The sequence below is a fragment of the Mytilus trossulus genome, unplaced genomic scaffold (assembly GCF_036588685.1).
Source record: "Mytilus trossulus isolate FHL-02 unplaced genomic scaffold, PNRI_Mtr1.1.1.hap1 h1tg000050l__unscaffolded, whole genome shotgun sequence".
Taxonomy (NCBI): Eukaryota; Metazoa; Mollusca; class Bivalvia; order Mytilida; family Mytilidae; genus Mytilus; species Mytilus trossulus.
In genome coordinates, this window is record NW_026963292.1 from 2,275,776 (window position 1) to 2,408,261 (window position 132,486).

At 32.1% G+C, this 132,486-nt stretch overlaps 2 protein-coding genes across 12 annotated transcripts; one reads left to right on the top strand and one right to left on the bottom strand.

The window, feature by feature from the left end:
• Positions 1–13,308: 13,308 nt before the first annotated feature.
• Positions 13,309–14,541, bottom strand: LOC134699344 (piRNA biogenesis protein EXD1-like). Its single transcript, XM_063560953.1, has one exon. The coding sequence runs from the start codon at positions 14,530–14,532 to the stop codon at positions 13,309–13,311; it is 1,224 nt and encodes a 407-aa protein (XP_063417023.1). The 5' UTR covers positions 14,533–14,541.
• Positions 14,542–30,522: 15,981 nt separating this feature from the next.
• On the top strand, positions 30,523–83,469 carry LOC134699294 (uncharacterized). Of its 11 annotated transcripts, XM_063560894.1 has the most exons (17): positions 30,523–30,725; positions 32,790–34,094; positions 52,590–52,625; positions 53,700–53,872; positions 55,079–55,114; positions 56,710–56,754; positions 57,320–57,361; positions 60,227–60,315; positions 61,171–61,230; positions 65,796–65,839; positions 68,404–68,690; positions 78,232–78,370; positions 78,981–79,067; positions 79,421–79,517; positions 81,299–81,417; positions 82,006–82,169; positions 82,647–83,468. In XM_063560894.1, exons 2-17 carry the CDS (start codon positions 33,294–33,296, stop codon positions 82,780–82,782), a joined length of 2,355 nt encoding a protein of 784 aa, XP_063416964.1. In that variant the 5' UTR covers positions 30,523–30,725; positions 32,790–33,293; the 3' UTR covers positions 82,783–83,468. The 11 variants fall into 11 exon arrangements, with proteins under 11 accessions (XP_063416964.1, XP_063416963.1, XP_063416968.1 ...); XM_063560893.1 differs by lacking the exon at positions 57,320–57,361 and having other exon boundaries at positions 61,171–61,284; positions 82,647–83,467; XM_063560898.1 differs by lacking the exon at positions 61,171–61,230 and having other exon boundaries at positions 82,647–83,466.
• Positions 83,470–132,486: the final 49,017 nt, after the last annotated feature.

Below are 132,486 nucleotides of genomic sequence, written 5' to 3' on the forward strand. Positions count from 1 at the left end.
TTCGATAAATTTTTCTGATTTCTTAGGAGGACAATAATGCTTAGGAGCGAGACAAAATATATTTGGATTTTGTTTCATTGTTGTCCACGCTTCTTTCGAATCAGTCTCCCAATAACGGTGTTCAGATGAAACAATAACAAAATCATTTGTTTTTCTTACATATTCATCAATTAGTTTAGCGCATGCGTGTACTTTAAGCATACAAGGAACATAGTGAGAAAAGATACAAATCAGATATGTTGTGCTTTTCTGAAATATTTGAAAGAATTGAGATCTCATTCTATCTAGAAATTGTATATCATCTAAACAAACTGCTGACTCTGCGTTCAGATGACATATATTTCTACGAATACGACCATCCGGGTCCAATAATCGTTCTTCGCCATGCATACTAGGATCTGGAAGGTTTAATAAGACAACTATCCTTTCATAACACAGACTGTAATTTTCGAAGCTATCACATTCGTCATTATCCGTTAAAGTGTTTTCTAATTTATTTCTAGGTTCAACAATGAATCGGAAATCTTCATTTTCAATTTCTCCAAGAGATATGATAGAGGCTACCATATACTGCTTCTTTTTACATCCAGTTTTGTGAAACAACAAAGGCAAAGCTTTCTTACCAAATTCCCTGAGTAGTTTGAATAATTTTGCCACTGAATCAGTTTTCAATTGATTATTCATTACGTTTGAATCATGTATACTCAAATATCCTTGTTTTTCAGCTATTTTCCCGTTGATTGATAGTTATTGATTTATGTCAGTTCTTATGATTTTCACTTTTCAAAATTTTACATTTTAAATTTTAGTACATAGCATTTAAAATGTTGCTTTGATGAAATATTTGATATATAAATTGACATTATTAACCATATCGAGTTATCCTACTATCTGTAACCAATCAGGACAACCTTTATCGCATTCAGAAACTATTATCCATACTGCATATTGTGAATAAACGGTTTTTATCAGGTTTTCACTCAGAAGCTTTGTCGGTTTGATACATCCATCCAATTTGAGTAAAATAGATACCGAATGATTTATCTTGTGTATATCTCATAATCCATGACGATGACAGTTTTTTTACAAAAGGAAGTAGTTTAAAACATAGTAAACAAATAAAATGTATGTACTATTTAAAGTAACGTTACACTATTCTTTTTAAATATTTGTGTACAATAGTTTATATTGAGGTAAAACATCGACATTCATGTGTACAAAATTGTAAACAGAATACGAAATGTTTTCGATCTCCTTTTTTCGGCTCTTTGTCTATTTTGCAGCACGTCTATTCCCATTATTGTCATATTGTAATTGTATACATTTAATGTATCAATTATTGATGAATTTCAACACAATTATTCACTTGATATTTTATGTAGATCATTTTTTTCAATATTGGCTATGTTTTGTACCAAGTACGTATTATGCCAGTTGATATCCATTTGTTTAATGTGTTTGCGCTTTTGATTTTGATATTTGGGTAGGGACGTCTCGTTTTGAATTTTCCTTGGAGTTTGGTATTTTTATGATTTTACTTTTTGTTAGTTCTTATAGTTTTGATCGGTTAATCACTCCCAGTTTTCCTTTTATAGTTGATATTTACCCTTGATTGTGGTTTATGACCGGGATTTGTTTCAATTGAATCGATTTACTACTATTAAACAGGGGTATACTACTGTTGTCTTTATTGATCAAATATCCCATAACATATAAACAGTATTAATACATACACGAGTTAATGTGAATTTGAAGTTAATAAGACCGCATGTTATAGTAACCCGAAGAAACACAAACGAATGGAACTCGACATATTAACTCACGATTTTTAGCAAATGACAAGTGTGAGATTATAACAGATATGTAAGTACAAAATTTCCCTCATAGCAAATATTTCATTCGATAGAATAAAACCAAAAAAAACAAACAAGCAAACAGCTTACATCTTATCCCGAACGTCAAAAAAATCAGTGCTAAACATACATAACGACAAATGGCCGTAAGTTAGCAACAGTTTTCTCTTTTGTCTAGATCAAATGGGAAAAAATGTACACAACAGAACATACCATCACAATAAGATTAGGTAAGGCGTTTCCTTCCATTATACAGGTGTCTATGCCAAGCGCATATTCAAGAACAAAACCAGGACATTGAGGTATAATATAATTGTGATTTGGCTTCGGAAGGAATATTTTCTAATATTCTCTGTGTATTTTAGAAAAATCTTTAAATACCTCTAAGTACTGTAATAGAATTGTAAATGAAATATGACAGACATCTGATAGATATACACTTCAAAAAAAGAGTTTTCAAGTATCAAAACATCACTATCACAAATGCGATCATTTAGAACAGGAAATTTCGTTCTGTCTGTCATCAAGAAAGAAGACTAGCATAAGGTATGCTCATGTATACCAGAAACATTTTAATATCGTATTTTCGAAAAAATAATAAAAAAAACAATTAAGAACGACATATTCTTGTATATATGCATGATATGGTTGGGGCCTGTTTAATGTTTCTGACATGAATAGATAATTCTAGTTACACACTGCACTGAGTGTGATATGAAAGTGAGTTACGATAATCTGTGTTAATTTTGTTGGCTTATTCACCACCATACATAGTATTGCATCGAAGACTTTCAAAGATAATATTCCATGGCAACCAACATATGTGATATCATCAATAATTAACATACAAAAACTTTCATTTTTCACCTGACAACCTTTTCTTTGAAAACTTGTATTACATTTTGAAGCGTACAAAACATGTGAAACGTCTTAAAATGTCGATTCTTCAAGCTTAATGGATAACTATTTACACCACTGTGTCGATGCCACTGCTGGTGGACGTTTCGTCCCCGAGGGTATCACCAGCCCAGTAGTCAACACTTCGTCGTTGACATGAATATCCGCAATGCTCTTCAACTTTGTATTTATTTAGCTTTAAAAATATTTTTTTAATCGCGCGTCTGGCGTACTAAATTATAATTCTGGTACCTTTGATAACTATTTTAAACACCGATCAAAGACTGTGTGACGTCATACTGGCAAGTGCAAATACTAGATCATGCATTTTCAGTATTTCTAATTTAAAACAATGAGAGTATCCACATTAAGAGAAACAGGTATAACAACTTGTGAAAATTGGGTTTCGTTTGATATCAACCATCGTTATTTGATATAAATAGTACTAGTTAACTCGCCAATCACTCGTTTTATATTTTATTGAAATGAAATAACTCCAGTTGATCATTATCCCTCGTTATGAAACCTATAATTCTGCAATGAAATGTCTTTCCGTTAACAGATTTGGTCATTTAAAAATAAATTAACCCTCACACACTATAGGTGTAATGCCACCATTGATTTTTCCCCTATTAGTCTTTGTTAAATTTGCACTTTTCAAAAACATGTGCAGAACTTATCCTTGTTTCAAAAAAAGAAATACTCGGCATGTGTAAAGATTTATCCTGTCCATTACTATAGAAAAATTCACATGACATTTCATTGCATATAACTAAATACCCATCAATGAATTGACCAATCAAATTTCTCCCCTTATGTTATCTGTTTACAAGGTTTCGTCATCATGTAACCTTAAGATTACAAAACATTCTATAGAAATCCCAAATAAGAAAATTATATAATGGTTTTGAAATACCCAAGACATATACTTATGAGACAGAAATGTTTTACTGCAATAAAATGTAGGATTATTTACCTACAACTGTCTAATTCAAGGGAATATTATTTTTCGACCTATTTTTGTATACAACCGGATGTGACGTACCATGATTCGGTGGTATTACACCTTAAACATCTTATCAAATAGTCACATTATATCGTGATAATCGGACTGTAAATGACGAAAAATTGGGTGTGTCAAATAGAATAATTGTTATGGTGATCGGTGCCTACTGTCTACAAATACACTCTGCAATATAGTGAATAATGTCTGATCTATATGTCTATTTCAGACACGAATACTAAAGAACTTTTTTTATATCTTTTAAAGTTTACGACCCCGAGGGTAACTGGATTATAGAAATATGATCACTTGATTGATTTTAAACATATTTTATTCATTAAGATATGAAAAGGATTGAGCAACAGGCACAGCCTATAAAAGCTCTCTCCATATTACATGTTCAAGGTATAATTCAATTATAACAACTGTATTTAAAATAATGCAATATAGTGGAATATGCATGCTACTTATGAGCACACACGAGAAAATAAATGTTTACAGTGTTACTTACTAAATGCAAAGTATATTTAAGTATATATAGGCAATTACTCATCATATATTCAAGAACCTTGAAACATGCAAATATCCTTTATAAGTCATTAGAAATATATATATATATATGGCTTGAAAGAGACACTAAGCTTGCTTAGTGGATAAAATGAATTAATGTTTAAGTGGAGAAGAAAAAAAAAAGAAAAAAGAAAACTAAATGAAGCAAAACATAAGTAAGTTTTAAACAAAACGATGAGTGTCACTGATATATTTATGAACAGATTTAAAAATAGCAATATTCATATCATATGAAAATAATCTGTTTCCAAAAAGTAATAATTCAATATTTATATCAACATTGTCAGCAATGGAGTTAATGGAACCAAGAAGGATCTGTCTTACATCATTGTACTTAGGGCAAATGAAAAAGAAATGTTTGTTATCCTCAACAGGGTGATTACAGTTTACAGTTTAAGAACTGGTTATACAGATGAGATTTTAGGTTGCTAGCATTATTTCTGAGTTGACAATGACTTATATTAAGTTTCCTCATCCCATAGTTGAAAGGTTTAAATATATCATCAGTTCTATAAAACTTTTCCAGTCCACTTCTAAATATACCCAAACTTGGGGATTTTTGTAAACTCAAAGGAAGACTATTCCAAAGTCTTATAGTTGAAGGAATGAAACTATTAAAATAAGAGCTAGTTCTAGCAAGAGGCGGATGAAAAGTGTTATTTTCATTCCTCAAAGTATAAGGGGTTTGTCTGGGAAGATATGGCTGGACTAACTCATATAAGTATGCAGGTGTCATCCCATTTAATATTTTATAGAATAGTATAAGCTTATGTTTATTACGTCTATTCTCCAGAGTTTCTAAACCTAATTCAATATAAAGTTTTTGTCTGGAGGAATTACGTCGTAAGCCTGTAATAATTCTAGCGGCTTCTATCTGAATACTTTCAAGAAGCTCAGACTCGTGCTGGGAGCAATTGCCCCATACAACATCACCATACTCTAATATAGGTCTAATAAAAGCATAATAAATACGTATAAGTGAACTCCTATCTAATAAATATTTAACTTGACGAAGCACAGATAGACGAGAGCATGCTTTTTTATAAATAATATCAATATGCCAGTTCCATGAAGCTGGTGACTGAAATGTTATCCCAAGATGACAGTGAATATTTATTTTCTCAACCTCTTCCCCGTTTATTCCAAAAAATACAGGTGGGTGTTCCCTTTCCCTTCTAGTAAATACAATATTTTTAGTTTTCTTAGAGTTAAATTGAACAGCCCATGATTTTGCCCAATTTGAGATAACATCCAAGTCATCAGTCAAAGAAGCAGCTGCTACAGCAGGATCATCATCTACTATAACAAATAAAGAGGTGTCATCTGCAAAAAGTCTTATATCATTAGAAATGTCATTTACTATATCATTTATATAAATGAGAAACAGAAAGGGTCCTAAAACTGATCCCTGGGAGACACCTGCATGTATACTTCTAAGGGTTGACGAAAAACCTTCTGAAACGACCTTTTGTTGACGATCTGATAGATAACTCTCTATCCAAGATAAGAGCTGATCGTTTATGCCAGATTGTTTAAGTTTAAATAAAAGTCCTTTATGCCAAACTTTATCAAAAGCTCTAGATACATCACAAAATACAAACCGTACATCCCTCCCACTATCCATATTACTAATAATTTTATGATATATTTCAATTAACTGATTAACAGTAGAGTCACCTGGCTGGAAACCAGATTGAAACTTTGACAAAAGGTTATTACTTCTCATGTAATTATACAAATGTTTAAATAGAACTTTTTCCATAATCTTACAAACAATACTAGTAACAGATATTGGACGATAGTTTAGAGCTGAATGTGGACTACCTTTTCCTTTAAAAATAGGATTAACATGTGCAATTTTCCATAACAGTGGAACCTGTTTAACTGATAGAGACATATTAAATAACTTAGTTAATGGTTTAGAAATAAAGCTAGCAATTTCTTTTAAAATTCTAGGACTGATACCGTCAGGTCCAGCAGGTTTGTTAACATTCAAGATTTTTAATTGATCTAAAATTTCTTTCTCAGTGATGACAAATTTATTTAAATGACATGGAGGAGGCTCTTTATTATCAGGAATTTCTGGTTCTGTATCAATATTAGCTATATTAGCAAAATGATTGTTCAGGATCTCTGATTTGTCCAATGGATGAATAAAAATTTGGCCATCATGTTCCAAAAAAGGGGGAGAATCTCTATTTTTAGTAAAATTTGATACAGACTTGGCAATGCGCCACCATTTACCAGGAGGAATATTTTTGTCAATAAGTTGAGATGTCAGTTTGCACTTATAATCTTCTTTTGCCTTTCTAACTAAGCTGATAATTTCATTACGAATTTCTCTAAATTTTTTCCAGTGATCTGGATTATTTGAAGTTTTCGCTTTGTGGTGAATTCTATTACGATGTCTTATCTTGTTTCTTATTAAGTTGTTCATAAAAGGTTTATCATTTGGTCTTACTGTAATAGTTTTAGTAGGTATATATCTATTTACAGTACTTTCGAATGTTCTGACAAAGTTCATATAAACATCATTTATATTATTTGAATTAAAAACAACATCATCCCAGTCAGTATCGTTCAACTGGTTTTTAAGACCTTCATAATCTGCACGCTTAAAATCACGAATTTGTCTTTTAAACGAGTGTTGTTTAAAAGTTTTAAATGAAATTTCGACTGAAACAGGAGAATGAGAACTGCATATCGGTGTAAGAACAGTTACTGATTTAATTAAGTTCTTGCGATTAGTCACACATAAATCAATACAAGTTCCAGTTTGGGTTGTAAAGTTGGTAGGCTCCCAAACAACATTTTCTAAGTTTAAACGGTTAAGTAACTTTTTAAAAGAGTTACTTGTGTTTGACATCATATCGCAATTGAAATCACCACAAAGGAAAATTGGCAAATTACAATCAAGTGCTTTATCAACTGACTCATTAAATAATTCCCATATATTAGAATTTGAGTTTGGAGGCCGGTATAAAACACCAACTAAAAATTTTTCATTACTATAATTCCTCACTTCAACCCAAAGCAACTCAAGATTGCTTACAGATATGTCATTCTGTATAATAAAATGTAGACTATTTTTCACATAAATGGTCACACCTTCCACCATGTCTATTTCTATCTAACCTAATAGGCTTATGAAACCCATTTAATTTAATTTGGTCATCAGTAATTGACTTGTCAAGATGAGATTCTGATATACAAATAATGTCATACTCATGTAGTTCATTGTTAATGAGATCTAACTTAGGAAGTAAACTACACACATTATTGTGTACTATTTTCAAATTCTTTTTGTCACTCTGATCTGGACCTGGATTTTGCTCAATTCCAGCAACCAGTAGCAAAAACTGTATAATTCTACTGAGGATAAAAACATTTTTAATGATTATAGGGAGGATTATGTAGTGATTAATATTATAGTTTACAAAGTTACAGATTAATGTTAAAAACATTGATCAGTCAAAACTATCATTCAAAACTTATGATGAATATATAGTGAAACATAAGCACATGATGTACACTTTGGACAGACCTTCGAAACCAAAAGCCGGCATATGCATTGATTAACAGGACACTCAAAACTAGACAAGATAAAGTACAAAACAAAACATACATGTACATAACATATATACAAAAAGAAAACATTGATAAATAACAAATGTTAACGATATCAATTATCACTTATATTGTGATACTGTAATACTATTGAAAAAAAAATATAGCAAGGTCTGTGTTCATGCAATAATCTTTGTTTTAGAGTTACAAAGATGTTGGCAGTAATTGTAAAGTGTGAGACTGTGAAACATTGTGAAATGTAGAAAACAAAACAAATCAAAATAAATAAGTAAAAGTAGGATACTATTTAGCTTGCATTTCAGACAAAAACTGAATAGTGCGCAGTGATACTTACTAGATTAATCAATAGAATATGCTAGACAAAGAATAGTAAACTCGACTTTTATTTATCAGTGAAGAAGTGAAACACATATTAAATTATCTATGTTTTGGATTCTGGTTTTACTATTGTTATGAGAATAAATGTGTGGGACAAGCTTTACTATTGTAACCATTTGCCAGTTGTTTTTTGTGTAAATCTCATGTGTAAAACTAGTTACCAATGGATATAATAATAAAATATTTATGTTTACAAATCTGCAAGCAAACCGGAAATATGAGTTTTTATAAAATTAATCCAAATACGTAGGAAACGTGTATTTTCCGGAAAATAAGTATGAAATACAAATAGTTGATTGGTATGAGAGAAAAAGAGACAGAATGTCAACCCTAGGTTCACATTTGTGTTATAAATAAAAAAATTATGATAAATGAACAGGAATTATATAAAAATACATATTTGGAACAAATATTGAAAGCATGTTATAGTTCAAAGTGATTTACACACATTTTATTTTTTCAGTTTTTTGGCTATGTCGTCAAATATTTCGAACCGATGTCTAGTTCCTTCCTCGTCAGATCCATATACATGACCATTAAAATACCAAGAGCTTATAATATTGTCATGTTGGTACAGTCTATTTAGGAGACCCTGGTTGAGTTTTGTAATATCATCACCAATTCTAACTTTGAGTGCTTCGTTTATACTCTTTTTCTTACGCAGGAGTGAAATTTTGGTATCCATTCAAAGAAATTTTATTAGAATTGGTCTTGGACTCCCTTCTTTCCCTGGTATTCTATGCATTGCAACAATTTCTGACGGGTTGATATCTAATTTGACTTTGTTTTATAGTTCATTAAGAAGAGAATGTGGTAGGTCTTCATTTCGAATTTCTGGCAATTGGTATATTTTCACATTTTTCTTACGTGAGTATTGTTCGTTCCAGTTACCAAGCCGAACACTTTCAGTTGCTTTCCTGTTGTTTTCATCAACGACATCCCTCATTTTTCTAAGATCAGAATGCAGACTAGCATTTTTTCAAGCAGATTCCCATTTTCAAACTCAATAGTGCTTAATTTGTCATGTAGATGAGATATTTTGGAATCGTAATTGGTTTTTAATTTAACAACTTCTGACTTGACTTCCGTCATTATCTCTTTTTTTAATTTGTTTTTTCAGGTTTTCGGATAACTGTTTAAATATTTCTGTGACAATCTCTGTCAGGTCAGATTTTTTCGGGACATTTAACAGGGACTGCTTGATTTCATCAAGTTCGTTTTCTATACAAATACTATGGTCCGAGGAACTGGAGAGGCAAGAGTGGAGACGCTTGGCTAGATTTGTGATATAATGTTTATCTCCTGATTTCTCTAAAAAAAGCTGATTCCTCAACATTATTTGTGTTTTTAGCTGACAGTTTATCGACTTTCACAGTAGAAATGAAACTGGTTATTTGTTGTTGTTGTTGAGACATATTACATTTGGCGATTTAAACTATTGAAAGTTCACTTATGTGTACATCTAAATGTAAACATTGGCTAATTACTACTCACTCGGTTGTTAATTTCATAATTCGTAATTTAAACTGCAATCTTATAATTAAAGTTCAGTTTTTTTTAATACATTAATTCCAATCAACTAGTAGTAACATCGATGTAACAGAAAAGACGTAAAGAATATCTCTTAATGCATAAAAACACAAAACTCTGTGCAACAAATTCACATCAAACCTTCATGGACGCCATCTTTCTTGGTCTTCTCCCGACCGGCAGCAAAAGCTTGCCGAAGTGGGGCGTCCGTTTGGCTGTGCGGGATGTATCAAGTTCGCAGTCACGTCCGGTCAGAATGGGGACGTTAAATCCGAAGCCTCTTGTAAAGAGAGTGTCACGCTCTTTGCATGTTAAGAACCCTTGCAACAACTCTTTGAGGGGTCCGTAGGTGGCCTGTTGCAAGGCAAAATGTATGTCCTTATCCAATATACCCTCATTCTCCAGTGACAGTCCAAATTTCCTCGACCATCATCCTAGATGGCCTCTATTATAACAACCTACCTTTTGCATTTATTGTTAACTTGTTCTCGTCCTGAATATGCATGAAATACAATCAATGTATGTTTACGTCCAAAATGTATTTCTCAACAATCTAATAAAATTCCATATGGATTTTGTTTATTTTGTTTATCAGGTTTATATCATTTCAGGTTATACGTATAAGCATTTTTTTCTTCTGTACTTCTCATGTGATTTTATGCTAAATAAGCACACCGAAAACTCGCCGTTAGAACTATAAAGATACAATGTCACGTCCTGTCGAATTTGTTAAAATCAGCCCTTTTAGTAGATCTAGAGTAAACGACACAAAAGGTCCCGCGAGTACAAGTCTGCCATTATCGTTCAATCAAGCTTTACTACTATTATGTTCAGGCCCTTTTTGGTGATGAAGTTCTTCGTGTTTTTGATATATCCTTGGTATTCATATACGTGTTCTTGGTGTTTGAGACAGATCAAAAGAATGCCTTCTACATCACAACATTCAAAAATCTTGAATAAAGGTTGATCTTAGAAAATGTATGTGACGGTCAAATTAGTATTTTGTCAATCTCCACAAACCTTCGCCTCATTGCATTTCGAATGTTCTAGTTTTGAGCGTTTCTGCTAAAGTTTATTCCAGAAGAAAAAAAATATAATTTCGAATTGGCAAATAGAAAACAACGTTTTCAAAGTGTGCAGTCTTTAATGGTAAAAAGGAGAGAAAAAATATTTTGCAGTTGTTTCAAATTCTATAGTGTATTTGTCCAATGATTAAAAGATGACCAGACCTGATAAAAGCACTGCGCATTCTCTTCATTTGAAAGATGTTATATTTGAAAACTATCACTACGATTTAACGAGCAATGCATTCTTGTATTTATTTCAGAAAATAACAAAAAAACTAGAGATTGACGATGCCGACAGTGTTCTGTCATATGCATGAGTATAGTTCCATCTACTTTACAGTTGACCGACAGTGAGGTTGAAATACAACTAGAAATTGTTGCACAGTCTGTAAGACACAAATGATGCACCCCCAGACCATTAGAAAATATAAATTTATCATAATGTATGATAATGTATCGATTATTATATTCACCTGTAGGTCTGAATGAATAGTCAAAATGTTTCTACTTTAAAGAATATAGTCAGCAACAATAGTTCACCAAGTTTTGAAAAAAAACCAAATGTCTTGGTTATTGCAAATGGGAAATTAAACTTTTACAGTAGTAGTACAAAAAATGTGTTCAATAATATATAAAATGAGAAGGAAATGAAGTCAAACAACAAGTGGATATCTAACATATCCCTTTTTTATGTGCACAAGTGTCGAATTTGTTCATTCTTCCATTCATTAATGTTTTTATTGACCTTAACTACACAAAATACAAACAGAATAGAGAATGTGTTTGTATTTTGAGAATATCTAAAATAAAATAATGTGCACCTCTTACGGGGCGCCGAATGGGACTCTTGTGGTTTTGTACAAAATTCAATTCTGTCATAACAAAATCATTTTTGTCTTACAAAACTATGTGCTACAGACTTGTTTTGTGAGAAATTCAATTTTGTGATGACAAAATTCATTTGTGTAGACAAAATTCATTTTTGTCATGACAAAATTCATTTTTGTAGACAAAATTCATTTTTGTCATGACAAAAGTCAATTTTGTCTTAAAGGTATGCAAATATAAACATATTTGCATACAAAATTGACTTTTGTTACCTGATATGGAAATTAAATCACAAAAGTCAATTGTGTAAGGTAAGATTCAATTTTGTGATACAAAATTGACTTTTGTGAAACAAAATTTACTTTTGTGAGACAAAATTGACTTTTGTGAGACAAAATTGACTTTTGTGAGACAAAATTGACTTTTGTGAGACAAAATTGACTTTTGTGAGACAAAATTCAATTTTGTCATTTTTGTTGAGACAAAATTCAATTTTGTCATTTTTGTTGAGACAAAAGTCAATTTTGTTAATTTTGTTGAGACAAAAGTCAATTTTGTAAATTTTGCTGAGACGAAAGTCAATTTTGTTAATTTTGTTGAGACAAAAGTCAATTTTGTCAATTTTGTTGAGACAAAAGTCAATTTTGTCAATTTTGTGACGACAAAATTCATTTTTGTGATGACAAAATTCATTTTTGTGATGACAAAATTCAATTTTGTAACAACAAAATTGACTTTTATGAGACAAAATTGACTTTCGTGAGACAAAATTGACTTTCGTGAGACAAAAATCAATTTTGTTGAGACAAAATTCAATTTTGTTAATTTTGTTGAGACAAAATTCAATTTTGTTAATTTTGTTGAGACAAAATTCAATTTTGTCAATTTTGTTGAGACAAAATTCAATTTTGTCAATTTTGTCTCACAAAAGTCAATTTTGTCAATTTTGTCTCACAAAAGTCAATTTTGTCTCACAAAAGTCAATTTTGTGTAACAAAGGTCAATTTTGTGTAACAAAAGTCATTTTTGTGTAACAAAAGTAATTTTTGTGTAACAAAAGTAATTTTTGTGTAACAAAAGTCAATTTTGTGTAACAAAAGTCGATTTTGTATGCAAATTAGTTCACAGAAACCAAACTAAACTAATTTGAATACAAAATTGACTTTTGTCGCTCAATTTTCAAATTAGGTAACAAAAGTCAAGTCTGTGTAACAAAAATGAATTTTGTCATGACAAAAGTGACTTTTGTCCGCTGATAGATAATTTTGTATGACAAAATTTCAAATTTGTAGTATGATACAAATTTTGTTAAACTGAACTCATTTTTGTTGAACAAAAGTCACTTTTGTCCGTACAAAATTGAATTTTGAGTACAAAACCACAAGAGTCCAATTCGGTGCCCCGTACCTCTAGTATGTGTACAGACATCCTACAAAATATTAAAGCTGCAGGTCAAAATTGTAAGGGGAGATACCCGGACAGACATGCGGACGGACAGAGGTAAATAAATATGGCATTCGACATTTGTCGGGAGGCCATAAAAATGATAGGTAAAATAAACTGTACATATACTTGGTTTTATTAATTCATAATATTACAGTATTATATCACGCACGCGTATCGGCAAATGGGCATCTCCATCACGATATGTTCTTGCTCGAGATCTTTTGTTGTTACAGTATAGGCTAGATGCAGCTTTCAAAGTCTTTAGTGTCATTCTGTTTTTAAACTTATCATATAACTTGAAAAGTGCTAGAACATCCACAGCTGCATATTTCAGCATACTTTCACTCAGGGGTCTATCTTTCCATATTTTTGTTGTAGTGAGCATAGTTTCCCGTCCCTGTTTTTTCAATCTAAGGAGAGTATCGTCTGAAAGAAATTTTTGAAGGCATTTCTCTAGACTGCCCAGTATTGTGTATCCATTTCTATAAATCCTGTTACTCAATTCTAACAGCTGAACATCTAATACCCCGTCAATGTTTACTTTATGTAGATGAAATAAAGCATCTGCGTCTTCACGACAGTCGAACATTAATTTTTCAATAGTACTATTTTCGAGTATAAAGCGAAGCCCGTCATCGAATACGCTGTCTCCTATCTTTAAAACATCAATTAGATAGACCATATCTCTAGTACCTATATTAACCATCGTTACGCATCCAAATCTTGATAAGTCAACTCCTTCACAGTCCAATGCTATGGTTTTGCCGTCTTTAATCTTGTCGTTTAGCTCATTGATTGCAGAACTGAACTTTCCCTTCGTGTCAATATATTTGTAAGAACTTGTTTCGTTTATTCCAACTTGTATTGTCCCAGTTTGGGTTGTTTCTACTGCCGCTTCTCTCCTGTATAAAACATCATCCGAGTTGGAATCGCTAATGTTATTTGCCTTGGTGGTTGAACCGTCAGACTGCTGCTGTTGATCTTCTTCGTTATCTGGGTCTGAATTACGTAAGTGTATCGACCCGCTAAGTGTTTGTTCTCCATTTGATTCTCTCTCATATAAAACATCGGCTTCGTTATTATCGGTAGTCTTATTTGCATTGCAGGTTGAACCGTCGGACTGCTGTTTTTGGTCTTCGCTGTCTGGTTCTGAATTACGTAATTGTATTGACCCGCTTTGGATTATTGCCCCTGGTGATTCTCTTTTACTTACATCATCTGTGTGAGAACCGTTAGTTTCATTTACCTTGTGAACATCGGAAGAAGTATCGTTATTAGCGGAATTATGTTTGATCTTCTTATCGCTCGTTGTACCGTCGGATTGCTGCTGCTGGTCTTCATAATCTGGTTCTAATTTACGCTTGGTTGCCATTGATATCTATGTTCTGAAAACAATAAGTAACTTTTTGAATAAATACAGTCAACTTTAAGTACGAAATAACACTTATTACTACGAATTTATAATTCTTCTTTTGCAGGAATTTAAAATTTTAAACACATACAGATGGGGAAAAGAAAGGGTACCCTCTTTAGCGTAGAATCAGACTTGTAAAAACATCGTCTTATAAAAAAGGAAGATGTGGTATGATTGCCAATGAGACAACTGTCCACAAGAGACCGAAATGACACAAACATAAAAAGCTATATAACTATAGGTCACCATACGGTCTTCAACAATGATCAAAGCCCATAACTGCATAGTCAGATATAACAGGCGTCGAAATGACAATGTACAATGATGTAAAACAATTCAAACGAGAAAAAAATAACGACCTTATTTATGTCCAAACAATGAACGAAAAACAAATATGTAACACATAAACAAACGACAGGCAAATACATACATAATGTGGCGGGTTAATTAAACATGCTAGTGGGATCTTATTTCATCTGTTAAATGACATGAAACGAATGGTGATTCATTAATGCATTCTATAATAAATAGTTCATGCATATTCAGGACTCACCACTGTCGCATTGGATTACCAAATAACGATACTACAGTCAACCAGAGAGTAACATATTCTACTATGTTTTATATATAAAAAAAAACTTGCAGCATCGAATTAAATCAGTTTAAAACTATAGCTCATTCACATTTTTTACGAACAATAGGCTCATGAGTTTTCGATTGTAAAAACCTGAGATTCAGAGGATATGGATGGATTATTTTCGTTTGAACAGAGTAAAATCATCAGAATAATAATACTGAAATGATTCAGACTGTGGCAGATAAGATCGTATTACAAAAGCAAAGCTTATTCTTTTGATTCGAAATATAAATAACGTCAAAGTGGTGCAATCGAACTCATCAGTTCAAACAATGGCATAAAACATTGTCAGAAATAAACAAATTCAAAATGACATACACAAAAAAAAAAGATTTGTATGGTATAGTTAATTGAACTAAATGCCTCGAATAACATAAATAGAAATATGTGTTCTACCTATCATTTTGTTCCTTGTAAAGGACATTTTGTTAAAATGGCAAAAGAATTATATGGAGGTCGTACATTGTACATTATATTTCCTACTAAATGTTATGACTTTTCTCCATTTTTGAAGGCCGTACGGTGATTTATAATAGTTTATTGCTTACATGTATGTCTCTTAAATATTTGAACTCTCACTGATGGATAGTTGTCTCATTGCCAATCATGCCACTTCTCTCTTTTTTTTTCTTAGCTACTATTTCATTTTTGTACAGTAGAGAAAAATAGACGTGTTGCAAATTGAATTCTTAAGTTAACACTCTTCAGTGCAAATGTATAGTTTTGAATAATGCAATGCTTTGTTGGTTTGTTTTTTTAAAAGACTTTTACATTGTATCGTTATCGAAAATAAGTATTTTTTATTATTCATTTGGAGGATTGTTTCGAATTAAATATATGCTTTATCAATTTATTCCTACCTTTCAGTTAGTAGATTTCCTGATAGACTTAAGCTTTCCTTGAATCAAACGAACAATGAATCATATTTTACTGTTTTCAGAAAATTGAAGATATGCTAAATGCAAGTAAGCACAAACGTTTGATCTTTTAAATCAAATTAATTTCAATTGAAAAATGTTATATGATATCGTAAGTTTTGTATACATGAGTAATTTAAGAAATAATATGCACGTTTGTGGATATATAGCATTAAAATCAATAGATTGCAATTCGATACCAATCATAAATGCTTACTGTACAATTTTGTAAAGGGAGGGTTGAAATTTGTAAGCGTGTCGACTAGTATAAAGGATTTGAACTTAAACTACCAAACAGACATAAAAGCGATATATGATTAATTTTGAACTAAATTAATTGAGTGAAATGAAATATATACATATATAAAAAAGGGAAAATTCGCGATTTTTTTCTTATGGTTTAAATATGTTCACATATATGTTCACTCATTTAATGAGTTGATAACAATGTAAATGCGCGCAACACTTATTACGGAATAATCTTATTCAGATACGCTATAGATAATGCAAACTAACATGGATGCCAAAAACACAATTTATGTAACACATGTGTAAGCTCCAAACTAAAAACGTTTAAATCAAAACCCCAGAGTACGCTGTTAGCTGATAACAAACATGATAATTTGAATTTGTAACTAGTTTTTATATTGAAAAAAATCAGTCATGTGTTTGATTGATGTAAAACGATGCACTTGATAAAAATTTCCTATGATCTAGCTGGTCCATTACAAAGGACCATCACATACATGTATGCACTTTTTTTTCAACACGAAGAGAATCGAAGTGGTTGTTTCAAACAATAAACACACATGCGAGAGTCTATTTCAATTATATACTATACCAACGAATATAATAAAAATATACGAACTGAAGTATACCCAGTGTTATCTACCTTTGTATAGACATGTTTTAAAATTAAAATGCAAAATGAATTTAATTCAAAATTATTTATTATAAAAAATATATCTTGTTTGTTTGTAGACTGGTCTGTGTCTTTTTTTTTATATATATTATGTAATTCTTATAAATACCTCTGTGCAACAAAGAGTGCGGCCGTAAGTATTCTTCACTTGACTTGTTTTTTGCATAAATTGTATATAAAACTACAATTTTTAAAACAATATTTTGGGTTCATTTTTGGTTTGATTTTAAGAAATTTGGTACCAGAATTCGCTTTATATTTAACCAAACTAAATAATTAAAGTGTAGTGTATGTGTTCACATCAAGAGAAAACAAAAACACCTGAAGACAAAACTCTCACAAAATAAACAAATATACTTTTGACAATTTAAGCCCTTGTTGATAAAAATCCAACCATAAATGCTCTGAAAATATATTTTTGAAAAAAGTGTTTTTATATGAAATAAATATACCAGAATGTAAACAAGCGAGATGGAACGAATTACTGTTTTGCACCTTTCTGTCAACTAAGTAAGTCTAAATTCTGTTACAATTTAATGTATTTCTCTCTATATATTTTTATATACAACTCGTCTAAACATCAACCCAACAATGTTAGATCTGTAAATTTGCTTTCGCAAATTTTTGGTTCTTCCCTCGCCGGGATTCGAACCCATGCTACTGTGATATTGTGACACCAAATCGCCTGCACTGCAACCGTCCCGCTAGACCACACGACCAACTCGGCTTTACAATAATAGAGCTTTCGCTGGCCGTGTGTTACCTTTCGTCAGTTTTAATCTAGCGGCGCACTACAGTACATGATATGTAAGGCATGAAGATGTTATTGTTACAGATCAGCTAAATTATCTATAGTAAAGGATCCTTCAAATTAATGTAAGATACAGTCACAGAAAATAAATTTACATAATTCATTTTGACCTAGTCCTCGGAAATATGGGGGATCGAAAATAAAAATAATGCTGAAAAAAAATACATTTATAGTTCTGTAAGCGCAGTTTGGGAAGCAATCATCTACGCCAAATTTTATGGTGTATAGGGAACTTCCCCTTGAACTACAGGTCAAGTTAACAATGGTATGTTTTGGCACAAGCTAGCAACAAATGATAAAAAAAAAATATCGGGTAAACTGTACAAGTTACTTTGGTACATGCATAAGCATGAAGGTTATAATTTCTAATGGTTAAACTATGTAAATTATGTGTGAAATGACTGTGGCTTGTATGAACTATATAATATTCCGGAACAATTTGATTTTACTTACATTAGAATTAATGTAAGGCAGCGTCTCCAGGACCAGTTTATTCAACAAATGGTTATCTGATATACACAACTGAAGTTCATACCCCATATTATTTTTAAAATATAAAGTACTAGGCATGTTTAAATATTGTAATAGTAATGTGCTGTTTAAGCTGTCAATTGTTATTCAAAAGGTAGAAAAGATGCTTGTCGAATTTTAAACTGTAATAAACAAAGTATAAAAAAGAAGATATCATACTATGATTGCCAATGAGACAACTATCCACAAAAGACCAAAATGACACAGACATTAACAACTATAGGTCACCATACGGCCTTCAACAATGAGCAAACCCATACCGCATAGTCAGCTATAAAAGGCCCCGATAAGACAATGTAAAACAATTCAAACGAGAAAACTAACGGCCTCATTTATGTAAAAATAAAAGAACGAAAACCAAATATGAAACACATATAAACAAACGGCAACCACTGAATTAGAAGCTCCTTACTTGGGACAGGCACATACATAAATAATGTGGCGGAGTTAAACATGTTAGCAGGATTCCAACCCTCCCCTAACCTGGGACAGTGGTATAACAGTACAATATAAGAACGAACTATAAAAATCAGTTGAAAAAGACTTAAAAATTGTGCATAATAATTATGCTGCTGTTACATGTACACAGTCTTCTACGGCTGAGTTTTCTTTAGTAAACTAGTAACTATATAAAACTATAAACTTAACTAAATAAAATATACGAGTAAACTAAAGATGTATTTTAGATCTCGTCTTACTGATTATTTTTGCTACTACAAGGGTCTATCTATCTGTTAAAGTTTTCAAGATAATAGGCAAAAGCATTAATTTTGAACTGACGATTATATTCTATATTTACTTATTTATATAGCATGTCTTCCTAATCATCTCACTTATTTCAGTTTCCAATGGTAAAAAAAACCATGTTTATAAACAAATACACGTGAAGATACACGTGGATAAGGTATCAGATGTTGCATAACAGGAATAAAAACATAATAATATTAATTATGTTTGGGTTGGGAATTATGAGGATTTAGCACATTCTTTCTAGAGGTTATTTTATTTATACTTTTATTACATTATACACTGTATTGAGATTGTGAGATAATCCGCCTTGTTTAAATGTCAATAACATTTACAGGAAAAATAATTCTATATATAAAAAAGAAGATGTGGTATGATTGACAATGAGACAACTGTCCACAAGAGACCAAAATGACGCAGAAATTAACAACTTTATCTTTAATCCTAAATTATTCTTTATAATTAGTATTTCTTTTAGGCTGCATTTGATGCTGTCTTCTATCATATGCTAACAGCTGTATATTGGAGGAGTCATTTTATTCTTCGTATTGATTGTTTGGTTGCATATTTTAACTTCAGAATAAAACAAAATAGATACAGACCTAATTGGACCGACATGTACGGGTTGCTGCCATTAAACATGTCTACCATACAATTGCTTACCGACAGTGATTGTTTATATGTTTTAGCTGTAAAATTCGATCGTCGGATGTATCTTTGAAAGTGATATTTCATTTTGTCTTTTTTCGAGCATATCAAAGTCATATTTCAAATTGCGATAACAGATATGTTAACGATAAAGAGACTGATGTTTTGTAATGGAGCCAGCTTTAGAAATTAAATACAATATGTATGCCACCGCCGCTTTAATTAAGTTTTACCGTTGTCCGTCCCGTCTACGGTGACTCTACCCTCACAGACGTACTCAAAACGGGGTTTCGGTCTCTATCGTTAGTTTGCCTCGTCAAATGATATAAAACTCAAATACACAATTCGTATTATTACAAAACACTGATCAAGTTCGAAATTGGTAGATGTCATTTTTTCCGGTATATGAATTTATCGTTTGCGGATTTTGTTGTTGTTAATTTTGCCTAGCTTAATGTTGTGAAACTTATCAACAATGCTTATATAATTATTATCACAAAACACAGATCAAGATCGAAACTGGGTGACTTCACTTTTACCATTTATGAGTTATGTCCCTTTTAAAGTATACAATTGCTGAATGTTTCGTTTCCGTTTTCTAACTTAAGTGTGCATCAATCAAATGTTATAAAATTAATACACAATGCTTATTACCACAAAACACGGACCAAGTATGAAATTGAGTGACATTACTTTTACCGTTCTAGAGTTATGATCGCTCACAAATGAAAAAAAAAATGTTTAATTTTCGTTTCTTTTTTTCTAATTTAAGTTTGACTCGAACAACTGTTATCAAACTGAAACATACTACTTATTATTACGTGTTATACTATGTTATGACCCTTACTAACTGTGTACTCAAGCCAAAGGGACATCGTCTGTGTCCAATGGACATATTCTCCATTTATGTTCTGCTTATCATTAAAAATGTATAGATATACTCATATTTATGTAAAATAGATATAGGAAGATGTGGTGTTAGTGCCAATGAGACAACTCTCCATCCAATAACAATTTTAAAAAAAGTAAACCATTAAAGGTCAATGTACATGTACGGCATTCAACACGGAGCCTTGGCTCACACCGAACAACAAGCTATAAATGCCCCCAAAAATACTAGTGTTAAACCATTTAAACGGGAAAACCAACGGTATAATCCATATAAAAAAACGAGAAACAAGAAACACGTTTTAATCGGCGTTTTGCATTTGCGCCGATTTTTTCTTTCATTTGCGCCGATTTTTTCTTTGATTTGCGCCGATTTTTTTTTCATTTGCGCCGATTTTTTTTACAGGTAAATTACAGGTGAAATGATATAAGAAGATGTGGTATGAATGCCAATGAGACAACTCTCCATCCCAGTAATGTTATTTTCATTTATCATTAAAGACCTCTTCCGTTAGCCAGTTGTACATATGTTATGAATTGTCAATCATAACATGTATATAACTGTTGTCTCCTGTTTTAAATCAAGAAGTAAAAACCTAAGATAAAAGCACTTTGTGTATACTAAAATGACGAATTGAAAATCCATAAAAACGGAATACATTCAAATCATACATCTGTTTTTGCCGAGTATGCAACACATCTAATATATTCCTTTCTTATGATTTCGTCTCTTCTATATTTCGTGTAATTGTCGATAAAGAAGGCCATCTTTTCTTTGTCTGGCATACGTACTGGTGGGGGCATTTCTAGAGTTCGCATTTTCTCACAAGGGAGCTATTAAACCAAGAGTTCCACATGGTGAAGTTGAAATCATCCCGTCGTTAATTTTATGGACGCCATCACGAATTGGTTGACCGTTATTTATGGAACGCCACGACTGCCTTATGTTAATAATCAGCATTATACGCAGTGTTCACAGCATTATATGAAGTGCTCACAACATTATATGAAGTGATCACAGCATTATATGTAGTGCTCACAACATTATATGAAGTGATCACAGCATTATATGCAGTGCTCACAGCATTATATGCAGTGTTCGCAACATTATATGAAGTGCTCACAACATTATGTTAAGTGCTCACAACATTATATTAAGTGCTCACAACATTATATTAAGTGCTCACAACATTATATTAAGTGTTCACAACATTATACGTTTTTTGTTGTATGATGAGATTGATGTATGGTGAGATTTATGAATGATGAGATCATTCGGTAAACTTCGTTTTTTAGCGGAAATTACCGAATCCATAATTGGTAAATTACGGTAATGCCCAGCAAACAAATTTAAAAAGTTATTAAAATCATGTTATCATAAGGTAGCATACAATATTTAAATATTTAATATATTCTTTTATCACATATCATTTATTTATTTTTTACGTCATACTTAATTTTGTCATATCTATTTTTAAAAGATAATTATGTTTATTGGTTGGTTTTTTTTTGGTTTTTTTTTTAACTACTTATGTTAATATATTTTTTTTTATGATGTGTAATATCCGGATAATTTTAAACATTTTTAACATTTTATTATGTTTTTATTTTGTATTTGTTAAATAGATATATATTTGTATATATACATGTAGTGTCTCATAAGCCTTTCTAGGCTGGGTATTTGTCTTATTTTATTATTGTGCAATGTATATTATATAAACTGTATAAACAATCTGTAGACAAGTATGTGACACTTTAATAAAATAAATTATTATTATTATTATTATCTTTTTTTTAAAACTGATTGAAATAAGTAAGGAAAAGATGAAACTGAGAGGTGAATGATTGAAGTAGTTCTGTTCGTCGTAAGAAATACGAATGGCAAAATGTAAGTTAAATAATAAAAAGTTTATTTAATGAAATATCGTAGGAAAATTTGTATGATATATTCTCGAGTTCATTTCCTACTGAAGAAATTTAGCCAGTTTTAAAAAGCTTAATTGCCTTTTAAATAAAACAGTCAGCTTTCTATAACACATAGGTGCCATATTACGCTAGCTTACATATGTCATGATAAAGTCATTTTTGGCATCAATTTTCAGAATTTGGCATTTTTACATGAATAAGTATCAAACAGATATGGAAAATGCAGTTTAAAGCATTTCACTGTAGGTGTTAAACATAACTTTACATCAATTATTCCATTTTTTTACAAGCTTTTTAGCACGGCAAGTACTAAGATTGTCTTCTAAATATGATCAGCAGTCTTATATAGAAATTTAAACTTTCATTGAAAAATTTACCCTTTCGAGACCCTGTTTAACATTTTCATTTAAAGTTATCATCTCTTATGAAAATTGAGTTTGTGGGGATGAATAAAACGTTTACTACGTTTGTTCGTCAGTTTGCACGGTACATATATATATAAAAGTGGTATGCTTGCCAATGAAACAACTTTCCACAAGAGACAAAATGACATCACAGAAATTTTAAACAGCTAAACGGCCACAGTACGACCTTCAACAATGAGGAAAGCCCATACCGGATAGTCAGCTATAGAAGGCCCCAAAATGATAAACGAAAAATATTCCTAATTTATGTACAAACAAACGATCGAAAAACTAACATGTATATATCACATTAATAAACAAACGTCAACCACTGAAATAAAGGCTCCTCCTGACTTGGGACGGCCACATATATGCAAAATGTGGCGGGTTTTAACATGTTAGCGGGATGTTGGTATCCTCCCTCTAACCTGGGACAGTGGCGTAACAGAACAACATAAGAACGAACTATGAAAATCAGTTGTAAAAGGCTTGTTAGTTTTCTCGTTTGAATTGTTTTACATGGTCGTATCGGGGCCTTTTATAGCTGACTATGCGGTATGGGCTTTGCTCATTGTTGAAGGCCGTACGGTGACCTATAGTTGTTAATGTTTGTGTCATTTTGGTATTTTGTGGATAGTTGTCTCATTGGCAATCATACCACATCTTCTTTTTTATATCAACTCATTAGATGGGTACAAATATAAATACATATGATCTAACAAGAAAATAGAGTGAACGTGCATGTGGGCGGGTACTTGTATATCCAAACAATAAAAAGACACTATAAGTACTGATCTGAGAGTATATATAACTAATATAGTACCATGCTGTTGATTAAAAATAACATCAATCCAGACCCTTTTGTTTTCCACATAATTAATATTGCCAATAATTAAGAAGTTCCGGGTCGAATCGATACCAATAATATATTCACCTGTTAACTATTACATTATCTGCATGTACGTTCCGCATCTGACAGGAGTACCACGAAACGCTGTATTTAAGATTTTGCTATATACACGGGTCGTAATCACAGGGTTGAAACTACTTAATTCAATCATTGTCACATTGTTCCCGATTGTAGTACTTTAATCAGTATGACTTTCTAAGATGGCAATACGAATAATAAAAATCTGGACTTAAAATAAGGCGTATAGGTACAGCATGTACAGTTTTCAATTTGTTAGACGTAAAACAGCGAATCAAAGATTCAATTTTATTCATAACTCATAAAGGACAAAACTGTTGATTAAAAATACTCCTTTCCAGAGACTTTTGTTTTCCAAACAAAATCAATAATACCAATATTAAATTGACAAGTTCCAGGTCGACGGGTTCAAACAGAAAGATGTTAAAAGCAGAGAAAACTTCATCTTATAATCGTCATGACTTTATCAGATGACAATACCAATACTAAAATAAGGCTTACGCATAGTTATATTCTTTAATTCAGTCACAGACCCGCGATATCACGGATGTGTTCTAGTAAATATATATACATATTAAGTTGTGAATATGGTGAAACTAATCCTCAAAATAAGTTCAAAATGCCCTGCATGGTGTGGAATAAACGTGGGTTAAATTGATCATACTTCTTAATTTACTTATTTCAATCCGTTTTAAATATTGTATACTGCCTTAATGATCACATATATAATAATAACTGTTTAAATTTGTTTGCTGGGCATTAATTTACCGTAATTTACCAATTATGTTTTCGGTAATTTCCGCTAAAAAACGAAGTTTACCGAATGATCTCATCATTCATAAATCTCATCATACATCAATCTCATCATACAACAAAAAACGTATAATGTTGTGAACACTTAATATAATGTTGTGAGCACTTAATATAGTGTTGTGAGCACTTAATATAATGTTGTGAGCACTTAATATAATGTTGTGAACACTGCATATAATGCATCACTTTATATAATGTTGTGAGCACAACATATAATGCTGTGAACACTGCGTATAATGCTGATTATTAACACAAGGCAGTCGTGGCGTTCCATAGTTATTGAATGTATACTTGTACGTTGTCTACGAATGTATGAAATTTGTCATTAGAAGGAGCGGAGCGTCATACAATGTCAAACGTGAAGCAGTCATCGATTTCATTTAGGGAAAGGAATGGTTACCCGAAACATTGGGATAGCCATTTACCAATTGGAATGTCACTTGATTTGTCTTTATACTCTGTGCTCGGCCAATGTAAAAGTATGAACTTACCTGTAACTTACCTGTAAATCCAATTAGGAAAAAAAATATAAAATCGGCGCAAATGAAAAAATGAAATCGGCGCAAATGAAAGAATGAAAATTTTCAGAATCGGCGCAAATGTCATACGCCCGTTTAAATACATAAACAAACGACAACTACTGTACATCAGATTCCTGACTTAGGACAGGTGCAAACATTTGCAGCAGGATTAAACGTTTAAATGGTACCAAACCTGAGTTCTCCTTTTTTCCTGAAACAATAGCATAACATCACAACTTGGAAAAACACACGATAAATATCAATTGGCAGGCTTAACTCAATCAAAAAAACGTAGAAGTACGATTAACTTGTGTCTAGTTTATTTCGTTCAGAACTGTAGTAACACATAGAATAAGGTTAAACTATAACGCTGGGAATATAACACTTTTTTACCATTCACCCGACTTATCACATTGTATATATTGCAGCCTTTAAAAAACATCAATTACTTTTTATTGCAGATTATAAATCGTATAAATAGTTGCGTTAGAAATCAAAAGTCATTGAGCATGCATTGTATGTCGACATAACAATAACTATTATAGTACTTAAATTATTTCCACCTTCTACATTATAAACCAACCAACCAGTACAGTACAATTAACACTAATTACATAATTATATTCAAACATATTCGTATTTAAATGTACATAAAGGTATTTTTACTTAATTGTTTCGCTATAGATTTCGCCTTTGTGTTTAGTCTGGTTTGTTTATCTTTTCGATTGGATCCGCATGGGTATGCTTTTGTTTTCCGCCATATTTCAAAACAATGTAAAAGTTAAATGGCAACGGAAAAGGTTCGTCCTTAAATCGTGTTAAACATTTGGGTTATAACCCATCACACCTTCGTACAAAGAATCTAGGAGGTACTTTTATGAAATGTAAATAATAGTTTCTATTGAAACTTTAATCGAATTACTTCGCATTATTTCATCAAAGAAAATGTTAATTTAAAGCCATACAAAGGTAAGTAAATTTTCTTCTTATTTCCATAATTTTTTGTAAATTATAAATATATAAACTATTATATCTTTGTTTCATCGTACATGTAGTCTTGTTTGTCAGCCCAAAAAGTAGCACGAGAATAAAAAAGCGTCATACCTACTGTCTGAATTTGTTTTATTGTTACGCTGCCGTCCCTAACGAATAACGAGAACACGTGTTCTTTATGTTATGATCTTTCTAATTTTAGTGCCAAATTAGAGTGTTTGCCTCATTTTCCACTGAACATGGTAAATGATAATGGGGATGGGGCATCTTGTTTTTTTTTGTTTTTTTTTTATTTTATGCGGTATGAAATTTTCATATTTGATTGCTAGTTCCTTAACGTCCGGTGGCAAAACCAAACGCGAGTCCCTCAAAACGAGTGTTATAGACTATCAGAAAAAAAAAAATTCTTTTGATATACATGAAATTCTGTGTCATTTGGTCTCTTGAAGTTGAGAAAAGTTGTCTCATTGGCAGTCGAACCACATCTACTTTGTTATATGAAAACCAATGTCCAAGCTAAATTTATAACATTACAAAATCTCCTTTCCCTAGCTATATCGACAGTTTCATATCTCTGCTTCCAACATAGAAGCGAAAATTTAATGGAATGGACATATACATTTGTTAACATGGGGATGATTCCTGAAAAGCAAGAAACTACTATAATTCATTATTTGGTTACAGCTGATGTATGATTTTTTACCTTTTTATAAGTATAACTTTAAAACTTAAAAAATAATTCTTATTTTACATTAGGCCTCACACGAGGCAATATGGAATAACTAACAATATGAACAAAAATAATGCACTAGTCTAAAGTAACATATCTTCATTTGACAAAATTACAATGTTGCAAAATTTGGATAAACCAACAAGAATAAATTATCTATAAAACTATTCTTGTGAAGTCTGTACATTTGCATGGTCGATTGACGGTTTTCTCTTGATAATGGTAATATATAAGTAAAGTTGTACTTATATTAAGTGCTTGCTTTGGTTTTTTTTGTGAAACATTTATGAAAGTGTTACAGATCAAATATAAACTTATTCATTTTTTCTCTATAATCATTAATTTATTCGTTTAATTTATTCCATATGAAATTATAATTACAAGTATGCGTAGATAAAAGTAAAGTGTTGCTATTAATAAAAGTATTTTCGAATTTAACTAGGCGTTTAGTATAATATTTGCCTCATAAAACTGTGTTCATGGAGTTTTAATTCGTGTACCATGGCATTACAGTTTATATAATCATAAATTAAACGACAAGAATGATCGATTACAAATTATATATGTCTTTGTAGTGATTTAAATCATCAGATATTATACAATTATTGTTTTAATAAGGTAATTTTCTGAGTTTTATTGACTTTCGAATATATATTAACCGAGTCAAATGAGCGAAATAAATATCTAATTTGAAATGTTTATAAAGCAACGAATTTTTGTGATCAAATCAGAAATTGTTATAATCCATATACGGCACTTTGTAGTTTATCTTTCATGTAGAAATAATGTATATATTAAGTAAATTCCGTGTACCAATGTGATAAAAATGCATGTTTGTAAAAGAATAACATTTATTTTTCATTATTATCAAATGACACACCAAATTATTCAAAAGTAGTATAGCACATTTCGCTATAATTGATGTAAGAAATACCATCGAGCCTTCAATCTGAAATTTAACGTCTGTGTTTAGTTTTCCGTAATAGCTAGTAACACACTCAGCTTTGTTATTATGGCACCCTCAACGGAGTTGGATTACATATTGTTATTGTTCGTTTCTTTTTTTTCTTTTTATTATTAGTATTAGTCCACGATAATATACTTGAGTATCACGTGACACCACCTTCCTACTTACGCGCGAGTCTAATTTTAAATTTAAAAGGATTCCCAAACTATGGTTAGAACTGAAACGTATTCTACGGAAGAGGAAAAAAAGGGGGGGGGGGGGTTTAGACATGCTGATTCCGACATGTATAATAGATATGCCATTTGACTTTTGTACATTCATAATTGTTGATGCTACTGTGACAATGTGCAGTACGGGGTGCCATCCTCCGCTATTGCTTGCAATAGCAAATCTAGTTACTAATGAGATTCTTCACTTGTGAATTAAAATGTCCTACAGGTTGCCTTCAGTTATACGCAAAATTTATACAATACGAGATTTAAATGTTCTTTTTCCACATCAGCCCTCGTTTGATTCCCCGACCCATATTAGCCATCGTCGAGTTGTGTCTCATGCTACCACTAGTTGTTGGATGATATCAGGGCCGATATATATGGAATATATTTCATTATAATCTATATCATTAAGAAGCATGTCAATTAAAGAGGTTACCCTGACAGAAGTTTTATTTTATACAATGCTATATATGTACGGTCTTTCCCTGTTAAAACAAATATTATATTATAATAAGTACCCTTTATTCTGTTGGAAACAAATATTGCAATGGTTGTTTTTTTTCAAGAGATAATAACCTTTTTGAATATTTCTTACATTTGGAACTTAAACGTTAATTTAAAAAAAAAGATATTCCATTGCAACATGTACAAAAATGTACCTCTTGGAATTGTAGTACACTCTGGAAAGGGGGTAGATTAACACACACCATAGGTTTTATGTTGATGTGACATAAACCTGGTTTCGTCCAAAATATAATATAAAGATTGTCCGATGTACGTTTAGCGATCAAAGACCCCGCCCGGCAATACCTACCTCATAGTATATAATATATATAAAAAAAAAAAGTAGAAGTTGGATGAATGCCTATATGACAATTCTCCACAGGGCGCACTACGTTTGCGCGCATTTGAGGATTAAAATATTTTACGTTTGCGCGCAGCTTTCGATTACATTTTCGCGCATTTAATTTACAGGTAATCTCAGGTAAAAATATCAATAAAAATTATATTAAGTTATAAATAACTATTTTTTTTTGTATTTTCATATTAATCAATTATTAATTTTTAAAATAGTTTGTTTATTAGTCAAATTATATACTGTTCATATTGAATTTTAAAAGCAAGTAAAAACTCCGTTATAGCTTAAGGTCAAGTAACAATATATGAATGGGCTATGTCACAGATTTCCTTAAAATTTTGCATACACCTTTGTCTTATTGAATTGTGTCTGAATATCGAAAAAAAATCTGCGGTTTTATCTCTTTTTCCCCTGCCTTATGAGACTTATACTAAAGGAAGGGGTACTGATACTTGTAAATAATTGAACAAATAAATAAGCATTATAATCTGTATTTTCCCTAAAAAATTACTGATCTAATACTTTCAAAATATGTGCCTTATGATAACATTAAGAATTGAAATGGGGAATGTGTCAAAGAGTTTAACTAAATTTGTTTTCGTTGTTTTTTTCGCTATTTTTTCTTCATAAATTCGGCCGTTAGTTTTCCCGTTTGAATTGCTTTACATTTGTCATTTCGGGCCTTTTATAGCTGACTATATGCGGTATGTGCTTTGCTCGTTGTTGAAGGCTGTACTGTGACCTATAGGTGTAAAATTCCTGTACTGTGTATGGTCTCTTGTGGAGAGTTGTCTCATCGGCAATCATACCACATCTTCTTATTATATTGTAATAGAACGTATTATATATATATAATAATTAATGATATATGAAAATAAGAAGTTGTGGTATGATTGCCAATGGGAAAACTCTTTCTATAGAAGATAGGCTTTCATGGACAAATCTAATTAATTCAACTATTTGTTTTGCGAATAAGACACTTCTGTGTCTAAGATGAATTAAGGAACTGAGTCTTGTCTTGTCTTAGGAAATATTTACATGGCGATCGGTTGTATTTGTACTTTCTATACTAACACTAGTACATACAGATCTGTACATGTAAGTAATTAGATAAGGTGTTAAATAGAACCTTACCATCCATTTAAAACTAATACAAACATAGCAAGAACAATCCAAAACTATTATTTAAGTAGATACATAACTATTGCGTAACATTATATCATCTTTCTTGAATATCACGAAATCTAAAGTTTTAAAAAAAGTGCGTAAAAATTCTAAAAATCAAAAAAAATGTTTTTATAGCGCTCTCTCGGACTTGAAATAGTGACCAATGTGTCCACAGTAACATAATACAACATTTTTGTAACTAATGGTCAAGTACATGTATTAGACAGATTACTTAACAAAAAAACATTAAATTCTAATATCACGTGGTATTTTGTAAACAAATTTCACTTGGAATTATCAATATTACGTTAAAGGTAAGAAAAAACGATTTTATGATTAGTGTTTTAAATGGTTTAGTGATTAAAGACGGAGAGATCATTTCATGATAAATATTGACAAATGTGAAGTTATTGTTACTTTTAAAAATCAACACCTCACTGTAGGATACAAATTTGACTTTTTAGTGAAATAGCAATTAGTGGTATTTGTTAGTTTAGTGGAAAGGTGAAAATTCAGGCTGATTTTGGGTAAGACATTTTTCTTATGTTTATTGTTTGCTATTTTATGTTATTTTCCCAACAATTTAGCAAAATACTTATAAATATGAAATTAGATTTCTCTTTTATTTGTAAATGAACTTGTGGTTCACCTACAATTCAATAGTGATACACGAACAGTCTTTCAAGTATGCACTGTGTCTACGTTAGCCGAAAGGAATCTGTGACGTACCCATCCTAATTACAGAAGTGGGAAATACAGATACGTTTTGTTAAAAGAAGTTCCTCTTCGAAAAGGATGTTCATGTTAAAAATATTGTATATATTCAGGGGCCGATCCAGTCATTTGAAAAAGGGAGGGTTCATTACCCAGGACAAAGGGGGTTCCAATTACATGTCCCCATTCAAATGCATTGATTGTAAAAAAAAAAAAAACCTCTGGATCCGCGCCTGATATTTTGCCGTGCACATCAGAGCGATACCAGAATTTTTCTTCTCATTATTACAAAATGAAAACGTTAAAACGCTCATACTATTTTTTGTTTATTTTTGCAAATATAAGAGATCAAGCTATGTTATGAAGTGCATCTGCCGTAGGCTTTTGAAATATCATACAGCTATGAAATTAGTATTGACAAAAGATAAGACATTAAAATTCTTATTGGATTTTCAAAAGCATATATAAGTGCAGTAAAACCACCAGGATCAATAAGAAACATAAAAAGATGCTGTCATATATGATTATAAGAATCATATGTATATGCTTTGTTAGTCTTGTATTATTTTAATTTTAGTTTCTGGTGTACAATTTAGAAATTAGTATGGCGTTCATTATCATTGATCTAGTATGTATTTGTTTAGGTGAAGGACGCCTCCGGGTGCGGGAATTTCTCGCTTCATCGAAGACCTGTTGGTGACCTTCTGCTGTTGTTGTTTTTTTCTTTTGTCGGGTTGTTGTCTCTTTGACACATTCCCCATTTCCTTTCTCAATTTTATTATACATTTGTAAGTTTACTAGGCTATAATTCTTTACTCTATAAATAAAAATACAGACAATGAAAAAAAGATGTCATACAAATGTAAGAGTCTTTATTTTTACTGCTCATCTTTATATGATTACACATTTGTAAGTAGCTATGTCTCTTTACTTTAAAAAGAAGCAAAAAGCAGAGGAAATTCTTTCAAAAATTAGACTTCAGCAACATTTTTTTTATGTCTGATAGTTTGTGATGGCTTTGTTGAATGGTACTTTGCAATAAGTAAAAAAAAAGTAAAACATATTGGGATTTTCCTTTTTTTCTTGAGACATAAAAAAAGAAATGCTGACTATGTGGGCTTTTTGTCATTGATAAAGGCCGTGCGGTGACCTACAGTCTTTAATATCTTTGTCAATCTTATAAACCTCTTTCACGAATTGCAGTCATACACCAACCTGCCTTTTACTTTCTAAAACTACGTACACTTTAACTTGTTCTTGTAAATTGCATTATGGACTATGATCTCAAGTTCATATTGCTTTCGGCCTACTTACATTTTAGTGGATTTTACCGAGAATTCGTTTGCATCCTACGTTAGATTGAATGTTCAGTCATTCGTTCGAAACATCTAAGGGATTTCCAAGAAATTTGAACTAGAAAGTTACAAAATTATCAGATGAAAGAAACTTTTATTTAGATACAATCTTATTAAAATTTAAAGGTATAATAAGAATTTTAAAACATAACCCGATTTCCTACGGCGATCAAGGCTGTAAACGGATTTAAATGAAAAATAACAAATATTTCATTCAATTTAATCTGAAGTGTTATCAATACAATGTTTCAAAAATGTATCATTGATATGCGATATTATTATGAAGTGATTGTGAATGTTTTCAACTAAAGTATAGGCTAATCTTCGACAGTGCAAAAGGATCGAAATTTACCCAAAAGAATATTTGTATTTAAAGGAAACCAAAACTGTCAAACGGTGGTTTAAGTGGGTATATGTTTACTTGTAGGATTAAATATTTGTTGATACAAGAAAATATCTGAATCTATGCACTCAAAAATATCAAGGTAATGTCATGACATATTGTTTGTTTGTTCATTGCAGGACATTAAGCAAACAAAAAGATGTACTCGAATGCTACGCCGAGGATTTGCGTTACGTAACCGTGGATTGGTTGGTCCGGAATACTACTATAACAAGTGAAAGGAAATTAAACATTTAATAAATTTTTGTCATCACCCCGTTTCTAGATTGTCAGAAATATTTACTTTTAAATTGTAAATTGTTCAGCAATATGGGAATATTGAAGTAGTCGCAAACTAGTTGCATGGTAATTGGATATGTCGGTTCTTTAAAGAGAAATATGAACTGTCTGTCTCACTTGAACTATGCAAATATAGTCAGAAGCCCTATCTAGAGAACAAACACACACACAAAGAAACAGAATTTACAAAAATTGTCAGATATTGTTTGATGAATGACAGTTGTAAATCCGCTGGACAAATCGATAGTTATAGACTTGTTATCTTTGTTTCGTTAATTTAAGATTTTGTATAAGGGTAATTTATCTAAATACACATTGTTAATAATTTGAAACAAATCGCCGAGATGGAATCTATTTTGAAAACTAGTTGTTCGGAAAAGGTGAATTCGAGGGCAATCAGTCCGCTGAGGAGGTGCGAGAGTTCATTAGCAAGAATATTTCCAAACATGTCTGAAATGTTGTCTCGAGAGGACCGAAACCAAATTTCTCGCTTAAATAAAGTAAAACGTCAACGATTACGTCCAAATCAAACTGTTTCCATCGATTCATCACCGATGATGATGCTTCCGAAGGCAAGAATCAGGACAGATTACAATCAATTGAACAGACGAAAAATGAGTGTGATTTCGGCAGACGATACATCGGGTCTCCATCTTTCTACAATTTCCGGTTCAGCCATTGTTTCAAAATCATTTTCGAAGTCTTCATTGCGAAATCATCATCACAGTAGCCGAAGTGATGTTGATAGTGGTATTGGATCGATGAGAAGAAGTGTGACGTTCGATGAAATCAGCTTTGGACGATCATCGTTTAAATCGATAGACGATATCGACGCAATATCGGACTTTGACCATCAAGAAAGTAAGGAAAGGGACGATCATATATACGAACCATACCCCGAAGGCAGATACAATGAAATGCCACAGTATGTGGACACATATAGTGATAATCAGTTTACACCTACTAAGTTCTCAAAGAAGAAAAAACAAAAACGTGTGCTTCCTGTATCAAATCCGGACACTGAAGAAAATCACGAAGCAAATTGTCCAATATGCAGTGGATTTAATAATCAAACGGCGAGAATGCAGAAATATTTCGGTAGTGTTGACGAATTTTTCAAATGGTTTTGGTCAAGATGGGGAAAGGTGAGTAATACTTTTTTAACGGTATAAGAATATTATATATCACATTTTCATTATTTTATTTAGAAATCAAATCTATGGAGATTGAGGCGTTCAAACTTGATGTTCTATAATAAATATACCGGATATATTTGTCACTGAACGTAAACACCAATTAACCAATAAGTCAATTTTAAAGGTTAAAAAGTTTTTAAAAAATGCAACTAACAAAAAAATCCTTAATCGTATATGATCTTTCTATAATCTATTCATGAAGTATATATTCGAACAATGTTACAGTCCATAATAGGATGTTATACATTGTACTCTTAAACTAATACTTTATCAGTTTCCTTTTTACATGTGAAAAGCACAGACAGTGAGTCTTTTGTCTGGAAAGACTATCTGTATACCTTAGTACTATATATATAGACAATTTTGTTTAAAGACAATTTTGTTTAAAGACAATTTTTTTCAATTATATAATAAAAGACAATTTTGTTTAAAGACAATTTAGTTTAAAGACAATTTTGTTTAAAGACAATATTGTTAAAAGACAATTTTTTTTAAAGACAATTTGGTTTAAAGACAATTTTGTTTAAAGACAATTTTGTTTAAAGACAATTTTGTTTAAAGACAAGTGTCTTGTGTTTCAAATGTGAAATGTTTCTTGAACGCTATAGGAGTGTTCTAACGACCAGATCTCGGACGATTTGCCATGTTATCAAATACAAATAGGCTTAGAAAATCGGATGAAAATGCCGATGATCGAAACGAACAGTTTAAAGTATTAGGTTCGATAAGGGCCGATTTTGGACTGCTATTTTGATGTAGCAGAAGCATTCTACTTTCCGGTATGCTAAAAGATTATATTTTCACAATTTTGTAAAACTGCTATATTTTGGGTCCAAAGAGGGGTCTAACGGAATCTACTCCTTTGCTTTTAGAACTTGTTTATTTAAGAAAAAAGTCCTTAGCAGAAAGTTGAATGAAAACAAGGCAATGCTTAGTGATTGCAAAAATGTTTTCCTGTTCTGATAGTTATAGTTAAAGAATGATGTAATTCTATTTAAATTTCCGAGAAGCGAACATAATATGGTAACACTCATAATATTAGCACGATCTTAAGGATTTTAAATATCAAGATGTTACGATTGTTCATTGTAGACAAGACACTTCTCCTTGCTCTTCAAATTGTCAGGGTTATCTATTTTAGAAGCATGTTAAGTGCTTCAATTATGTTTGATATGACGATTATAGAAAATTAATACTTCAGTTAAACATTTCGAATTTCGAAATGAGCGCATGACTGCGATAAAACAGTTTACCTCCGTGTATTGACACGGCGTTAAAAACTATGAAAACCAAACTCGTAAATCCGGGAGGCGGATTTAGAGGTAGACGCCACGCCTTCTATATACATGTATGTAGCCACATATGTGGTTAATGTAAAGATTTAAATGCAGTTTGCATTTGTTCTACCATAAACTAATTTTGCATTTTAGACATTGTCCGTCAATAGTCGGGCGCACCGTTATAACTCTTGCAGTACAGTACAAGCCCCTCTTTTGTCTGTTACAACCAGTTCACAACCAGTTCTTCATCGTTCGCTACAAGTCGAAATGTGATCTAACCACGGCGTCATCTCGTTCCGATCGTGGTGTTCATTACGTCCTAGTCAAACGGTTATAAAAAACCAGCATGGTTTTACCAGTTAACATCATTTTTCACCGCACTAAGTTGTGAACAAGATATGTAGAAGGATCATATGACCGGACCCTCTCCATCAGGTGATGATAATGTTTTATTACGGACTAGGTATATGTGTACATGTAAATCCCATTCTGCCCCGACCCGACCACGCCATAACACGTTCCTAGTACATTCCTAGTAAATTCAAGGTGACTACGTAAATTCCGTTCGTAGTACTCCCGACTCGTTTTCATTCTGTCTAAGGTTGGACGGAATGGTTGTAAGTATGTTTTGAACAAGCTCAAAATACAAGAACACTACTCCTGATCTACAAATTTCGAAAACTGTTGTAAAAAAAACTCTGTGTACACAAAGTGTAACCCAATAACCATGTTCATCTATTTCCTTCAGAACGAGTTTGACATGACGGAGCATAAATAGGAGACGGGATAACATCTTAAAATTGGTCAAATTTTGAATTATAAATCAATTTTGTACATAAAAAATGCGCAACGGTTTAGGTGTGATTTTCAAGTGTACATGCAATTGATGGTAGTTACGTTGCATATTTGAAGAAAATACAGCACTATTGCGTGGGTTGTTTGCTCTCACTTTTCTCTTGGTAATTATGTATTTATGCCATATAATTTATATTTCATGTACTTTTTAAGCACTCATTTGTCAACTTAATGTTGAATAATATGTACCATATACATTTTGTTTGAAGTCTCATTATGCCGACCTTAAGATTTTAGGATTGATATATGATTGTCTTATTTGTAATTGAGCGTCAATGTTGAGTGATTTTTGTCACATTTGAAAACAAAAGTGAATGGCACTAAATCGTATGTCTAATATTTTATAATCTGCTCTAGATCTGGGCCATATGTATATATGTAAGTTTTGAATAAGTGTTATTTTTGGTGACTTGGTAACCACGTAGGCTTTTTGCAATACGTATGAAATAATTATGATTTTTTTTATTTGTTTTGTTTCAAATTATATAATAATGTAGATAGACTTTTGATAATATGCCTGGTTATAAAAGAAACAAGACCAAATTGATATATAACAATTACGAAAAAAAAAATAATTTGACGGATGAGATATTCAACATCCATGTCTATTTATTTGACGACCATTTGATATCTGTAAGGAGAGGGGGAGATTTTTTGCGAAAACATTTCTTTACAGTTTTGTACTAATTTAAATTAAATCTTACATTTCGTGTTGCAGAATACTCATGAACACCCCTTTTCTGCATGGTTATTTATTTTCATGTCTTTTCATGAGTTCATGGGATTCATTTTGAAAATAGCCGGCACCCCCAATAAAATCAAATGGCTTTCATAAGCAATGAAGATCTGGTATTTCAGTTCAACTTTAAATTGGCTATACAGCATACCATTGAAACCGCAAACCGTGTGAATCTCTGTGTGTCTTACATTGAAAATCAAACTTGAAGTTAACCTTGAATCACGTGCCTTGAATATCAGAATTTTCAGTCATACTCTATGTAAGCGAAACATACATGTATCGATATTGTATATAAATGATTCTTTGAGTTGAGCTTTCACAAACCAGAAATGCCACATTTAAGACTTTATAATGTGTTTTATTTGAGCAATTCCAACAACAATTTGGACTTAAATTGATTTGTGTCTGCCGAATACTGGAAATTCGTATGTAATAATTGGGTCAGTTTTGTCTTGATGTATGTTGTACATATTTGCAGTTTTATCGGTTATTTTGTAAAAGTTAAAACTTTGAATCTGAAATGCTGGCTTATATCAAAGAAAACTTGATAAATATGTATGCATAATGATTTCTTGCATTTAATGTATCAAAAACAAAGTATATCGAATTAATACTCAACAAGTAATTTCCTACATATTTATCGTTATAAGATTGTTGTGACGTCACCATATGCATTAGTCAAGTCGTGTTTCCGGTTTTTCGAATAAATGCATCATCTGATACTGAAATTTGCATAAAATTATATCGACTTGTTCACGTTGTTTAATCAAACATTGAAAAGCAGACTAAATATTCATGTTATATAATTCAATTCACTCTAAGCTATAACTGTATTACATTATACATGTACATTTGCTAATTTAAGATTTCAGCTTACTACATGTACAACTGTTATTTTCGACGTGTTTACATGTACCTTGGTGGTAAAATTGGTTTAAACCGCCTACATAAAGTCACCCTACATGGATTCGTTGTTGTTATTTATTGTTGTTTGTTTGTTTGTCTCATCTTCAGTTTCTAGGAGCAGTCATGCATTGACGATTTGTGTGATCTGTTATACTGTCCAGCTGTTTGTATCTCATTTCTGCTTAACTTTAACAAAGTGTTCTATATACTAAATAAATTGTTTTCATTATTTTCATAACTATACACGCTTTGATAGATTCCAACTTTGTAAACTTTATATTTAACTGACTATTTGATTTGATTTGAAAACTCGCAATTTCTTTCCATATACATTGTTTCAACAGTATTTTCTCGGTTTTACGCCCCTTTTAATCAATTTTAAAGTCGCCTCCTGTGGATTCTATATAAACTCCTTATATATTCCAGTATTGAAATTTTGTATTTGAGCAAGACGTGCGTTTCGTCTTCAAAAGACTCATCAGTGATGCTCGTAGAAAAAAAAGTAAAGAAGGCCTAATCATTTACGTATTGACTGGGACCAAAAAATCCTAAAAGTTATGCCAAATACAGCTAACGATATTTTTGTGTAATGTTTTATCCCATTAATAAAAACAAAAGAAACGATACACGACTTTTTTTCAAATTAAAGATGAAGTTTTCCGTTTATAGGACCAATATTGAAAGTACTGATATTTAATGACCATGGAAATATAAATCCGTTTAAAAAACAAAACGCTTTTGCTTTTGCTTTCATGACGTCATTTGACAAAATTTACATAAAACGGCAATTTTGATTTAAAAACAGAAGTTCCAAATAATGATGCCAACCTCTCATTTAAGGGTAAAGAAAATGTTTGCCATCAATTCTTTTTAAATCGTACAGTTTCTTAGTTTTTTTGTAAAGCAAAGTTCGGCCCCACAAGAAATCGTTAAAATGTAAACATCATCAATTGATAAATACCCGGCTTTGACAGTAAAACGTGAAATTAAAAAAAAAAATAATCTTAAAATTAATCCGAAAGGTTCCAAATTTACAGTGTTTTGTTTTCATATGTACAACAGTGATTTTTTTTTTTGCCTTTTTTGAGAAAACAATGTTTCATCCCATTAGTTACAACAGGAACATAACTTGATTAGCATATTGAATACATGTATTTTAAAACAATTTTTTAAATTCATTTTGGTAAATTAAATTGTGTGTCGATTTTGTGTCAAACTTTCCGCAAAAATAATTTGCACCCTATGATCGTTAACTCGGAATTTAGTTACTTTCCTAAAGGTTTTGATTTTCATTAGCATGTGTGCATACATTGCAAATGAAAGCTTTTGGCAATAGTGTTATCTCATTTTGTTTAGTTTCAATATTTTTTGATAAATTTTATTCTTAAGTCGTGTACCGTTTCTTTTTGTTTACTAGCATAACATTATATCAAGATATTGTTTCGCTTAATTTCAAATTTCTTCTGAAATATGATAATTTAACGAAAGTTCTGGCGTAAATCTGAACGTGACAAATTATTAAATATTATGAGGGTTCGGTTGTTCATACACGTAATGTGTCGATTACTTCACAAATTATGTATTGGTTATGTTCCCTGTTGTGTATGAAATGGATTTGATCTCGGTTGTGATTTATGAATTATGTCAGTTCTATAAAAAAATATTTACTCGATATTTTGTTTATATTAACACGTCCCATCTTCTGACCTCTTTTTTGCTTAGAATTACGACAGTATAGTTACATTTTATGTATAAAACATGTGTAATTGACCAAATAAGTGTTGAATCTACGGGAAATCATATGAAAATAAACAAAAATTTTATTGTTATTTAAAAAGCCATGATCAAAATATTTATATTCGGTCGCGAATTATGCAATTTTATACTTAATCCTAAACTCGGACCACAGGGGGAAATTTTAGGATTGGTTGTTCATTATGTTGAGAACTTGTGTGCGCATAACTCTGCACGTAAAAGACGAATGTTTGACTTAGAAGAGTTGTCCAAAATTTCGAAAACTGTAATCGATTATTTGAGATGGAAAGCAGGAAAAATTACTAGCAATACAAGCTCTGTTGGTGACTTTCTGCTATTGTATGTTCTATGGTCGGTTGGTGTCTCTTTGACACATTTCACATTTCCATTCACCATTTTATCTATTGAATATTCATAGCCCTTAAATAACGATTATTACTAATCGTCGAGCTTTTGCCTTTTTAATATTTTACAGGAAGCGATGCAACTTGTTAGGATCATCTTGGTTTTTTTTTTATAAAAGTTAAAAGAAATGGTAAATTACTTAAAAGTAGCAGCAACAGGAAGTCAAGGTCGTTAAATCCCCAACCCGTAGTAGTAGTATAGTTTAAGCCCAAAATGGAACATGTATCTTATAAAAAAATAATATGCATGTAAATTCAAGAACATTATCAGTTATATTTTAGTTATCATTGTCAACAACAAAACAATGATATCTTGATAATAAATAACATATTACACTTGTATAAAAAGCAAAGCTAACTTATAAATATAAAAAAAAGAAGATGTGGTATGATTGCTAATGAGACAAATGTCCACAAAAGACCAAAATGACACAGATATTGAACAGCTATAGGTCGCCGTACGGCCTTCAACAATGAACAAAGACCATACCGCATAGTCAGCTATAAAAGGTCCCGATAAGACAATGTAAAACAATTCAAACGAGAAAACTAACGGTCTTATTTATGTAAAAAAATTAACGAAAAAAAATATGTAACACATAAACAAACGACAACCACTGAATTACAGGTTTCTTTTGTCTCGCATGCAGCAAAGACGTTTATATTTTATACCATTTTCATTAATGTTATTCCAGAGCTAATTTAAGCTGTAAATAATTAGTGGACATTTGTAAAGCTGACTTATAAAGGGTTGTTTTTTCTCGCATGCAGTAAGGACGTTTGAATTTTATATCTTTTTCATTAATGTTATTCCAGAATAAACTTTAGCTGTAAATAATTAGTGGACATTTGAAACTCTCTCAATCTTGATTAATTGTTGCTCGGTATGAGGTCTTTTCCATTTCCCACTACTTATAATTTGATATCTCGAACAAAATCAGAAATTATTTCAAAGTTTAAAATTGACCAATTAAGATGTCAACTTTATTAAGTTTGTCATTTAAACGTGTTTCTAGAGGTTATTTGAGTAAGTCTATATGTACATAAGTTGATAAATTACAATTATTAAAAAGTGTGGAAAGTAAAGGTCAATATAAATCTTCGTAAATTCAAAAAATTGGACGCGATCTCATTAAGGTCGTCCATCTCATGTATTTAAATGATAGTTCACGGTAAATTGTTGTTTGTTATTCGTAATGACTTTCTGTTTGAAGAATATTTGAGCAAAGACATTCATCAACTTACATTAGAATAAATAAACTTTGTTACAACTGTTTTTACAAATACATTACTAATTGCAACTACATTAGGCGTTCCTATCCGGTAAACAATTATTATACAGAAATTAAAGGCCACTTCTTCACAAATACAAATGTACGTGTACCTAAATGATTTATCTTTAAAAAAGCTTTCCGAGTGTCGCTGCATGTTACTTGTACTCTGTTTGGTAGTTATCTCACTGACAGTTATACTGTATGTCCTTGCTTTGTCCTCTTGTTTGGCTTTATAGATATTTCGATATGAGCGTCACTGGTGAGTCTCATTTAGACGAAACGCGCAACTGGCGTACTAAATTATAATCCTGGTACCTTTGATAACTATTATAATAGTATATTGTAGATAACATTTTATTTAAGGGTTTTTCCTCAGTCGAGTCTGCGACTTTTGTTGCAGAAAGCTCCCATAGGGATAGTGATCCGGCGGCGTTATCTGACTCTTTAAAAGCGTTCTATCTTAGAAGATGGAAGACCTGGATGCTTCATACTTTGTATACAGATGCCTTATGTTACGAAACTTCCGTCTGTCACATGTCTTTTGTCCTAAACCTCATTTTCAATAGTTCAGTGACTACTTGAAAATAAGTTAAGATTTTTTTTATAATGTTAATTTCTCTCTGATAGTGAGAAACAGGATAGCTATGTTTGGTATGTGCGTAACTAGCAAGGTTCTCATTCCCGTCAGACAGTTTTCACTTGACCTTGACCTCATTTCATGGATAGTGAACAAAGTTAAGGTTTGGTGGTCAAGTCCATATCTCAGCCACTATGAGAATATAGGTCTAGTACATTTGGATTATTAAAGGATGTCCAACTGACAGGTGTCATCTGACCTTGATCTCATTTTCATGGTTCAGTGGTTATAGTTTTTTTTGTCTTGGTCTGTTTATCTTATACTGTTTGCAATAGGTCTATATTTGACGTAAGGAATAATTGAATTCGAGTGAAAATTAAAAGATTTTTTTAGTATGCTCCATATTTAACAAAACGGCAAAATACAATCAAATTCTTTAAACTTATGTCAAATACAAGAAAACCAGTTCTGAAGAAACTTTGTTCTTTTATATATAAAAAAAAAAACATAAATATTTGTGTTTGTACTCATGGCTTGTAACTTATGTAACCTATTTCACTTGTTTTGTTCAAATCTGTATTGTTGTATTTTGTAATTGCATTGACTTTATGAGAATAAAATATATGAGTTTGGTCTGGATGTAAAATAAAACCCTGTTCTACTTAGTATGAGGTTTTCAAATCGCTAGTACAATAAATGAACGTCGAAGTTCAATAAGTCCAGAAAATCAATATTTTATTGATATGAAATCTTAAATCTGCCCAAATGTGCATGCTAAAAATATGTGCAAGCACATGACTTTGTATAATTATATGGTTTTCATAGAAGTAACGTCCTTGTATATACATGTAAGATGTTTTCCTAAAAAAATAGTCGAACATTAAACCGTTTATGAAATTGATGTAATTGATATTATTGGATATTATTTGGTGTTGTGTCATCCCACAAATTAAAATGAAATTCTATCAAATATTTAAATCTCATCTAATGTATTATGATTATATCTAATAGTGTGCTTTGCAATGTAAAAACATGACGATATTTTAATTGTACGCAATATGTTAACATGGTTAATGTACTAAAAATCAAAGTATGCAGTGGGATTTTAAATGAAATGAAAATCTCCTAGATAATTAGGTTATCTGCTAACAGTGAAATAAGATATAAGAACTTTAATATAATATTTAAGTTAAGTTTTAAGTTGTTTGTCCTTGTAGAAAATAAATCGATAACAAATTAGAGTTATCCCCCGTTTATTACTTTTAACGTCGTTTAATTCCGCTTGATTTTACCAAATAGTTCTAACTTTTCTATCTTTATTCTCAAATGGAAAATTTATAATATGGATAGTCATGTTGAGTGAAAGCTTAAAACTATAATCCGGTTACTAATATGATGTAATAGTTTTCACAATCATGATTATTATTATACTGTTTATTGTGTATTGCTCCAACGGTTAAAGTTATATTCAGGCTCTTGAAAGGGTAGATTGTACCACCAATAAAACATATGTATCTTTCGTTGGGAAATGCAGGAAAACTGTTCTTTACAGTTGGCATTTTGCGCTCTAATATCGTCAGCTGTACAGTGATGATATAAAACGTAGAACTATGCGAACTGGTCATGGGTAGGCAGGCAAGCTCGTTAAAAGTCACCCTCATCTATAATCATGTACTTATTAAACGATTCCATTAGCAGTATAGCGATAAATAATGATGTTAATCAACCAACGATAATATTTGAAGGAAACTTACTGAATGTGTTTGCTTTACCATTAAATCCTAATGGAAATATTAATGGAAATACAACTTTATGAAAATTCTGCAACACATAATGCATGAAATGGTTGGGTAAAGAGAAATATATGTAAGAGTCATTGTCGCGGGAAAAGGGAATCCTCCTCCCTCCGAATTTCAAATTTAAACTATATTTATACATATTTTTGGTACAAACCTGGATTTTATTTTATGAACCAGGAATTTTAAAACTAATTGTAAGTTACACGTAGGTGCGTTTGTGCTTCTTGGTGCATACATAGATGTATGCACACAGAAAACGTATTTGATCTACGGTTTACTGAAGGAGTGGTCTACACCCATCTGAAATAAACATGGCGTATCCATATTATAGCTCTAGCAAATCAAAATAACATAGGTGGTTTGATATATAAATCCAGGATAGATTTCATTCTAACAACAAACTATGGTCATTGTTTATAAATAAAATTCTACAAGAAATGGCTCTGTATGCTAGGTTCCTTCAAGTTAAAAGTTTATTTTGGAAGTGAATTATTGATTTGTTTTTTTTTCCAAAATTAAACGGCTCCATTTCATTTTTTTTTGCATATTTATAAATATATTTTAAATTTTTCGAATATTTAGTGGGACGAAGTTCTCTAGGCGTGGTTTTAAATCGTTTAAGATTGATGACCAGTTGTGTAAATACTGCACCTTGCTAAAATATTTAAATTTTCAAGCATTAAAACAGAGTGGGAAGAAGAATGTTAGAGGAATCGGTTTGATTCATATAAGAGGGTCTATGTTTGGGTTTATACATGTTATCGCGAAAAAAGTCCTTATAAAGAACAGAGGATAATGAATTGAAAATATAAAGAATAGCAAAGAGAAAAGTAACACACAAATAGATGAATACAGAAATAAAGGATCCTTTTATTTAATCATACCCTCATTTGCTCTTAAAAAGTATTTACCAAATCAAAAATTTGAGGGGACTTGGTGCCTGAGTTGTCTAAGTAGTCCGGGTACGGGAATTTCTCGCTACATTGCAGACCTGTTGGTGACCTTCTGGTGTTTTTTTTCTATGGTCGGGTTGTTGTCTCTTTTACACATTCCCCATTTCCATTCTCAATGTTATTCATCAACCATCGTCAAGGCAGTCACTGAAGCTGTGAGTAAGAAACAGAAAAATTGGGCAAGATGTGTTCGACTTAAGTGTGCTGTTGCAGTAGGCAGGATGGTATAAGTAGTTCATTTTCAGTGATTATTAGCCAGTCAACATTGAGGTTAGTGAGTTCGAACCTCGTTAGATGCATGTAGTTAGACTTCAGTTTAGCAAGTCATTGATTGTGATTGGAAGTTCTCCGTCGAGATTCTTGGGTTCTCTCGTGTTATTTTAGCTTGCTTCGCCAATACGAAACTGGTCACCGTTATAAAATTAAGTGTGTCAAAAGTGGCATTAAACATCAAAAATCAATCAAAAAGTGAATGGCATCCGAAAGACGATATAAAGAAATCAGTAAAAATAACAGGAACAGTTAAATACGCATACGAATGGCCTGTTATACATGCCCTTATTTTAGTGTACCCAAACTTGTCATATTCATAACTTTACGTCCGTCAACATCAATGAATGATAATATTTATTGATTTATACTATCTTGCGTGTTGATTTGAAGTGCAATTTGAAGGGTTGGACTAAAGACGTAAACGGAAAGTAAATACGTTGTGGCTCAAAGTCAATATTTGCATTTTCAATTATATATCAAAATATTTTGTCTGCGAAGATAACGTTTTATATGTGATCACACTTGGTATCTTTGTAATCATGATAGTTTATTGCAAGTACATAAATGTAATAAATGCTGCTCTTTAAACTGTGCATAAACATGTTTCATTTCTTGTATTTTATAACAGTAAAGTATAGAGAGGTTTCGATTAAACATAACAACAATGATTTAACAAAAACGGATCGAAAGTTATTTTAAAAACTAACGGATTTCAATTTCAAGATTTCAGTTGAAAATTGATCTGTTTAACTAAAGCGCAGATTGATTTCTTTATAAATATGTATCAACCTTTAAATTACAATACAATACGTCCTTTGTGATATATCAAAAGGGATATCAGTAATTGAAGAGATACAATTTTGGATTCACGTCCGTTTACTGGTCCCGTCGATGAAATTGTATTGGTAAATATTCCACTGACGATGCAACTTGCTCTTTGAATAGACCAGTTTCATTCGTCTTTTATATATTATACAAAAGAAGATGTGGTATGATTGCCAATGCTCGAGATAACTCACCACAAGAGATCAAATGACACAGATATTAACAAGGTCATCGTACAACCTTCAATAATGAGCAAAGCCCATACCGCATGGTCAGAAATAAAAGGCCCAGATGTGATAATAAATTAATGTGGGGAAAATTGTGTTTGATTTTGTAGAGTGCAAGATCCCAATTACAGTATATAAAAGACTTATACCACTGTCCCAGGTTAGGAGGGGGTGGGATCCCGCTAACATGTTTAACCCCGCCACATTATTTATGTACGTGCCTGTCCAAAGTACGGAGCCTTTAAGTTCAGTGGTTGTCGTTTGTTTACGTGTTAAATATAAAAAAAGAAGATGTGGTATGATTGCCAATGAGCCAACAATGGACCTTTTATAGCTGACTCTGCGGTATGGGCTTTGCTCATTGTTGAAGGTCGTACGGTCACCTATAGTTGTTTTAATGTCTGTGTCATTTTGGTCTGTTGTGGACAGTTGTCTCATTGGAAATCATACCACATCTTGTTTATATTAATGTTTGGAGAATTAATATGTCATTTCAATATTACATCATGTCTTCATAGGATAAATCATATTCGCCCAAAAAGACATTTCATTTCACTATCAAACAATAATTCACAATAGAAATACGGTAGTGTTCTTTTTTTATTTTTTTTTAAATATAAATTAAATTACATGTTATATATATTTGATCTTTGAAATAACTTATAACATTTCTGTTTACAATACATTTTCTTTTAAATAAAAGAAAATATGTAATTAAAACCGTTAGAAAATTGTTTTTCACAAATCTTTTTAAAAGTCAATAGTGTTACCGAGATAAATTATGTTTTTAATTATTGTTACCTGTCGAAGGTGTGATTTTCAATAATTACATGTATTGATCCGTGCATATTTAGTAACTCTGATTGTTACAAACAAAACGTAATTTATTCATTGGAACAAAAGGTTGTTGATAAATAGAACACTAGAAATTTAATCAGTCGTGGTCCGGCCTTGTGAAAGGGGATGCCCAACGAACCTGGCCAAATTTTAATCTTGATTGAATCGATTTTAAGCTTATTGGAAATATTTAAAATGTCAGTATGAAAATATTTTCTTGTGAAAAGTTTAAGAAGATTAGAAATAATTGTATTACGACTGGCTTCGTCTAATGATCGGATTATCTAAATTCAATATCTACCATTATGCCACTCGTGCATGTCATGTCGAAGGAATAAGAGCCCCAGCGTTGTTTTAACGGTAAATAAAAGATTCATTTGTTATTGATGACGGGATACAACAACGGAACGGAACTGATTTAATGATACGGAGATTCATCTGATTGTGAAAAAGAAGTCGTTTAGCTTATTGACTAGAGCCAATTGTGTTCAGGAGTGCTTTAATTGATTATCAGATATGCTTGAAGAATTTCTATTTGAATGGTGATGTACGAATAGATGCATAAACGTTACATATTTCATATCGAATTTCAATTGATACATTTAAATTTTGACTTGTGCTAGGTAGCATTCATTTAAAATTTTGATCTGTTCATACAATATATATTAATATCTTAGGACTGTTTAATAGTTTGTACGTGACTCATGTTAGTGGATAGGCGTGTGTTGTTTTTCGTTTTATGTTATGGATTTCGTGGTTTTTAATGGATATACGTGTAAAGTTTACATAAAATAATGAAACGCTAACTGATTGTATGTTTAACGACACGACACTGCTTTTAATTTAAAACATGGTGTTCGAAGATTATCACGAAGGCCTTGCCTGGATTGCTGACGGTTATAAACATAAATTATTTGCAAGTGATGCTAGGAAAAGTACAGAAGTCTTGCCACAGGATGATTCGTTTGTTCTTCGATCGTCCGAGAAAACAGATACCTATGCTGAACTCAGGATAAAACCACCAAGTCCGCTACAGAAACACGTGAGTAGAGCTAGAAATCAAAGACCTGGTACAGCTCCTCCAAGTTATGGAGGAAGAAGGACAGAAAGACCATGGAGCAGTAAGAGTAACAAATCTCGTCTGTCTAATGAATCACCGAGGCCACCAAACCAACCTCGAATTCGTAGTGCAGGGTCTGTTGTAGAACGTCACAGAGTTGCAGCTCAGATGAGAAGTGGGTTTACACTTGTCAACAAATTATACGAAGACTGCCAGCGACGACAGAACATAAACCTACACCCAGCGAGTCCTGCTCCTGATTATCGTTATTTCGATAGACATTCTCGGTGCCATGATTACACGCACATGCACGATATTCTGTTGCACGACCGACCTCAGACTGCATGTGACTTGGAACCATGTTCCTTACATTCACGGCCTGTATCGGCGATGTCCAATTACTCTCGGACATCAACGCCAACGGAAGAACAAATAGATACAATGAAACAACCGAAAAGATATATCAATTATCATCGACCAAGGACGGCTCCGTCAATGGTAGGTTATTTCTTACAATTAGATATGAGCTGCAATTTGAAATGTCCAAATTACAAATTATAAGTATGATGGTCTCAATTTGAATTGGATGGCCTTTGTTCTGATTAAGTTTACATTGAATGATTGTTCTTTTTTCACTACGCCCATTCTTCATCTTCCTCTTTAAATAAAAATCACAGTCCGTGGTAACAGTGCCGAAATATGACAGTTATCAAAACTTTGTATTATTTTGACTGAATGAAAAAAAAAGCTTCAAATACCTTAATCTTTCAACAACTTTATGCACAAATCTACATTATTCGTTTTTGTACCCGAATATTAAGGAGGTTCTTTGGGATGTTTTAGACCCACATATAGACACTTGTTGGTGAAATAATGTAAAGGCTAATTGTTTACTTTAACTTTAATACTACATTGTATTCATTAATGAGGGAAATATATTTAACATGAATAATACATTCATATTATAAAAGGGATTTCAATAAACATGGTCCTAACAGACCTAATGCTTGCGCAAGTCAATTAAATATGACTTTTACTGATATGTAACAATACAAGTTTATCGCAAACAAAAAAACAAACAAATAATTTATTTTCGCATGTCTGATAAGACCTCGGAAGTGCATTAGATATTAACTATAGATACTATAGCAATGCACAAACTGTAATAAACTTGCTGTCGAACATACAATAAGTGCATTGAAGTTCAGGGCTATTGTATATATATGGTATACGTATAAAAACTAATTGACAACTACATATATTAATGTTACGTAATCTCAAGCTATTGTTCGTTTCATGTCAAACAGAAATAGATTTAGCGCACATTGCCAACTAAATGGACTGTTTGTGGTCTTAACAATGCCTACCCCACACGGAATATTTAAACTATTTTAATATAGATACTATTTGCGATACATACGTTATTGTCTCTATATGGTCTATATGAAGAACACATCGATATATTTAAAACTATAAACAAATTTTAACATCTTAATAGTGCATGTAGGAATTATAGCTTGCATGTTGATTAAAAGTAAAATTGTTTGGGATCTGCCCGATCAGGCGTAAACGAATATATTGGTGTTCAAGATCATGAATTTCTTGAATCGTTCAGCTTTTGTATAGTTCTTATCTTAAAGTCGTGCTTTTTAAAATAATTTTAAATAGTGTTACCACTTTCATTGCCTAATCAACCCAATTTGTCGGGCCAACGTATTGACTGGAAGGATATTTTTTATTCCGTGGGTGGGATGGATGAACACAGCTTATCTTAATGTTTGCTGGAAATTTGAAGGGTGTAATTGTCTATGCCCTCTTTTTCTAGTTTTGTCACTTTGATTTGAAATTTGTGTAGTCGACTAAGTATGTCCTAGCTTTACTTACAGATACATGTATTGTCATTTTGTTATTGTTTTTTAGTGGTACCTTTGTCTTTTTTTATGTTTTTTTTTCAATCATTTGTAATGAAATATGTCTTTTGGTCTCCTTTTTAGCTCACCTGGCCCGAAGGGCCAAGTGAGCTTTTCTCATCACTTGGCGTCCGGCGTCCGTCGTCGTCCGTCGTCGTCCGTCGTCGTCCGTCGTCCTGCGTCTGTCGTCGTTAACTTTTACAAAAATCTTCTCCTCTGAAACTGCTGGGCCAAATTAATCCAAACTTGGCCATAATCATCATTGGGGTATCTAGTTTAAAAATTGTGTCCCGTGACCCCGCCAAACAACCAAGATGGCCGCCACGGCTAAAAATAGAACATAGGGGTAAAATGCAGTTTTTGGCTTATAACTCAAAAACCAAAGCATTTAGAGCAAATCTGACATGGGGTAAAAATGTTCATCAGGTCAAGATCTAACTGCCCTGAAATTTTCAGATGAATCGGACAACCTGTTGTTGGGTTGCTGCCCCTGAATTGGTAATTTTAGGGAAATTTTGCTGTTTTTTGTTTCTATCTTGAATATTATTATAGATAGAGATAAACTGTAAACAGCAATAATGTTCAGCAAAGTAAAATCTACAAATAAGTCAACATAACCAAAATGGTCAGTTGACCACTTTAGGAGTTATTGTCCTTTATAGTCAATTTTTAACAATTTTTCATAAATCTTGGTAATCTTTTACAAAAATCTTCTCCTCTGAAACTACCAGGCCAAATTTAAACAAACTTGGCCGCAATCATCATTGGGGTATCTTGTTTAAAAATTGTGTGGCGTGACCCGGCCAACCAACAAAGATGGCCGCCATGGCTAAAAATAGAACATAGGGGTAAAATGCAGTTTTTTGCTTATAACTCAAAAACCAAAGCATTTAGAGCAAATCTAACAGGGAGTAAAATTGTTAATCAGGTCAAGATCTATTTGCCATGAAATTTTCAGATGGATTGGACAAACTGCTGTTAGGTTGCTGCCCCTGAATTAGTCATTTTAAGGAAATTTTGCCGCTTTTTGTTATTATCTTGAATATTATTATAGATAGAGATAAACTGTAAAGGGAAACAATGTACAGCAAAGTAACACCTAAAAATAAGTCAACGTGACCTAAATGGTCAATTGACCCCATAAGGAGTTATTGCCCTTTATAGTCAATTTTTAACAATTTTTATAAAATTTGTAAATTTTAACTAACATTTTCCACTGAAGCTCTTAGGCCAAGTTCAATATAGATAGAATGATTGTAAGCAGCAATAATGTTCAGTAAAGTAAGATATACAAACACATCACCATCACCAAAACACAATTTTGTCATGAATTCAAATGCGTCCTTTGTTTAATATTCACATAGACCAAGGTGAGCGACACAGGCTCTTTGGAGCCTCTAGTTTTCTATGACAATAAATTCGAAACAACTTGTTAGAGTTTATACGTTTACCATCAGGCCAGTTTAAAACTGAAATCCTAGTTTATGTTTTTTCATAGGATTGGTTGCAACACACGGCTGTTGTAAAAGTTGACAAAAACATTATGTCAAACAAAAAAAGCTACGACTCATTTTACTTTGCTAGATATTAAATTGCTGGGGACATTCACGAAATGTTCCGTCATAATAAGTTATTGTCTATTAATTATACAAAATTTGGCATCATTATACAATGTTTATTCCACTATTAAAACCTATTATTGTATGAAGTTCAAGATTTAATTACAGCGTATTGAAAAGTTATGGGTATTGTTATTTCAGCAGATTAAACATAATATGGGAAATATATAATTTTTATTACGAGTACTAGAAAGGTACATTTAAATAATATGAATGAAAATTCGTGACATTTACCTGTTTGTATTACTTACTTTATATTGAAATACTCATATTAGTGAAAATGTAGATACACAATCAATACGATTTAATATTTTATTAAAATATACACAAACATGTAATAAAATTGAAATCTCCATTTTGTAGTTAACTTCAAATATGTTTCTCAGACTTTAAAGAATATTCTGTGTAGACAAATTTCATTCGTATAATATACATGTATAAATTTTCTCAGAATGAAATTATAAACGTTAAATGGACATACATTTAAAATATTGCTTTTAAATATCCATCATTAGAATGGAGAAAAAGAGAGAGACACGATACAAATAGGGCAAATGATGATAAAAAGTCCAGCGAAAATATACAATTTCATTGCAAAACAAATCTATTTGCTTAGTTTTTAAAACAAAACTATTTGTTCCGGTTTTTAAGCAAAATTATTTGATAAGCATTCAAACCCAAACCTTTTGCTATGGTCTTAAAACAAACCAATGTTCATGGAATGAATATATAAGAAGTAAATTAAACGCCTATAGACTGTAAACTTGGTGGGGAGTTACATGTAGATATTGATTATTTCGCAGATACGTTTGTAGATTGTAGTACAGACGTTCGCCACAATCTATATAAAAAAAAGATGTGGTATTATTGCCTGCTTATTTTACTATACTTCCATCACTTGATTGTATGACTTGTTTGATAGCAGTATCGTTGAATAATACCCTCAGCACCCTCTTTGGTGGGTATACTAATTTTCGATATTTTGTTTTATCCTAAACTGATGTTATATGTGATATAGATGTACTATGTTTGGTCGTTGAAACGGGTTTATCTGCGAATGATGTTATCCCCTTCCAAATCTACCATGATCACAGACTAATGACTATATTAAACGTATGATAAAATTTTAACAATATGCATTTGTTTTACAGGGATCAGAAGGAAACAACTTTCAACGAAGAGGTTATGTAAGTAACATCATATATTATGAATATAAAATCTTAAACTGATTCATTTAATTTAGTTTATTTAATTGGATTATGATATAATATTTAATATGTTCGGTCATTTAGTGTAACTTTTTTTTTAATTATGTATGAATTGCCACAACCTACCTGTAATAAGACCTTCGAATGATGTAATACGCATATATACTGATATTAAGATTTCGATATTCTCCGGTAAAATATGTCTCGAGTTAGTTCCAAAATCAGCCTAATCAGCGTACCACACATACTGTTTTGGTCAAAGCGAAGATTATTTTCGTTCATTCCACACTAAAACTAAAATGTTTCCCGTAAAAACTATTGAGTATCGACTTCATAACTGTAGGTGATCATTTTTTGACGTCATTGTATTTGACATTAGCTGTAGGACGCTTGTCAAATATAATTTTTATATTTCTGTCTTTTTTTACATAAAAGTCTGCATTAGTTGGAATTTAATTTATAAGGGTACATTGTACTTCCTGAAACTAAAGTGGCAAGTCTAAGATTGTTCTCATATTCAAAGGTGAATAGGGAATAGAACTGTGGTCACTATACATGTAGGTCTTCGTTCAACCGTCAGTACAACCTTTTCCAAAGTGTGAGGAGAGCGACACGCTCTTTGTAAGTTAAGAAAAATTGCAACAACTCAATTGCAACAACTCTTTTGGGGTCCGTTGTTAACCTGTCCCTATACAATATGCCCTCATTACCCAGTGAAAGTCTAGATTTCCCCTATCTTTATTCCTGACAGCCTCTATTACAGAACCTACCTGTATTGTACAGTACTGTATTTATTGTAAATGTGTCCTGTCTTCCTGAACATGCATGAAATAGTCGCAACTGGACGTCAAGCAACCGACAATCAATCAGTATATTCAATGCCAGTTTTCTTGTTGAAGTTCGGTTGTTCTCTTCCTGCACTCCGACTTTCTCCACCTACAAATGTATACAAATGGATTTTCCATAAGTGGTGTTAGGACCCCCCAAAAAATTAATGAAATAAAATAAAATATATGTTTAAATAATGAAACATCTATTATATGTTATTAACAGGGCTTACAAGGATATAGACCTAGGTTCTGCAACATCGTTAAAAGTATGCAGTTACATTCAAGAGAGGGTCGGGATATGTCTCCGTGTACAGGGGACTCTGGGTTCGATGAATTTGATTATTTCACAAAAGACGGGAGGATGATAAACCGGTGGAGAAAAGAAAGTACAGCAAGGTAAATTTAGATCGAGAACGTTTTACTCCTAGAATACTTGAATATTGCTTATCGAATTAAATTGATTAAGGATATAGGGCATTAGCTAGTGGTTACTTGAAATAGGAAGGAAGTGTATTTTTATATTAATCTATATTTGTAGACTTATTTCTATAGTTATTTAATGCTTTTAATATCTATGGTTAAGCAGTCGAAAGATGCCTTTTGTCAAATATGTTGGTTTGAGATTCTCGTTCACCGAAGATTGTCCGATTCCAAATGGATTTTATGATCTTGTATCACAATGTATTGACCTGTTGATTTTGAAGAGTTTATTAAATGATGCTGATCTTTCTTCAAATGATGAAAAAATCTAAACTTTAAATGATGAAGTACCAAAGATTAAAAAACTTACAGTTAAAATTCTAACTTAAATATTAAAAAAATATTATTGAAACCAAACAAACATCAATCATGATCTTGACTTTAATGAGCATTTTATCTCTTAAAAAAGTGAAAGAAAATGTTCTGTTATACAAAGGTAATTTTCGTTTCTCTGTTCCGTTCGAACCCATTGATTTTTAAATACCAATCGTTATATTAAAGATATTTAATGTGCTAGCTGTTCCAGAACAATATTTTTATAGTTCCTTTCGTTTTAATTTGATAAATAGTTTCCGATAAATTTAATAATTATGGGCTTTTATAAAGAGAACATGTGATCATATCAACCTTTCTTTGAATAGGGTTCTATATTAATGGCCAAATTACTCTTAAATAATTTGAAATTTTATTTTGTTCTGTGGGAAATTGCTATATTTCTAATTAATCCAAAGTTTTCAAAACCCAATTATATAGAGTAAGATGTACATTTAAACATTAAAATTGAGAGTGAAGGCTTATTATTTGAAGCAAAGCAAACCTGAAATTGCTATACAGAATCTTTACTGGTGAAATAACCAGTTTTTGTTTTTTTTATGGCGATTCTGAACAAATTTGTTTTCAAGCAGTTTATTGTTAGAATTGTTCTTGGAGTTCTGTAAATGATATCTTATCTGGTGTTGATTTCATGAATATTGAATGTTGCATATTCACATTGACGATGGCATGAAACTTCGAAGAATATTTGTAAAATATGCCATCTACATCTAGTATGGGAAGTAACTCAAGTGACGGAAAAAAAGTTCGTTTTTCACATTCATTAGATATTCATATACCTGATTTCAGCTATGACGATGAAGGCAGTGACGTTTTTGAGCAAGCGTAAGTGTATCGCGTCCTAACCAATATTGCGTTTCGTTTTAACATTCCGTAAAATTAACATTCATTCACTACTTTTTATAATTACCCATAGTAATTTAATCACTGTTGAAAACATAACAAATTTACATACAATACCTACCAATATGTTGTTTACTAATATTGCATACTTTAGTACTAACAATATTTGTTTAGATTTTAACCATGTCTTAAAATAGTGCATAACTTTCCAAAAATGCGTGTGGAATCCATTGAAACTTAACTTGAAAGGGTCAACACTATATTCTACGTTGAAAATGGTCGTTAATCAGATACACATTTGTACAGGGAGACTGATTAACTTTACTGATTTTTAATATTTTTACCGAAACAGATTCACAGTGACTGCATGTGTTTAGAAATGCTATTGAAATTTCTATTTACTTCCATTTGATTAATTTCCGTGAAAAAGAACGCCAAACCAAGAATTATATTAGAAATAGACGCAGAACAATCCCAAACTACATGTAGATATGTTGTGTAAAATTGAGAATGAAACTTGGGAATGTGCCCCTATCTAAATTTTGATTCATTCTTAAATAGCAAAGCCGATCGTCATACAAGAAATGCCTTAGACTTGTGGCTATCTTTGGGAGAGGACGAGTATGGGAATCGAGTTAATTTCAGACCAAATTACATGTTTGGCTTGTTCAGGTGACCGAAGTGTGCTTGTGATGGAATTTGCAAAGTTTGCCGCACGGTGCAGTTTCTTGTATGCAAATGTATGCAAATGAGTTTTTGCATCCAAAGAAGCATACAGTGATGTGTACAGTTACCAATATCACATTTGCTTATTGAACATTGTATTCAGGTCTACACGAGCTACATTTCGGGAATGGGTTAAATCACATGGCTCTTATATTTTTTGCAGGATTCTCGTCTTTATCCGTAAAGGATTAACACATTTAAACTAAACGGTCATACATTTGTTTCATTATATACACTTTTTCATACTTTCATATGTTATGGTATACTCTGTGTGTTTTAGCTTACACGTTTTGTGTGGATGTTAAATTGATTGACATATATATATTATTTATTTTATTGTGTACATGTATCGTTACTTGTAACGATCCAGCGCCCTCGTGGGAAAAATCGTTGACTATTATTCAGACGTTTTATATATATATATATATATATAAACGAGTCTAAATTGAAAACTACGTTCAAACCAATATGATACATGCCCAAACAAAAAATATAAACGAGTCTAAATTGAAAACTACGTTCAAACCATATATATATATTGACTTCTTTCATTACTCATATAAAGAGTAAAATTCATTCTGAGATTTCAGCAATATTATCGGGCTGCATTGAATCAAGTATATACTATGAAACTATAATAGTTTTCAGTTTTTTAATTATATTAAAAAATGAAACTGATCATATGCAACTTAATTTCATGTCATTGGACAAAATAATGTGACGTCATTACCTTGCTGAATGATAAAATTGAAAAATTCTACATACAAAATGTTGATTTAGAGTTTGCTGAATTTACATAATATGCATGTACGAGGCTTTGTTATTTCATCTTCGACATTTTTGTTCAACAGCTCCATACCAGAACACCCTGAGGTTATTAAACAAGATGATTTATCGTAAGTCGAACACATGTTCATTTCGCACACTTCTTCGACACATGTGTACCTATGTTGTGTTCACCATTTTTGTTTTATATCTCCAATATATACATTATTTTTTTTTCTATGCTCTGTCTTATTTTTATATCAAATGTACCCACTGCACTACTGATATATTGTTTCTCTTATTATATGTACGTGGTATATCACTACAACTTCTTGATTTCACAATGGTATTATTACAACCACTTTTTTGCAGTTTTGCATATTATCTCCTTTGTGTTTTTTTCTTTGTTTTGCCATTATCACATAATCACTCAATTTTAATCATTCTTTCTCCCTTTTCTACCATATAGTCTTTTTTGAGGTTATTCTTTCTTCAATCCTATTTTTATTAGAATTTGTATCTGGTAATTCATGTTATATTCGATGCCAAACACTGAGTTATGAGAAGTAAATTTTATTATAAACTGTCAGCATTCATATATTACTATGGATGTAGCTAACGAATTTTTCCAATAGTACTGATTTTGCATTATTTGCAATAGCACTCCAAATCATTGTGTATTTCGATATCGTTTAGTACAATACCAGAAGACTCTGAATTCATACGAGACGTATTTTCGTAAGTCATGCACGCTCGACAATACCCACACCATGTATATATTTAGTTATCATCTTTGTAAATACAAATATTCAACCATTTCGAAATGTATGCATGCATGCTTTTATTTCATAACCGATATTTACTGCAGAATATTGAAGCTTCAAGTCTGTAAACAATTATGTACATATATAGTTTTAGCCTATTGAAAATAATTAAGTTTCAATCTCCATCTAAAAAACACGTGTAATGTATCTTTTATTTGAATGTTTTGTGTTCATATACTTTGAACCAGTCACCTATATTTTTGTAAATATCTCGTTATTGTATCCTAGTTTCAATTATCGGTTATGACTTTTTTGCATAAAGTTTAAGATATAATATTATATTGTGTTGTCAGTATGATTCTGTGTATAGCCTTGTGTAAATTCTATGTTACCAACGCGTCGTATATTGGACCAGTCTAAACGCAGCTTCTGTTCAATAAAGCGGTTTGTTTTCTTTATTGGCTAATTGGTCAAAAAACAGCTACCAAAAGAACAGCGTAATTTGCATATTATGTAGATTTATACGTATTTTTTAGGGCGAATTTGAAAATGTTTGTACCCTAGCTTATTCAACATATTCAAACATGCTTTTTATCTAACCACATTCTGTAATTTATAAAGTAGTAACACAATATGTTACAGTATTCAGGTTTCATAATGTTTGAGATATAATACAGCATACTAGGCTTCTTATCTTGGAAAATACATATTTTCTATAATCAACTTCAGTTGATGTTCTATGGAGGTACAATCTAACTAGCGATCCCATCAAAATAAAAGGTCCGGAATCTATGTATAATATCACATAATTTAATACGAATAAATTATTTGTGAACCGACGCCTCCATTTTCTGGACTGTTTCCATCAGATTGATCCTTGCGATATCAAAGTTCAATCAAATATTTAGATATATTATACAACGTTAAGATTTTCATGGTGATCCTGTCAATAAACGTGGTCAGATTGACAATGTCTTAAAGACTGACAGGCGCACGCGTCTCCAGTCATAATCGATTAAGCGCTTCATTAATTTTTGTTTTTTGATTATCAATATGATAAAATTGATATTTGAGATACCAAAAAGAATAACAAAATTGCATGTTTATCAAACCATCCTTGACCTTTTTGTATATATGTTACTGTACTGTTTTGGTGACAGGGAATTCCTCCATGTATAGTGTTGTAAAATGTTACCCTTTGCACGTACAACACTATACCATGCCGTCGTCTTAGTTACATATCAGATTCGTAAGCTTCAAGGTTAAATCGTATTGTAATGCAATTCCGTGAAAGAGTGCAACAGAATAAAACATTTTATATTTTGCGCAGTTTAAAGAATTTTTGGTTATATTTTCGAAAATACTTAGTCGTCAAGATTGGTTTTACTAAACGAGCATTCTTCTATGATTGACGTTGCGTTATTGTCATTTCAATAGCGTACACAAAAACTGTAATTGCCCATAGCTCATTATAGACTGCCAAACTTGAAGGTGCACGTTTCTACGAGTCTTTATAATATGCAGTAGTTTTAAAAGGAGTAGGTCCGGTAAGGACTCATTTTGGCCTCAAATTTCAGTTTCATCTGCCGAAAGATTTTGACCACTTTTTAAACACTTAAGTGATTATTTCACTTGATTCAATTAGTGTTTGTGAAAGATTTTATCTAATTTTGTCATAGAAAACGATTCGATCCAAGCTCAAATATGAAAAATCTCTCAAATATGCCTAAAAACGTCACTTTTCAGATGGTTTTTGTCAAAAATGAAAGTGGCCGCATCCGTGTTCATCCACAACCTTTATATATGTTATGTATTATTATAAAATACAACTTACATTTCAATATTAAGGATGAACACGAATGCGGCCACTTTCGTTTTACACGGAAACCGTCTAAAATTTAGCTAAAATGATAGAATTTTGAAGATTTCAGTAATGTAGCATGACTTAATGGTGCTACAACCCGATATATGTGCATTGTATTGTCAAAAACAGCCCATATTTATGTAGCAGTAGCATTCAACTGTCCAATAAATAACTAAAAGTTTACATTTTAACAATTTTGTAAAACTGCCATATTTTGGGGCCAAAAAAGGGGTCTTACCGGACCTACTCCTTTGTTCAATGTTATACTGATACTTAGAGATGCGTTACTAACTTGCGTTCTTTGTAGCATAGCATGACTTAAACCCTTAAGCTAATTGGTACATTTTTTTTTGTACATGTACACATGTATATATAAAGCTTAAACCTTTATGAATTCAAACCATTGCATGCAATCATTGTCCCGCGATATATACTACAAACAGTTTTAAAGAATCGCATTATTTTACCATTTAATAAAACTGCATTGCATGATATATAATGAGCATGGCAACATCACTATGAGCTTAGTATAACAATGTAACACAGCACTGAAGAAAACTTTCGTTAGAAACATAGCATTGCATGTAGTGATGCATGTGTATTTCTAAATAGGGAATACGTTTCAAATTTATATTTTTCCTGTTGTGCAAACTGCACAGCATGCATTGATGACGATTATTTTAAAAGGTACATGTAGTACTGATAATCAAATACATCAATTATATTAAAAATGCTTGTCATTTCCTGTGATAAATTATAAAAGTAAACACTGCATGATAACAAAAGGTCCATGAATTAAAGATGATAAATATTTTAGTTTTTCAAATGCATTCCATTCCAGACTGGACGTCTCTCTACACTATGCAAACAACCTTTTATCTTATAATTGTATTACAGGCTCCATAAGTGTCCTTATTGGGATTAAATTAAATCATTTACAAAAAAACATCACAATTGTTTTTTTTAATTTCTCAGGAAAGGTGCCGGTAGCGGACTTGATGGAAAACCCGGAACACCTACCTCAATCAACGAAGATTTAGATCGTATGGATTTAACCAATTTGAGTGAGTACACATTTGATGTAACTGCAATGAAATCACCTGTTACGAGAATCATATGCATTAAATCTATATAGTTCAAAGCACTTTTTTTCTTCAAATGTTCGCCACTGGACGTTAAGTAAATAACAATAATCAATAATGTTTAAATTTCAATAATCACGATTTTTATGAGAGAGACAAAAGAGACAAGGAAAACTTATAATTGCTTTTAAGTGGTAGATTATCACAGAACCTTTCATCAAAACGTTTGTAGTAAAACTTAAAAAAGAAAAAAAAAGCATGTAATATGCAAAGTCAACTGTTGTATTTTACAAATGAAAACATCTTGGTTTGATATCATTACTGAAACAAATTGCATACTTTGGCTATATTTAAAATGTATGTCGACAGATACATTTTATAATGTATATTTATGCAGTAGTAGTTACTATTTATATTCAGAGCTTTTTTCATTTTTAGTTACATGTATCTTATTTAAAAGGAAATAATATGTATAAATTTTGCACCTAGATTCAAATGTATAGACCTGTTATTCGACCACTTTAAGTAATTAAAGATAGAGGCATGGACATAAAATGTTCTAGAATTAAAAAATAAATATTGACTTTTATTAGTTTTATGTAAACTGTTTTAAATTTATTCTGATAAAAACTACGGAACACCAATAAAAGTACAACATTCCCCAGTTCCAATACAGTCATGTCAGCCAAGACAGTAAGATCAGGCTTGCTGTCATGATTGAAAAATAATGATAAAAAACATCAAAATTGTTGTTTTTTTAGCATTCAGAGCATGTTTTTTTCATAAGTGATGACACCAATAAGCATGCAACACACGTCAACCTTATAATTTTTACAGATAATGAGGATTATGATCCGGAGTCAATTGAACTGGTACCTCCAGTTGTAATTGTAGAGAGTAAGTCGGGCAAACCACTGCACCGTCTGTCTATCGATATCAAACTTGCTTCTGGTATATCTTCCCTTTATTACACGCTGCTTTGTATGCTGCTTAATAAGTAAGAAGACATGGGTAACAGTTTATTGTTCAAATATTGGCACGGTATAAACGAAAATGCAATAAGTTTTCACACGGTGTGAATGAAAAATAATCTGTTTTTAGCTCACCTGGCCCGAAGGGCCAAGTGAGCTTTTCTCACCACTTGGCGTCCGTCGTCCGTCGTCGTCCGTCGTCGTCCGTCGTCGTCGTCGTTAACAATTTACATTTTGAACTTCTTCTAGAGAACCACTGAATGGAATGGAACCAAACATGGCATGAATGTTCCTTATGAGGTGCTGACCAAGTGTTGTTACTTTGTAGCCGATCCATCATCCAAGATGGCCGCCAGCGGGGGACTTAGTTTAACATAGGACACTATGGGAAATGCATACAAATGACTTCTTTTAGAGAACCATTGAATGGAATGAAACCAAACATAGCATGAATGTTCCTTATGAGGTGCTGACCAAGTGTTGTTACTTTGTTGCCGATCCATCATCCAAGATGGCCGCCAGCCGGGGACTTAGTTTAACATAGGACCCTATGGGAAATGCATACAAATGACTTCTTTTAGAGAACCACTGAATGGAATAAAACCAAACATAGCATGAATTATCCTAATGGGGTGCTGACCAAGTGTTGTTACTTTGTAGCCGATCCATCATCCAAGATGGCCGCCAGCGGGGGACTTAGTTTAACATAGGACCCTATAAGGAAATGCATACAAATGACTTCTTCTAGAGAACCACTAAATGGAATGAAACCAAACATAGCATGAATATTCATTCCTTATGGAGTGCTGACCAAGTGTTGTTACTTTGTAGCCGATCCATTATCCAAGATGGCCACCAGCGGGGACTTAGTTTAACATAGCACCCTATTGGAAATGCATACAAATGACTTCTTTTAGTGAACCACTGAATGGAATGAAACCAAACATGGCATGAATGTTCCTTATGTGGTGCTGACCAAGTGTTGTTACTTTGTAGCCGATCCATCATCAAAGATGGCCGCCAGCAGGGGACTTAGTTTAACACAGGACCCTATGGGAAATGCATACAAATGACTTCTTTTAGAGAACCACTGAATGGAATAAAACCAAACATAGCATGAATGTTCCTTATGGGGTGCTGACCAAGTGTTGTTACTTTGTAGCCGATCCATCATCCAAGATGGCCGCCAGCGGGGGACTTAGTTTAACATAGGACCCTATGGGAAATGCATACAAATGACTTCTTTTAGAGAACCACTGAATGGAATGAAACCAAACATGGCATGAATGTTCCTTATGAGGTGCTGACCAAGTGTTGTTACTTTGTTGCTGATCCATCATCCAAGATAGCCGCCAGCCGGGGACTTAGTTTAACATAGGACCCTATGGGAAATGCATACAAATGACTTCTTTTAGAGAACCACTGAATGGAATAAAACCAAACATAGCATGAATGTTCCTTATGGGATGCTGACCAAGTGTTGTTACTTTTTAGCCGATCCATCATCCAAGATGGCCGCCAGCGGGGGACTTAGTTTAACATAGGACCCTATGGGAAATGCATACAAATGACTTCTTCTAGAGAACCACTAAATGGAATGAAACCAAACATAGCATGAATGTTCCTTATGGAGTGCTGACCAAGTGTTGTTACTTTGTAGCTGATCCATTATCCAAGAAGGCAGCCAGCGGGGGACTTAGTTTAACATAGGACCCTATTGGAAATGCATACAAATCACTTCTTCTAGTGAACCACTGAATGGAACGAAACCAAACATGGCATGAATGTTCCTTATGTGGTGCTGACCAAGTGTTGTTACTTTGTAGCTGATCCATCATCCAAGATGGCCGCCAGCGTGGGACTTAGTTTAACATAGGACCCTATGGGAAATGCATACAAATGACTTCTTTTAGAGAACCACTGAATGGAATGAAATCAAACATGGCATGAATGTTCCTAATGTGGTGCTGACCAAGTGTTGTTACTTTGTAGCCGATCCATTATCCAAGATTGCCGCCAGCGGGGGACTTAGTTTAACATAGGACCCTATAAGGAAATGCATACAAATGACTTCTTTTAGAGAACCACTGAATGGAATAAAACCAAACATTGCATGAATGTTCCTTATGAGGTGCTGACCAAGTGTTGTTACTTTGTAGCTGATCCATCATCCAAGATGGCCGCCAGCAGGGAACTTAGTTTAACATAGGACCCTATGGGAAATGCATACAAATGACTTCTTTTAGAGAACCACTGAATGGAATAAAACCAAACATGGCATGAATGTTCCTTATGAGGTGCTGACCAAGTGTTGTTACTTTGTAGCCGATCCGTCATCCAAGATGGCCGCCAGTGGGGGACTTTTGAATGAAATTAAACATGTTCCTTTTCTTATAAATGAGGTTGTGTTGTCACTTTTAGCCAAATTTTATATTTTTTTATATGATTTCAAAAACCCAAGTAGAATCAGGTGAGCGATACAGGCTCTTGAGAGCCTCTAGTTACACGGTGTAAACGAAAATGAAGTGAGTTTTTATACGATGTAAACGAAAATTCAATCAGTCTTCACACGATGTAAATGAAAATGCAACAAGTATATGAACTAATGCAATACGGGCCAAGCGTGTGAATTAAATGTTTCAGACAATGTAAATGTAAATCCAATAAGTGTCTTGTATTTACACTTGAATTAATTTGACTACAAGAATCAAACACGCCGATTCAATAAACATTAAATTACGGTGTGTTTGATACACTGAACAAATAAATGATTGTTTCATGTCTTCATTTTGAGTCTTCTTTAATAACAAAATATAAACGGACTTTTCGTTCCCTCAAAAAATATTACTCAGTAAAACATTGTATCGAAAAAAGATGCAGCTAAAGTTTAATTTTTACCCACCTTTTACAGAGATATTACATGTACATTCGCCAATACTCGCTAGCGCTAGACAAACAGGAATCATTTTTAAAGTAAATTCATTTCTTTGACTTATCATATCGTTTCTTTGACTTATCATATCGTTTCATTGCCAATATTTTGAACAATAAACAATTGTCTTCTTACAATTTGCTTGCGAGATGATGAAGCGCTTGGTAAATTCGTGCAGTGAATGGAGTTGTGTTAATTTAAGTCTAATGAGGTTTCATTTGATTTGATAATTGTGAAATTTATATATTTATTTTTTATAACATTTGAATTTTGAATTGATTCTGAGCAATGAATAATTTATATGTATTACATAGACCGCGTGTATAAGTATATTAGACAGAAAAAGATAAAAGGTTTGTTCATAGAGAACTTGGAGAAGGATTTTTTGCAATAGATACGTAAACAAATAGGTTGGGGTTAGTAAATTAATTGGGTTGAAGAGGTTCATAGATATTTTTACACACTCATGTTTTTTTTTTAACAAAATTACATTTTGTCATGCTTTTATCGCCGCGAGAAAAACTGTTATTGCTGATGACCCAATACTTATTTGTTGTAATTCTTGTGACGTTTAAACACAGATGAAGATGTTTTATTGGGTGGCATTGCGTTTTGTTAATATCTTACATACATGTACACGAAGATATCATTATATAGGACACATTTGTCTGTTGTGCACCGACACTTACTTGTCGAAATAAACCTTTCTTATGGTGACGGTTGGTTTTTATTTATAGGTCTAAATAAGTCTTTCTTATGGTGACGGTTGGTTTTTATTTATAGATGCTAAATTAATGCTTATATTACTATTAACAAACTAACGACCATTTGAACAAGCTAATCCGTTTTAAATTTATTACAAAATCAAAATATTCTGATAAAACGAATACCTTTCCAATACCTGATTATGTTTCTTAGATTTTGAAAAAACTGAACATATCTCGTTTATTGTAATTTTCAGTATAATAGCATTATACCATAACAAGAATCGTTTTCGACCTTGTGCTTCAAATAGTAAATCCAACCATCCAACCATTAGCCTATGATATACTTGCATCACTATACATGTATACTTATATCGATTATAAATTTTAGCCTGCAGCTATCAAATGGTCGTTTTTTACATTATGTGGTAGCTTTCTACTAAAATACTTTCATTTACTGAGTCTGAATAATTTAAAGCAACTTAAGTTTATAAAAACTATTGCAGTGTCTAAGTGACTCAGTTTTTGAAAATTGCTGTAATATATAAACATTTTTGTAGTTAAGCATTGTTTTTATAAATTATGTTGATTTTACCTACAATATTACATGTCATGAATGTTTCACATGCTTCGTTTGAAAGCAATTACCATGTTTTAACTATTTTATTTTGTCATTGATATAAATTAACGTCCATTTTCACTTGTAAAGTAGTGTAAATCATGCATTCAAATTAATTTGCAAAATTTACCTCATACATGTACTGGTATATAGTGTGATAAAGCAAATTTTACAATTGGATTGGAAACAGAACTGAAAAAAATATCAATGTTTGACTGAAATCTTATGTATTGTAGGATTACAAGACGATGATGATGATTTATTGAAGAAAAAGAGACATGTAAGTAAAGAATTAAGTCCTCCATTTTGATTAATATTTGGCCGTTATTATGTTCAATTATCATGTCTTGTCTACCCGAGACTTTTTTCGTATATATAGTAGTATACCCACACGTCCTGTATCAGGAGCAACTAATAGTATGCTTATCAATATCCTTTGTGTTTCTATTATGTATAAAACTTAATAAAAATTATGGTCGTTCGATCAGACGGACGGACAAAAAACGCATAACTTTATTATCACGGTAATTTTCTAGTTTAACGATTGCGTATGAGTTTCGAATTAAACTCATAACACTTTACACTTTAAAACTACCAAACAACCCGGTAAGAGCATTCCAACAAACCACCACCGCCCGTATTAAACAAAAATATGACAAGAATAAATTGCAATAGCACAACGACAATCAGACCAAAGGGAGATAAATCAAATTTCAAGTTGATTTTATGAAATGCAGAAAGTCTCCATTTGAAATTTAAATTTAAAATAAATTAATATCATAGTACTGTTTTGTTATTCAAAATGACATGTTTAATTTTTAACACAGAGGTTGACTTGAAAATAATTTCGAAACTTCACATTACTGCATGCCATCACTAAAATTTTAAAAAACATTTTAAAAACTCAATAGCGTATTTCACTATTTTCGATGCACTAGTTTATACCAAAATGAAAGTTATTGTTATGACTCTGAGAAGAAAAGGGTGAAAAAATGGAAAGTAACCATTCTACGAGGCTCCAAACAAATACTTAACTAAGCTGGTTCATAAGAATTGCACATTCTGATCCTAAATATTGAATATAGTGCAAACTTATTCTAAAGTCTGACGATTTATATTTGGAGATATCCACAATTGACAGGTGTTGAAAATGCATTCTTTTAATTGAGGCCCTTTGATATTTTGCTCTCGTCTCTGCTTCTCCAACATTATTAGAGCTCTATTTTGATTCAAATATCTTTAAAAAAATCTATGTTCATACACTTATGTACAATGTAGCCGTAACACCGTAAATTACCAATATTGTTTATTAAATCTATAAAGTACGGTATTAACCTGCTAAACTTGAAAACATACGCACATCCTGGTAATACATGGGACAAAGCTAAACAAACGTCAGATAATTACAAAAATATTGATTACCGACAAACTTCTATTGACAAACGATAAACGTTTTCTAATTGATTCCGACGGCGCTAAACAGTATTCCTAAAAGGCTTTTCATCATCACCAATGGTGCTGTATTTTTTCATCAATATTTTAACATCTCATCCTATTCAGACTAGGAATTTGCATGTAAAACGTTTTTATTCAACACCCAGTGATAGATTATTTGAGTTCTGACATGGAAAAGGAGATATTATGTAAATTCACTAGTAAGTCGATAATTTTCTGATTAATTTTACATTGTTTCAATTAAATGTATCATGTTAAGTTTTTACCTTTGTTTAGCGCAGTCGTTTAATTATTTATGATGATGCTTAAATTAGAAATCGAATTAAGATCCATCTGATATTTAATGAACTAGGGCGATGTATTTTATCGATAGATGATAAAGAAAGAAAACTGGAGTCTTAAGTAGACGTTCAAGTTGAACTGTAGTTATATGTAAACAAGTGTTTTTAAGCCCCACCTATGATAGGAGAGGGGCATTATGTTTTCAGGTCTGTTCGTCGTTTGTCTGTTCGTCCGTTTGTCTGTTCGTCCGTTTGTTCATTCGTCTGTCCAGTTTCAAGTTGAAGATTTTGGTCGAGGTAGTTTTTGATGAAGTTGAAGTCGAATCAACCTGACACTTAGTATATATGTTTCTTATGATATGATCATTCTAATTTCAATGTCAAATTAGAGTTCTGACCCCAATTTCACGGTCCACTGAACATAGAAAAATGATACTATAAGTGGGGCATCCGTGTACTGGGGACACATTCTGTTTTATTAGATATAATGATTTATTGTCGAACCCCTGCAGAAAGTATGTTCTACCAGCAAATCGCTGTAGGAGAAAGTGTCGAGTCCATTCGGATCAGTATATAACTTAAGATTTAGTATTTGCATTGCAATTGATACCAGATAGTGTCAAGTACACCTTTTTGTTTAGAGCCAGCAGAAAAAACATCTCCGGGTGCTAAAAAATAAGAGAATAATGGGGCGCTTAAATAAATGAATAAGATAATAATGGACAAAAGAATAGGAAAAATAGCATAAAATGGAATGCATACTGAATAAATAAAGCTTCCATTCAGACCCCCCCCCCCCCCCCACATACATAAACTTGAACCTGTTTCTCGCGCGATCGTCAATGCAATATAAATGCTACTATCAGTCCATCCGGACTTTGATAGTACTACATTTAATTGTACATTTCCAGTTCATAAATCCACGCACCTGTATAAGCGCCTGCCAGTTGTGAAAGTTGAAGGAGCGAGACTAGGGTACGCTGCTTCTATCGTCAGCGTCAATCATGGTTAACGGTTTTTGATAATGTCACACATAAGTTATGTATCTCTGTATAAACAGTTTTGGTTTACAATTGATATAATGATTCCCCGACTGTTTTTCTTGCAGATACATACACTCACCATACCCAATGACACTACATATAGAAATACTGACGACGACCACAACAGAGCTACAGAATCACCCACACAACCCCCTCCCTCTCCGGATGTTTCGTTCTCAAAAGAACCAGTGAAACCACCTTCTCCTCCTAAAACTAAGAAACCCGTAACTAAGAAAACATTAGAAAAGAAACCTTTCAACAAAAAGAAAAAAGAAGATATGGAAAAACCAGTTGAAGTACCGCCACCACCGAGAGAACCAACGCCGCCACCGCCGCCACCTGTTGAAGAAAAGTAAGTGAACTTGGTTGTTTTTATTTTGGCTTACTTTTGGTTTATTCCTTGATTTGATTCTAATAGCTTATAATGTCAAGTAATTTGTAAATTGAACCAAGCAAGTTACAATAAGAGTAACAATATATGGATGTTTTTGGGACATGTATACAACTCGCTAATTGATTTGGTCTTTAATTTTTTGGTCACCAATGCTGTGATTCGTTTACAGACGAATCATGCACCTAGTGTACTCCATTATAAGCCTGGTATATTTCAGCACCTTTCAAAGTTAGGAACAACAGACAAATGCACTCAGTACTATATCTTTTTTCTGTTTTTTTTTCTCCTTCATATGTCATCGTGAGGGTCTGGACTGACAAAAGTCCGCCGAAATGTTTGCCCTTCTCTAACATAAACTATCTTGGATTCAAAGTGGTTGTAAACAAACTATCATATCGGTTCACATTCTAAATACGCATGGTACAATGTATGTTTGCCACTGGACGTTCAGCAAATAACAATCAATTTCTACAAAAAAAAAAATTAACGTTGTGAGGCTCAGTTCTTGTTTGCTAAGCTTTTCATTGTGATAAGAGCAAATTACTGTCATGTACATATAATTCTTAAGTTCTGAAATTCATAAATATGTGTTACAATATAAATAAGAACCACAAAAAGAAATAGACATTAAAACAAATGTTAAATTACATAGACTTAAAAAAAGTATTTTGTGGTTATGTGTAAACAAGAATTAGTAATGTTTACAATAGCTTTCTATAGCATGAAAAGTCTACCAAATACTTCAACGTTTCTTAAATACTGATAATTCCAATATTGTAAATCAGTTGTTCAAAGGCATTTCATAAAACCTGTAGACATCAATAAATAGTGAAACTATACAAAGGTTATATAAACAATGTGTTTCATTGTACGCCATTTGTTTGTTTTGTTTTATGTGCTGGCAATTAAGTGTAAAGTGACATCAAACACACTGCGTGTTAAATTTTTTCGAAAGAAGACACGAATTTCTCTTACGACTTCAGGTGTCAATAACGATTTGTGAAAAAGAGGCTACCGTAAATAGATATATTTACTTAGCTACATAATCACCTAGTTACCACTTGTACTTACTCAATTAAAACATTCACGCAATGTAGAATAAATGAAATACAAATTTGCACCTTTTAAAAATTGTCAAATTGACAATAAAGAAATTGAATTTAAAAAGTACGGTTCAATACCTCTTAAGAAAAATTAAAAAGACAAGATTGAACTTAAAAGGAAAATAGTGCAGTAATATCATTTAAATAAAATTTCTTTACTACTGAGTGAAATATTTTATTGGCTGAATCCAATAAAGCTAATAAAAACTTTTATTTCAATAGTTAAAATAAGTTTTGGTAAGTATTTTTATTTGGGATTATCATTTTGATGATGAAGTTGCAACGGTAGTCGATTATATAGGAAAATTAAATTAAATCTAACAGACGAATTTGACATACCGCAATTGAAGGTTTGTTAGTAGATAGATAAAAGTAGCTATTAGTCAGTGTGTGTGTGTGTGTTTTTTTTACTTTCTTGAAACTGATTTTTTTTCTGTAGGTTGTAAATGGCTGTGGTTACTATTTTTTAGCTAACCAACGACGAGGCACTTGTTTATAAAACTTTTATAATCTGTAATACACCAAACATGCATCTTGCTTACTGACTAGATAAAAACCAACATGCAAACATTTGTTTATTTGTTTGTTTGATTATAGTTTACAAGCAACGAGTTCTGTAATAGCATCTGCAATTTCATTTTAAGGAAAAGGGGGAGGGGTGTCATAAATGAAACTTCATCAATAAAAGATGTTTTGCATTTTTAAAACATTCCGTGCTTTAGAAAGGTACATGCATGTTTAAAACAGTTTCATATGCCATTCAAGAAACAAAAAGTTCGGCCAGTGTTCGATCTGTATTTCTTAGTAGAGATAGAAAGATTATAAATTGTACCCGACGTAAATATCTGACATTTGCAAAGCCCATACATTACATGTCCATCAGACTATCACAATAGTCTTCTGTCTGCAGTTTGAATGTTAAATCCAGGTAAAATTTGCTAATATGAATTTCAAATGAACTTAACTCAACACTTTTGGAGTTTTTCAAGATTTTTATTAAGTTTGTGAATTTTTAAATGTTATTTGATTAACTTTATTTTTCAAAAACACGTGATTGTTTTTACGCATGCACATGCAATACACGTGAAACGCGAATCAAGTCCATGTGAGTTTTAGGTATGAGCTCACTTGAGGTGAAATTTACGTGAACCTCACTTGAGAATGGCGTGGAATATCGCGGGTCAATATTCCTTGTGTACTTTAACTTATAGAGAAGAAGCTATTCAGAGACTTTATATCTTTTTTGACATTTGAATAATAAACACATGCGTTTGTACGAGGCAAATGTTTAATGTGTTTAAATTAAGATGAAATATACATATTAGTTATCCGAAAACTGTTCTAAGTAGTGAACGATCCATTAGATAAACATAATTTTAAATTATACTGTATATGAAATGCAAGCAACATTTGTAATTTTTGCCATTTAAATACTCGTGAAGTTCGTTGAAGTATGGTACCGTGTCTCAGTGATGGTAAGGTCATCAATATTTACTTGTCATATTAATATTGTTAAAGTCGTTCAGATAAATGAGTTTGATTTAGGATAATAACACTTGTATAGTTTCACTAACATGTCATAATTACAAATGCAGACTGATATGTTTTACTTTCCAAGTGATATTTACCTATGGAGACTGGCATGTCATACTTATTAAGGAAAACTAACATATCATACTTACCCAGGGAGACTGATATGTCATACTTACCAAAGGAGACTGATATTGCATACTTTCAAATAGAGGCTGACATGTCATATTTACACAAAGAAACTGACATGTCATACTTTCCCAAAGAAATTGATAGTTCATACGTTTAAAGAAAACTGACATGTTAAACTTATTAATGAAGACTGACATGTCATACAATCCGAGGGATGTTGATAGGTCATACTTAGTAATGGAGACTGACACATCATACTTATCAAGGGACACCGACTCATTCTTACCAATTGAGTCTGAAAAGTCATACTTATCAAAAGAGACCGTCATGTCATACTTATCGAGGGAGTCTGACATGTCATACTTATCAAGGGAGACCGTCATGTTATAATTATCAAGAGAAACTGACATGTCATGTACTGATCAATGGAGACTGACATGTCATTATCTTCAATTTAGACTAACATTTTATACTTAGCTTAGCAAGGTAGACTGACAAATCATGCTTATGAAGGTAGACTGACATATCATACTTGTCAAGGTAGAATGACATGTTTTACGTTCCTATCGAGAATGACAAGTCATATTTATCAAGGTAGACTGACATGTCGTTCCTATCAAGGTAGACTGACAAATCATGCTTATCAAGGTAGACTGACATATCATAGTTGTCAAGGTAGAATGACATGTTATACGTTCCTATCGAGAATGACATTGAAGTCATATTTATCAAGGTAGACTGACATGTCATTCTTACCTATGGCGAATGACATGTCATACTTGTCAAGGTAGACTGACATGTTATACTTATCAATGTATACTGACATGTCATACTTATTAAGGGAGACTGATATGTCATACCTACCTATGGAGATTGACTTGTCATACTTATCAAGGGAGACCGTCATGTCATAATTATCAAGGGAAACTGACATGTCATGTACTGATCAATGGAGACTGACATGTCATTATCTTCAATTTAGACTAACATTTTATACTTAGCTTAGCAAGGTAGACTGACAAATCATGCTTATGAAGGTAGACTGACATATCATACTTGTCAAGGTAGAATGACATGTTTTACGTTCCTATCGAGAATGACAAGTCATATTTATCAAGGTAGACTGACATGTCGTTCCTATCAAGGTAGGCTGACAAATCATGCTTATCAAGGTAGACTGACATATCATAGATGTCAAGGTAGAATGACATGTTTTACGTTCCTATCGAGAATGACAAGTCATATTTATCAAGGTAGACTGACATGTCGTTCCTATCAAGGTAGACTGACAAATCATGCTTATCAAGGTAGACTGACATATCATAGTTGTCATGGTAGAATGACATGTTATACGTTCCTATCGAGAATGACAAGTCATATTTATCAAGGTAGACTGACATGTCATTCTTACCTATGGCGAATGACATGTCATACTTGTCAAGGTAGACTGACATGTTATACTTATCAATGTATACTGACATGTCATACTTATTAAGGGAGACTGATATGTCATACCTACCTATGGAGATTGACTTGTCATACTTATCAAGGGAGACCGTCATGTCATAATTATCAAGGGAAACTGACATGTCATGTACTGATCAATGGAGACTGACATGTCATTATCTTCAATTTAGACTTACATTTTATACTTAGCTTAGCAAGGTAGACTGACAAATCATGCTTATGAAGGTAGACTGACATATCATACTTGTCAAGGTAGAATGACATGTTTTACGTTCCTATCGAGAATGACAAGTCATATTTATCAAGGTAGACTGACATGTCGTTCCTATCAAGGTAGACTGACAAATCATGCTTATCAAGGTAGACTGACATATCATAGTTGTCATGGTAGAATGACATGTTATACGTTCCTATCGAGAATGACAAGTCATATTTATAAAGGTAGACTGACATGTCATTCTTACCTATGGCGAATGACATGTCATACTTGTCAAGGTAGACTGACATGTTATACTTATCAATGTATACTGACATGTCATACTTATCAAGGGAGACTGATATGTCATACCTACCTATAGAGATTGACTTGTCATACTTATCAAGGGAGACTGATATGTCATACTTACCTATGGCGAATGACATGTCATACTTGTCAAGGTAGACTGACATGTTATACTTATCAATGTATACTGACATGTCATACTTATCAAGGGAGACTGATATGTCATACTTACTTACGGAGAATGAAATGCTATTGACTTGTCATACTTATCAAGGGAGACCGTCATGTCATAATTATCAAGGGAAACTGACATGTCATGTACTGATCAATGGAGACTGACATGTCATTATCTTCAATTTAGACTTACATTTTATACTTAGCTTAGCAAGGTAGACTGACAAATCATGCTTATGAAGGTAGACTGACATATCATACTTGTCAAGGTAGAATGACATGTTTTACGTTCCTATCGAGAATGACAAGTCATATTTATCAAGGTAGACTGACATGTCGTTCCTATCAAGGTAGACTGACAAATCATGCTTATCAAGGTAGACTGACATATCATAGTTGTCATGGTAGAATGACATGTTATACGTTCCTATCGAGAATGACAAGTCATATTTATAAAGGTAGACTGACATGTCATTCTTACCTATGGCGAATGACATGTCATACTTGTCAAGGTAGACTGACATGTTATACTTATCAATGTATACTGACATGTCATACTTATCAAGGGAGACTGATATGTCATACCTACCTATAGAGATTGACTTGTCATACTTATCAAGGGAGACTGATATGTCATACTTACCTATGGCGAATGACATGTCATACTTGTCAAGGTAGACTGACATGTTATACTTATCAATGTATACTGACATGTCATACTTATCAAGGGAGACTGATATGTCATACTTACTTACGGAGAATGAAATGCTATACTCATCATGGTAGACTGACTAGTCAAACTCGTCATGGTTGACATTTTGAAGATTTTTTTTTTCATTAAAAATGTAGTTGTTCTTCTACTAAAATCTACCAAGGGAGACTAAAAATCATTCAAAGAAATGTTTACAAGGAAACATGCAATATTCTGATAAAAAGGACTATATAAAGTGCAACACCCTTAGGACCAGGTTATTTATCAATGCAGTAATTGTTAAAAGCAATAAAACTGTAAATGGAACAATAATTCCATCAAAATAAGTCGTGCCAAATTATTGTTTTGAGCTAGTATACATTTTGCAGATTCATTCTTCATTACTTATTTAATTGATGCTTTTGTTCTTTTATTCTAAATTAACAGCATATATCGGGAAATTTAATTCAAAATGTCAATTAAAACGAATAAAACAATTTTATTTCAAACAGTCTGTTTAATTGATTAACTCGATTAGGTAAGTGAAAACTATCATTTTGTCCATTTCCTCCTGATTGTAATATACAGCGCATGTTCATGGTGGATTAATAGAGTCAATATTAGCTGATTAGATTTGTATCAAATAGAATTTTTAATTGTTGATTCCTAGATACAGACAGATAAAACGTTGTTATGTATAGTCAATGGTTATACCAAGAAAAGTTTCTTGAATAAGTCCGATTTTAAGGTTTGATATCTTTGGATTATTGTGCTCAGATTTCAAATACTGAAAATTCAATTTGCAACATTATTAGTTTACGTCATATACCTTAGCGTTTGTGTTCGGATTTTGATTTGATACACATTTTTGTAAGTTTGTATTACATAAATAGTTATAAAATTGGGATTATTTAATATTTTTGCATTCCATATATGATAAGAAAAGCCAAATTTGGGGTTTTAAGTTGCTTGTGTATTCAATACGGGTTATTACTGAAAATATTGCTTGATTTATAAATATTCAAATTCAAAGCAGAAAACGTCTAAATAAAATTAATATCAGTCAAAACAAAAAAATACTTTTATCAATTTGGAATCAAATAAATTAACACGCATTTTTTCTATCAGTCCAGAAAATGTAATGAAAAAATGAAGATAAAAAATTGACATTTTTTAAAAGTAATATTATAACTTAGTATCATTTTAGGTAAGATAACCCTAACTTTTCTTCTTTGAATCTTTGATCATGGAGTACAAAATCAAATATTAACATTATAGAACGTCGCACATTCAATATTGATCTTGTTATTTCAAACCGTTGACAGAACTTTGTACATGTTATAAAATGGAAATGTCATGTCAGGGGAGGATTATTCCAAAGCTATGTAAATTAAGATAAGAAACAAAATATCTATCAAACTGAGACATTTTCAAATGTTCCCGGATTTATGGTAGGTTCTTGTATTTTTAATTCATTATTTCAAGTGGTTTATTTTTCAAATATTAAGAATATTTAAGTGCAAAAACATATATAATATACAATGTATCAACTGTTTACTAATAATTAGATATAGGAAGATGTGGTGTGAGTGCCAATGAGGATAATAAGCATATTCTGGTATATGACCTTTAGATCCTTTCCATACGAAAAATTAACTTCTTTTATTTTCTAATTTGAAATGTCCTATTGTAAAATGGTAGAGTGATAAAAAAAAGGTACTGATGCTGAAAGTTTTGAAAGATATAAATAGAAATTTATATCATTGTCAATGTTATCAATTGTTTCGGGTTCGTAAAAGGGGGGTAGTAGTGGACGCATCTAAACTATAATTTGAGGACTGATCGACAAAGTTAAGTACGTTCTAAAACCTATTCGTCTGAAAGACGATAAATTACATGAGTAAAACAGTGTGAGAGATACAATAATGACTGAGCAAAATAAACTCTATTCAAACTGGGCCCGGGGATTCCATGCGCTCCCTGAAAAGTTAAAGAAAATACGAGGTTTCTGACAATACTTTACATATTTCTCTTATCAATTGATTTATTGATTTCAGAATGATTTTACCTGTGTGAATTATCTCACTTGATCATAAATGCAAATAAAGAATATCGCTTTATTAAAATTCATAAATGATAACTGGCACGAATTCAATGAATTGACATATTATACAAGCAATTGAAATATGTGATGCACTTTTCATATTCATAGTTTTCACTTACACCATGCCGGATATTTAAAATGCATAAACTTATAAAGTAGCATTGTTATTAAGAGGGATTTATGTATACAGAGGAGGCTAGTAACTATTTATTTATTTCAATTTCTATTTTCAAAACACCGTTTGTTTACATTGTTTTATATTGATACGCATATTTTAAAACTATGTAACTCTGCTCACAGTATATGATAGATGTCCATCAATGTTAAATGACCTGATAAAACAACCAGTTGCCGATTCAGATGAGCGAAGAGGGTGTTCCCCCTCCCAACCCTCCTTATTTTTTTGTGTAGCTGGGATATAGTTAATGTACGAGGTTCTTTTTATAAAGGACAGTATGCGACTGATTAATGGCTTCTTAACGTTCAGCGGCAAATATTACTTGAAAATTAAGAGAAATATCATCATACTTAAATGAGTATCATTGTCTGATCAAAGTTGACAGCTGAAAATAAATATTAACCTTGCATAAGACAGGACAACAATAATTTAAAAATTCCGCGAATTACAATAAGCAAGTGTAGCTACAGATACAGATTAATGTCAATCCCGAAAAAAAACTTCTTCTGTCCCTAATCAAAGAGTGATAATTAACAGTCGTCCCTTGACAATTACTGTATATGATCAAGGAGGTTCCGTGATATGATCCATATAATGAGAAAAAAATCAAGACTTTTACGTAAGTCCTACTTTAGATGTAAATCTATTTTGAACATTTTTAAAATTTGACATTCGCAAGACATAAACGATATAGCTGTAAGGATTTCACATTAAATTTTCATTTAACTTTTTCATCCGATTGATTTTATGTTTAAAAGATTCGAAAATTGTTAAGCCCTGAAGGTAACATTTAAATGCACTCAACTTTTATACCAATTGAGACAGCAATAGAGAAAATATTGGATATATTCAATTTGAACAGGGTCAATGAAATTTTTGAGAGTTATACTTGACTATTGACATAAGCTTTGTCAATACTCCGGACAATACATTAAAGTAAAGTTTATGTCCTTATTGAACGAATATATTAACTTTTGACAAATGAATTGTTAAAATAAACACGTATTTTAAAGAATTCGTTATTTTATGTTTTGATCTTGCTACTTTTAAAGAAAATATTGTAAATTATTGAAATATGAAAAAAGATCTAGATTTTAACCGTTAAAAGGGACTGTAAAAATGTATCTTCGTTGAGGTAATTATTATAATTTACATGTATGTTGTGCTCAAAATGGATTTAGATATATAAGAGTTGAATAAATTCAAAATTTATTTTTACTGACTTTTTTTTCTATGTATCGCATCATTTTATGTGTCACAGAGTGAGTTTGTTGTGGACGAAACGCAAGTATGGCGTAGGAATTTCAATCCTGTTATCTCACAAGTCAGGAGCACATGATTGCAATAGCTGCAGTATTTACAAAACACGTCACATTGATATGTATTTGAATGAAGTGTGTCTTTTCTTCATACTTGTATATAAAAGGGACAACATATTGCATCAGAAATGACAAAACGATCGCACCTGTCACGCGCTATGTTCCAACTCACAACCTCAGTGTTGAAAGTCTTGTGATGCAGCAATGGCACTACTTAAAATACTCTGCCCTCGGGGCCTCCAGCATGAACAAGTTTCTTAGAAACTGTATACTAAAGATTTTCTTTTTTCTTTTTCCAGAAAAGAACCAATTATAGTTAATCTGCCAGAACCATCCTTGCCTGAATTTAAAGAACCAGCGTCAAAACAAAAGAAAGAGAAAAACAAACCGGAAAAGTTTGCGATCCCGAAAACTGAAAAACCTAAAGTAGAAGATGATGTAAGATATAGTTTTATTCTAATTGATTTATATTATAATACTGTTCAATTCTGTAAAAAAAAAAACACTCATTCAGTTGATTTGACAGGGCATACAGAATGGAAAAACTGGCGTGTACAAATCGGACGAAGACATTTGCATTGACGAATAAAAATAATTGATATATGATTCTATATGATATATAATGAAATAGAAATTAAAAATAGTTGATTTTCCATATTACTTGTTTTTTGCATTGCCATTTTCGGATAGTTTATATGTTTAATATTAGGATTATTTGCCAAATATGCGTTATAATTTTTGTATATTGCTCTGCAGCCGTGAACGTCGGTATTCTTGTATTTTTTGGATGTTCATTTGTATGTTTAGTTGGCGTTCATTTCTCTGAACATATTTATATATATATATTATTGTTTATGGATCTCCAACTGAAGCTCGCCTTTTGGGCGGCAAGACTTTAAATGCTGTGAAGTGAGAGTTTTTTCTCTTGTATATTGATGACATCACATTTCTTCGAGAGAGAAAAACAGCAATAGCTGTTGTTTATAAAACTGTGAAAAGATGTTTCGTTTGCTGTTTTATAAAATTTGCAACTTATATTTCATTTCAGAGTTTGTTTAATGACGCATTGACAGACCATCTAAAGAAGTTTGAACTTATGGTATCAGATATGACTAGTCCAGAAGAATCCCCGAAGGTAAGAACATTTATTTTTATTCAGACCATGTATGTGTAACCTATCAATAAACAATTGTTTGGATAATATACAATGAATTTAAAGGTGAAATTACCAAGTCAAGTCTTAAAAAATATTTCAATTTTGAGTTATAATACATCATTCTCGATATTGAAAACATAAACTGACTTGGAAGAGTTTGTAATAAATGTACATAATGTTATAACTGTATCTTCAAATCAAATCATTTTTTTTTAATGATTGCTTCCCAATGAGAAATCGTCTCCTTGTTTTGAATTACTATTGTTGGAATAGAATTAAAGAATGATCCCCTTTAAACTTTCTGTTGTAAATATGCAAACTCTTATTTTCAGAAACATACAAACAAACCAGTGAAGATAACAGGCAGGTTAGCTCTGTCACAACAGTCCAGTAGGTTCACATTACCCATGGATATGAAAGAACTGGAAAGTAAGTAAAGAGAAAGGGAAATGAATCTACGTGAAGTGTACAAATGTATATGTCAAAACCTTTTTTGTATAATAAAAAAAGAATTTAAAAAAAAAACCTGGATTTCTGATCAAACTTTAAATAATTTTCAGAATATTTTCATTATAAATAGGTTTGAAAAAACATTAAGGATGATCATGACTTTTTACGACTTCCCTTGTCCTGAATTAAACTAAACATTCATGACAAATGTGTTACTGGGCATATTGGCTTTCATATCCCATCGTCTTATATCTGTATACCAAAAACAATCAATAGATTCTTAACTTGAATTTACTTTTATTTTTTGTCTATATATCTGACGAGTTAAGCCTTCTTCAACTGATTTTTATAGTTCTTTTCTTATGTTGTACTGTTATACCACTGTCCCAGGTTAGGGGGGTGGTTGGGATCCCACTTACATGTTTAACCCCGCCACATTATTTATGTATGTGCCTGTCTTAAGTCAGGAGCCTGTAGTTCAGTGGTTGACGTTTGTTTATGTGTTACATATTTGTTTTTCGTTCATTTTTTGTCGAGCCTTCGACTTTAGTCGAAAAAGTGAGACTAAGCGATCCTACTTTCCGTCGGCGTCGTCGTCGGCGGCGTCCACAAATATTCACTCTGTGGTTACAGTTTTTGAAATTTTAATAACTTTCTTAAACTATACTGGATTTTTACCAAACTTGGACAGAAGCTTGTGTATGATCATAAGATAGTATCCAGAAGTAAATTTTGTAAAAATATAATTTCATTTTTTCCGTATTTAACTTATAAATGGACTTAGTTTTTTCTGCGGGGAAACATTACATTCACTCTGTGGTTAAAGTTTTTAGAATTTTAATAACTTTCTTAAACTATCCTTGGTTTGAACCAAATTTTGACAGAAGCTTGTTTATGATCATAAGATAGTATCAAGAAGTAAATTTTGTAAAAAAATTAATCCATTTTTTCCGTATTTTACTTTTAAATGGACTTAGATTTTCTTCCAGTTAACATTACATACAGTCGGCAGTTTAAGTTTTCAAAACATTAATTAGATTCATTAACTATCCTAGATTTTTACCAAACTTGGACAGAAGCTTCTTACAATCAAAAGATAGTATCAAGAGGAATTTTTTTATTGATGTTTTTCCTCATTTTTTGTTGAGCCTGCGATTTACAGCAAAAGTAGGCGAGACACTGGGTTCCGCGGAACCCTTACAATTTTTTTTTACATAAATAAGGCCGTTAGTTTTCTCGCTTGAATTGTTTTACATTGTCTTATCGGGGCCTTGTATAGCTGACTATATGCGGTATGGGCTTTGCTCATTGTAGAAGGCCGTACGGTGACCTATAATTGTTAATGTTTGTGTCATTTTGGTCTTTTGTAGATAGTTGTCTCATTGGCAATCATACCACATCTTCTTTTTTATATTGAATATTCCCACAAAAAGTAAAGCCTAACTAAAATTATAGAAGTTAATTCTTGAACAAGACTATTGTAATATCTTTTCTGTAATACCTGGAAATCATGTAGGTGAAGTATTAGGAAGATAACAGTTCTTCAAAGGATTGTGAAACTGCCGTAAAAATATCAAAATGAAGGAATTTAGAAGCGTTAAACAAAAAAGAAAACTAAAATAAAATAAAATAAAAACAAAAAAATAATGACACTAAAACAAAAAATATTTTATTTTAAAATATTTTAACACAGAAATTGGTTGATAGTTTTTATATTTAAAAACAATATTTTCACAATTGCAATAATTTTCTTTTTACAGCAATGACCCCTAAGCAATATATTGTAAAGTATTGTAAAATTACAAAGCGACGACAGCACTTGTATGATAATGTGTATAGACAAACTGTTGGTGCTGTAACTAAACCAATGCATTATAAGGTGAGTTGAAGAAACTTAACTAATTATATATAAGATTTCAAATTTCATATTGGCTGTCCGGAGAGCCTCATTAATGCAGTATATATACCACTTTTGAACTTTTGAACACGAAAAACACTATAATACTGACAGTCAAAAAATTAATGAATTCGATATGTTAGGTGTATTTAAAACACGGAAATCCTAACAATGACGATAATGAATTGATGTTTTACGTCCAGCAGCAAATATTATAACACCAAAAACGGACGAAAAAACAGACATCATATTACAGCATTTATGATAAAAACAGCCTTTTGTAGAGGGATGTTGACCACAGGATATTAATCAGGAAATTTCGTCGTAAATATATATGAACTATTTGCCACAGGAATTCAAATAAACAATAATCAGTGTATGATTTCTAGGCATATTTGTAGAAAAGACAGAAAAATCTAATTCTATTATGATGCTCTTTTTAATCTAAACATGGCTTGTCAATATAGTATCACAATATCGTAATTTACAACTTGTAGAAGACACAAATTACTTCAACAACCCCACTTTGAGTTTCTATCATTATTCATTTAGTCTGTCCTTTAATTGTAGGAATTGGAGAAAGCCTTGAAGAATGTGCTAGTAGATACATTAAATCATGAACATTATCAATACATTTGTGAACTCTTAGAAATAAAGGAAGGTGAAGATATAAACTCAGACTTATTTGCAAAAATGTCAGCTTTAGCGGAAAGATTGCTTTATCCACAATATGTGTAAGTATTTTACATAATGGGGAAGATGGGATCTATAGCCATGTGTAAAAAAACAGTTTGTCAAATGTGTGTTGTTTTTATATATGAAACAGATTTTTTTCGACTAACGTCTTTTGATTATGCATTGATGAACTAGTTTTAAAAGAGACAAAATATAACAAAAGAATATTCAAACCAATTTATCGAAAATGAATTAACATAATCATGACCAAAAACTAAAAATTAAAACAAAAAAGACCAAATAGTATATTGTAGCACAATTTTTTTTTAACTAACCCCAGATCAACACAAACATAACAAAAAACGGCCAGTGATTTCAGGTGGTCCGAAATTGTAAACTTTGTTGATTTTGTCCTGCCTATTGGAGACAGTCTGTAAAGTTGTTCTTGTTTTCGCCACTTTATTAGTATATTGTTACTACACTATAAAATTTGAGAATATATTTCTGACAATGCTTTTAAACATTCTTTTTTTTAGAACGAAAGAAACAGAAGACCACAAGGATTACCAGAAAGAATTAATAGAAGTAGCAGATTTTAGCGCATTGGAATGGAAGTTTCATGGTGTCAATGTTAGACCTGATATTCAAAAACTACTCAAAACATTGTGCTGAATTGTTTAAGTTTATTGTATGCTTAGTCAGATACTACTCAAATAATCAAATATCTGCTGGAAAGGAATTACAAGTTGCATGGGTTCAATATTGAAACTCTAAATTAATGAAGATGACATGTCGTGATCATTAAGGATACATGTTTCTAGGAGCAGTACTATACATTTTTTTATTTGTTCAAATGAATTGATATTTGCAATCTGATACCAAGACAAGACTATGTTTGTCTTTTCTGTTATAGTGTTTGTCTTCTTCTTTGAATATGTTATGCTTACATGATATGATGGTGAACGTAAACCGTCCTGAAAAACTAAGTAATTGTTACTGCCTTGATATCTAAAACTTACAAATATTTATTTTAAAAGGTTTTATTGCCATTTTTTTAAATTGGTTTTAAAGGGGTTTGAGTACAGTTCTGTTGTGATAACTATAAACAAATCTCGGATAAAACCAATATTTTACCATTTAAATTCATAGCTTTCTCTCTTTTTTAATTCTTTTTTATATGATATTGTTTTTATTCAACTGTAATTGACGAGATTAAGTCTTTTAAAACAGTAATGCAGAAATGAAATGAAAAATAATCTGTTTTTCAATGTTATTCATATCTACAATAATGTATGTTTCTTATTCTTGTAAAGTGAACGTTGCTATACTTGTCGCAAAAAATAAACATACTATGTTAGATCAACTATTATTAATTTAAATGCGTAATTATATACTATATATGCACTGATGTGCTTATAGATATATCAAAATAATGTAATTTAAAATTGTTACTTTATATTTGTCTCTATTGAAATAGGATGGAAGCCAAGTCATTGTTTTCGTCAATGAACTAAATGCTGTTCTGTTATTATATCTCATTATATTAATTTGTTGTGAACTACAAGTTCAAAGCGATGATAAAACTTGGAATCTACATATAAAGGCTGTCATTATTGCCAATGTGTATTGAAATTGACCTATACAAGTTGCAAACGTTCTAGTCTTAGTAACATTATTTTTTATTACTACATGTAGTAGTTGAAATTGTCTTTGAACTAGCTGTCAGTAATTGTGAGTTCTCTTAGCTCTCTACTTAGTGCCTTTTTGTTGTGGGTATGTTAAAAAGACGTGCCACACCCGGGCTGTGTTTTTATACCCTCATCGTAGGTAATAGGGCATTTAGTGTTTCACTATCTTCACTGTTCGTCCGTCTAACTTTCAATCCGCCAGCCCGTCTGTTTTTTCCGTTTTTCCGCTTGTTTCATTTTCGTTTCCTTCAAATTCTATGAAACTCGCACTTTATGATAAAAAAACAATTAAAGAGACAGAGCTCCAATTTTAGCAATTAATCTATTACAGCCCTAGTGTTATGTCTGTATAGTTTTAAAAAATGGGTATTTGTTCATTTCTGCACACTTTCATAAGCACACCGGTAAGAACAAAAACTTTCAGTCATAGTTTCAATTTGGACAATGAGTCGCTGAATTCTAGAGGTTTGCAGTTTTATTATCTTTTTAACGTCCTGTATCAAATATTAAATTTATGTGAAGGACGAGAACAAATAACTAATGAACGGAAAAGGCTGGTTTCTAGGTACCAGTCATGTATTACAACTCCAATTTCCGGTGCATGTCAAAACATGGAGGGAAACAAAATAGTGCATTTTTTTCTGAACTCAATTTTTTTGAAAGATCAGCAGTTTAGCATGTAAGCCTATGGAGCAGTCAATTACAAGACTGCAACCTCTACAACGTATCAGTCTTCCAAGAAAGACAATAATTAAATTGTTCGGGTCAACTAAAATAAAAGGCGGATTTAATTTGGACTGCCACTGGGATATTTGAGCATTCAGCATTGTTGAGGACAACACTTGAACATTGCAATATACCACAAACATATATAGATTTGAATTAATACATCCCGCGCAGCCAAACTGACGCTCTTCTTGGTGAAGGATTCTACTAGAGGTCATATTTCTACATGTATACTATAGCCGACCTTGGTGTTACATACATTCTAAGAGAGACTCAAAATACATGTCTGATGCCCTTTTTATCCGTGTCTTTTCGTACGAAAAACTCTTTCTCATGTCGTATTCTTGGTCCGACCAATACACCTTAATCGCTTTTCCTATTCTTTTACGAATTTTAAACATTCATTCTGGCACATGAGAACGAACCTTGCCTCTTACATTCTATCGTTATCGGCGGTGTTAACAAGTAGGTTCAGTCATTGTTTACAAGTAGTTAGAAAACAATAACTGTGTTAAATCTTCATGGAATAATATGCCATTTAGACCAAAGGACACTATTTTAAAGTTCCAATGTTTCTGCTGAAAAGAAGTTAAAGTAGTAGTAGTTCAATATTGAGATTTTTTACAAGAATTTGTTGAATATGATAAGACCGCAATCATCTATGAGAAATGTCTCAAACTAGAAATTAGAAGCCTCAATATTATAATGGCAGACGTTATAAACGTTGGAAACACTATGGACAAGGACTATATGAATCTCCAATTGACCTGGAAATCATTTCAAACAAATTGCGAATTCACGTTTCAAGGGCCATTGAAAAACAAACAGAGAGATACAAATGAGTAATCTAATAATATTGGTAGGCGAGAAGGGCAGATATGTGTATAGTTCATAGTATGTGACTGTTGCTGACCAAATCAAACAGGAAAAATCCTAAGAACACTTTTTTGCTTTATACAAATGTTACATATGGGTCAGTGCATGTACATTTGATCATCAGACTGAGTGTAGTTCATGTACACTTAAGACAACAATCAATTCGGTTGAATAAATCAAAAGATAATCATTTCTGGTGCACTGATTAGTACATGTCAAGCATGTTTTATTTGCTCGTTGATAACTCCTGATCCTGTTGTATTATTGACAATAAGTAGTTATACTTCGTACACTATTTCGCTTTTGAGTTTTTATATTTGAGTGTCACTGCTGATCGAGATAGTTGCACGCGTCTAGAGTACACAGTAATAAGCCTTGTATCTTATATGAGTTTTTGTAAACGTACAGATATCTCGCTCTCGATCTCTCTCTATATTTGTTTTCATTTTGGTTTCACAACTTGTTTTACTACACCTCACGTAGTCTACATCTCTTGTTTCTTGAGTACATTGATTGTGAAAACTACACATAGCAAAATACTGAGGAAATGTATGATTTGTTTAATTGTGAAATATTTTTTATCAGAATTATTAAGCATGCAACAGAAACCTTGAACATTCAGGTATTTTAAATGTACCACTACGGTGACATCCCATTAGTCCGACAACCATTATTCCGACATCCCATTACTCCGACAGCCCATTATTCCGACAGCCCATTACTCTGACAGCCCACTATTCCGACAACCTATTACTCCGACAGCCCATAATTCCGACAATGCATCTGTCTTGTGTGTATTGGTAAATTTTCTTTAAAAAGATCAACTTTGATCTCTTTAAAATTTGGGGTTGTCCGTTTTGAATCCTATTATTCTTTCCATGCGGGATGGTTTTCTCATATTGGAGTTGACAATGCTAATTGCAACTGCTCAGTCCTTACCTTCGACCCTCTTTGGTTTTACGTGTCTGGGTATAATATTTTATTTGTTCATATTTCATCGTTTGTATGTCAACTGTCAGTCTGTGCTGTTCTAGTTCGCTTGTTTTTTTTTTTATGTCTTGATTTACCTTTCACTAGATCTTCGGTTTCCCCCTTTCACGTATCAGGGGAGTGAAGTTTCACCACAATAAGTTACATTAATAAATATATCGTAGTTGGATTACACTACCCGCCCTCTTTGGACGCAACACTTGCTACCCCTTGTGTCACTCATCTGAGTTTTATTTAAATAGATTTTGTCGTAGAAATAAGGAACTAATGTACGGAAGCCGATAAGGGCCATTCAAAAAAAATATTTTATGTCGTTATTACGACATAGCATGTCGTAATTTCGACATAACATGTCGTTATTACGACATCGCTATGTCGTAATTTCGACATAACATGTCGTTATAACGACATCGCTATGTCGTAATTTCGACATATCATGTCGTAATAACGACATCGCTATGTCGTAATTTCGACATATCATGTCGTCATAACGACATCACTATGTCGTTTTAACGACATAGCTATGTCGTAATAACGAGCTATATTTGAAAGAATATGTATTATGATTGGCAAGAGACTAAATGACAAAGAAATTAACAATTATACGTCATCATAATGTCCCCGATAATTATAAAAGCCCCCGCATGGTCAGCTATAAAAGAGGGAAGAAAGCTACCAGAGGGAGAGTCCCCGAAATGCTGTGTGGCAGACAGTGTTATTCAATTATTAGCTCCCTTGGTAAAACTCCAAATTTCATATTTAATGTATTATATTGTTAAATAATTTACATGAAGCTTAATAAGTATATATTTGTTAATTGCATAGCTTTTGCTATTTGAATTCATTGGTTGAAGATATTTATTTATATTGACACAAGTTTAATATTTGCATCGTCGCAAAATCTTTGGTTACCTTCTTTGGATACCTTCAGTGAGAAACTTATATATGTTATAGATACCATTTTCGATTCGCTTGGCCCATTGTGCTAGGGCTGTACAGTCAAACAAAGTCGTTTAGATTAACAAGTTACCGGTCGTAGATTAGCTATGCTGTCACACATGTTGGAAGAATGAAATGTGGAATTATTTATAGAGGACTGAAATTGTACAACCAAGTCAAGCCAAGCTTTCCATCTCCCTTTTAATTAGCGCAAACTACATGGCTTCTTGGTATAAGGGTGTTTTGAAGTATTGATAGCTCTATTTCTACTTTCAAACGTTGGGCACGCGCGATGTTCCTACAACCCCTAGTATTTAAAACAGAATCTTCGAAATTTCATCCTCAAAACAAAATAAAAATGTTAGAAAACACGAACCAATATTAAAGCAAATGCAATATATGTTTTGAATTTTGTTTTGACAGCTCTTGATCATCTCCTAAGTAATATCTGGTTTATTTGAGGATTAAAAAAAGAAAGCTATGTGAAAAAAACGGATGTCCCCATCTAACGTTACATTTATGAAAAACTGTTTTAACTCTTATGTATAGTAATCCTATTTCTTATTCTCTGATCTTCTTGATTCTTGACAGGAACAACGACATGTGTCGGTTCTTTGTGGCGTTATAGCCGTTATTTTACCAAATTTCATTTAACTCGACTGCATATTATAGTAGAAAATGAATAAGAATAGTAAGACAATAATAATATCTAACAAAAGTACAAATATTTGCCTCATGTGAGTTCAGATATTGCTGATTCAATAAAATCTTCTGACTACACAGTCGTTTTTCAAACGGTAGCCATTTTGTCCAAGTTGATATTTCATTTTTCAAAGCAGTTTAAGGCGTATTTTTTTTTTTATAATTGATCAAAACAAAAGTTAAATATACGAAGAGTAAAAAATGCCAAGATTCTTTCCTTATTAACTACATATTTGGGTCTTAAAGGAATAAAATGATTCCATACATTACAAAACGGAAGCCAATTTTTCCAAATGTCTGAAAACGTCTAAAATCCCAAAGATGCTAATTTCCGACGTTAAATGTGCTAAAGTTTCAATTAAATATTTATGATAATTAAAACAAATCGTGTTATGAAATTTGGAAAAAGATGTTAATGATTGCTGCCGGGAAAAAAATAGTGTATGTTGCTAAAGACTCCGCCCGGGGAAATAGGTTCGAAAAAGGTTAAATTTTGCAATTTTTATTAATTGTATAGCTTTTAACGATTTATTTAAAAGAATTTGGAAATGGTGGGAAAATCCCATTTTGTAAAATAAATTGAAATTTATGTTACGGAAGTACTCCGAAATAGATCATTTAAAGTCGTCACTTCAGTTAGGTGCAATCACCAATATCAAAACACTTAATACCAGTTCAAACGTTGTGCACGATGTTCCTACAACAAGACGTTACACCACCACGACGTCAAAGAGAGTTTTCTGAAACTTTTGACGCACGTTTATTCAGTTTGCAAGTTTCGTTTGGATTTTTCGTGTAGTTGGTTGATTCTAAATCTGTCTCTATTAAATTTGTGATGTTTATTTACCATGAATTTATTTATATCAAGTTGTTGAAATCGATTAAATAATTACACATAATTAACCTTAAAATGTTGTATTGTCGTAAGTAATGAACTTGAAGGAAGGGAAAATGGGACAAAAGTATACGGTTTTCAATAAATGAATTATAACAAAACTTCACTCGCAGACTGCTAAGATTGCATGGTGAATATCATATGTCATGTAAATTTTTCATATCTTGATTCAACCCTTATACAAATATATATTTATATATCCGACACTCTGCACGTAAATAAAAACATGTTTACCCTTGATTAATTTGAATTGATCTGTATTAAAAAATTGCTTGACACATAACTTGTCGCAATACAACCATTAAATAAATTATCATAACCCAATGTTGAAAATATTTTCCCAGTCATTTGAAGTTGCCTTCTTTCAAAATGTACTAATCTTCTCCTGAATCGTCCGTATAATACGGGGTTGCATCAACTCAATGAAACTGTTTTTGTCGCTGTTTCCGAAGAGTCTTTCATTTACCTCCGTTTCATGCACAACATGCACCGTGGGTTTTTTCGACAACCAGCAATTATTTTTTAAATTCCACCAAACGATTCGTTTTAAGTATCGGGAATATACAATAGAAAAAAGTTTGCACATGTAACGTCGACCAAAAAAGCGTTTGTATGTTTTTTCGACGTTTTTCGACGTTGGGACAAAATGGCTACCGTTTTGTTATGTTTCGTAGCATTTTATGCTTGTAAGACCCAAACATGCAGTTAATAAAAAAAGAATCTAGACTTTATGTTCTTTTTGTGTATCTAAATTTTGCTTTGGTAAATTATAAAATACTTATTGAAATATCAGGTAAGAAACCCGCATTAATTGCTTGGACAAATGAAATATCAACTTGGACAAAATGGCTACCGCTTGAAAAACGACTGTGTAGAGATGGTTTTATAGAATCTACTATTTTTAAACTCACGAACAATGAGGCAAATGTTTGTTCTTTCGGGAGATGTTATAATTATCTCACATTTATTAGACATTTTTAGCTATGTCTACTTATAAAACTACCTTTTAGCCGTTCAGTCAACGAAAAACGTCATTGGACATTTTTCTTATCCCAGCTTAATATGGAGCCACCGAGTCAAACAAAATTCGACAAAAGAACGGCTTTAATTTAACCAAGAACTGACACACTTCGTTGCTTCTGTCAAGTTTTGGGAAGATCAGAGAATAAGAAACAGGATCACTATACATAAGAGATAAAACAGTTGTTCAAAAATGTAACGTTGGACATCCATTTTTTTCATATAGCTTTGTTGTTTTACTCCTCAAATATACTAGATATTACTAAGCATATGACCAAGAGCTATAAGAACATAAAGGAAAACATATACTGAATTAGTTTTATAGTGGTTAGCGTTAATTAACATTTTATTTTGTTTTGCGGAGGAAATTTCAAAGATTCTGTTTTAAATCATTGGGGTTGTAGGAACATCGTGCGTGACGTTTTCACGGAATGTTTTACTTCGTGATTTGTCCTGCTATTTCGTGATGAAAGTAATTCCTGTACTAGCGAAGCCGGAACTTTTCGTCAATATAAACTTGTGCATGAAATGGAGGTAATTGAAAGATGAATCCCAAACTGCAACGAAAACCGTTTCATCGAATTAAAAAAAAAACGGGATTATATTTTTGTTTGCCGTTTTCGCGGACGACCCAGGAGTAGATTACTGTATTTTAAAATGTATATATCTGAAGATGACTTGGAAAATAATTCCCAAGCCAAGGTTCAAGTAATAGAAGGGGTGTATTTCGACAACTTATGTGTCAGGGAAATTACAATTCTATTCAAATTTAACCAAGGGTAAAAATGTTCGATTTACTTGCAGAGTGTCAGATATATTTGTATTGGGGATGAATTAAGGTATAGAAATTTTACAATGACAGATGATATGCAACTTGAAAGTTAAACATCCTATGATAAAAAAAAATATGAGAAACGTATACATGTACTTCCGTCCCATCTTTCCTTCCTACATTACTTGCGACAGTACTGCATTTTAAGTTGAAATAACTTAAAGGGTAAACATTATTATATCGATTTCCACAACTCGAGGAAATTTTTTGATAAAATGACATCACAAAACAAACAGAACCAGAATCAACCAACAATATAAAAAACCGAATAAAACTTGCAAAAATTAATCGAAAGCAAAGACCCTCTTCGACGTCGCATTTTAAGTGAAACGTGTTGTGGGAATATCGTGCCCAACGTTTAAAAATAGCATTAGAAGCCATGTAGTATGCACTTATTTTGAGGGAGATGGGATGCTTAGCTGTCTAGTTAGGCTCGCATATTCACATAGTAGTATCTACCTAATCTGTCTGTATAGCCATTTGACAACAGTTAATTTATACACCTCAATTAGTTTTTAATAAAATATATAAGTTTCTCACTGAAGGTATTCAAAGAAGGTATCCAAAGACGATGCAAATATTAAACTTAACAATATAAATAAATATCTTTAACCAATGAATTCAAATAACAAAAGCTATGCAATTAACAAATATATACTTATTAAGCTTCATGTAAATTATCTAACAATAAAATGCATTCAATATGAAATTTAGAGTTTTACCAAGGGAGCTAATAATTGAATTATAACACTGTCTGCAACACAGCATTTCGGGGACTCTCCCTCTGGTATCTTTCCTCCCTCTTTTATAGCTGACTATGCGGGGGCTTTTCTAATTATTGGGGGCATTATGATGACGTATAGTTGTTAATATCTGTGTCATTTAGTCTCTTGGCAATCATAATACATATTCTTTTATATATAGCGATGTCGTTATTACGACATAGCGATGTCGTTATAACGACATAGTGATGTCGTTATTACGACATGATATGTCGAAATTACGACATAGCGATGTCGTTATAACGACATGTTATGTCGAAATTACGACATAGCGATGTCGTAATAACGACATCTTATGTCGAAATTACGACATGCTATGTCGTAATTACGACATAAAATATTTTTTTTGAATGGCCCTTATCGGCTTCCGTACTAATGTGACATCAGGCAAAATGAGAAAAACAGAATCATATACATACCCAGATCCTTAAAAAAAAGATGACAAATTGGACGAAATGTGTGCTCAGAAAAGATGAGCAATTCCAATTATGAATACGGTATCATGTTCGGGGAAGTAAATCCACAAAATACGGAGACAACTACAAATCACTAACAATAGCGATAGATCAGACATAGTCTTAGATATAACACTCAATATATTTGTAGGGATACTAATTTTATATCCCGAGCTTATTTTAAAATCTAGAAAAATATGCCTCATTTATAATGGTTGGGGGAGATGCAGGACTTATGATTTACAACAAAACTTATTACGAAAAACAAATATGACGGACATGAACATTTCGGCAACTTCAATTTAAATATTTTAAGGAAAAGTGATATCAGGTCAGTGACTGTATATGACAAAGAAACATACAGTCAAAGCAATGTGAATGCTTAAATAGAACGAGTGCAGTATAAAAGCCAATAACAACTAGTAAAAATTCTAGGACATTGTGTGACATTCTTGTCACGCTTGTGTCTTTGTCAAATTATCTAAAATTATAAAAACTTAGTGCATTATGTGTTTTGTGGCATATTTGGCACTTATTTTTCATTTAAAGATTGTTTCAAGGATAACAATATTTAGATATAATTGATTTTAAGAAATGTAGTTCAAATGTTAATTAAGAACCCATTAAATTAGGAATTGGAAATGCCAGATACTAAAAAAAACCGTATTGTACAGCTGATAAAGTTGATGATGAGCGTCATTTTTCAATCGAATGCTCCTTTCATAATAAGTGATGAGCTCTTTCAGCATATTAATTTCTAGCAGTTGTCAGAACTTTAAAAAGTTAGATAAAGTTAGATAAAAATGACTCATTAATCTTCGATGTTAACACAAGAAAAATGATGATTTTTTTGTTAGTTCATTTGAATTGTGTATGTAGTACATGCAGGTGTTGATACTGACTGTTGTTTGATATCAATATGTTAGTTCTATTTTTCCTATTTTGTTTTGGCTCCGATTGTGACTGAGGCTTATGGTGAAATAAAGATAACTAGTATATATAAGTATTGTATTGTCTTAATGTTGACCCAAGCATACCTCTGTCCGTCCGTCCATCCGTCAGTTCGTCCGTCCGTCCCGTGAATATTTTCGTTGCATCTTTTTTATAAACAACATTATAAGGATTTCTGAAATTTGGTTTCAGGGTTTATTGAAGTCGGCTTTATCTTGTGATGCAATTTCAGACTCAACAACTTTCTGTTTACCGGCGTGGGTATCACCAGTAGCTCGCACTATCACTGGTTGGTCTTGATTTATATGCTCTTTATAGACCCTGTTTTTTTGGAAAATTAAATATTCTTTTCTGTTCTATTCTATATACAGATTTTGAGTTGAGTATATAAAAAGTATCGGAACTACCTTAGTCTTATGTAATATATACGGAGTTATTTCTTAAAATATGTTATTACATAAACTAATAACACAGACAGTTCGGTGTTCGGTGTAAGCCAAGGCTCCGTGTTGTAGGCCGTACATTGACCTATAATGGTTTACTTTTTAAATTGTTATTTGGATGGAGAGATGTCTCATTGGCACTCACACCACATCTTCCTATATCTATAAACACACATTTATTTTTCCTGATACTCGACTTGATAAGTGTCGGACTTGTGAGTTGTCGGAGTAATGGGTTGTCGGACCAATGGGCTGTCGGAATAATGGGCTGCCGGAATAATGGCGTGTAACCAAAACTACAATACAAGGAAATGACCCACATTAATTTAATGTAAATATGCTTAGTTAAGTTCTTACTGATCATTGCTGATTATGTATCTATATATAAACAAGTTGATTATCTGAAAATCACTATGCACTTATTTGTTACTGATACACGACACAGGTTAATATCATTTAATATCTTGTAAACCACCACACACCTTCATATCGAATCCAATTTCCGTCATTTCAAAGGTTTCTTTTGATATTTTGAAATCAAAGGTAAGAAATTTTGTTTCTTAAACAGTTAACACGCATACAAACCAAATAAAAGTCGTATTATATGATATAAAGTCTGTTCAGACATTTTCATCACATCGACAGATCGGTTTAAAATGAGGGTTACAACAATCACGTGCAATTATATTTAAAAAAGAAATAAAAAATTGGAATGTCTCATAAATAACTTCTTGCTTGAAGGGGTAATATTTAGGAGACAGAAATATGTGTTATGGTTCCCTGATTTGAAGTCATACAAAAACTTACTTTCTGGTATTAGTCACCTGTTTTTATTTGTTTTATTTTATTCATGAATTCATGTCCAACTTCCATGAGTTCTATAACAGCAGGATATTTTTGGCAATGGATAATAATTTTTGTCGTATGATTAGAAATATAAAAAAGACGATGTGGTATGCTTGCAAATGAAGAACTCTTCACAAGCGACCAAATGACACATGAGATATCAACTATAGGTCATCTTACGGCCTCTAACCATAAGCAAATCCCATACCGCATAGACAGCTATAAAAAGCACCGGAATGACAAATAAAAAACAACTCAAACGAGATACATAACGGCCTAATTCATGAACAAAATATGAAAGTAAAACAAATATGTAGCACAGCAACAAACTACAAACACAGAACTACGGGCGCCTTACTGCGGACAGACACAAACATACAAAATAAGGCGGATTAAACATGCAACCGGATTCAGCAATGTCAGCTTCCATGTTTTTCTCTTTTTGTCAAAAAATCGGAGGAACTATAAACAACTGGTATACAATTGGGAAGTTTACAGGCTTAAAAACAATATTTAACCAACTTTTTATTTAAAAAAATGCATATACCAAGACAGAAAAACTCGGTTGATTGAAAACGTTTGATTTTGACTTCCCCTGTTTGAATTCGGTATTTTGTTAAACGTTTTTTGAGATAGGTTACGTTATGGCCTAATATCGCGTATAGAGTGTGTACATGTGTAAACGAGTACTGTATATTATCATTTAAAGTAATCATGTTAAATATCAACAATGTCTTGCATACTGCTGATAATTGTTATCATATTCACATGTCTATTGTAATGCGTGGATAACTGCACTGTTCATTTTTCAATGAGTGTTATGAAACTAAGATATCACCATGCTAATATACTAACGTAGTTAAACACAACTGAGTCCACGAAAAGCTTTTAATTCATTGTTGAAGGCATTGTCGGTCAAAAGTTTAATATTTTGATTAGTAGTTGGCATATCATTTCATCTTTTACCATAGAATGTTGAGAACCAATTTTTTTTTAAATTTGTTTTAAATGACAACTCTTGAGTTTGACAAAACTCAAATTAGAATAAAAGCATTTCACCTGGAAAAATGCAATGTAATAATTTATACTTTTGCGTCTCTCAAACACTTAGTACATACCACGTTCATTTGGTTATAGGTGGCATCGATTAACCGACACTTGAAATTCGTTTATTCGTTTACTCTGTACGTTGTAGCTTTTTAAACCTTTTGATTCAACTATCACTGAGGAGTCGTATGCAGACAATATACACAACTGGCGGACAACACTGAAGTCTTTATATCAATGATGAGCTTATTCATCTATAGTTATCTTTTTTGTTTCTTCTGTGGTTTTTATTTCTAATCCTACTTACTGCAAAACGCATTCAATGATAGTTCTTTATTCATTGAGGTCACATGACAAAATGTGTTAACCCAAAAGATGCAACACTATCGATAAAAATATGTATTTCAGTACTATCTTGTTTTTGTATCGGTATTTTTTATTTTAGGTTCAAATACAATGGATATCGACGAAACTGGGACGTATACATTTGAGCATCCTGGTCTTGATTACCAGCTAAATATTTGCTTAGTAAACATAGCTAGTGAAATAACAGATGATGACTTGAAGATCATGAAATATATACTGTCGGGTAATGCATCTTGGTTTATCGTGTGAAGAAAAATCACAAAAATACTAAAATCCGAGGAAAAGTTAAAAGTCCCTAATTATCAAATGGCAATATCAAAAGCTTAAACACAGCAAACGTTTTTCTCTCCATTATTAGAGTCATATGAAATGAGTTACCGGTGAAAAATAATGTTAATCCAATTATTGAACCAATGCATACATATATCATACAATTAGTCTTCTGCGCACGATTTATCATTTGTTTGGCATACATTTCGTATAATCGTCAAAAAATATTTCAATCGGTCAGTGTTGTTGTGAAAATATGGCTGCCAATTAATGGTCGTGTTTTGAAGTCAAATTTAACAATTGTCGCTCTTTTTTTAACAATCAACAGCGAAGCATAGATATTCAGGTAAACAGATGTATAACAGGTACAGTAAGCTATAGTTTATCTTGATGACGGAACGATGTCTACGTTTGGTTTTCCATTTGCACTTGCGTATTGCGGACACAAGATGTTTGCGAGAAAGGTCACGCTGCACAGGAAAACATAACTGGTATTAAAGAGATAATCGTAAATGGAATTACGACTATCCCAATACGGCGACGGCAGATTTAGGTAAAATGTGTACAGTCATTTTTCTCAAATTTTTTTCATGTTTTTGTCAATAGTTACTCAGCTGCAAGGTTTTTCTATACCATTAATTCCTATTTGAACCGTAACGATGTGCTGGTAATGTCTGAGAGCTTTGAAAATTGCCGTTGAAAAATTCGGGATGATAATAGTAACTGTATGGCATTTTTCGTAGGTGTTAATCGTAATTTCTTTAGCAGAACAGTAACTGAAACATAATAAATGTGCTTTTCAGCATTTCATTTGTATTTTGTTTGTAAGAAATGCATATATCCAGTTTAACAATGACATTAACGCATACAAAAATAAATGAAGAAAATGACAGGTTAATATCTAAGACAAGTTTACTTATGTATCTCTATTGTTAACTGACAACAATATCCATAACCTTTAATATGTACACGTACAGTGGAGATCACTTCATTAAATCTCATTAAATCTGTCAGGAGAACTGTTCTAGACAGTTCTGGCTAGAAGTGACCAAATCATTGGTCAGTTCTACTTATAGAACAGTTCTACGGCCAAGTTAGAATTGATTTCTAATTCTACGGCTAGAATTTATTTTTTATAAATTCTACGGCTAGCGTTGATTTATAAGTTTTAAGAACTTAATATAAAGGCTTGGGTAAAATAGCGATTTAAATTTTATAGAGTTCTGCTATTTTCCCAACCATGAGTAAAGCGGGGTGGGGGGGGGGGGGGGGGGGGGAGGGTTTCAACTATATGCTCCCTTTTAAATGCATTGTGCATTGACCGTTAAAAAAAGTGGTGTTCCAACCCCTGAACCCCCTCCCCTTGATCTTCCAATGAGCATGTCCTCTTTTTATTAAAAATATTGAATCATAATCAAATATCAGTATTTTTTGTCGAGCCTGCAACTTTTGTTGCAGAAAGTTCGACATAGGGATAGTGATCCGGAGGCGGCGGCGGCGTTAGCTAACGTTTTAAAAGCTTTATATGTTAGAAGGTGGAAGACCTAAATGCTTCATATTTTGTATATAAATGCCTCATGTTACGAACTTTCCGTCAGTCACATGTCCAATGTCCTTGACCTCATTTTCATGGTTCAGTGACCACTTGAAAAAAAAGTTCAGTTTTTTTGTAATGTTGAACTCTCTTATTATGAGTAATAGGAAAATTATATTTGGTATGTGCGTACCTTGCAAGGTCCTCATGCCTGTCTGACAGTTTTCACTTGACCTCGACCTAATTTCATGGATCAGTGAACAAGGTTAAGTTTGGGTGGTCAAGTCCACATCTCAGATACTATAAGCAATAGGGCTTGTATATTCGGTGTATGGAAGGACCGTAAGGTGTACATGTCCAACTGGCAGATGTCATCTGACCTTGACCTCATTTTCATGGTTCAGTGGTTATAGTTATGTTTTTGTGTTTTGGTCTGTTTTTCTCATACTTCATGCAATAGATCTACTATATTTGTTGTATTGAATAATTGTAAGGTGTACATGTCTAGCTGGCAGATGTCATCTGACCTTGACCTTATTTTCATGGTTGAATGGTCAAAGTTAAGTTTTTAAGATTTGGTCTTTTTATCTAATACTATTTGCTCAACTATATTTGGTGTATGGAAATATTTTATGATATATATGTCAGTCGCGCAGGTTTTATTTGACCTCAACCGTATTTTCACGGTTCATTGCTCATTGCTCAGTGTTAAGTTATAAATTTGTGTTTTGGTCTATTTTTCCTAAATTATAAGTAATAGGTCAACTATATTTTTTGTATGGAAGCATTGTTAGCTGAACGTGTCTACTTGGTATGGTTCATCTGACCTTAACCTCATTTTCATAGTTCATTGTTCTTTGTTTAATTATCTTGGTTAATGTTAAGTGTATATGACAGTTTTTAATAAAGCTTTATACTTAAGACTATCAACATAATATCAGTGATAAGTAAAGAAGGCGAGAAATTTCAGTGTGTGCACTCTTGTTATACTTAAGACTAAGTCGTGAATAATTTTTTTTTTATGTAAATCTATATAGCTGCACAGTAATTCAGTTATAATTTTAGGTCAAGAGGGACCGTAGTATATAAATAACTGCAATATTGGAAATTAATGACCACAATGTTTTCTCTCGCATCAATTGAGAGTACCAGTATTTCCAATTTTTATTCAAAAAATCGCATCAGAAACAAATATCAGCAAATGATCAGTAGTTTTCATACCTCAGACTGACTCATGTAACAAAATAATTTGTATGCATCAATCAAAACTGACCATATTTGACAGCATCAACCAAAACTGACCATATGCACATATTTGACCGCATCAACCAAAACTGACCGTATTTGTTCTTTTTTTCTGTAACTCTTATATTCGCATAGTAAATCTGTAATATTTTTATGTTAGAATGGATTGCAATATCATAATAATACAAATGACGGAAATATTGGAACAAAATGCTACCTTATTTCATTTGCATCAATTTAGAGTGCCAGCATGTCCTCTTTTTATTCAAAGTAGTTTCATACCTCAGACTGACTGGTATAACAAAATTATTTGTCTGCATCAACCAAAACTGACCATATTTGCTTTTTATTATGTACATGATATCAATCTTAATAACTGCAAAGTAAATCACTTGTATTTTTATATCAGGATGGATTGTTTAATTTAAAAGAAAGCAATATTGGAAAACAAAATTATGCTTGCATCAGTTTATAGTCCTATTTTTAATCAAAGTTTTGAATCGTAAACTAATTTCAGTAGTTTAGATATCTCAGACTGACTCATAAATATAACAAAATTATTTGTCCGCATCAACCAAAACCATGAAAACTGACCATATTTGACAGCATCAACTAAACAGACCATATGTGACAGCATCAACCAAAACTGACCATATTTGACAGCATCAACCAAAACTGACCATATGTGACAGCATCAACCAAAATTGACCATATTTGACAGCATCAACCAAAACTGACCATATGTGACAGCATCAACCATGATAACTGACCATATTTACACTTTATTATGTAAATATCAGTATATATATAGCCGCATAGTAAATCACTTATAGTTACATATCACGATGAATTGTATAATTCAAATGACAGCAATATTAAAACACATCCGGTACATTGCCTACAAAAAATTCCACATCAATTTAGAGTACCAGCAAGTCCTCTTTTTATTCAAAATATATAATTGTAAACACATTTCAGTAGTTTCGATATACATGTATCATGTGTATCAGACTGAGTCGGTTAACAAAATTATTTGACCACATCAACCAAAAATGACCTTATTTACACTTTATCATGTACATATATATGGCCTCATTGTAAACCAATAATATTTTTATGTCAGGACGGATCGTATGATAAAAATGACACCAACTTTGGAACACAATACACCTTATTGCTAATCCTGGCTTACCCGGCCTATTGAATGTTTGAAGCATACAACAATCACTCTTCCATTGTGGCGACAAATAATTTGTTTTATGACGTCAATTTTTTACGGGAACCTGTGGGATATCCAGTAATGGCAGACAAATAGCGATAAGGTGTATTTATACCATATCTAACACGCGCCGTTATATCCTCTATGTATCCATAATAATGAACCGTCACTAACATGACTAAAGTGACTTTTTAAGTCAGTAGTTTGTGATGGTTATTTTTTTTAAACAAAACTATTTTACGGCATCATCCAACACTCACATGACTGATTCATATACATTATTTTAAAATAAAAAGTACATGTCTTGGAAGTTCTCTTCTTGGAATAGTATACTGTCACATGACTGTTATTAATATAATTTGAAGAAGGCAATGAAAAATGCATGATTTTGTTTGTAGCCGAACCTACAGGGGCAAATGTTTTAGTCATGTTCAGATCGAGTATATTTTTCTGAGTTCTAGACTCCCAGATCTGAATAAGTCTGGCTAAATTGACGAGATGGTGCAAATGTATATAGTTTTTTTTACGTTATACAACAATTTTTCATTAATATCCCATAATTCATCCACTGTACAATTTTCGTTTGAACATTTGTCAAAACGGAATCTTAAATGAATGTAAATCCAAGGCAAACAAGGTAAATTACGGTAAAAATTCCCTGTATTAAATGCAGAGTTCTATTTAGGAAGAGACTGTTAAAAACGGGGAACGAAGAAACGTATTTAAACAATGATGTTTTCGTATGCAATCTTATAAAAATATTCCTCCGATGAGTTGGATGACCTTCTATCGACTTCGATATTTGTACATGTAACGTTTCATCAGTAACAATAATGAAAATCTGCTGTTATATAGCAAAGTAATTGGAAGTGATTTATTTCTTCTAAATTCTAAAGTGCCCTTACTACAGTGACGTCATTTAGAACTGTTCTACAGTCCTCACTGATTTAGTCAGTTCTGCTGACAGTTCTACGGTTAGAACTGATTTAGACAGTTCTACCTTGAATTGATTTAGACAGGTCTACCCTAGAACTGATCCTGACACTAATTTAGTCAGTTCTACCTAGAACTGATTTTGACAGTTCTACTTAAAACAGGTCTAGGTAGAACTGTTCAAGGACAGGTTAGAACAGTTCTATGACAGATATTCTGACAGTTCTAATGAGAGGTTAGAAGTGATCTCCACTGTACCTGTTGATATTCAAGATATTGAAAATGAAGCAGCTATCGAGTCGAATATTGTGGTTAGTAGATATTTTTTTTCTTCAAAGTTTTAATGTTGTGTGCGCGTTTAAGTTTGTTTTTTTTCGGGGGGGGGGGGTTGAGAGAAAAGGGTAAATTATATATCCCATATCCCCAAAGTGCAATCCTTTCAAAATGAAAGTCACGTTTACCATATTTTCATAGGTCATATGTTTTACCTTTAATATCACGATAATACTAAAAGTCTGCGTGAAATGAACAAAAGTTTCCATCAATAACTTTATAACTGCATTATCAGATATAACAGTTGATACTTTTATCGGTAGATTTCAGTGTTCATTTTTCCCATTTCCTTATATTTCAATAAATAAAGCCGTCCATATTTTTTTTACATTTTTTCTATTTTTTACTGATATAATCATGATAACATATGATTTTAAAAATAAAATTCAAATGTTTTGATCAAATACCCATGTATTTAAGGACGTTTCTTTAAACAGTGTGGATGGTAAAGGATCTAGAATAACTACCAGTTTATTAGGTCTTTCCGCTTCTCTGTGGAAAGACCTATTGTATTTCTTCTGTTTTTATTTTTTTTGGCCTAATTTTGTTCTTGCGATAAACATGCTAAATGTTTGTTTCGTAATATCATGAATATGTCGCTTATATTTTTGGTATATGATATCGAACAGTTTATGCGCCTTTGAAATTTACCCTGCGTACCCAAAAAAAATTCTTTGTAGGAGTAATCTCCTCGAAACTATTTTCCTTCTGCCCGCATATTTCCCGTAACCGTAAAAGAAATCGACAAATTTATTTTATAAGAAAGTTATCTCTCCTTATGCATTTGATATTTATAAGTGATATGAATTTCTTATAAACCATAAGTGATAAAGTCCTAGGATCCTTTGATTTGTGATCATTGCCCCCCCCCCCCACCCCCCCCAAAAAAAAAAATATATGAAAATTAGGTTAAGGTCAAAGGTCAAGGTCATATTCGATATTTTGAATATGGCTTATTTTCACTTATTTCCAAAAACAATTTGATATTAACAATTTTTTTTTTTATTAAATTGATAGTTGCGACATGATTTAACACGCACATTTTGATTGCAAGGGTATGTTGAACGTAAAAGGGACTGTCCTCCTCTTTTGTATGTAAAAATACGCGTATGGTGATATAAATCATTAACCAAATATAATTAAGACCTATGCAGTCTATGGTCTTTTTACTTGAGGTCCTTGATTGATGACATTGAAATTGATCTCACGGTCATAGCTTAATGTGACGTCCTAGATTGAACCTCTGCTTTTACCTCAAATGCACACATGATAAAGCCATAATACTTTTTGATATAGATTTCAAACCATTTAACGTTGAACAATACAAGCACCGGAAGTGACATTGTGTGAACCGTAAGTAGCTATGTTTTGTCCTTTATTAATATTAAGGTATATAGATCAAAATATTTTTGGAATAATTGTCAAGTAAGTATTCAAATTGTATCGGAAGTAACATTTTTTTAAACGGAAACAACAGATTATCTCCCTGATTTAAAAAAATATGGTTAAGGAACCATATATATTTGGAATCAGCGTACAATACGTTATCATTTGACGATTAAAATGACATTTAAAACATTATCTTACTAAATTCATATTTAAATACAGTTTTTTTGGAAAGACCTTTAACGGTTCTCTGAACATTGGTTTTTAATTGTTACTATTGTTTATTGTTACTTTTGTTTATCGTTACTTTTATTTATTGTAAATTTGTTTTGTGTTTTTATTAGCCTTACCTATAGTCTTACGAAGCATTTGAAGGACAGAAACAAACACAAATACATATGATATATATGTATATTGATGATTAATAACACAAGAAGGTATAGCATATGTACATCATCTCAGTTAATACTGGTTAAATTACAAAGACTTTTTATAGATTTTAAAACAAACTTTGTGCTTTAGAAAAATGCATGAAAATTAGGAAAGGCTAATTTTGTTTTCATTTGATAGAAAAGTACTTATTATAAAGCAAGTATGCAAGTACAGAAATGTTCCTTGTTTGGTACCTTCAGTATTTTTTCTCAACAATATCTTCCATGCATATGTATGCAGCATACGAGTTTGACTGTCCCTTTGGTATCTTTGGTCCCTCTTTTCATATACCAAGTATTTATGAATTTTTGAAAAGTACTTTATGTACGAAAATTTAAAGCCACATCAATTTTATTTCTTGATTTTCGGGTTTTTGGCCAAACTATTAAAGAACACAAATCCATGTTTTCATTTATTGGTCCACACTCTATTCTATCTTGATGTGGCTTGGTTTGGATTTGTCGAAGAAATTTTCCTCGAATCGCTGTAGATGTCGTCTTTCAATATACTAGATTTTTCCAAAACTATTGAACTGATTATGACAAAACTTGGCAGAAATGCTTGGAATAACCAGTATAACAAAGGGAAAAAGTCACATTCAGTTTATTGAACAAAAAGGTCTTCTTTAGGTGTAATACAACCAAATCATGGTACGTCACATCCGGTTGCATACGAAAGCAGGTCTAAAAAAATATTCCCTTGAATTTGACCGTTGTAGGTAATTAATCCTACATTTTATTGCAGTAAAACTATTTCTGACTCATAAACATTTGTCTTGGGTATTTCAAAACACCATTATTTTTTATTTGTGATTTCTATAGAAAATTTTGTAATCTTGAGGTTACATGGTGACTTAACCTTGTACACATATAGAATAAGGGGAGAAATTTGATTGGTTAACTTCCAATGATGGTTATTTTCTTATATGCAATGAAATGTTATGTGAAACTTTTTGTATAGAACTAGACAGGATAAAACTTTACTCATGCAAAGTATTTCTTTATTTGAAACAAAAATAAATTCTACACATTTTTTTTAAAAGTGCAAATTTAACAAAGACTAATAGGGGAAAATCAATGGTGGTATTACACCTACAAAAAAAGAAGATGTGGTATGATTGCCAATGAGACAACTCTCCACATTCCACAAGGAGCGTTGTCTGACTGGATTTGTCTTTCATTCTTGTTTTCGTTAAACCACTTCTTTTGTATCATTGTTGTGTGTGAGCGTTAACCTGTTTTCGTTTGAAAGTATTTTTTTTGTCGGTAACTTTTATTTTAAAAGTTTCCCTTGTTCTTCATAAGTTGTGATATCAACCAAGAAAAATGAAGTGACATGCAAACTGTAGTCCCTTATTCTTGTGAAACTGTCTCTGGCGAAAACTAAATGTCTTTCCTACTTCAATATGGCATAATAGGGTATGAGCTAGAACTGAATCAGCAGTGGCTTCCCCGGGCAGAAATAGCACATATAGCCACCTGCAATAAATGAATTAAATTAATATTTACCATATTCATTATGATTTTAGTCGGGATACATAAATGTTTGTTTACCGTCTTAATCATAAATCTTATGTAGGGCGACACATGCGTTTCGCCTGACAATTATTGCCATATATCATAACTTCCTTTAAAATTGCCTCTTAGCTCATTTCAATATTTTGTGACATGCGTAGCTTTTGGAAATTCTGTATATTAACTCGTCCGTGTTTTCCCCATTTCTAAATTTCATGAAGCTTGTTCAATCTTCCTATTTTATGATATACTAGTGTAGCTGTTTTCATTAGAACTATTAATAACATATGCATAAACAGAAATGTCATAATATGTTGGAACGTTGCGTAATTAATCCATCGCCATAATTTCATAATATGCTATCAGATATACGTTCTTTAATACCATAATTACGATTATATTTCATTCGAGTTACGATTATCATACCGAATTCAACGGCAATTTTCAAAGCGGTTAGACAATCCTAGTGCACCGGTACGATTCAAATATGATGTAATGGTATAGATAAACCTTGCAGCTGAGAAACTTTTGACAAAAACAAGCTACACTTGAGAAAAATGACTGTAAAGATTTTACCTTTATCTGCCGTCGCCAAATTGTGATAGTCGTTATACCAGGTACGATTATCTCTTTAATCTGTTAATACCAGTGAAAATGTCGACGAATTGTTTGCTGCAAGCAATTTAAAAAAATATTCTTCTTCATAATTTGAACAAATTATACAATTTTCTAAGAAATAAGAACATGTACATAAGTTTGACAATATACACTAACCATTTATTTATAAAAAAAACCATATGCATAATAGAACCTGTACGAAATGTTCCATATGAAATGTACTTGGAAGATAGTAGGAATATTGCTCTGAATTCCTACCAGAAAAGAGTAATATTCAAGTCGGACAGTAGTAGGCATCCACACGGAAAATAGCCGAAATATTTAAATTAGCAGGAATTTCTTAGTAGGAACATTGTATCTCCCTACCAGGAATATGCAAATTAGCAGGAATAATTTGGTAGGAAAATAAAATTCTTACTAGAAAACCTGGTAGAAATTTTTTAAAATTCCACCCAGAAAAAAATATTTTCTATTAGGAATCTAAAAATATACAAAATGTAAGTGTATATTCAAAAATACATAACTTGGTCAATGATAAGTTTGAATCTCAACAACAAATAACAAGGAAATTCATAGAATACATTCGTTTGTAAGAAAATGGACTTTTGAAATGTATAAGGAAACTGGAATATATGCAAGCTAGAAATTGTGTTATACATGAACATGAGATTAGCCAAAAATATACCTAAATGAAATAAAGAGTGAATAAATATTATTAAGTGAAATTATTCACTACTGTTGAATTAATTGATTACTTAATATTTTTAACAGGCAAATATAAAAAAAATCATTTTAAATGTATAAAAATTACCTACAGTCTTCATAAGCTTTATGCTCTTACATTTCTACAATGTAGTTGTGTGACCCTAGCTTGCAGCACAACTTTTCATTCTTTTCCCCTCCAACTTTTGAATATGTAAACTGGAACTTGCTTGATTTAACACGGCAAAATGTGTGTCTTAGCAAACAAGAATCCAGTTCAAGATAACTAAAAAGAGTCCAGGTCGAAAGATTTTCTGGTAGGAATCTATCAATTGATTCTGGTAGGAATTTTGTACGTGTAGTAGGAAAATATATAATCAAATCAAATTTTCAAAACAGAAAAAAAATCCATACAGACTTTAAAAATTCCACCTAGTTAGTAGGATTTTGGTAGTAGGCAAATACAAAATTACTGTCAGAATTTTCTTCATTTTCCATGTCAGCCTACTCATGCTACTTTCTTTATGGAATCTTTGATTCTAGGAAGATTCCTACTCCATTCCTGCTAGTGTCTAGGTGGATTCCTACATGTACTACTTATTTTATACGGAAAGTTTCATATGACTTTGATAGATATACGAACTTAATTGCTGTTTTCTTGTATAAACAGGAGAACAAGGAACTCCAAAGGGTGTTCTGGAGAAAATAACCAATCCATTGGAACTGTTTGAACATCTGAAAGGGCGATTACTGCTTTCAAGGGACAATATATTATTCCTCCAGGCAATGCTATTCCACACCCGACGCATTGATCTGTTTACAAAATTGATAGAATTTGCAAAACAAAGGGGAGAAACATTGCATTGTTACCCTGAATCGGATTCTCCAGGTACATTTGTAATTTAATATCATAACTGTATGAATTTTATTGTCGTGCTTGTATGTTATATCTAGGTTATTGCAGATCAATATCGAAATCGTTTTGAGTTGAAATAAGTTAAGTGAGTTCCCCTGCTTTATATTAATATTATTTGTGATAAGTAATAAGTATGTTAAAAAGTATGCGTTCATTACGGTAAAACCATACATATTTTCGCAGCTTTTAGAAATATTAGTTAGTACCCCCAAGAAGAATATACATCAATTTAAAATATTTCATTTCGACATACGGTGTTCCATATTTTATTTGGTCTCCATGTAAATGTTAGTTGCTTCGAGAGGTTAACTTAATCTTTTCAAGTCCTAGCTAGTATGTGTTTTTTTTATCATACTGATTAGTTTATGTCATTAATTTAACATAACTTTACATATCTATTAAAGTGCATTTTTTATTAAGTTAGGCATCTAGGAAGGGTACGTTTTGGAGCATTATTGAGTGGATAAATTGAAGCGCTAATTTCGTTTTTACGTAACAAAGTATGAAATAACTGTATTGTATTTTAGATCGTTATATCCATTCTAAAACAGCCTAGCAAACAATATACCATTTAATTAATATTTTGGCATATAATGACAATAATTCAATAGTCTGCGAAACTGTTGCATAGTCTTTGGCAAATAACCAATGTGACGTCATATGTATACTCACACGATTTCAAACATAAACACTAGACATATTTATACCTTTCGTACGCTTCTAATTGGTCTCAACGTGGACAAAAAGAACATTTTGATGCTAAAAATGCGAATTTCATGTTATTTTGTCAGAAATTGCATAAAATATAGGAATTCAAATAGTAGCGTTCTTAGTTACGGACTGGTCGAACGTGGAATTTATCTCTTCAAAATATTCGTCAGCGTCTAATTAAAGTTATCGTTACAAACGAATTGCATTATAATTTGATATCTTAACATGAACATGACGAAGTAAAAGAAATAGTTAAACTAAAAACATGTATAAATCAAATTTAACTTTATACTATCAAAACAATTGAACTGAATGTGTATTGTCTGTTGGTTATTGTCTTGATTAATGCATAGTACATATTTGAGCAGATGTGTATCTTTACATGTATTTACTTACTAACGTCTAAATCTAGACTATATACTTAAAAGGAAAAAATATTATGAAAACAAATTGAGAGAGAAAAAAACGTTTTTTCTTGAACTTCTAAAATTGAAGTTTTTGTCTAATAATTGTTGGAAAAGAAGTTAAAAATGGGAATACATTTTATTTTATTTTCATTTTTACCTAGTCGGTTGTAAAGATCGGCATGAACAGATTCTTTTTTTACAGTATTTACTCTCAAAACACAACCGAAACAAATTTTAGTTTAAAAAAACAATGGCATTCAGTGAAAAGTCACACATTCTTGGTTGACAGCATGGAAAATATTTTCTTCTTCATTTGCGTTTGAAATTATATGTCCTAAAAGTAAAATCACAAAAATTAAAACTAAACGCTGAGGAAAATCCCTAATCTTAAAACATTTATATGTACTATTATCAAATCGAAACTTCGAATATTAGTCAATAGTTATCAAAGGTACCAGGATTATAATTTAGTACGACAGACGCGCGTTTCGGCTACATAAGACTCATCAGTGACGCTCGTATCAACATATTTATCAAGCCAAACAAGTTAAAAGTTGAAGAGCATTGAGGACCAAAAATTCCAAAACGTTGTGCCAAATACGTCTAATTTAATCTATGCCTGGGATAGGAACATCCTTAGTTTTTCGATAAATTCAAAATTTGTAAACAGAAAATTTGTAAAAATGACCACATAATGGATATGCATGTCAGCACCGAAGTGTTGAATTCTGCAGATACACGAGAAATATCGACAGAAATAGTTTTCAAAAGTACCAGTATTATAATTTATTACGCCAGACGTGCGTTTAATGCTCAAATTGAAATATTTATAAAGCCAAACAAGTACAAAGTTGGAGAGCATTGAGGATTCAAAATTCCAATAAGTTGTGCCAAATATGGCTAAGGTAATCTATGCCTGGAATAAATTTTTTTTTCTCGAAAAATTCAAAGTTTAGAAACAGGAAATTTATATAAAAATTACCACATGATTGATTGGTTGGTGATATCCTCGGGGACGAAACGTCCACCAACAGTGGCATCGAGCAAGTGGTTAAAATACTTAAAAAAGTACCAGGATTATGCCAGACGCGTTACAAATACCAACCATTGCCAGTTCTGGAAAACATATACTCAACATAGAGTCAATTTGTTTATTCCACTTTACCTGTTTTAGAAATGATTGAAATAAGGCCGTGTTCACATTGACCTAAATTCAGTGTTGTGTAAGTGTTACTCACACGTAAACTAAACACAATTGCGTTCCCATTGATAAAACTCAATGTTTACATGTAGTTTAAATCATGTTTTATCTACACACAGTCGATAGTCAATGTAGGCCTTGTGTAGGTTAAGTGTACACAAAACTAGGCATTTAGGACATTAGTTTTGCCGTGTATTTATTTAAGGAGGAAACTATTTTTGAGTAAAATTGATATTTTTGATAATTATTAGTATAATTCTTTACAGAAATTATTGTCTAAATTTTACAGATTTTTTTTGAAAAAAAAATAACATACTTTATTAACCCCTGATCAAGACTCAAAGCAGCATAATTGCCGAAACCCATAAGGCAGCAACCAATTGATTTTCGGGGGGAGGGGGGCTATTATAGTTGAGTATAAAACATAAAGGCAAGGGGGTGGGGTGGTAAGCTACGGATTTTGTATTGGAAACCAAAAATGTTTCCAGTTTTTGGCCCTGAATTTTTGTTTGTTTGTTTCACCCCCAGCTGCCACTATATATAGTACTAAAATTGATTTCGACTTGTCACCAAAATTTGTCCTGAAAAAAAAATCAATAGCCCGCGCCCCCTACCCCCCCCCCCCCTAACCCCAGCCATCCTCCCCTCCCCAAAAATGAAGTAACTAGTTGCTGCCTAATTCATTTGAAAAGGTCTTCCCGAATCGACTTGACGTACACATAAATATTCGCCACTGGTCTTTATTCAAACAACGCTTCACGCATAAATGCATGACTAAAAAAAGTGTGAGGTAGATTATATGTTTGTCCGTTTCATAACACTTAAAATAAATAAAAAAAAGGTTACCCTATTCCTTTACCAAATACTAGTACTCCTTGGAGAAGAAATACCATTTGAAACAAACAGAAAAGATAAAAATGTAGTGATCCCTAATATCTCAATTCTTTTTTTTTCGGCTGTAATTATAAGCACGCTGCTGCAGCTAACGTTTTCTAATGCGTAATCGAGACATCTCTAGTATATTCAAACTACTACAAATGATAAAAATGGCTTTCATAAAGTAGCAACCACTAAACTTTATAAAAAAAAGGGGGAGGGTTATTTTTTTTATCTGAGTCAGATTTTTTTCGCGCGTACGTTTTTATTTCTTTTTTTTTCGATGCTGGTGATCAAATACTTTTTTTTCAATATTTAACACTATAATGTATGGGGAAGCGCTTGATTCAGAATATTTTTTTTTATCATCTATATGACCTTTTTTTTTAATCAAATTAGGGATCAGAATATTTCTATTTCCACCCCCACTCCCCTTTCAAAGACAAATGGTTGTTCCCTTACCGCTAGAAAAATTGTCCAAAAATTTCGACATGTAATGTGAAACCAGTGTACACTACACTAAACTAATTGTAAACATGTTTACTGTACATGGCGTTTGGTGTGAACACGGCCTAAGTCACAGTTTTTAAAAAACGTATAACTTAAGTTTGGATAACACGCGTCTTCCGATAGGCTGGCGTTGTTTTGTTTACTCAGCTCATAGACATATTTGTGTTATATGACCGTGACGGCATCAACGTTTTGTCATGATTTTCTCTGGTTTGAATTTAAGTAAGAATTAAATTATAAGAAATGACTGTAAATATTTGTTCTGTCTATTCGAAATAACTTTAAAAATGCTGTGCACACTTAATATTAACCCACTACTCATGTAGTCAAACTACCCGAAAACGACAGGTGTGCTCGACTCTAATCGTAATCGACTTATGAGTTTTTACTTTCCCCTCTAGTATATAGTGGAGTGACAAATCACGAAAAAGGTGCTTATTTTACGAGTTTAATGGACCGGCATACCTGCAGGCTGAAAATTATATTTTTGCAAAGCCAATACATTTATTTAACTTTTTTGCCCGGTCGTAGACATTTCGTACGGTGCAATTTTTTTTTAGAGTGAAAAGAAAATGAATTTTTGATTTTAACTTGAAATGCATTCCAAAAACATTTTTTAACATGATTTCATTTTTATAATCCACAAACTCGTAATTTTGGATTTTATTAAGAGAGTAACTACACATGTATATTATAAAATGAAAACTTGTTCTATTGAACCTTATTTTTAACTTTTTTATCCCCTTTGAAAAATGCATACTCTTTTTTTTTTATTTGAACGGAGAGGTTACAAAACATTTAATTCATAATTTATCGATATATTACAAAGTTTTTTATGTGAAAAGTAATAAAACTTCATTTTCTAAACTTATGAGACCAACTTCAGCTAATTCGGATGAGTATATCTATATTTTTAGCAATTTATAAACATTGCCATGAAATTCATTGAATTTCCGGATTTTTAATTCCTTACCGATACGCAGTATTATTACTTTTGATTGATTTACCTGGATGAATCACATCAAGGTGGCACGGTAGTATTTCCTGGCCATAAGGGATAATGATAGCCTTTTTAGAATTTTCACCACTTTCTAACACTGCAAAAAATTCTACATTCACAGTTAACTGAAGTACTTTCATTTTACCATTCAGAAATGAATTTGGATATGTACCATGACCGTTTACTTTTTTTGCTATTTTTAAAATCCTAAGGCCACTAGTACTTTTAGGTCTTTTATGGTGCAGTGAATGCAAAATTTAAAAAAATTCTCAAAAATTCATTTTCATCTGTATATAAAATTATTTCATATTTTTCTACACCTGATTCATCACTCAGTTTGGGAAAGTATGTTCAGTTGATACTGTATTTTTTGTCCAATCACACTGTTTAGATACATTTACCTAAGTAGGGTACACAAAAGAGCAACCTAAATTCTGGAAAGCAAATACTACCGTGCCACCTCAACATTTTGTCATAGCATTTTTCGTAGTTGTTCCTTTTGAAAGTCGTTTTATTAATATTTTTGTATTATGGGGTTATTAAACATTGTTAGTGTTTAATTGTTACTGATTAATTTTGAGTCAAATGGTTATTAAAATGTGTTTTTACTTTGACAAATTAATAGGTCTTTTATAATTTAAAAAATTGGTGCGGATAAGTTATTTTTCCGGAAAATGTCTACGTTTAGTAGCCCATTGAAGCTTACGGCTTCGCAAGCTAAAATTCGCCGTATGTCAAACCAGTGGAATCTTTGCATTATATGTCAAGTTTCAACAGTGGAAAAACTGTCCTCTTTATCTACGAAAGGACAGTAAACACTTTTAGATGCTGTGAATACAAGAACAGATGACGTGTTTTGTCGACTTCATGATGAATATAGTTCACTTGCAGATGTAGATATTGAAAGATTGTGTTATCACAAATTTTGTTACAAATCCTACACTAGTAGATTCAGAAATAATTTAGAAAAGTTTGTTATGCCTGATGTTAACAATCTTAAACTGAATGCGAATCAACCATGTTGTTCCCATCCTTTTCAGACCAGATCAATGATCACGCCGTTTGATTGGACTATTGCATTTTCTGTAAGCACAAGTCGTATAAGCGCGACAAAAACCTACGTCACTTAGAAAGTGATGAAAGAGTACAAAAAATAAGTGACTTAGCAGACCATAAACGTGATTTAGAGTTGAAGTCACTTCTTTTTTCGGAAGAATTTAAATCTAAAGCTCTTTACCACAGAGCTTGCATTGCTAATTATTTATTTAGCATTCGAAAGAAAGAAGAATTTAATGATGAGGTGGACATTTTTGTACATGACAAGGCTTTTCAATCCTTCGTTGGTCACATAAATGAAGACTTGCTTATTCACAAAAAGGCATACTTGATGTCTTTTCTTTAAGAAAAATACTGTTTCTTCTTACCTCCCGAATTAAAAACGAGATATACTTCAGCCAAACTTCAATGAAGGCTAGAAAAGCATTATGGAAATTCTATCGTCATTCAGACACAGAAAGGGCAGGGAAGATCCAATATAGTTTTCAGCAGTTATATATCAATAGCCGAAGCCATTCAAGCAGCTAGCTATTTAATTAGAGTTAAAACTTTCGGAATTGAAGCTGAAGTTGAAATAGGACCTATAAATGAAGACCAGATTTTACATGCAGCCGCTTTAATAATCCGTAGACAATTGTAGTCCTAAGATATATCAAATGAGACTTACACAACACCATCTGCAATATCGTTGTCTTATTCTACCCAGCTCACTCCTTGCTTATTAACAAAGTTTTTGTTGTGGATTATTGATGATAAGTCATACAATGGAGAGGGTAATGTTTCTGACCTTCCTGTCGATGTGATGCGTAAAGTCCTTGCAATAGACGAATGTATTGTTTCATTGAATAAAGGCATTTTTACCCCATTTCATCTTGGTTTGGCATTACAACTCCACCATGAGTTTGGTTCCAACTAGTCTAGCAAATTTTGAAATAGACAAAATCCAAGACACATCATATTTACCTAATGGGATTGCTTCATTTGAAGAAGGTGGTCATTTTATTCAGGAGGGGGCTGATAATATTGATATTAATGCTGAAACTATAGATGGTAAAATACCTTTCACTCAATGGTTAGAGCTGTCTTTCAGTATCAAAATGACACATCCAAGTATTAGTTCCATCAAGGTTAAACGTGGACCAGAAAGATCTCTGACGTTGGATGATATCAAACTTATGGCATGCTTACCTTACGATAAGCCAAAAGAACGTTATGGTCCCCACGATATGCAGATGCTTATGACAAGATTGTGTCGAGCTTTATTGATTCAAGACTAGATGTTGCTGACATGTCTTGGGTATTCCTTCGAATACTGTCGAGACGCAGCATTGATCCTATTCCTATTTCTGTAGAAAGTAATGAACAAATTGTCTCCTTTAGAGGGAGGTACCGAATTGTTTCTCGCGGGTGTTTTTGAAAACCCAGAAGTTGTCAAGAGATTTTCTTGTTATGGCCTGTCAAATTGTACTGACTTATACAGCACACAAGAAGAAGCAGATACACGAATGATTCTTAATTCGGTGTATGCAGATGCCAATATGTTTTCGAATGATAGAAAAGGTCGTATTATTATAAAGTCATCTGACACTGATGTGTTAGTGCTATGTGTCCACTATTTTCCTAAACTTGAAAATACAGAGGAGATGTGGTTCCAAACTGGGTCAGTATCAAATTTGAAAGATGAGAGGCGTTTTCTACCTGTTCACGATATATGTCGCTCACTTGAACCCTCAATCTGTAATTTACTGCAGCCACACATGCCCTCACAGGATGCGATACAACTTCTTCTTTTTTTTGGTCTCGGAAAGAAGTCTTTTTACAAACTTTTGCAGAAAAGTGCAGACAATTTCCAATCCCTTCAGATAGGTTTTTCAACGGGAGATCAGGAATCCGCCATTCATAATGGACGCAAATTGTTGCTTTGTTATACGATCCGAAGAGGAAATTCAGTGATTTACATGAAGACCTGAACAAGTTAAGGGTGGAATTTGCCACAACAAAATATATGAATATTGTTAGATTACCCCCATGAGAGGCGTCCTTTTTACAACACATCCTCCGTGCAATGTTACAGACGCAAGTTTGGATGCATTCACACATTGCAATACCAGCAACCAGACAGCCCAAAAACTCTGGTTGGCAAGAGGATAAAAGATGACGATGAAAATGGCGTCTGAGTGAATCATGTAAAGCTGTATATATTCATGACAATATTTTTAACAAAATGATTACAGTTGGTTTCTTTGTGGTTAATATCACTTCGACTTTGCGATTATTTGAACCTGTGTATTTTGTTTGGTCTTTATTTTTGTGTTTGTTTTGATTTGCATTTGCAACTGCCCTTTATGACTGACTACTTTTTATTTGTTTTATGGGTTTCATGTATGCATAGCTGTCCTGCAATAAGGGAAAGTTTGTTTTTCTATCCGTACAATATGTATTTTTATTGGAGTACACATAACAATGACGCATTGGAATTAATTGTTTCGATCTCATTCACATACCTTTGGTGAAATATTTGCCACTGACAAATGGCATATACCATACCAGAAGCATAATTTACTCTATTTTAATTCGAAAAAAACGTATGAATCAGAAATATATCGTAAAATGTATATGTGCATGAAGAAAAAATTACCAATTAAAGGTCATTAGCTTGTTTATCTTGTGTGTAAATATTGTGGCTGATCTGAATTTTCTTTAAAATCGCCATTTGTTTTTTTTTATATTTTTTTTTTTATAATGAATTGTTACAGTTTTTTGCTTCATTTATGAATTAAATTTTGTTTATTAAAGCAAATGTGATATTATTTTTTTGATTGTTCATAACCGCGTGTGAAATAAATGTACTTCGGTGAAAAAATCGACCACTGCACTTTAACCCCAAATTAAAAAAAAATGCACCATATTTCGATTCTACGACCAGACAAACATTAAACTTTAATCATTTCTCTATCCAAAAATGTATAATTTAGCCTGCAGGTAGGGTGGTCCATTAAAATTGAAAATTCATCGACTTTGTCACTCCACTAATACTAGTATTCCACATATTTCTACTGTTGTAAATACATTACAATATACAGACTTCATGAAAGGTAAATATGTTGCAGACTTGAATACTTCTCTAACTGGCAATGTTAAAATTAAGAATTTCTCCAATCGGCACTACATAAGTTTAACGTTGACCATCACACACTATTTGAACGATCTGATACGTTTTTGTGACATCTCACAGTGTTGAATATTAACACAACTGCAAAACAACTATCTAATAAATAGGTTTTAATGGGGCATGTATTCACTTGTTTTCAGTAAATGGATACAAATATGTGAAATTCCATGTAGCTGGAAGAGATAGCGGTAACAGAAGTACACTAGAAGGAATTCGATCAATTGCAAGTACTTATATGAATGTACCTCCCCATTTTGTGACAGTTCAAGGGATTCAGTCTACTCAAAGCTACTTGATAACGTTTATGGTACCTGAACATTGCCTTACAGCCTTAACAACGCTACATGAAGCCGAAAAACATTGCTTGCTTTCTCTTGGTGTGGATTTTATAATTATCAATCGCAATACCATAGCCTTACAAGGTAAAGTCTATGGTTAAATTTTAAAGTTGTGCATAGGGATTAAACAAAATAATCCTTTTTTTCATCACCCTAAATAATATAGCAGACATCGAAACAAAAGAATAATAATATACTTACCAGATAAGATCTGCTGAATATGCCTGGATATCAGTTTGTGCATGTCAGCTTTCCTTTTTATGAGATATATTAATCGAATGCAAGATGCTTTAAATGTAATGGAGATTTTTCATCATGCTCGATAGTGAGATAGCATAATATGATTGGTTTATTGGTTTGGATTTTTAATGAAAAATCAAGACAAAACGTATAAGCCCTACTGAATTCGCTATCTCTCATACTCAGAAGATCGGGAAATGGCACGGTGTCAGATATTTATAATTTTGTTTTTTGAAATAACATAATTTAAACTTCATGTTGGCAATATGTCGTAGTATTCCATCCCCTATTGGTGATGTCCTTTTTTCAATTTTGAATGAAACGTCATCTCTTGTTTATTCGAAGATAAATACATTAATGTGATGACACCAGCCATTCAATTGCATATATAAGAAGATGCAGTATAAGTGCTAATGAGACAACTCTCCATCCAAGTGCAAAACACGTATAACCACAGCAACAAACTACGACTTTTGATTTAAAACAGATGTAAACAAATTCAGCGGGTTTAAACATGTAGTAGGTACAAACCTCCGCACATATCTGAAACAATAGTGTAACATCACAACATACACTGGTGGTAAGCGGATGGTCGTAACTAAAATTTACGACCATCCGGAGATGGGAGACAACTCTAGGGATAAGTTTTTCTTTTCCGATTTTCGTGCACTTAAAGGTTCATTTGAACCAAACCGCTTGTCTCGTACATACTATTCGCCAGTCCGGTGATATAAAAACCAAATTTGATGCATTAAAGCATTCCAATTTTCGTAAAATAGTCATTCAAAAAATTCAAGCATGATGGTCGTAACTTTAAATGTGTGATGGTCGTAACTTCAACTATAGTATTTTGGATGATGGTCGTAATTACATAACCGACACAAGATGGTCGTATCTTTGAAATATGACCTAACTCGAGTATTTAGACAAACTTTTATTAATGTATTTCAATTGTATATTATTTGTTACTCTGGTAATGATATGCAGAAATTAAGCTAGAGAATTATTAAACATACACATTTCTGATGGATTTCAAACGCTCATCATTTAGGAGTAACAGTTAAAACTAATCAACTCGCATTAAGCCAAAAAGTATGCTAGGGTTGAGAATTAATATATTTTTTACTGTACGTTAAGGCATGAAATTATTAAATGCCTCTGGTTTTTGTTAGTCTTGTAATATTTTAATTTTAGTTTCTTGTGTACAGCCTCTGGTCTTTGTTTGTCTTGTATGATTTTAATTTTAGTTTCTTGAGTACAATTTGGAAATTAGTATGGCATTAATTATCACTGTACTAGTATACATTTGTTAAGGGGCCAGCTGAAAGACGCCTCCGGGTGCGGGAATTTCTCGTTACATTGAAGACCAGTTGGTGACATTCTGCTGGTTTTTTTTCTATGGTCGGGTTGTTGTCTCTTTGATACATTCCCCATTTCCATTCCCTTTTTTTTTTCGTGTATTCCCTTATATTTATTTTTAGTGTTTTTTTATTTACTACTTTTTTTTTTTATCTGCAATCATGTCGGCAGATGAATCTATTAAACGTACAATTCTGAACAATCATCTTTAAATCATCTATCATGTCTATTGCAGTTCTTATAAGTCTTTGTCTACGTCGTTGTTTACTTCTTGGCTTTAAATTGTTATTGTCTTATAAACTATTGGCCTTCAAATATTCGTCTTTTGGTCGTTCATGAAGAAATAGAATCCATAAATGCACTTCTGAGTCAGGGTTGAGTTCAATATCTTAGCAGATACGTAGTGCTACGTAGATTTTGACTATTGAGCATGTAGCTATAGACTAGTTACAAGTTACATAGATATTGATAGCGGCTACGAAGTTGCTACAATTTTGAACTCAACCCAGGATTTTAATACGTGTTGTCGTTATTTTTTATCGATTACAAAACGATTATATATTGCTGTACATCATTGATATTAGTTCTAAGTATTGGTACGGAATACAAACTGAATCCATAGTGTCGCAATGAACATTGTGTTAACCTCGAAAGTAGGAATATTGTTGATATATATTTTACACTGCTACATGCCCTGAATTTAAGAGTAAAATAAAATACTAGTTTGTAGCCAGGCTTCAGCTTGTAGCCAGGATAATGTTACAAGGACTTAGGGCAAACTAAATGTACTGCTGTAACTATAACATACAAATCCCGGTATGCAGGTTGAAAATCATGTGTAAGTTATATGTTTACATTGTATGAATGGCTACAAGCTACTCATGGACTTCGTCATTGGACAATTTACTGTGCACCTGGTTATCAGCTTGATTTTACCAAACATCAATATGACGTCTAAGCATCCAGGCTAAAAATAAAGCGTATGATCTTTAACTCAGGTATGGACCTGCGAATTCGCGGGTATGCTCTAGTCTCGATAACGACCTTCATAACCTATCAAAATTTTTAGCTTATTTTGACTCCGTAAGCTTATTAATGCTCTTTCGACTTAATTTATCATTCTTAAATTGAAGATTTAAAAAAAATCAACTAGTAGGTACATCCTCAAAAAGTTTATGCCTTCAATAGATGCGAATTCCTAAGAAAAAAATCAGGATACTGTTATTTCATGTGATGTCCAATTTGTTAAAAATGCCTTTTCTTCAACTCATTTATTTTGTAATTAAAACAATTATTTGATACATTTCGTGTTGTTTTTATATTTCTAACTAAGAATCATCACAACCAGAGCTGTGTTTCTTGTTTTAAAATGAATTATCCACTTTTGAGAAATTTACATTGTTAATGAATTTAACCGCTTACATTAGTTCAACTATTTGCCTCTTTTTAATTTTATACATTATATTTTCAGATAATATGACTGTTCATTTCATTTTGTATTGTTTTGTTCGATTCGTTGATTCGTTCCAATTTTCTTCTTTACAGGTATCCCCCTCTCCATTTAGTTTATATTATTTGGTGAAAACAACTTCACAAATATATAATATGATATATGATATATTCATATAACAAATGACACGTTTAGAACTCTTGACTGGTTCGGTCAAAGACATTTGAAAAATTTGGAATTTTAAATCGAACTTTAATCAAAATTCGCCCAAAACTATTTTTTGAAAACTTTTAAATTTTTTGAATTGATAAGTGTTACACGCATTGAAATTGCTTTATTTTACATTGTATGTAAAAAATGAAAAACATTCTTCAGAAATACATCATATAAAAAACTAGTATGCATATAATAAAAGACACGTTTAAAACTCTTGACTTGCCTTATTCGGTCTTATTTAAAACAGAGTTACGACCATCACAAATTTACGTTACGACCATCCTCAATATTTTTGTTTTTTTATTTACGACCATCATGCTTGAATTTTTGAATGACTATTTGACGCAAATTGGAATGTTTTAATGCATCAAATTTGGTTTTAATATCACCGGATTGCCGAATAGTATGTACGAGACAAGCGGTTTGGTTCAAATGAACCTTTTAGTGCACGAAAATCGGAAAAGAAAAACTTATCCCTAGAGTTGTTTCCCATCTCCGGATGGTCGTAACTTTTAGTTACGACCATCCGCTTATCACCAGTGAACATAGAATCCCACAATATAGAATATTAATTGAAAGGACTTAACTCAATCAAAAGACATATTTACACAAATGAACATGCACCGAACGAATAAATTTAATTTATGACACAATGTTAATACAAAATCAATAAAATAAGGCGTGAAATGATAACGGCAACAATAAAATACCGCTGTGAGATGTTCAACAATTTCAGAAAAAAAACAATAACCTAGAACAAAAAACCGCCAAACAGAATAAGGTACACATTTAAATGAAAATAGTTTTGTTGTAAGGTATACAGCTTAAATTGAGAACGAGAAAACGTTTTACAAAATAGATAATTTTGTTGTTCAAAGTACGGAGAAGTAAAATCTGGTATATATATAAAAAAGAGACGATATAAAAAGTTTATTACCCGGACTAAGTAAACATGAAATAACAAAAGCATTACAGATAGCATCAACAAGCCAAATTACCAAGAACGTACGATTTGAGAGCACTCTTAGTTTCTGACATCTAGTGAAAAGCAAGACAATTAATAATACAGAATCATGCATCAGAGATCAAAATCAACTAAACCATATTCCAAGGAATGAAGTATTAGAACGACCTGGACAGTCAAAGAAGACATGAATATACATGTAATTCACCCGAATGTGCGTTTTACATTCTGACACAATACTATACATTGCAGAATAATGATCTACGAGCGAACTATGTGAAATGGATCTAATTCAATGGTCACCATAGGTCATTGAAATTAAAAGTTGAACAAAATGTTTAACATCGAATCTTAGTCATTCATGTGTTGTCAATGTCTATAATTTTTGTTTGATATAATTGTCATCACTTTTTTGTTATTGATTTTGATTGATCTTTTATTATATCAAACATTAATGACGTAAAACATTTTGCCCATTATAAATATACAGTCATATGTCGTGATTGAAAATACAGACAAAATGATCTGTACGAAACTAAGGTATGTTTTAATGAATTATTTGTAAAAAAGTTTTACTCACCTTTCAGGTTCAAACATTGACGAAAACCGTGTACCAGGAATAAACCTTAATGAACAACAGCAATATTATTTCAAGAGAAATGCCGCTCTCCAAAGGCAATTACAACAATACCAACTTAACGATTTCAAAGAAAGATCTAAACATACTGCTGAATGTTCTGCATCACTGACACTTCTAGCAACATATTTGTTTAATATATGGCAAAACAAAATGATGCCCTTGGTAGATACTGTGTCCATGCAAAATGCTCACGCCTTTTTTCGACATGGTTTGAAGACGGTTAGAAATCTTGGATACAATATTAACGTTATTCAATCACTGTTAGATGCTCAAAGTATAATAGAAAGAAAAAATAATCTGTGGCAATATAAACTTTTAGTTCAGCAGCAACAATATCGGATTCAGTTTTTAGAACACAAATTGAAATACTGTTTAGACCGAGGTATCAATGAGCAAGTACTTTTAAAAAACGAGCATTTTTTTCTTCATAGTATTTTTGGTATTGATGAGACCATATCAACACCAAAATCACTAGTAGTGTATGCATCATGTAAGTCATCTGTTAAGTGTAAACAAATTTACATATTTTTTCACAGAAAACAAATTGATTTTAATTTATTTTATTATTTTAATTTAATTATATTTCGATCTATATGTTCATATAATCTGTACTGTTTTTGTTTCATTATATAGATGAAGAAGAATATGAACAGAAAATATATTGATCTTTATTTTGCATTACATTTTGCTCTATTGTACTAAACATTGTTCAATTGTTACTAAGTAGATATTCTCCATGAAGTAACATTTAAATATATTTGAAGGTGTCTGGGACCCAGAGCAATTTATACCTTATTTAGCAGAAGCAAGTAAACATTTGAGCAACCAAGATAAAACACGCATAAAGAAATCGTTTAAAATAGACAAGCAAGACGAACAAGTGTTCAGGCAGAAAGGGATTGGCTTTTTAGAGGCTCTCTTTATGGTCGAATCAAAAAGATCGGATAAACATATAGTTGATTTAAGTGAGTAATAATGATATGTGTTGTCTGAATTACTAACCAACTATGGGTTCATTATCCTTCGTGATATACCAAATCTCCATGGATTTTGCGATTATAGGTGAATCATGAAATGATATATTCAAGTACATATTTTTGATACATTTTTAAAACCTATCCTCCATTTTCACATATACAAGTCTAACGTGTCATTTTGGTTACGCAAACGCCGGACAATCCGATAAAGGGTATTAAACTGTTTGGAAACGTGATTTTTTAAAAAGAAATGTCAAATTCATCACCTTTGTTATAGATTATATTGTGAAGTTGTTCATTTATGTCAATATCGAGGACAGATCAAGATTATAGGGTAATTCTTAACTTCGATATAATCGTTTTACTTGCATAAATAAGATGCGATCATGTAATGAACTCTTTTTTTTCGTGGTGTTTTTATGAGCTGCATATGATTTCAAAAACATGTCTTCCAAAAGGAATGGGCAAATAGAACCAATTGTTTAAACAAAATACATACTATAAATCAAAGTACAAGTTATAATTGAATTAAAATTGAATTATGTACAAATTTGTCAAAGCACTTTTTGTACAAGTTACAATTTGCCCGAGGCATAAAAAAAAACAAAAAAAAAACATATATGTTTTTTATTATAATTTTCAAATGAGCTATACTTATTAAACTAAACTTTTGTAAAATTTAAAGAACTTCTGTAATTTAGTTTCTTTTTTTATTTCGATATTTCCTCTATTTCTCCTGTATTAGTTCAACAGAAAAAAAACTTTTACAAACATATATAGCAAAAACTATATTAAAACCAAATTTTGATTTAAACCAGCGATCTCCTTAAAAGAACCACGAGTGTTATTGAGTTGTGCTTTGAAGTTATAAGAAACCTCAAATGAAAAAAATAAATAATGCATAAATTATGTTTTTTTATAACTCATAGGATAGTTTTCATTTTAAAACGTATGTACACACACTTTTTTCTGAAGAATTTTTTTTAATTTGTTCATATTTAGAAGAGGTGTACATTATTTTAATTGCTCCCTTGCAAGACGCAAATCTCGACATATTTTCCGTTTGCAAAGTGACCTTAGTTTGACCCATCTCGTAAAAATCCGGTGATCGCAATACGCATGGATAAACTATTATTTGATTATACATGTTAAACACGTGCTCAATATCCATGCTTTTTTGTTGTTTGTTGACAAACAGGTGACAATCGTTAAACTTAGGCTTCAAATCGCAAACTTTAATTACCTGCCATATTTTCACAGCAACACTGACCGATTGAAAAAAAATGGACGATTATACGAAATTTATCCGAAAGAAAATCATAAAATCGTGCACAGAAGACTAAGTTTATGATGTTTGTATGCATTGGTTCAAGAATTGGAATAATATTATCACCGGTCACTCGTTTATTATGACATTAATGATGTGTTTACCAACTCCTAGTTTACACAATTTATACATTAGTCCTAGCCTCCAAAGAGAGGCAAAGGCTTTTTCAAAGTCTATGAATCAAATATGTATTTTATTTTTATTTTTATGAAGATATTTTTTTTATAATAGATTTAAGAATAAATAAGCAATCAGAAATGTTAAAGGTGTTGTAGTTTTAATTAAGTAGGGCGTCCATTTTCAATGAAAAAGTATAGTACATTTTTATCAAAGGACCAGCTAAGGTCCATCCACGGTTTGGAATTATCTCGCAGCATTGAAGACTCACTGGTAGTCTTCGGCTGTTACCTGCTCTTTGGTCGGGAAGTTATCTTTATGAGATACTCCCCTTTTCAATTCTTAATTTTATAAAAACTTAAACTGTGCGACTTTTCCAATCAAGTTTCGAAAAAATGGAAGTTTGATACAATTTAGTACTACTTTATTCAGATCAATATTTAACATGTATTTGTCTCGAGCTAAAAGTTGAATTTTTATTCTAAAATTATGTACTACCCATCCCTCCACTTTTGGTCTTTGTCAAAGTTCAGTTTTGCCGCTGTCTATGTGAATTTATACTAGTGGAGTTCCCAAGTTATTTCTCTACGAAATGAAACATAGAGAACGGGCACCATGAATCAATTATTCAATAATTGATGTCAATCCCTAATAATCCACTGTTATCACACTCTATCTTGATAATTGTGGTATAATAATGAACAATGTGTTGTTCTATTAATCTTTTAATGTTTATTGTACAATAAGTCAGCAATTCGGTGTCAGAAACCTATTATTGGTTGATAATAATGACCTGTTATTCAAAATATTTATATCGTATACAATTTATGACTTCCAAATTTCGTTCATGTCTTTTTTTTTAGTTAAGAATATGTAATGAGACATCACCTTAAAAAAGTAGAGGTATGATGCATCTCTGTTTTTGTTTTAATAATTTAATAATGGTGTGATCAAAACATGTTGTCGTTTACAATTGCAAATATATAATTGAAGATAATAAATGACAAACCTTTTTTGTTATTCGATCACTTTAATTGTTTTGTTTAAATCGTTCGTCTGTGTATTTGTAAGGTAGGTTTTGCTAGTGTTGACTTGTAAATAAACTTTCAAACAGCACAGTATTTTTGTAAATATACGAATGGGGCGCATTGCATTTGTGTCATTTTTTTTAAAATAATTACACCTTATGTAAGAACCTAGGGTTTCGATTGGTTGATAGCCAGTTTATTTTTCACCAATTTACTATTATCAAATGAATATCGTTCACTATCTAATGCCGTCGAGGTATATGCAAAACGGATTTGCCTTTTTTACCCTCTCTGTCGTGGTATTTGCCAAAAAATACTCTATCCGACTGGACGCTTGTAATGTCACGATCATCAATGCGTTTTGAACGTTAACATAAGGTATAATTAAACAGATATAGCATGTTTTGAGGGGTATTTGCGAAAAATTCCAGTCTTGAGAATGAATTTCCCTCGACTAACGGCTCGCGATATTTAACATTCTCTCGACTGGTATTTTTCGCGAATACCCCTTCTTTAATTTGATATATCTTTTATATTTAATATGCGCCAACAAATAAATACATTTGAGCCATTTTACAGGTAATTAATAACAGGAAAGAAATATTCGTCGCTCTATCGTGAATATTAAAAATTTGTTTATAAGTATTACATGTACATGTACATGTACATGACATCAATAAAAGTTGTCTAAAGGTATTTATTACCCCTGGATTATTCACAGATACTATTCTGTACGCTTTTCGGAAGTCGCGATTTTCGAAGCGAGGATTTCAAACTGGCTAACAGAACGGTTTCGTTTTCGTGCTTTTTCTCATCATTTGTTTACTCGTATATCTATAAAGTGCTTTGCACATCTTAAATGTGTATATAGCATCATAAATATGAGTAACTGTAACAAAAACATGCAGTAGAATATAAAATATACGTGTGCATCACACCAACTTCATAGAAAAAAGTGAAATCGATTGACAATTTTGCTCTCTTAGTACAAAGCAAATAATCTTTTATTGCAAATATTTGCATCAGTTTACAGTTAAATATATACTGTTTCAATATTCTTACCGTATTTAAGTAGAATGTTCGTATTTCAAATAAAAAATATGCTTTCCTTGAGAATCCCAAAATAAATTACTGTACGATCAGTCTAAAACTGACTGTATTCTAGAAGCGATTTCAGATTTTTTGTCTGTACGACCAGTCGTGATTTTGAAGAAATAAAACAACGGCAATTTAAAGGTATATACGTGTCTATGTGATATTATGATCGTGTCCATGGAACTATAACGTGTAATTTCTTTCATCAGAAAATACAAATATATTTCTGATGATTTTTGTAGACTTTGTATTAGTGTGTCGTTGGAGTTATCTGTTTAACTATTACATTTTTAAAGACTATTTACACCGTCTGCCGTTGACCAATTGGTGATAACATACATCAAGCTTGTCTGTTTAAAATGACAAAAACAATAGATAGAGAAAGCTTTTTTTTAAACTTAAGGTATTGAGGAAAGAATTAACGAAATTATACCCCACCACTTCTATAGTCCATGTTTTGGAAAAAAATAAACCAACAAATTTTTTTTTAGGTGCACAGGTGCATCATTTGATAACGAATATGAGGAAGTTTTATTGATATATGGTAAGTTTTTGAAAGTGGCGTATAGTAAACGAGTACCACCCAATAAGGTAGTGGAAAAGTCCTTATCATGGATATAGGAAACTGATGAATTTTCGAAAAAATCAAAATAAGAGGTGCACAATTGATTCAATTGATAAGGAATCTGAAAAATATTCACTAAGTTATGACAAGTGTCTGAAGGAAGTTGTGGATATAAAATAAGAACGCCCAATATAAGGTTATGACAAAGTCCGTATTGTAGATATAGAAACATCAAAAATATGTTTACCAAAAATTCGAAATAGAAGGTCCATAATACATTAATTGATTAAAAATGGAGCAATTTTAGAAAAGTTTAACAATTGATTTTGGAGGTCACGGTTGGAAATACCTGATGGGTGCCCCAATATAATGCAATGTTCAAGTCCGTATCTTATATAAAGAAACCCCATAAAAGAATTTTAATAAAATTCGAAATACATTCCTTTTTTTATATAAATAAGGCCGTTAATTTTCTCGTTTGAATTGTTTTACATTGTCATTTCGGGGCCTTTTATAGCTGACTTTGTGGTATTGGCTTTTCCCATTGTTGAAGGCCGTATGGTAACCTATATTTTTTAATGTCTGTGTAAATTTGGTCTCTTGTGGACGGTTGTCTCATTGGCAATCATACCACATCTTCTTTTTTTATATTATCATTTATGATACGGAATCCGAGAAAAAATAATTAATAGTTATACCAGTGACGGATTCAAGAAAATTGGAATCTGGCGGTTTGAAACTCTTTCTTAACTTTCAATGCATTTGTATGGGAACATATATTTGGAATCCCCTTTTCTCCTTGATTGGACCCCCTCTCCATTTAAAAATGTCTGGAAACCCCAATGTACATTAAGTGGTTTATGAAGAGATGCGCTTACAAAACCGGCGAAACATGCTGTACCGGTCCAACGGACGAACGGAAGGACGGACTTCATTATCAGTATAAACCACCGCTTTACAAAGTGGTGTACAATTGAGTGTGAAAGAGACAGATCTACATCCATAACAAAGTGAAGAAACTGGGATCAATTATAGGCTACAGTACGGCCTCGAATGTTTGTAAATACATGCATTTTTAAATAACAATTAAATATGTGTGTTTGTACAATTTTAAGTATAACGGAGGACATTTCTGAAACTTATATAAACAAACAAACCTTCCTCTTATTTCAGCAACATTCAAACATCCTAATGCTTAATGTAGTAAGTCGAGTACACCCTATCAAGCTAAAACATGTTTGCTAATAGTTACGATACTGTTGTCAGGTCATTTAAGATTGCTTATTTTGGCGTTAATATTGTTCACTTATAGGGTCTTTGCATCGGAACTAAACACATTTATTCAAAAAGCAGTTGATGGCATGACACGGGTTATGTTCTTCTCATATATGTTATGATGGTATGATAATAAATCCCTAACGGGAAGGACTGTGCCTGATATTCATATGATGAAATCATAATCTTTCAATCAGTTTAACTGAAGTCTGGAGCTGGCATGTCAGTTAACTGCTAGTAGTCTGTTGTTATTTATGTATTATTGTCATTTTGTTTATTTTCTTTGGTTACATCTTCCGACATCAGACTCGGACTTCTCTTGAATTGAATTTTAAATGTGCGTATTGTTATGCATTTACTTTTCTACATTGGCTAGAGGTAAAGAGGGAGGGTTGAGATCTCATAAACATGTTTAACCCCGCCGCATGTTTGCGCCTGTCCCAAGTCAGGAGCCTCTGGCCTTTGTTAGTCTTGTATTTTCTTTATTAATTTTAGTTTCTTGTGTACAATTTGGAAATTAGTATGGCGTTCATTATCACTGAACTAGTATATATGTGTTTAGGGGCAAAGTGAAGGACGCCTCCGGGTGCGGGAATTTCTCGCTACATTGAAGACCTGTTGGTGACCTCCTGCTGTTGGTTTTTTTATATGGTCGGGTTTTTATTGATAAGTTTTCAGGATGTGAATTTATTTAAATATATTTGTGTTATTTAGAAAAAGGCCATCTCCTAATGTATCATAAATTACTTTGAAATCACTACTAGAATACAGTGAAATAAAGACTGATCATACAGTTTCAAAATATACAAGCGAGACTGATCGTACAGTGAGAAATTCAAACAAGAGTAATTTTCTTATTTTTGGCTTCTAAGATCTGGCTAAAACTTTTACCACCACTTAAAATATACTTTATTTAGTTAATTAAGTCTAGTTTTTACGTTAATTTGTACAGTAAGGGTGCAAACAGATTGTTTTTAGGTTCACCGACTGATTTTACTTAGTGATGCACTTAAAAATCTTTTGATTGAGGCAAAGATACGAATAAGGAATGTGCTAAATTTAATTATAAACCATTTGTGAATATCGATGTCAGCTGAATTAATCATTGAGCAATGTACAGATGAACATCTTACCGTTTAATATAGCATATCAAACAAATTTAAAATGTGATCCAAAAAGTTCTCGCTTCGAAAATCGCGACTTCCGGATAGCGTACAGAATAGTGTCTACACTGTGTTATTGATTCAGTTTAATCATGAGTATACTCATTTCTAAAACAAAACTGAGAGTCACTTAGGTTTAGATTTATATAGTGTTCAAATTGTCCATTCAGAGACAAACCAAGGAAATAAGTCTTATCATATGTTCTGAAAAACTGAGATAAGTCGTTTACATGTAGGTGTCCCAAAAAACTTGCAAAGGTAAAATAACTTGTAAAGGTAGAATAACAACTGATATGGACTAGAAAAAAATATCAAAACTTGAATCGAACGAGATTATGGGGTAACCCAGCACAAAGAATAGTCTTAAACACTCATTTAAAGGTTTACTTCTGGTTTTATGATGACTCATTTCTGGGGAATATGTTTTGACTAACAAGCTCTATCTTATTTATCATAGTTTATTAAAAAGCGTTTTTAGATAAATTTTTTAAATTTTGTTTTATTAATTCATGTTTTACCTGTATTATGCGTATTTTCCTGTAATATTGGCGCAATTGAAAGGTTCTATTATTGGCGCAAATGAAATATAAGAGTTTGTAGCGCAAATGAATTATAATAGTTTGTAGCGCAAATGAAAGAATTTTTGGCGCAATTCTAAACTTCATTATATCTCTTATTTGAAATACAACTCGAATATTGTACGTAGAAATAACTGTATTTTTATTTAATTTACCTAAGGTATCATATTTATTTATGAAATAGATTAAACCTCAAATACCTTTTTTTGCTTAGATCAATTTGAGCAGAAATTGATTACGGTAGTCAATAAAAAAGAATTTGAAACACAATGGAATACACAACTGCAGAAGTGGGCTCTTCACTGTCAACAGGATCCGAATAGATTCAAAATGAAAACACAACAAGAGACGCAAACCCGGTCAAAAGATGGTGACAGCATGACTTGCACACAAGATGACAGCAGTAATAAAATAGACTCAGTGCTAGATAAAGTTGATCTATTAACCAAACATGTGTTAGACATTGAAAACATGATTCGCAACCCATTAGGCAGACTAGATATGTCTCAAAAAGAAAACTTTGGAAAAGTAGGAATGCATTCTGCACAAGCACAAACAATGGACGAGGATTAACCAGAATATACATTGTATTATACAAGTTTTAATGACGTCATTGAAAACGATGCAAAAGTTTTTCTAATGTTATTTAATCAGGAAGGATTTTGTACAAAGTGTAACATAATTTCGCTCGACTTATTTGAATGTTATTTTGTATTTTTGAAACTTTTTTTCAGGGAGGATGGAGTTATATTTTACAGGTAGATGAGTTCATTTATTTAAAAATAAAAATCTGTCTTCAATGTCTCTCACTTTGTACGTGTGGAGTAACGGGATGATAATGTCTGACACAACTTTAATAATGAATTTAAGTGTCCTAATGTCTGTTTCAAATTCGTCTATGTTTAGGACTTTCATTTTACCTTTTGATTTGAGTGTGACTGTGTCACTGATGAGTCTTTTGTAAAATGAGCGTCTGGCCAACAAAATTATAAGTCTGGTATATTTGATATTTTATTACAATAATTATCTAGAGTAATTTGACAAGGTTCTACTAAATCCTTTTAATTTAACATTATTTTGACATTCTGATATATATAAAGAGGATAGCAGGACTCAGCATAAAAATAGTCGGCTGTACACCACTCAACACGAAGTACCTAAAATATCATGGTTCATCCTGAGTTTTGGATTTTACCATCAAAATAAGAAAAACAATGACCATCTCCACAAAAAAACTCCCGACTTCTATTTTCCTGATGAAGATTTCTCCTTTTTAGAAATAACCACAGCAATGGTCTAATGACAGCTCCATGTTAGAGATGGTTATTGATGTGACTCATTTATGAGTTATAAAAAACATTTCGGAGTGAGAAGGATGACTGCTTTTCTTTTTTGTATAAAGTATATACTTAGTTTAAAAGTGTGCAATGGCAAGATAATGATATTTCCGCGTAAGGTCTACCAAATACACCCAGTCAATACAAAAATAAATTCAATTCGTTCATAGTTTCACCTTCAACTGAATGACAATTATACAGAGGAAAGCAAGACTCAGCATTTATTCTTCCTGAACAAATTTGTCACTAAATAAGTCAGACTTTGGTGACAATGTGGAACGAATTTATTCCATCGAACTAGAGATGAAGGATACTACAGATGCAGTTAAGTCGGCCTCATATCTTGACTTACATCTAAAAATTGACAATGAAGATCGGTTGAAAACAGAACTTTACGACAAAAGAGATGATTTCAGCTTTCCCATTGTGAACTTTCCGTTTCGAAGTAGCAACATTCTAGCAGCACCTGCATACGGGGTATATATCTTCCAATTGATACGATATTCTCGTGCTTGCATTTCCTATCAGGACTTTCTTGATGAAGGGTCGCTGCTCACAGGGAAGCTATTAAACCAAGACTTTTAAATGGTGAAGTTAAACTCATCCCTTGATGTTTGTAAATTTTATGGACGCCATCCCGAGCTGGTTAACTGTATGGACTAACCTTAACAGAAATGATATCGGATATGTTCCCTACATCGTAACAACAATCTCCTTCCCTTTCATACATGTGACTATTTACCGGATTTATCATCACATTCTAATAAGCAACACGCCGGTGCCACATTTGGTGCAGGATCTGATTACCCTTCTAAAGCACCTGAGATCACCCTTATTTTGTTGTGGGGTTCGTGTTGCTTATTTTAAAGTTTTTTATGTTGTGTCATGTGTACTATTGTTTGTATGTTTGTCTTTTTCATTTTAGCTATATGGCGTTGTCAGTTTATTTTCGATTAATGAGTTTAACTTTTCGATACCTCTTTATTGCAATTCTTATAATAGTTACAATTTTTTGTTCGGAAAAAAATATTTATCTTCTTTCGTCAGTCATTTGTAAAGCTTAAATGAAATGATAAGTCCCAGAGCGAAAATGATTTTTTTTCATTCATGTTTAACTACTACCTGATTCAAATTTACAGCTAAATCATATTTTAATTTTTAACTGACTACTATTTCAAGTTGAACATTTCCTTATGCAGATATAGACACAAATAAATAAGAAATTCTAACAATTGCAACTTTCTTACAATATAACTATTGACGATTTTGGATGGATGAAATCATCATATTTAAAGGTATTTGGAAGCAGGAAAAAGAAGGTAAGATAAAAATCATTCAACCTACAAGGTGCTCTCTATAAATGTGAACAAATCATGACCAAAATCGTCTTGTATTTATATCCATTTGTACAAGGACAAACGTTCAGACATTGAAACTTAAAAAGTCGAAAGTTTTAAAACCACAATGGCCATTTGTACAAAAATAAAATAAAAAAATAAAAAATGTACAATTCGCCTATCAGCGGACAAAATTTTAATTCGACATAGGAATTGGCATAATTGCATTTCTATTAAACCTTTTCATGTTCCTATCGTTATTCTTGTTGTGTTGGTCCATATTGAAAAGGGTGAGGTGGCGGTGCAGTTTAAACACGAGTTCTTTAAAAACAAACAGTATTCGCTTTTTTTAATTTGAATTCTGCATATATTAAGAATGCTCCTTTTGAAATTGGAAGTAAGTTAAATAAAGAAGTAAAGTAACATTCCTATCATGATTTTCTTGATAGAGGGTTGCTGCTCACAAGGAAGCTATTAAACCAAGAGTTTAAAATGGTGAAGTTGAAATCATCCCTTTGTACATTTTACGGACGCCATCACGAGTTGGTTGACCGTTATGGAATAACCCTTTCACAATTGATATTGGATATGTTCCTTACGTCGTAACTACAATCCCCTTCCCTTTCATGAATGTGACCTACCAAATTAGACTATTTACCGGATTTGATATCACATAAGCAACAAGACGGGTGCCACACGTGGAGACGGATCTGCTTACCCTTCCGAAGCACCTGAGATCATCCCTAGTTTTTGTGGGGTTCGTGTTGTTTATTCTTT

Coding starts and splice junctions, on each gene's coding strand:
- LOC134699344 (XM_063560953.1), bottom strand. CDS start 14,532: ATGGCAACCAAGCGTAAATTAGAACCAGATTATGAAGACCAGCAGCAG.
- LOC134699294 (XM_063560893.1), top strand. CDS start 33,294: ATGGAATCTATTTTGAAAACTAGTTGTTCGGAAAAGGTGAATTCGAGG. Junction 60,316..61,170: donor TATGGATTTAACCAATTTGA/GTGAGTACACAT, acceptor TAATTTTTACAG/ATAATGAGGATTATGATCCG. Junction 79,518..81,298: donor GGATATGAAAGAACTGGAAA/GTAAGTAAAGAG, acceptor TTCTTTTTACAG/CAATGACCCCTAAGCAATAT.